Source organism: Triticum urartu, chromosome 1A (assembly GCF_056163025.1).
Source record: "Triticum urartu cultivar PI428250 chromosome 1A, HENAU_Tu73, whole genome shotgun sequence".
In the NCBI taxonomy this organism is placed as follows: Eukaryota; Viridiplantae; Streptophyta; class Magnoliopsida; order Poales; family Poaceae; genus Triticum; species Triticum urartu.
The window spans coordinates 30,848,943-30,970,838 of NC_141873.1; the positions used below are offsets into that span (position 1 = coordinate 30,848,943).

The following is a 121,896-nucleotide window of genomic DNA, read 5'->3' on the forward strand; positions in this document are numbered from 1 at the left end:
GAATTCAAACTTTTTTTAGTTCATCATAATTTTTAGTTCACTACAATCCAAATTTTTTTAGTTCACTTGGATTCGATTCAAATTTAGTTCAATAGTTTTCAAATTTTAGTTCACAACAATCAAAATGATTTTTTAGTTCACTTTCACACAAATATAGCTCACTATTATTTTCGTTTTATTTAGTGAAATACATTTTATTATTGTTCAAATCCCAACTAAATGTATTTCAAAATATAGCTCACTAGTTCCGTTTAAAAAAATCATCTGATTTCAAATACAGTTCACTTATTTCAAATTTAGTTCACTTGTTTCAAATTTTTAGTTAACTAAAAATCGAAAAAATAGTTCACTTCAGATTAATTTTTTTAGTTCACTGAATTTAAACTTCTTTTAGTTCATCATAATTTTTAGTTCACTACAATCCAAATTTTTCTAAGTTCACTTGGATTCGATTCAAATTTAGTTCAATAGTTTTCAAATTTTAGTTCAATACAATCAAATAGGTTTTTAGTTCACTTTTGATTCAAATCTAGTTGACTAGTTCCTTTTAAAAAAATCATTTGATTTCGAATATAAATGACTTAATGCAAATTTAATTCACCAGTTTCAAAATTTTAGTTAACTAAAAATACAAAAAAAACTAGTTCACTTCGGATTCATTTTGTTTAGTTCACTGAATTCAAACTTTTTTTAGTTCATCATAATTTTTAGTTCACTACAATCCAAATTTTTTAGTTCACTTGGATTCGATTCAAATTTAGTTCAATAGTTTTCAAATTTTAGTTCACAACAATCAAAATGATTTTTTAGTTCACTTTCATACAAATATAGCTCACTATTATTTTCGTTTTATTTAGTGAAATACATTTTATTATTGTTCAAATCCCAACTAAATGTAATTCAAAATATAGTTCACTAGTTCCGTTTAAAAAAATCATCTGATTTCAAATACAGTTCACTTATTTCAAATTTAGTTCACTTGTTTCAAATTTTTAGTTAACTAAAAATCGAAAAAATAGTTTACTTCGGATTAATTTTTTTAGTTCACTCGATTTAAACTTCTTTTAGTTCATCATAATTTTTAGTTCACTACAATCCAAATTTTTCTAAGTTCACTTGGATTCGATTCAAATTTAGTTCAATAGTTTTTAAATTTTAGATCACTACAATCAAAAAGATTTTTTTAGTTCACTTTGATTCAAATCTAGTTGACTAGTTCCTTTTTAAAAAAATCACATGATTTCAAATATAAATGACTTATTTCAAACTTAGTTCACTAGTTTCAAAATTTTAGTTAACTAAAAATCAAAAAAATTAGTTCACTTCGGATTCATTTTTTTAGTTCACTGAATTCAAACTTTTTTTAGTTCATCATAATTTTTAGTTCACTACAATCCAAATTTTTTAAGTTCACTTGGATTCGACTCAAATTTAGTTCAATAGTTTTCAAATTTAGTTCACTACAATCAAAAAGTTTTTAGTTCACTTTTGATTCAAATCTAGTTGACTTGTTCCTATTAAAAAAATCATTTGATTTCGAATATAAATGACTTAATGCAAATTTAGTTCACCAGTTTCAAAATTTTAGTTAACAAAAAATACGAAAAAAATTAGTTCACTTCGGATTCATTTTGTTTAGTTCACTGAATTCAAACTTTTTTTAGTTCATCATAATTTTTAGTTCACTACAATCCAAATTTTTAAGTTGACTTGGTTTCGATTCAAATTTAGTTCAATAGTTTTCAAATTTTAGTTCACAACAATCAAAATGATTTTTTAGTTCACTTTCATTCAAATATAGCTCACTATTTTTTCGTTTTATTTAGTGAAATACATTTTATTATTGTTCAAATCCCAACTAAATGTAATTCAAAATCTAGTTCACTAGTTCCGTTTAAAAAAATCATCTGATTTCAAATACAGTTCACTTATTTCAAATTTAATTCATTTGTTTCAAATTTTTAGTTAACTAAAAATCGAAAAAAATAGTTCACTTCAGATTAATTTTTTTAGTTCACTGAATTTAAACTTCTTTTAGTTCATCATAATTTTTAGTTCACTACAATCCAAATTTTTCTAAGTTCACTTGGATTCGATTCAAATTTAGTTCAATAGTTTTCAAATTTTAGATCACTACAATCAAAAAGATTTTTTAGTTCACTTTGATTCAAATCTAGTTGACTAGTTCCTTTTAAAAAAATCACAAGATTTCAAATATAAATGATTTATTTCAAATTTAGTTCACTAGTTTCAAAATTTTAGTTAACTAAAAATCGAAAAAAATATTTGTTCACTACGTATTCATTTTTTTTCATTCACTCAATTGAAATTTTTTTTGTTCATCATAATTTTTAGTTCACTACAATCCAATTTTTTTAAGTTCACTTGGATTCGACTCAAATTTAGTTCAATAGTTTTCAAATTTTAGTTCAATACAATCAAAAAGGTTTTTAGTTCACTTTTGATTCAAATCTAGTTGACGAGTTCCTTTTAAAAAAAATCATTTGATCTCGAATATAACTGACTTAATGCAAATTTCATTCACCAGTTTCAAAATTTTAGTTAACTAAAAATACAAAAAAAGTAGTTCACTTTGGATTCATTTTGTTTAGTTCACTGAATTCAAACTTTTTTTAGTTCATCATAATTTTTAGTTCACTACAATCCAAATTTTTTTAGTTCACTTGGATTCGATTCAAATTTAGTTCAATAGTTTTCAAATTTTAGTTCACAACAATCAAAATGATTTTTTAGTTCACTTTCACACAAATATAGCTCACTATTATTTTCGTTTTATTTAGTGAAATACATTTTATTATTGTTCAAATCCCAACTAAATGTAATTCAAAATATAGCTCACTAGTTCCGTTTAAAAAAATCATCTGATTTCAAATACAGTTCACTTATTTCAAATTTAGTTCACTTGTTTCAAATTTTTAGTTAACTAAAAATCGAAAAAAATAGTTCACTTCAGATTAATTTTTTTAGTTCACTGAATTTAAACTTCTTTTAGTTCATCATAATTTTTAGTTCACTACAATCCAAATTTTTCTAAGTTCACTTGGATTCGATTCAAATTTAGTTCAATAGTTTTCAAATTTTAGTTCAATACAATCAAAAAGGTTTTTAGTTCACTTTTGATTCAAATCTAGTTGACTAGTTCCTTTTAAAAAATCATTTGATTTCGAATATAAATGACTTAATGCAAATTTAATTCACCAGTTTCAAAATTTTAGTTAACTAAAAATACAAAAAAACTAGTTCACTTCGGATTCATTTTGTTTAGTTCACTGAATTCAAACTTTTTTTAGTTCATCATAATTTTTAGTTCACTACAATCCAAATTTTTAAGTTCACTTGGATTCGATTCAAATTTAGTTCAATAGTTTTCAAATTTTAGTTCACAACAATCAAAATGATTTTTTAGTTCACTTTCATTCAAATATAGCTCACTATTTTTTCGTTTTATTTAGTGAAATACATTTTATTATTGTTCAAATCCCAACTAAATGTAATTCAAAATCTAGTTCACTAGTTCCATTTAAAAAAATCATCTGATTTCAAATACAGTTCACTTATTTCAAATTTAATTCACTTGTTTCAAATTTTTAGTTAACTAAAAATCGAAAAAAATAGTTCACTTCATATTAATTTTTTTAGTTCACTGAATTTAAACTTCTTTTAGTTCATCATAATTTTTAGTTCACTACAATCCAAATTTTTCTAAATTCACTTGGATCCGATTCAAATTTAGTTCAATAGTTTTCAAATTTTAGATCACTACAATCAACAAGATTTTTTAGTTCACTTTGATTCAAATCTAGTTGACTAGTTCCTTTTTTAAAAATCACAAGATTTCAAATATAAATGATTTATTTCAAATTTAGTTCACTAGTTTCAAAATTTTAGTTAACTAAAAATCGAAAAAAATATTAGTTCACTACGTATTCATTTTTTTTCGTTCACTGAATTGAAACTTTTTTTGTTCATCATAATTTTTAGTTCACTACAATCCAAATTTTTTAAGTTCACTTGGATTCGACTCAAATTTAGTTCAATAGTTTTCAAATTTTAGTTCAATACAATCAAAAAGGTTTTTAGTTCACTTTTGATTCAAATCTAGTTGACTAGTTCCTTTTAAAAAAATCATCTGATTTCAAATACAGTTCACTTATTTCAAATTTAATTCACTTGTTTCAAATTTTTAGTTAACTAAAAATCGAAAAAAATAGTTCACTTCATATTAATTTTTTTAGTTCACTGAATTTAAACTTCTTTTAGTTCATCATAATTTTTAGTTCACTACAATCCAAATTTTTCTAAATTCACTTGGATCCGATTCAAATTTAGTTCAATAGTTTTCAAATTTTAGATCACTACAATCAAAAAGATTTTTTAGTTCACTTTGATTCAAATCTAGTTGACTAGTTCCTTTTTTAAAAATCACAAGATTTCAAATATAAATGATTTATTTCAAATTTAGTTCACTAGTTTCAAAATTTTAGTTAACTAAAAATCGAAAAAAATATTTGTTCACTACGTATTCATTTTTTTTCGTTCACTGAATTGAAACTTTTTTTGTTCATCATAATTTTTAGTTCACTACAATCCAAATTTTTTAAGTTCACTTGGATTCGACTCAAATTTAGTTCAATAGTTTTCAAATTTTAGTTCAATACAATCAAAAAGGTTTTTAGTTCACTTTTGATTCAAATCTAGTTGACTAGTTCCTTTTAAAAAAATCATTTGATCTCGAATATAACTGACTTAATGCAAATTTCATTCACCAGTTTCAAAATTTTAGTTAACTAAAAATACAAAAAAATTAGTTCACTTCGGATTCATTTTGTTTAGTTCACTGAATTCAAACTTTTTTTAGTTCATCATAATTTTTAGTTCACTACAATCCAATTTTTTAAGTTCACTTGGATTCGATTCAAATTTAGTTCAATAGTTTTCAAATTTTAGTTCACAACAATCAAAATGATTTTTTAGTTCACTTTCATACAAATATAGCTCACTATTATTTTCGTTTTATTTAGTGAAATACATTTTATTATTGTTCAAATCCCAACTAAATGTAATTCAAAATATAGTTCACTAGTTCCGTTTAAAAAAATCATCTGATTTCAAATACAGTTCACTTATTTCAAATTTAGTTCACTTGTGTCAAATTTTTAGTTAACTAAAAATCGAAAAAAAATAGTTCGCTTCAGATTAATTTTTTTAGTTCACTGAATTTAAACTTCTTTTAGTTCATCATAATTTTTAGTTCACTACAATCCAAATTTTTCTAAGTTCACTTGGATTCGATTCAAATTTAGTTCAATAGTTTTCAAATTTTAGTTCAATACAATCAAAAAGGTTTTTAGTTCACTTTTGATTCAAATCTAGTTGACTAGTTCCTTTTAAAAAAATCATTTGATTTCGAATATAAATGACTTAATGCAAATTTAATTCACCAGTTTCAAAATTTTAGTTAACTAAAAATACAAAAAAAATTAGTTCACTTCGGATTAATTTTTTTAGTTCACTGAATTCAAACTTTTTTTAGTTCATCATAATTTTGAGTTCACTACGATCCAAATTTTTTAGTTCACTTGGATTCGATTCAAATTTAGTTCAATAGTTTTTAAATTTTAGTTCACAACAATCAAAATGATTTTTTAGTTCACTTTCATACAAATATAGCTCACTATTATTTTCGTTTTATTTAGTGAAATACATTTTATTATTGTTCAAATCCCAACTAAATGTAATTCAAAATATAGTTCACTAGTTCCGTTTAAAAAAATCATCTGATTTCAAATACAGTTCACTTATTTCAAATTTAGTTCACTTGTGTCAAATTTTTAGTTAACTAAATATCGAAAAAAAATAGTTCGCTTCAGATTAATTTTTTTAGTTCACTGAATTTAAACTTCTTTTAGTTCATCATAATTTTTAGTTCACTACAATCCAAATTTTTCTAAGTTCACTTGGATTCGATTCAAATTTAGTTCAATAGTTTTCAAATTTTAGTTCAATACAATCAAAAAGGTTTTTAGTTCACTTTTGATTCAAATCTAGTTGACTAGTTCCTTTTAAAAAAATCATTTGATTTCGAATATAAATGACTTAATGCAAATTTAATTCACCAGTTTCAAAATTTTAGTTAACTAAAAATACAAAAAAAATTAGTTCACTTCGGATTAATTTTTTTAGTTCACTGAATTCAAACTTTTTTTAGTTCATCATAATTTTTATTTCACTACAATCCAAATTTTTTAGTTCACTTGGATTCGATTCAAATTTAGTTCAATAGTTTTCAAATTTTAGTTCACAACAATCAAAATGATTTTTTAGTTCACTTTCATACAAATATAGCTCACTATTATTTTCGTTTTATTTAGTGAAATACATTTTATTATTGTTCAAATCCCAACTAAATGTAATTCAAAATATAGTTCACTAGTTCCGTTTAAAAAAATCATCTGATTTCAAATACAGTTCACTTATTTCAAATTTAGTTCACTTGTTTCAAATTTTTAGTTAACTAAAAATCGAAAAAATAGTTTACTTCGGATTAATTTTTTTAGTTCACTCGATTTAAACTTCTTTTAGTTCATCATAATTTTTAGTTCACTACAATCCAATTTTTTAAGTTCACTTGGATTCGATTCAAATTTAGTTCAATAGTTTTCAAATTTTAGTTCACAACAATCAAAATGATTTTTTAGTTCACTTTCATACAAATATAGCTCACTATTATTTTCGTTTTATTTAGTGAAATACATTTTATTATTGTTCAAATCCCAACTAAATGTAATTTAAAATATAGTTCACTAGTTCCGTTTAAAAAAATCATCTGATTTCAAATACAGTTCACTTATTTCAAATTGAGTTCACTTGTGTCAAATTTTTAGTTAACTAAAAATCGAAAAAAATAGTTCACTTCAGATTAACTTTTTTAGTTCACTGAATTTAAACTTCTTTTAGTTCATCATAATTTTTAGTTCACTACAATCCAAATTTTTCTAAGTTCACTTGGATTCGATTCAAATTTAGTTCAATAGTTTTCAAATTTTAGTTCAATACAATCAAAAAGGTTTTTAGTTCACTTTTGATTCAAATCTAGTTGACTAGTTCCTTTTAAAAAAATCATTTGATTTCGAATATAAATGACTTAATGCAAATTTAATTCACCAGTTTCAAAATTTTAGTTAACTAAAAATACAAAAAAAATTAGTTCACTTCGGATTAATTTTTTTAGTTCACTGAATTCAAACTTTTTTTAGTTCATCATAATTTTGAGTTCACTACGATCCAAATTTTTTAGTTCACTTGGATTCGATTCAAATTTAGTTCAATAGTTTTTAAATTTTAGTTCACAACAATCAAAATGATTTTTTAGTTCACTTTCATACAAATATAGCTCACTATTATTTTCGTTTTATTTAGTGAAATACATTTTATTATTGTTCAAATCCCAACTAAATGTAATTCAAAATATAGTTCACTAGTTCCGTTTAAAAAAATCATCTGATTTCAAATACAGTTCACTTATTTCAAATTTAGTTCACTTGTGTCAAATTTTTAGTTAACTAAATATCGAAAAAAAATAGTTCGCTTCAGATTAATTTTTTTAGTTCACTGAATTTAAACTTCTTTTAGTTCATCATAATTTTTAGTTCACTACAATCCAAATTTTTCTAAGTTCACTTGGATTCGATTCAAATTTAGTTCAATAGTTTTCAAATTTTAGTTCAATACAATCAAAAAGGTTTTTAGTTCACTTTTGATTCAAATCTAGTTGACTAGTTCCTTTTAAAAAAATCATTTGATTTCGAATATAAATGACTTAATGCAAATTTAATTCACCAGTTTCAAAATTTTAGTTAACTAAAAATACAAAAAAAATTAGTTCACTTCGGATTAATTTTTTTAGTTCACTGAATTCAAACTTTTTTTAGTTCATCATAATTTTTATTTCACTACAATCCAAATTTTTTAGTTCACTTGGATTCGATTCAAATTTAGTTCAATAGTTTTCAAATTTTAGTTCACAACAATCAAAATGATTTTTTAGTTCACTTTCATACAAATATAGCTCACTATTATTTTCGTTTTATTTAGTGAAATACATTTTATTATTGTTCAAATCCCAACTAAATGTAATTCAAAATATAGTTCACTAGTTCCGTTTAAAAAAATCATCTGATTTCAAATACAGTTCACTTATTTCAAATTTAGTTCACTTGTTTCAAATTTTTAGTTAACTAAAAATCGAAAAAATAGTTTACTTCGGATTAATTTTTTTAGTTCACTCGATTTAAACTTCTTTTAGTTCATCATAATTTTTAGTTCACTACAATCCAATTTTTTAAGTTCACTTGGATTCGATTCAAATTTAGTTCAATAGTTTTCAAATTTTAGTTCACAACAATCAAAATGATTTTTTAGTTCACTTTCATACAAATATAGCTCACTATTATTTTCGTTTTATTTAGTGAAATACATTTTATTATTGTTCAAATCCCAACTAAATGTAATTTAAAATATAGTTCACTAGTTCCGTTTAAAAAAATCATCTGATTTCAAATACAGTTCACTTATTTCAAATTGAGTTCACTTGTTTCAAATTTTTAGTTAACTAAAAATCGAAAAAAATAGTTCACTTCAGATTAATTTTTTTAGTTCACTGAATTTAAACTTCTTTTAGTTCATCATAATTTTTAGTTCACTACAATCCAAATTTTTCTAAGTGCACTTGGATTCGATTCAAATTTAGTTCAATAGTTTTCAAATTTTAGTTCAATACAATCAAAAAGGTTTTTAGTTCACTTTTGATTCAAATCTAGTTGACTAGTTCCTTTTAAAAAAATCATTTGATTTCGAATATAAATGACTTAATGCAAATTTAATTCACCAGTTTCAAAATTTTAGTTAACTAAAAATACAAAAAAAATTAGTTCACTTCGGATTAATTTTTTTAGTTCACTGAATTCAAACTTTTTTTAGTTCATCATAATTTTTATTTCACTACGATCCAAATTTTTTAGTTCACTTGGATTCGATTCAAATTTAGTTCAATAGTTTTCAAATTTTAGTTCACAACAATCAAAATGATTTTTTAGTTCACTTTCATACAAATATAGCTCACTATTATTTTCGTTTTATTTAGTGAAATACATTTTATTATTGTTCAAATCCCAACTAAATGTAATTCAAAATATAGTTCACTAGTTCCGTTTAAAAAAATCATCTGATTTCAAATACAGTTCACTTATTTCAAATTTAGTTCACTTGTTTCAAATTTTTAGTTAACTAAAAATCGAAAAAATAGTTTACTTCGGATTAATTTTTTTAGTTCACTCGATTTAAACTTCTTTTAGTTCATCATAATTTTTAGTTCACTACAATCCAATTTTTTAAGTTCACTTGGATTCGATTCAAATTTAGTTCAATAGTTTTCAAATTTTAGTTCACAACAATCAAAATGATTTTTTAGTTCACTTTCATACAAATATAGCTCACTATTATTTTCGTTTTATTTAGTGAAATACATTTTATTATTGTTCAAATCCCAACTAAATGTAATTTAAAATATAGTTCACTAGTTCCGTTTAAAAAAATCATCTGATTTCAAATACAGTTCACTTATTTCAAATTGAGTTCACTTGTTTCAAATTTTTAGTTAACTAAAAATCGAAAAAAATAGTTCACTTCAGATTAATTTTTTTAGTTCACTGAATTTAAACTTCTTTTAGTTCATCATAATTTTTAGTTCACTACAATCCAAATTTTTCTAAGTGCACTTGGATTCGATTCAAATTTAGTTCAATAGTTTTCAAATTTTAGTTCAATACAATCAAAAAGGTTTTTAGTTCACTTTTGATTCAAATCTAGTTGACTAGTTCCTTTTAAAAAAATCATTTGATTTCGAATATAAATGACTTAATGCAAATTTAATTCACCAGTTTCAGAATTTTAGTTAACTAAAAATACAAAAAAAATTAGTTCACTTCGGATTAATTTTTTTAGTTCACTGAATTCAAACTTTTTTTAGTTCATCATAATTTTGAGTTCACTACGATCCAAATTTTTTAGTTCACTTGGATTCGATTCAAATTTAGTTCAATAGTTTTCAAATTTTAGTTCACAACAATCAAAATGATTTTTTAGTTCACTTTCATACAAATATAGCTCACTATTATTTTCGTTTTATTTAGTGAAATACATTTTATTATTGTTCAAATCCCAACTAAATGTAATTCAAAATATAGTTCACTAGTTCCGTTTAAAAAAATCATCTGATTTCAAATACAGTTCACTTATTTCAAATTTAGTTCACTTGTTTCAAATTTTTAGTTAACTAAAAATCGAAAAAATAGTTCACTTCGGATTAATTTTTTTAGTTCACTCGATTTAAACTTCTTTTAGTTCATCATAATTTTTAGTTCACTACAATCCAAATTTTTCTAAGTTCACTTGGATCCGATTCAAATTTAGTTCAATAGTTTTTAAATTTTAGATCACTACAATCAAAAAGATTTTTTTAGTTCACTTTGATTCAAATCTAGTTGACTAGTTCCTTTTTAAAAAAATCACATGATTTCAAATATAAATGACTTATTTCAAACTTAGTTCACTAGTTTCAAAATTTTAGTTAACTAAAAATCAAAAAAAATTAGTTCACTTCGGATTCATTTTTTTAGTTCACTGAATTCAAACTTATTTTAGTTCATCATAATTTTTAGTTCACTGCAATCCAAATTTTTTAAGTTCACTTGGATTCGACTCAAATTTAGTTCAATAGTTTTCAAATTTAGTTCACTACAATCAAAAAGCTTTTAGTTCACTTTTGATTCAAATCTAGTTGACTAGTTCCTTTTAAAAAACTCATTTGATTTCGAATATAAATGACGTAATGCAAATTTAGTTCACCAGTTTCAAAATTTTAGTTAACTAAAAATACGAAAAAAATTAGTTCACTTCGGATTCATTTTGTTTAGTTCACTGAATTCAAACATTTTTTAGTTCATCATAATTTTTAGTTCACTACAATCCAAATTTTTAAGTTCACTTGGATTCGATTCAAATTTAGTTCAATAGTTTTCAAATTTTAGTTCACAACAATCAAAATGATTTTTTAGTTCACTTTCATTCAAATATAGCTCACTATTTTTTCGTTTTATTTAGTGAAATACATTTTATTATTGTTCAAATCCCAACTAAATGTAATTCAAAATCTAGTTCACTAGTTCCATTTAAAAAAATCATCTGATTTCAAATACAGTTCACTTATTTCAAATTTAATTCACTTGTTTCAAATTTTTAGTTAACTAAAAATCGAAAAAAATAGTGCACTTCAGATTAATTTTTTTAGTTCACTGAATTTAAACTTCTTTTAGTTCATCATAATTTTTAGTTCACTACAATCCAAATTTTTCTAAGTTCACTTGGATTTGATTCAAATTTAGTTCAATAGTTTTCAAATTTTAGATCACTACAATCAAAAAGATTTTTTAGTTCACTTTGATTCAAATCTAGTTGACTAGTTCCTTTTTTAAAAATCACAAGATTTCAAATATAAATGACTTATTTCAAACTTAGTTCACTAGTTTCAAAATTTTAGTTAACTAAAAATCAAAAAAATTAGTTCACTTCGGATTCATTTTTTTAGTTCACTGAATTCAAACTTTTTTTAGTTCATCATAATTTTTAGTTCACTACAATCCAAATTTTTTAAATTCACTTGGATTCGACTCAAATTTAGTTCAATAGTTTTCAAATTTAGTTCACTACAATCAAAAAGTTTTTAGTTCACTTTTGATTCAAATCTAGTTGACTTGTTCCTTTTAAAAAAATCATTTGATTTCGAATATAAATGACTTAATGCAAATTTAGTTCACCAGTTTCAAAATTTTAGTTAACTAAAAATACGAAAAAAATTAGTTCACTTCGGTTCATTTTGTTTAGTTCACTGAATTCAAACTTTTTTTAGTTCATCATAATTTTTAGTTCACTACAATCCAAATTTTTAAGTTCACTTGGATTCGATTCAAATTTAGTTCAATAGTTTTCAAATTTTAGTTCACAACAATCAAAATGATTTTTTAGTTCACTTTCATACAAATATAGCTCACTATTATTTTCGTTTTATTTAGTGAAATACATTTTATTATTGTTCAAATCCCAACTAAATGTAATTCAAAATATAGTTCACTAGTTCCGTTTAAAAAAATCATCTGATTTCAAATACAGTTCACTTATTTCAAATTTAGTTCACTTGTTTCAAATTTTTAGTTAACTAAAAATCGAAAAAATAGTTCACTTGGGATTAATTTTTTTAGTTCACTGGATTTAAACTTCTTTTAGTTCATCATAATTTTTAGTTCACTACAATCCAAATTTTTCTAAGTTCACTTGGATTCGATTCAAATTTAGTTCAATAGTTTTTAAATTTTAGATCACTACAATCAAAAAGATTTTTTTAGTTCACTTTGATTCAAATTTAGTTGACTAGTTCCTTTTTAAAAAAATCACATGATTTCAAATATAAATGACTTATTTCAAACTTAGTTCACTAGTTTCAAAATTTTAGTTAACTAAAAATAAAAAAAAATTAGTTCACTTCGGATTCATTTTTTTAGTTCACTGAATTCAAACTTTTTTTGTTCATCATAATTTTTAGTTCACTACAATCCAAATTTTTTAAGTTCACTTGGATTCGACTCAAATTTAGTTCAATAGTTTTCAAATTTAGTTCACTACAATCAAAAAGTTTTTAGTTCACTTTTGATTCAAATCTAGTTGACTAGTTCCTTTTAAAAAAATCATTTGATTTCGAATATAAATGACTTAATGCAAATTTAGTTCACCACTTTCAAAATTTTAGTTAACTAAAAATACGAAAAAAATTAGTTCACTTCGGATTCATTTTGTTTAGTTCACTGAATTCAAACTTTTTTTAGTTCATCATAATTTTTAGTTCACTACAATCCAAATTTTTAAGTTCACTTGGATTCGATTCAAATTTAGTTCAATAGTTTTCAAATTTTAGTTCACAACAATCAAAATGATTTTTTAGTTCACTTTCATTCAAATATAGCTCACTATTTTTTCGTTTTATTTAGTGAAATACATTTTATTATTGTTCAAATCCCAACTAAATGTAATTCAAAATCTAGTTCACTAGTTCCGTTTAAAAAAATCATCTGATTTCAAATACAGTTCACTTATTTCAAATTTAATTCACTTGTTTCAAAATTTTAGTTAACTAAAAATCGAAAAAAATTGTTCACTTCGGATTAATTTTTTTAGTTCATTGGATTTAAACTTCTTTTAGTTCATCATAATTTTTAGTTCACTACAATCCAAATTTTTCTAAGTTTACTTGGATTCGATTCAAATTTAGTTCAATAGTTTTCAAATTTTAGATCACTACAATCAAAAAGTTTTTTTTAGTTCACTTTGATTCAAATCTAGTTGACTAGTTCCTTTTTAAAAAAATCACATGATTTCAAATATAAATGACTTATTTCAAACTTAGTTCACTAGTTTCAAATTTTAGTTAACTAAAAATCAAAAAAAAAATTAGTTCACTTCGGAATCATTTTTTTAGTTCACTGAATTCAAACTTTTTTAGTTCATCATAATTTTTAGTTCACTACAATCCAAATTTTTTAAGTTCACTTGGATTCGACTCAAATTTAGTGCAATAGTTTTCAGTTCACTTTTGGTTCAAATCTAGTTGACTAGTTCCTTTTAAAAAAATCATTTGATTTCGAATATAAATTACTTAATGCAAATTTAATTCACCAGTTTCAAAATTTTAGTTAACTAAAAATACAACAAAATTAGTTCACTTCGGATTCATTTTGTTTAGTTCACTGAATTCAAACTTTTTTTAGTTCATCATAATTTTTAGTTCATCATAATCCAAATTTTTTAGTTCACTTGGATTCGATTCAAATTTGGTTCAATAGTTTTCAAATTTTAGTTCACAACAATCAAAATGATTTTTTAGTTCACTTTCATACAAATATAGCTCACTTTCAAAAATCATTTTCATTTAGATTAAAATCTAGCTTTTAGTTCACCAGTTTTTCAAATTTTAGTTCACTACAATCTGAATTTTTTAGTTCACTTGGATTCAATTTAAATTTAGTTCACCAATTTTCATTTTTTTGTTCACTGCAATCAAAATGATTTTTTAGTGCACTTTGATTCAAATATAGCTCGCTATTTTTTATTTAGTGAAATACATTTTATTATTGTTCAAATCCCAACGAAATGTAATCAGTTCACTAGTTCCGTTAAAAAATCATCTGATTTCAAATATAGTTCACTTATTTCAAATTTAGTTCAGTTGTTTCAAATTTTTAGTTAACTAAAAATTGAAAAAATAGTTCACTTCGCATTAATTTTTTTAGTTCACTGAATTCAAACTTTTTTTAGTTCATCATAATTTTTAGTTCACTACAATCCAAATTTTTCTAAGTTCACTTGGCTTCGATTCAAATTTAGTTCAATAGTTTTCAAATTTTAGATCACTACAATCAAAAAGATTTTTTAGTTCACTTTGATTCAAATCTAGTTCACTGGTTCCTTTTTAAAAAAATCACATGATTTCAAATATAAATGACTTATTTCAAATTTAGTTCACTACTTTCAAAATTTTAGTTAACTAAAAATCAATATAAAATTAGTTCAATTCGGATTCATTTTTTTAGTTCACTGAATTCAAACTTTTTTTAGTTCATCATAATTTTTAGTTCACTACAATCCAAATTTTTTAAGTTCACTTGGATTCGACTCAAATTTAGTTCAATAGTTCATCATAAATTTTAGTTCACTACAATCAAAAAGATTTTTAGTTCACTTTTGATTCAAATATAGTTGACTAGTTCCTTTTTAAAAAAATCATCTAATTTCAAATATAAATGACTTAATGCAAATTTAGTTCACCAGTTTCAAAATTTTAGTTAACTAAAAATCCAAAAAAATTAGTTCACTTTGGATTCATTTTGTTTAGTTCACTGAATTCAAACTTTTTTAGTTCATCATAATTTTTAGTTCACTACAATCCAAATTTTTTAGTTCACTTGGATTCGATTCAAATTTAGTTCAATAGTTTTCACATATAGCTCACTATTTTTTCGTTTTGTTTATTGAAATACATTTTATTATTGTTTAAATCCCAACTAAATGTAATTCAAAATATAGTTCACTAGTTCCGTTTAAAAAAATCATCTGATTTCAAATACAGTTCACTTATTTCAAATTTAGTTCACTTGTTTCAAATTTTTAGTTAACTAAAAATCGAAAAAATTAGTTCACTTTAGATTAATTTTTTTAGTTCACTGAATTTAAACTTCTTTTAGTTCATCATAATTTTTAGTTCACTACAATCCAAATTTTTCTAAGTTCACTTGGATTCGATTCAAATTTAGTTCAATAGTTTTCAAATTTTAGATCACTACAATCAAAAAGATTTTTTAGTTCACTTTGATTCAAATCTAGTTGACTATTATTTTTTAGTTCACTTTCATACAAATATAGCTCACTATTATTTTCGTTTTATTTAGTGAAATACATTTTATTATTGTTCAAATCCCAACTAAATGTAATTCAAAATATAGTTCACTAGTTCCCTTTAAAAAAATCATCTGATTTCAAATACAGTTCACTTATTTCAAATTTAGTTCACTTGTTTCAAATTTTTAGTTAACTAAAAATCGAAAAAAATAGTTCACTTCGGATTAATTTTTTTAGTTCACTGGATTTAAACTTCTTTTAGTTCATCATAATTTTTAGTTCACTACAATCCAAATTTTTCTAAGTTCACTTGGATTCGATTCAAATTTAGTTCAATAGTTTTCAAATTTTAGATCACTACAATCAAAAAGATTTTTTAGTTCACTTTGATTCAAATCTAGTTGACTAGTTCCTTTTTAAAAAAATCACATGATTTCAAATATAAATGACTTATTTCAAACTTAGTTCACTAGTTTCAAATTTTAGTTAACTAAAAATCAAAAAAAATTAGTTCACTTCGGATTCATTTTGTTTAGTTCACTGAATTCAAACTTTTTTTAGTTCATCATAATTTTTAGTTCACTACAATCCAAGTTTTTTAGTTCACTTGGATTCGATTCAAATTTAGTTCAATAGTTTTCACATATAGCTCACTATTTTTCGTTTTGTTTATTGAAATACATTTTATTATTGTTCAAATCCCAACTAAATGTAATTCAAAATATAGTTCACTAGTTCCGTTTAAAAAAATCATCTGATTTCAAATACAGTTCACTTATTTCAAATTTAGTTCACTTGTTTCAAATTTTTAGTTAACTAAAAATCAAAAAAAATAGTTCACTTCGGATTAATTTTTTTAGTTCACTGAATTTAAACTTCTTTTAGTTCATCATAATTTTTAGTTCACTACAATCCAAATTTTTCTAAGTTCACTTGGATTCGATTCAAATTTAGTTCAATAGTTTTCAAATTTTAGATCACTACAATCAAAATGATTTTTTAGTTCACTTTGATTCAAATCTAGTTGACTAGTTCCTTTTTTAAAAATCACAAGATTTCAAATATAAATGATTTATTTCAAATTTAGTTCACTAGTTTCAAAATTTTAGTTAACTAAAAATCGAAAAAATATTAGTTCACTACGTATTCATTTTTTTCGTTCACTAAATTGAAACTTTTTTTGTTCATCATAATTTTTAGTTCACTACAATCCAATTTTTTTAAGTTCACTTGGATTCGACTCAAATTTAGTTCAATAGTTTTCAAATTTTAGTTCAATACAATCAAAAAGGTTTTTAGTTCACTTTTGATTCAAATCTAGTTGACTAGTTCCTTTTAAAAAAATCATTTGATTTCGAATATAAATGACTTAATGCAAATTTAATTCACCAGTTTCAAAATTTTAGTTAACTAAAAATACAAAAAAACTAGTTCACTTCGGATTAATTTTTTTAGTTCACTGAATTTAAACTTCTTTTTGTTCATCATAATTTTTAGTTCACTACAATCCAAATTTTTCTAAGTTCACTTGGATTCGATTCAAATTTAGTTCAATAGTTTTCAAATTTTAGATCACTACAATCAAAAAGATTTTTTAGTTCACTTTGATTCGAATCTAGTTGACTAGTTCCTTTTTTAAAAGTCACAAGATTTCAAATATAAATGATTTATTTCAAATTTAGTTTCAAAATTTTAGTTAACTAAAAATCGAAAAAATATTAGTTCACTACGTATTCATTTTTTTCGTTCACTGAATTGAAACTTTTTTTGTTCATCGTAATTTTTAGTTCACTACAATCCAATTTTTTTAAGTTCACTTGGATTCGACTCAAATTTAGTTCAATAGTTTTCAAATTTTAGTTAAATACAATCAAAAAGGTTTTTAGTTTACTTTTGATTCAAATCTAGTTAACTAGTTCCTTTTAAAAAAATCATTCGATTTCGAATATAAATGACTTAATGCAAATTTAGTTCACCAGTTTCAAAATTTTAGTTAACTAAAAATACAAAAAAAATTAGTTCACTTCGGATTCATTTTGTTTAGTTCATTGAATTCAAATTTTTTTAGTTCATCATAATTTTTAGTTCACTACAATCCAAATTTTTTAGTTCACTTGGATTCGATTCAAATTTAGTTCACTTTCATACAAATATAGCTCACTATTATTTTCGTTTTATTTAGTGAAATACATTTTATTATTGTTCAAATCCCAACTAAATGTAATTCAAAATATAGTTCACTAGTTCCGTTTAAAAAAATCATCTGATTTCAAATACAGTTCACTTATTTCAAATTTAGTTCACTTGTTTCAAATTTTTAGTTAACTAAAAATCGAAAAAAATAGTTCACTTCAGATTAATTTTTTTAGTTCACTGAATTTAAACTTCTTTTAGTTCATCATAATTTTTAGTTCACTACAATCCAAATTTTTCTAAGTTCACTTGGATTCGATTCAAATTTAGTTCAATAGTTTTCAAATTTTAGATCACTACAATCAAAAAGATTTTTTAGTTCACTTTGATTCAAATCTAGTTGACTAGTTCCTTTTTAAAAAAATCACATGATTTCAAATATAAATGACTTATTTCAAACTTAGTTCACTAGTTTCAAAATTTTAGTTAACTAAAAATCAAAAAAAATTAGTTCACTTCGGATTCATTTTGTTTAGTTCACTGAATTCAAACTTTTTTTAGTTCATCATAATTTTTAGTTCACTACAATCCAAGTTTTTTAGTTCACTTGGATTCGATTCAAATTTAGTTCAATAGTTTTCACATATAGCTCACTATTTTTCGTTTTGTTTATTGAAATACATTTTATTATTGTTCAAATCCCAACTAAATGTAATTCAAAATATAGTTCACTAGTTCCGTTTAAAAAAATCATCTGATTTCAAATACAGTTCACTTATTTCAAATTTAGTTCACTTGTTTCAAATTTTTAGTTAACTAAAAATCAAAAAAAATAGTTCACTTCGGATTAATTTTTTTAGTTCACTGAATTTAAACTTCTTTTAGTTCATCATAATTTTTAGTTCACTACAATCCAAATTTTTCTAAGTTCACTTGGATTCGATTCAAATTTAGTTCAATAGTTTTCAAATTTTAGATCACTACAATCAAAATGATTTTTTAGTTCACTTTGATTCAAATCTAGTTGACTAGTTCCTTTTTTAAAAATCACAAGATTTCAAATATAAATGATTTATTTCAAATTTAGTTCACTAGTTTCAAAATTTTAGTTAACTAAAAATCGAAAAAATATTAGTTCACTACGTATTCATTTTTTTCGTTCACTAAATTGAAACTTTTTTTGTTCATCATAATTTTTAGTTCACTACAATCCAATTTTTTGAAGTTCACTTGGATTCGACTCAAATTTAGTTCAATAGTTTTCAAATTTTAGTTCAATACAATCAAAAAGGTTTTTAGTTCACTTTTGATTCAAATCTAGTTGACTAGTTCCTTTTAAAAAAATCATTTGATTTCGAATATAAATGACTTAATGCAAATTTAATTCACCAGTTTCAAAATTTTAGTTAACTAAAAATACAAAAAAACTAGTTCACTTCGGATTAATTTTTTTAGTTCACTGAATTTAAACTTCTTTTTGTTCATCATAATTTTTAGTTCACTACAATCCAAATTTTTCTAAGTTCACTTGGATTCGATTCAAATTTAGTTCAATAGTTTTCAAATTTTAGATCACTACAATCAAAAAGATTTTTTAGTTCACTTTGATTCGAATCTAGTTGACTAGTTCCTTTTTTAAAAGTCACAAGATTTCAAATATAAATGATTTATTTCAAATTTAGTTTCAAAATTTTAGTTAACTAAAAATCGAAAAAATATTAGTTCACTACGTATTCATTTTTTTCGTTCACTGAATTGAAACTTTTTTTGTTCATCGTAATTTTTAGTTCACTACAATCCAATTTTTTTAAGTTCACTTGGATTCGACTCAAATTTAGTTCAATAGTTTTCAAATTTTAGTTAAATACAATCAAAAAGGTTTTTAGTTTACTTTTGATTCAAATCTAGTTAACTAGTTCCTTTTAAAAAAATCATTCGATTTCGAATATAAATGACTTAATGCAAATTTAGTTCACCAGTTTCAAAATTTTAGTTAACTAAAAATACAAAAAAAATTAGTTCACTTCGGATTCATTTTGTTTAGTTCATTGAATTCAAATTTTTTTAGTTCATCATAATTTTTAGTTCACTACAATCCAAATTTTTTAGTTCACTTGGATTCGATTCAAATTTAGTTCACTTTCATACAAATATAGCTCACTATTATTTTCGTTTTATTTAGTGAAATACATTTTATTATTGTTCAAATCCCAACTAAATGTAATTCAAAATATAGTTCACTAGTTCCGTTTAAAAAAATCATCTGATTTCAAATACAGTTCACTTATTTCAAATTTAGTTCACTTGTTTCAAATTTTTAGTTAACTAAAAATCGAAAAAAATAGTTCACTTCAGATTAATTTTTTTAGTTCACTGAATTTAAACTTCTTTTAGTTCATCATAATTTTTAGTTCACTACAATCCAAATTTTTCTAAGTTCACTTGGATTCGATTCAAATTTAGTTCAATAGTTTTCAAATTTTAGATCACTACAATCAAAAAGATTTTTTAGTTCACTTTGATTCAAATCTAGTTGACTAGTTCCTTTTTAAAAAAATCACATGATTTCAAATATAAATGACTTATTTCAAACTTAGTTCACTAGTTTCAAAATTTTAGTTAACTAAAAATCAAAAAAAATTAGTTCACTTCGGATTCATTTTGTTTAGTTCACTGAATTCAAACTTTTTTTAGTTCATCATAATTTTTAGTTCACTACAATCCAAGTTTTTTAGTTCACTTGGATTCGATTCAAATTTAGTTCAATAGTTTTCACATATAGCTCACTATTTTTCGTTTTGTTTATTGAAATACATTTTATTATTGTTCAAATCCCAACTAAATGTAATTCAAAATATAGTTCACTAGTTCCGTTTAAAAAAATCATCTGATTTCAAATACAGTTCACTTATTTCAAATTTAGTTCACTTGTTTCAAATTTTTAGTTAACTAAAAATCAAAAAAAATAGTTCACTTCGGATTAATTTTTTTAGTTCACTGAATTTAAACTTCTTTTAGTTCATCATAATTTTTAGTTCACTACAATCCAAATTTTTCTAAGTTCACTTGGATTCGATTCAAATTTAGTTCAATAGTTTTCAAATTTTAGATCACTACAATCAAAATGATTTTTTAGTTCACTTTGATTCAAATCTAGTTGACTAGTTCCTTTTTTAAAAATCACAAGATTTCAAATATAAATGATTTATTTCAAATTTAGTTCACTAGTTTCAAAATTTTAGTTAACTAAAAATCGAAAAAATATTAGTTCACTACGTATTCATTTTTTTCGTTCACTAAATTGAAACTTTTTTTGTTCATCATAATTTTTAGTTCACTACAATCCAATTTTTTGAAGTTCACTTGGATTCGACTCAAATTTAGTTCAATAGTTTTCAAATTTTAGTTCAATACAATCAAAAAGGTTTTTAGTTCACTTTTGATTCAAATCTAGTTGACTAGTTCCTTTTAAAAAAATCATTTGATTTCGAATATAAATGACTTAATGCAAATTTAATTCACCAGTTTCAAAATTTTAGTTAACTAAAAATACAAAAAAACTAGTTCACTTCGGATTAATTTTTTTAGTTCACTGAATTTAAACTTCTTTTTGTTCATCATAATTTTTAGTTCACTACAATCCAAATTTTTCTAAGTTCACTTGGATTCGATTCAAATTTAGTTCAATAGTTTTCAAATTTTAGATCACTACAATCAAAAAGATTTTTTAGTTCACTTTGATTCGAATCTAGTTGACTAGTTCCTTTTTTAAAAGTCACAAGATTTCAAATATAAATGATTTATTTCAAATTTAGTTTCAAAATTTTAGTTAACTAAAAATCGAAAAAATATTAGTTCACTACGTATTCATTTTTTTCGTTCACTGAATTGAAACTTTTTTTGTTCATCGTAATTTTTAGTTCACTACAATCCAATTTTTTTAAGTTCACTTGGATTCGACTCAAATTTAGTTCAATAGTTTTCAAATTTTAGTTAAATACAATCAAAAAGGTTTTTAGTTTACTTTTGATTCAAATCTAGTTAACTAGTTCCTTTTAAAAAAATCATTCGATTTCGAATATAAATGACTTAATGCAAATTTAGTTCACCAGTTTCAAAATTTTAGTTAACTAAAAATACAAAAAAAATTAGTTCACTTCGGATTCATTTTGTTTAGTTCATTGAATTCAAATTTTTTTAGTTCATCATAATTTTTAGTTCACTACAATCCAAATTTTTTAGTTCACTTGGATTCGATTCAAATTTAGTTCACTTTCATACAAATATAGCTCACTATTATTTTCGTTTTATTTAGTGAAATACATTTTATTATTGTTCAAATCCCAACTAAATGTAATTCAAAATATAGTTCACTAGTTCCGTTTAAAAAAATCATCTGATTTCAAATACAGTTCACTTATTTCAAATTTAGTTCACTTGTTTCAAATTTTTAGTTAACTAAAAATCGAAAAAAATAGTTCACTTCAGATTAATTTTTTTAGTTCACTGAATTTAAACTTCTTTTAGTTCATCATAATTTTTAGTTCACTACAATCCAAATTTTTCTAAGTTCACTTGGATTCGATTCAAATTTAGTTCAATAGTTTTCAAATTTTAGATCACTACAATCAAAAAGATTTTTTAGTTCACTTTGATTCAAATCTAGTTGACTAGTTCCTTTTTAAAAAAATCACATGATTTCAAATATAAATGACTTATTTCAAACTTAGTTCACTAGTTTCAAATTTTAGTTAACTAAAAATCAAAAAAAATTAGTTCACTTCGGATTCATTTTGTTTAGTTCACTGAATTCAAACTTTTTTTAGTTCATCATAATTTTTAGTTCACTACAATCCAAGTTTTTTAGTTCACTTGGATTCGATTCAAATTTAGTTCAATAGTTTTCACATATAGCTCACTATTTTTCGTTTTGTTTATTGAAATACATTTTATTATTGTTCAAATCCCAACTAAATGTAATTCAAAATATAGTTCACTAGTTCCGTTTAAAAAAATCATCTGATTTCAAATACAGTTCACTTATTTCAAATTTAGTTCACTTGTTTCAAATTTTTAGTTAACTAAAAATCAAAAAAAATAGTTCACTTCGGATTAATTTTTTTAGTTCACTGAATTTAAACTTCTTTTAGTTCATCATAATTTTTAGTTCACTACAATCCAAATTTTTCTAAGTTCACTTGGATTCGATTCAAATTTAGTTCAATAGTTTTCAAATTTTAGATCACTTCAATCAAAAAGATTTTTTTAGTTCACTTTGATTCAAATCTAGTTGACTAGTTCCTTTTTAAAAAAATCACATGATTTCAAATATAAATGACTTATTTCAAACTTAGTTCACTAGTTTCAAAATTTTAGTTAACTAAAAATCAAAAAAATTAGTTCACTTCAGATTCATTTTTTTAGTTCACTGAATTCAAACTTTTTTTAGTTCATCATAATTTTTAGTTCACTACAATCCAAATTTTTTAAGTTCACTTGGACTCGACTCAAATTTAGTTCAATAGTTTTCAAATTTAGTTCACTACAATCAAAAAGTTTTTAGTTCACTTTTGATTCAAATCTAGTCGACTAGTTCCTTTTAAAAAAAATCATTTGATTTCGAATATAAATGACTTAATGCAAATTTAGTTCACCAGTTTCAAAATTTTAGTTAACTAAAAATACGAAAAAAATTAGTTCACTTCGGATTCATTTTGTTTAGTTCACTGAATTCAAACTTTTTTTAGTTCATCATAATTTTTAGTTCACTACAATCCAAATTTTTTAGTTCACTTGGATTCGATTCAAATTTAGTTCAATAGTTTTCAGATTTTAGTTCACAACAATCAAAATGATTTTTTAGTTCACTTTCATACAAATATAGCTCACTATTATTTTCATTTTATTTAGTGAAATACATTATATTATTGTTCAAATCCCAACTAAATGTAATTCAAAATATAGTTCAATAGTTCCGTTTAAAAAAATCATCTGATTTCAAATACAGTTCACTTATTTCAAATTTAGTTCACTTGTTTCAAATTTTTAGTTAACTAAATATCGAAAAAAATAGTTCACTTCAGATTAATTTTTTTAGTTCACTGAATTTAAACTTCTTTTAGTTCATCATAATTTTTAGTTCACTACAATCCAAATTTTTCTAAGTTCACTTGGATTCGATTCAAATTTAGTTCAATAGTTTTCAAATTTTAGATCACTACAATCAAAAAGATTTTTTAGTTCACTTTGATTCAAATCTAGTTGACTTGTTCCTTTTTTAAAAATCACAAGATTTCAAATATAAATGATTTATTTCAAATTTAGTTCACTAGTTTCAAAATTTTAGTTAACTAAAAATCGAAAAAATATTAGTTCACTACGTATTCATTTTTTTCGTTCACTAAATTGAAACTTTTTTTGTTCATCATAATTTTTAGTTCACTACAATCCAATTTTTTTAAGTTCACTTGGATTCGACTCAAATTTAGTTCAATAGTTTTCAAATTTTAGTTCAATACAATCAAAAAGGTTTTTAGTTCACTTTTGATTCAAATCTAGTTGACTAGTTCCTTTTAAAAAAATCATTTGATTTCGAATATAAATGACTTAATGCAAATTTAATTCACCAGTTTCAAAATTTTAGTTAACTAAAAATACAAAAAAATTAGTTCACTTCGGATTCATTTTGTTTAGTTCACTGAATTCAAACTTTTTTTAGTTCATCATAATTTTTAGTTCAGTACAATCCAAATTTTTTAGTTCACTTGGATTCGATTCAAATTTAGTTCAATAGTTTTCAGATTTTAGTTCACAACAATCAAAATGATTTTTTAGTTCACTTTCATACAAATATAGCTCACTATTATTTTCGTTTTATTTAGTGAAATACATTATATTATTGTTCAAATCCCAACTAAATGTATTTCAAAATATAGTTCACTAGTTCCGTTTAAAAAAATCATCTGATTTCAAATACAGTTCACTTATTTCAAATTTAGTTCACTAGTTTCAAAATTTTAGTTAACTAAAAATCGAAAAAAATAGTTCACTTCGGATTAATTTTTTTAGTTCATTGGATTTTTAGTTCACTTCGATTCAAATCTAGTCGACTTTTTTTCGTTTTACTTGTGAAATACATTTATTATTGATCAAATCCCTACTAAATGTAATTCAAAATCTAGTTCACTAGTTCCGTTAAAAAAATCATCTGATTTCAAATACAGTTCACTTTTTTTCAAATTTAGTTCACTTGTTCCAATTTTTTAGTTAACTAAAAATCGAAAAAATAATTCACTTTGGATTATTTTTTTAGTTCAGTGAATTCAAACTTTTTTTAGTTCATCATAATTTTTAGTTCACTACAAACCAATTTTTTTAGTTCACTTTGATTCGATTCAAATTTAGTTCAATAGTTTTTAAATTTTAGTTCACCACAATGAAAAAGATTTTTTAGTTCACTTTGATTCAAATCTAGTTGACTATTTTTCATTTTTTAGTGAATACATTTATTATTTGTTCAAATCCCAACTGAATGTAATTCAAAATCTAGTTCACCACAATCAAAAAGATTTTTTAGTTCACTTTGATTCAAATCTAGTTAACTTCTTTTTGTTTTATTTTAGTGAATACATTTATTATTGTTCAAACCCCAACTAAATGTAATTCGAAATCTAGTTCACTACAATCAAAAAGATTTTTTTAGTTCACTTTGATTCAAATCTAGTTGACTAGTTCCTTTTTTTAAAATCACAAGATTTCAAATATAAATGATTTATTTCAAATTTAGTTCACTAGTTTCAAAATTTTAGTTAACTAAAAATCGAAAAAATATTAGTTCACTACGTATTCATTTTTTTTAGTTCACTGAATTGAAACTTTTTTTGTTCATCATAATTTTTAGTTCACTACAATCCAATTTTTTTAAGTTCACTTGGATTTGACTCAAATTTAGTTCAATAGTTTTCAAATTTTAGTTCAATACAATCAAAAAGATTTTTAGTTCACTTTGATTCAAATCTAGTTGACTAGTTCCCTTTTTTAAAAAAAATCATCTGATTTCAAATATAGATGACTTAATTCAAATTTAGTTCACTAGTTTCAAAATTTTAGTTAACTAAAAATCAAAAAAAGTTATTTATATTTGAAATCATGTGATTTTTCTAAAAAGGAACTAGTCAACTAGATTTGAATCAAAGTGAACTAAAAAAATCTTTTTGATTGTAGTGATCTAAAATTTGAAAACTATTGAACTAAATTTGAATCGAATCCAAGTGAACTTAGAAAATTTTGGATTGTAGTGAACTAAAAATTATGATGAACTAAAAAAAGTTTGAATTTTTTTAGTTGATCATAATTTTTAGTTCACTACAAACCAAATTTTTTAGTTCACTTGGATTCTATTCATATTTAGTTCAATAGTTTTCAAATTTTAGTTCACTACAATCAAAAAGATTTTTAGTTCACTTCGATTCAAATCTAGTTGACTTTTTTTGTTTTATTTGTGAAATACTTTTATTATTGATCAAATCCCAACTAAATGTAATTCAAAATCTAGTTCACTAGTTCCGTTAAAAAATCATGTGATTTCAAATACAATTCACTTTTTTCAAATTTAGTTCACTTGTTTCAAATTTTTAGTTAACTAAAAATCGAAAAAAATTAGTTCACTTCGGATTAATTTTTTTAGTTCAATGAATTCAAACTCTTTTTAGTTCACTACAAAAGAATTTTTAGAGTTCACTTGGATTCGACTCAAATTTAGTTCAATAGTTTTCAAATTTTAGTTCACTACAATCAAAAAGATTTTTAGTTCACTTTGACTCAAATCTAGTTGACTAGTTCCCTTTTAAAAAAAATCATGTGATTTCAAATATAGATGATTTAATTCAAATTTAGTTCACTAGTTTCAAAATTTTAGTTTACTAAAAATCCAAAAAAATAGTTCACTTTGGATTCATTTTATTTAGTTCACTGAATTCAAACTTTTTTAGTTCAACATAATTTTAGTTCACTACAATCAAAAAATTTTAGTTCACTTGGATTCAATTCAAATTTAGTTCAATAGTTTTCAAATTTTAGTTCCCTACAATCAAAAAGATTTTTTAGTTCACTTTTGATTCAAATCTAGTTGACTAGTTTCCTTGTTTTAAAAAAAATCATCTGATTTCAAATATAGATTACTTAATTCAAATTTAGTTCACTAGTTTCAAAATTTTAGTTTACTAAAAATCCAAAAAGATTAGTTCACTTCGGATTTATTTATTTTAGTTCACTGAATTCAAACTTTTTTTGTTCAACATAATTTTAGTTCACTACAATCCAAAATTTTTAGTTCACTTGGATTTGATTCAAATTTAGTTCAATAGTTTTCAAATTTTAGTTCACTACAATCAAAAAGATTTTTAGTTCACTTTGATTCAAATCTACTCCCTCCGTTCCGAATTACTTGTCTTGGATTTGTCTAGATATGGATGTATCTAGGCTCATTTTAGTGCTAGATACCTCCGTATCTAGACAAATCTAAGACAAATAATTCAGAACAGAGGGAGTAGTTGACTAGTTTCCTTGTTTTAAAAAAAATCATCTGATTTCAAATATAAATGACTTAATTCAAATTTATTTCACTAGTTTCAAAATTTTAGTTAACTAAAAATTAAAAAAAATTAGTTCACTTCGGATTCATTTTTTAGTTCACTGAATTCAAACTTTTTTTAGTTCAACATAATTTTAGTTCACTACAATCCAATTTTTCTTCACTTGGATTCGATTCAAATTTTAATTCAATAGTTTTTAATTTTTACTTTTGCTAAAATCAAAATGATTTTTAGTTCACTTTGATTCAAAATCTAGTTGACTAGTTCCCTTGTTTTAAAAAAATCATGTGATTTCAAATATAGATGACTTAATTCAAATTTAGTTCACTAGTTTCAAAATTATAGTTAACAAAAAATTCAAAAAAAATTAGTTTTGTACATGGTTATGTATTCTTTTTCTGTTTACTAATTTTCACCACCATGCTTCATTACTACCAACACTGAAATTACTTACTCTATTCTATACAGCCAAAGGATATTCCAAATAGATAACGTGTGGGTCGATCAAAAAACTTTGACTGTTTCAATGAGGCCAGGCGGCTGGATGAACCCACACACTTTGGATTGCTATTCTAAAATGCTCAACACAGATCTACTCAATCGGGGAAGGCAGGGTCTAATACCAAGCAACGAACCTATTGTCCATATCGTCGGCATAGAAAACATGGTAATTTTTCTTCTTCTATCATATCTTGGTTTTTCATCACACAAAGAAGACATGAGTAATTAATGTACTTTTTTTGTGTAACTACTAATTTGGTGATTATTCCTATTTTGTCTACACATTCATACAAACTTACTCTCATTTTTTCATTTTTCATCAGGAACTTCTAATGAGACCCTTACTAAACCATTCAGATCCAATATGCGCAGACATGTTAAGCGAAGCAACTGTTGGGTTCAGTTTACAGAACACAAACTTCGTATGAAACTATCTTTTCGAGCAAATCATTCTAAAAAGAAAACTAAACACCAAATTTTTATGTTCCACTCTTCAATTTCTACTAATATGTCTGTACCTTCTTCTTTTTTTTCTAACAGGTTCATCTACCTTGCTTCAATGACAAACAGTGGATTGTAATCACTGCTAACTTTGACAGTGGCAAGTTCTTTGATATAATGAATCCTGATGGATCTGGAAACAACAAATTCACTACAATTATCAGCACTGTTACATTCAACTTCAAGAGTCTGTTTGCGAAAACATACCCAAATTGCATCGCATTCAACATAAAAGAATCTGACTACCGTTTTGTTCCAGTACCCCAGACTCATTTCAGGTAGAAAAGAAAGAAAGAATCATTTTTTTTCTGTGCACTGTACTTCAAATTAATTTTTTTTCACTTTGTAATATTTTTGCGCACTCCTAACTCCTAGTAAATTCTCTTTCTTATCACTCAGGTACGACACCGGCATATTCCTCCTGCAAATTCTAAAAACATACCGGGGGATGGGAGTGCCAGGATTCACAACTGTAAGTTCTTTTTCAAGCTGCCCATGTAAATAATTTGTTGATTTAAAAAAGTACATGCTTGATATTCCAAATAAATAAAACTCAACATACATTTTTTTCAAAAAAAGAATGAGAGTGTCTAATACAATTACTTTCTTTTTATTTTTTTGCAGCATGACCTACAGGCCTTAAGAGAAATTTTTCTGTACGAAATAGCGACTTGTTCCAACAGTGAAGTTCAACTACCATTGGTCAAAGCTTTCCAACAAAATCACGTTAGTTCCGCCATTCGAAAACCTCCCCCTACATTTTTAATTTTAATACATTAAATAATAATATTCAACTACAACAAGAAACTAATTTTTTTCTTTTTCTACTTAAATAAACTGACCAAACTTCTTCTATTTTTTTACAAACAGGGTTTCCGGCTATTCAGGTGAATCAATATTCAGCTTAAACCATGTTCAAGATACAAGATGACCACATTTTGATCACATAAACATTTTTCTCCATTTTACTTTTTTCTCTACCAAATGAGAACTAATTTCCTTCTCGTGCTACTCGAATGAAGAAAATGTTGAGAGGGTCATTTGTTCAAAATAAGTCTGAAATATTTACTTTTTGTTCTGTTGTACTAAACATTCAGTGCTTCCTTCTCTGTTTAATTACCTTAACTATACTAAAAATAGTCAATTTTCGCTTAATAATTACTTCTCCAAAACAAGGCACGAGCGAAATCTGGTTACTTTTCTTTCAAAATATTTAATAAGAAAATTCAATTTCTTTATCTAAAAGACGAGACAAAAAAAACTTTTTTTTACAAAGAAAAATAGGAGTGCTCGCTGACGTTAGAAAAAAAGCTACAACCAAATGAAAGGAATTTCTAATAAACAAACAACAACGAAAAAGAAACAGCGAAACAGAAGGGCAACGAAGCACAGAAACAGTAGAGGAGAAAACAGGACAGCGAAGCACAAAAACAGGGTAGCGAACCAGATACCGACATAACGAGTAAAATGGGCTTCCAATCAAAAGCCCAGTACGGGCACCTCAGTGGGCGCCAGGAGACCGAACCGGCGCCTTAGGAGATGTTTTTGTTGTTGCCCATCTACTTTTTTGTCATAAACGTTTTTCTAAAAAATGATATTTGCACGAAACTAAATAAAGGTTCATCAATATATTTTGAATGCATGGATATTTTTGGAAAAAATACTCTAAAAATATATGAACATTTTTTTGAATGTACAAACGTTATCAAAAAGTATATTAAAATTTCTTAATTTCTTAATTTTCCCGATGAACAATAAATCAAAATAAATAGTAAAAAATACAAAAAAGTCTGAAATTTTCCGCATGCAAGATGCTTGAGTGCGCCTGGTGTGTGCAAAAATATGTGGGCAAACAACATCCGAGGAGCTCATGCCAAAAGAGACCATTTCGGCTATGAACATTGCATTTTTTTTCAAACTTACTCATATGCCCAAAAATGTTTTTTTGTCACGGGCTCTTCGAATGTTCAAACTCCACCAAATTTAGCAGGGGCATCACACATTCGGCCATCTTGCACCACAAAAAAATCAGAATTTTTTGAACTTTTCTTCTATTTTAAACGAATTACTATTCACACCCGAGAGTATCTGGACCTGGTGTAGAAATGCAGCGTCCAACTATAGGCAGCTTATTTTCTTTAAGAAAAATGTTAGTTAGCTACACCAACAATCAGAACCCAGAACCCATATTGGGCTATAGCCTACCTTGTGTGAGCATGGGTGAATAGTTTGCATCATAATCTTTTAGTGAACTAAAATTTTAGTTTCAAACTTTTTTTAGTTCATCATAATCTTTAATTCACTAAAATCCAAATTTTTTAAGTTCACTTGGATTCGATTCAAATTTAGTTAAATACTTTTCAAATTTTAGTTCACTACAATCAAAAAGATTTTTAGTTCACTTTGATTCAAATCTAGTTCACAATTTTTTTCTTCCTTTTAATTCACTAGAATCCGAATTATTTTAGTTCACTTGGATTCGATTCAAATTTAGTTCACCAATTTTTGAATTTTTTGTTCACTACAATCAAAAAGATTTTTAGTTCACTTTGATTCGAATATAACTCATTATATTTCTTTTTTTAGTGAAATACATTTTTTTCGTTCAAAACCACCTAGATGTATTTCAAAATCTATTTCACTAGTTCCGTTTTTAAATTTTTTTCATCTAAATTCAAATACAGTTCACTTAATTCAATTTTAATTCACTAGTTTCAAAATTTTAGTGAACTAAAATCAATTTTTCAGTTGACTAAATTCAACATTTTTTCAGTTCAACATAATTTTAGTTCACTACAATATAAATATAGCTCACTAGATCCGATTTTTTTCAAAAAAAAAACATCTACATTCAAATATAGTTTACTAAATTAAAATTTAGTTCATTAGTTTGAAAAATTTTAGTTCACTAAAATTGAAAATAATTTACTTCAGTTGGGATTCTTTTTTTTAGTTCATCGAATCCAAACGTTTTTAGTTCATCATAATTTTAGTGAACTAGAGTAGAAAAAATTAGTTCACATTGATTTATTTTGAGAAAAGTTCACTAGTTCACCGAATCCAACAATTTTAAAAATCCGCCAAGCGTGAGATTTTTGAAAAAAGTTTATCAATTTTGAAAAAGAGTTCATCGATTAGGAAAAAAGTTCGTCGATTTTGAAAAATAGTTCATCAATTTTGAAAAAGAGTTCATCGATTTGGAAAAAAGTTCATCGGTATTTAAAAAAGAGTTCATCAATTATGAAAAGTGTTCGTTGATTTAGAATAAAAAAGTTCGTCGAATTTGAAAAAAGAGTTCATCGATTTTAATAATAAGTTCATTTAGTTCACTACAATCAAAAAGATTTTTAGTTCACTTTGATTCAAATCTAGTTCACTATTTTTTTCCTTTTTTTAGTTCACTACAATCCGAATTATTTTAGTTCACTTGGATTTTTTTTATTTCACTAGTTCAAGGAAGTAATGTTCACTAACTTGGCCGAAGTTCCTACCATTCCCAAACTTGAGGGGTTTACTATGACGGAAATTTTCAGGTCAAAGAAAGGAGTAATACTCGTTGATATTTTGCACGAGCATAATGTCAGTGAAAGCAGAATGAAATACTTTGCACATACATCTTTCTAGAAGCACAACACTTGCACATACAAAGATTGTTATGAACAACCTGGCATATCAACAGGTTTACAAAGTTTGTCAAAATATTTTTGTAACCCAGTGCTTTCTTTGAGCCAAATAATCCCTAACACAAAGGAAAACCAAAACAATGCTGCATGACAAGCTAGTTTCCCTAGTTTACATCAAAACATAGATGTTGTACATGCACTAGCAAAGAAGAATTAAAACCAGATTTTGCACTTTGGCAAACTAAAACAATGCTTGACCCGAAAAATGTCTAGTACATGACAATGTTAATAGTTCCCAGGTTTTTCCCAGTTCACGAACCGAAATATAGCTTCGCTTTTCACTGGGATTAACCACATGTTCGGTGCAAATGTTTTGCCAGAAACAGCAAAAATAAACAGCACATGTAATGGTACTAATCACGATAGGTTCGCTTCACTTATACAGTACAAACAGAAAAGAATCTATACATGAAGATCTCCTTCACTAGTCAAGACAAATGGAAAACTTCTTCCTATATAGATTCTACAAATTTTTTTAAAGTACATTTGATGACACGTCGCACTAATAGTTTCAAACTTGAACACCAGCAGACTACAATTTTTCAGACAAAAACATTACGATTAAACTGGATTGTAGAAATCTATTTCATAACACAACAGTTCCAACGTAATAACACCAGGCAAAAACCAAAAATAAACTATGTTAACACCAGACAAAAATAACACCAGACAAAAAATAAACTATGTACACCTAAAGTTTTCAACGTGATAACACCAGGCAAAAACCTTTCAATGTCTTTGTCCATTCTCATTAATTATACTACTATGTCAACCATCAAACCAAAACTCCTACTGTAAACAGAGAAAATTCTACGTAAAAATAAAAATCCTCAAAAACGGAAACACATTGTCAAATGAACCATTGTAAACAAGTTCTATTTCACTTTTTTTAATTCTATTCAATCATTATCTTCAAATAGATTTCTTCTGTTTATCAGCAGCCTTTTTCCACCCTTCTCTCTCGGATCGGCTCTTCAATCTGTTCCCTTTCCTCACTGACTTGTTGTTTATTACAGCCGGATCTTTCAAAGGCTCACTAACACATGCTTCGTTCACTGTTTGTTCATAAGTTTTATCCCCTTCTGCGGTTTGTTGCTTGCCTAGAAGATACTTACTATGAACAGCATTAACTACATCCATTAGCTCTTGACAAAAATGTGAATCATGACTTATGTCAGAGCATACCTCCCCCACTGTATTCATCATGATGGCATATCTGACAGCATTGTGTGACTGGTCTTCTCCATTAATACCAAGGGCACTAGACTTGTGTTTCTGTAATTCCTTCTCCCTAAATTCTCTAGTCCATCTTGGAACAATATATTGGTCAGGTATCTTGAGCACGTCAAACTGCGTAAACAATCTAAGGATGTGGCAACAAAGAATACCATCCCTCTCAAACTTCCCACAATTGCACACAAATTCTTCCTTTTCTCGATTTACTTGCACAGCAAAGATTTCCCTGTCAAACTATGGATTTTCGTATGGAAAGTTCCTTTTTAATTCATATGATTCGTTCTTCACAATCTCATTAACCCCGAAAGCAGTTGAATTTAACATTTCAGTCAAGAACTTGGTATATATAGCTCTGGTGTAAATTTCAGCTGCATGACGCTCAATCCGCTGATATCCCCACATGATAGGTACTTTTTCATTAGACAAGAACCTATCTTGATCCTCTATGTGCATCACATTTTCCTGGAATAATTCATACTGAAGAAGGAAAGTTTCTATTGTATCCTTTCGCAAAACATAGTCCTTGAAATTCGAGTTGAAGCTCTCACTTCTGCTGGTAGACCTAATGAACGGGCAGAACACTCCTTGGAAATAAGCAGGAACAAAGTATTCTCTATTCTCCTACATGCGCTTAATGTGAGCATGCTTTCCACAACTATGCTTTAGCTCCATTTCTTTCCAATTCATTTCAAACTCTTCAACAGTCATGGACTGCATGATACAATAGTCAAGGTCTTGTTCCATTCCTTTCTTAATTGACATGTATGCACCCAAATTTTCTCTTGCTTTCCTTCTAACATGCAAAATACAGAACCTATGGAGTGCATCTGGGAACACTTTTGGAACAGCTTTCTTCATTGCAGCATCTTGATCAGTAAGTACTACTCTAGGTTTTTTTCCACCCATCACTTCAACAAAAGTTTCAAACAACCATTTAAATGTGTCTGCCTGCTCATTCTGCAAAAGGGCCCAACCAAAAACGATTGTTCTCGAGTGGCCATTAACTCCAATAATGGGTGCAAAGGGCATATTGTACTTATTAGCGCTGAACGTTGTATCAAATGATATTATATCTCCAAACAGCAAATAGTCCAGCCTTGATCTTGAGTCTGTCCAGAACAAGCTAAGCACTGAGTTGGATGCGTTTCTTTGAGCCTTGTATACAAAACCAGGTTTGTCAATTTGCAGTTTTTCAATATACTCCAGAGTGTGTTCAATGTCCTGTTCCTTCTCTTTTCATGATCTTCCTGTTTCAGGTTGTCAAGTTTCTTGACATCGAATGTAATGTTACCCAATATTCCACCAGACAGCTTCCTAAAAATACTCATTATCTTCCTTGGCTTAATTCTATGTTCTTGTAACAGCCTCGAGAGAAGTTTTTCAGCTTCATTCATGCTCCTATGACTTAGGAAGAATTTGGTCAATGTAGGCGAACATACCAAATCATGATTATGTTCAAGATCTTGGGAAGTAATAATCCATTATCCATCTTGTAAGCTTACTGTAACATGCATCTGACAGTTTGTCCTAACGACCACATTCCTCCTGCGCTTCCTCACCCCTACTGCATTGGGCTCTGTTTTTCTACTTTTGCAGCAACAAATGGTAATCTTCCTGTTTCTATAATTCCTCCCTTTTTTGATACCAAACCCACTGATATGAGCATAAATGTTGACAAATCTGACAGCCTCTTCTAGACTAGAGAATACTTTCCCTACTTCAGGTGTACTTGTATTCTCCATCTCATCTGGCGTAGGGAACAAGTACTCTTCCGATTTTGCTTCATTTTCAGTTAACTCATCATCAGAATCTTTTTTTGCTCATGCAATCATCCGAAGGGACACAAGCGTCCTCACTATAATGTTGTTCCTGGAAGAACATTACAAACAGTAAATACAACCAATCCATATCACACCATAGACTAAGATATAAATACTGTTTAGGAAAAAATCTTTTAAATTTTTATAGCACTAATTTATTTACACGCGCAAGCAACAATTATCTAATCTAAATCAATGCTCAACTTTTTTTCTATCATTCTTAACACAAATAATTTTTTATTCATGTAACAACAAGATTTTTTTAAACCCACAAGTGCTGGCACTCTTTTTTTGAATTAAATAAGGCTATTTACCTGTTCACTAGGATGTCCTGCATCATCTTTCCCCCTTTCTGTGCTTGTACAACAAAGATTTTTCCCATTCAAAGTCTCTGTGTTCACAATTATGACAGCCGATGTAGAACCTGATTCATCAACGTAACTGTTTCGGACCTATTCAAAAACATTCATTCATCAAAATTCAATTCATAAACTGGCAATATCAATATTAGTAGAAAAGAAAACCAAGCAAAGTTTTTGAAGAAACTATTCTCACATCTTCATTGCCAGTATCATTTGCTATCAGAATAAGATCATCATACTTCTCACACTGTACCACTTTATGAATCTGAACCTCATCATTTTTTCGATCTGAGTTCGCTGATCTTCTTCCTGGCTGCTATTGAGTGTTCCTTGGCTCACAATTTTGTCTTGACTACTAAAAAATTCCTGTGCAATATAATATTTATGAGAATTAGCAAACCAAAAAGAAAGAAAAACAGTTCAACAAATGTTTTGGTGTGCTTTTCAACTAATTCTCACGGTACAAACCTCTGTTTTCTTCTTCATCTCATGGTACTGCACAAATTGGTCAAATTCAAGCATCACATCGCAAACCTGGTCATGAAAAAACAAGCGACATACTTTTTAGTTAATATAAAGAACATTTTCTCATATACAGTACCACTTCATTCCTGATATATAGTGCACAAAAAAATTCAGTTTAGGTCACCTTCTAACAGGATTTTTCAGAGATATGTTTTTTCATACTCACCCCAGATGATTCCTTCGGTTCAATACTTTCTTTCCCAGGCTCACGCAAACTCTGTGGTGTTTCTTTTTGGTTCATCCCTTTCCGTTTTCGAACTGCTGGTAATTTCTTTTTGGAAAGAACCTGCAAAGAAACAAGTTAAAAATAATCAGACTACCATAGCAAAAAGGCAAGAACCACGCAAGTAAACAGAGGAAAATATTCAGACTCCCAAAGTAAGAACCTACAGAGGAAAATATCCACACTTTGAAATTTACTGGACAAAAAAGAACCTACTAAGAACAATTCGGCTTGCCTATATATAAGTGTTTTTAACCATACAGATTTGTTGTTTGGGTTTCCACAAAGTTCCAGCCTAGGTGAGCGAGATCTAGAAAAGTTTATCACGAGCCTTTCTTTTTTCTCTGTCAATCTTGAAATTCCACAACTCAAGTTTTTTGCCGTCTGTTAATTAGGGTGTGTGTTTTTATCAGTGTTCTGAAAAAAACACATTTCATTATGATGTTCGGTTTTGATATATTGTACTGCATTCATCTCTTTCAATAATACAACAACACCAAGACAACCACCGGTGAAGCATGTGTGAGTTGGACGAAATTCTTGTCTGATTTCCTATAGGGGGAAACAAGATCTGTAGTGCCAAACGGTCTCCAGGCAACATAAATGAATTTCATGAGGTAAACTTCTGTACAAGACATGGGGGAAGACTTCAGACTACTTTGAACCACTGCAGTAAAAAGCACCAGGTGCCATATAAATGTTTTTTTGTCACACCTAAATGTGAGAACAACACAAGTAAACCAGAGAATTTTTATCAAAAGAAAATATGAGAACCTGCTAGTTTATTTTTCGTAAACAATACTAATTTGTTTTTCCAAAAATCTTCAAACATATACATAAAATATATCCAAATCCCTAAGACAAACTTTACTTCTAAATTTCAATAGACATTTTTTTTCTAGTTCTGAACCTGAAATAATTTCCATTGACCAGTCACTATATACCAAAATTAGAGCAATTATATAACCTATCGACTATACTGTTTTTTTATTTTTAATTATTTTTTCATATTTTTTTGTTCCTGTCTAGCAAACGGGATGATTGCTTTCTAATAAAGCATAGCAGCAATTTTTGTGTACTCAAAAAAGAAAATAGACTACACAATCAACTATAGAAGAAATAATCTAGTAAGAAGAATCACCAGAGTAGCTCCACGGTCGGCTGGATCTGCCTTCTGGCTAGCTACTCCCCCATCATAGCCTGTGGTAGATCGATTAAGACTCGCCGGCGGCGCCCCACCTGATTCTGTCATCCCGTCAACACAGAAGATATAATCCACTAGTTGATTTCTACAGGGTGGCAAATCTGGCGCGCGACCTAGAAGCAGCCGCCGCAGCCGTCGCCCCTGAGTCCTCCGCGTATCTTCCTATTTCTACCACTAAAGAAACATATATAAGACTCTTTCTATTTTCCTCCCCGTTCTTTCTATAAATTTTTTAAAAGTAATGTGGAGTCACTGTTTCAGCGACTAAACCGCCTCGGAACGAAGTCTTACATGTGGGACCAACCTGTGGCCTACTGTCAAAGGGGTCTAATTGCAAACTAGAATCCACTTTCCCCTTTCTTCATCCAAAACTCCGCTCTCTAGCGATTTTTTTCCCAGGTTCTGCATCATGAACTAGATCCTCGGCTTCAAATAAGTTCCCAATATCAGATCCAAAAGGTAATTCACCCATATAATCCCTTTTCTTACCACTACGGTCATGATTCCGCTCCCTTTTTTGCGTTTTGATTTTCTATAGCTTTTGATTCACGTTCATGCGGGGCGTTGGATTTGTGCCCACCGTGCGTGCCCGATGTGTGCCGTGGCTGCTATCCGGCAGCTCCCTCTGTCGAGCGGTAGTTCGTTGATCCGTCGACCGTGTGCGTGGAAGCTCCGTTTCTTCCGCTGCCTGTATCTATGGGGATTACCATGCCAGCTAGCTTCATTTAGGTCTCTGAGTTAAAACATTAAGTAGCTATTTTGATGTTTTCTATTTTCACATCATCTTAGAGAGGTCTCTCACAAGATGCTAGATTATTCGTCTCCCCCGGCCATCCATGGCCTCTGTGACCCATCAACCGTCCGATCGATTTGCAACGCCAGGATCTTCTTCTCTGTCGGCCTCCACGCTATCCAATCACGTTTTGGACTGTTTACTCATCGTGATGACAGAGAAGTTGGTCCATGGCATGTGAGTTGCATTCGCGTCGCGGCTCTACTACTGCGACTATGATTTTTATCCGAGTTTTTAAACCTTATTGCGAAACAGACGAACCAACTATGAGGTCTAGTTCGTTATAGTACGAGCCACAAACATTTTTCTTTCTGAATGTAGTATACACCCTAATTTCTTTCTGAATTTACGAACAAACCTATGAGATATCACTTCGGAATACATCACTTAATTTTTATCTTTTTTATAAAAAGTTTTTTCTTCTGTAGATATGAGTTGGGAACAACATAAATCCCATTTTTTGAGAATGTACTGCAGTCCAACGGAATTACTTCTTGTTTTAAGTTATTTTCTATATGTAAAACAGGACAAATGAACAACAGAAATACCTGTTTTTGACAATCCGCACAAAATTAGTGAAACACATTTTTGTTACTTTTCATACCTGCAAACAAGTACTATAAATACAACTATAGTAATGTTGTCCTTTTTTCTTTAGAAGAACACAACTCCTAATTTGTTCAGTTATTCAATTTTCCAGGAATTCAACTAAATGGAAGAAATGTCAGCAAAGAAGAGGAACAACCAACATCTGCTTCCAAATGAAGAGAATGGGAATAATCCTCCCAAAAGAAAGACGGTGCATGTAGAGGCCAGAAAAACAACTACCAGGGGGCTACTACTGACTCAATTATTTCACTGACATCCGTTTCAATTTTTTAATAAATAGTAACCGTACATAATTCTTACAATTTAATTATTTAGGACATACACATAAAAAAACAAAAAACTAACACACAACCTATCTATTCCCTATGTAGGATGTCAGCAATGAAGACAACCTCTAGTTGTTTGTTAAATTTCTGTCTGAACTTAATGATACTCAGAAGAACATAGTTCGAAAACTTGGTTTTGCTTCACTGCTACAAATCAGTTGCGCCTGCAACATTGATGCTATTTTCATGTGGCTTGCATTACAATTCAATACTGCAACATGCACTCTGGAACTGAGGAATGGATTCAATTTTGAATTCAACACATCTATTGTTCATAAAATCCTTGGAATTCCTGCTGGTGGCTTACCAATAAATTCTACACCAACCAAAGAATGTGTAGATATTATCAATAACTTTGTACAATCATCAGCACCTACTACAGAGCATCTTATTGCGATGATTACGGACAACATTTCCAAAGAAAATTTCTCTACTATATTCTTGCTCCTCACTATCTCAAGCTTGATTCCTCCTAATGCGAAAGGTTCCCCATCAAAGAAATTCTACAGTGCTCTGCAAAACATTAGTTCTGCTGGCAAATACAACTGGTGCCTTTCAACTCTATCCTACCTAGTACATCAAATAAAAAAAATTAAGTCAGGTCATCACCAGAAGAAGGCATTTTATCCTGGAGGCTGCAAACTAATCTTGGTGGTAAGTTTACACTAAAATTATGAACCTAAGATCACTTTTTCTTCATTTAATTTTTGACTGCATCCAACTCTTTTCTTTTAAACAATTTAACTTACAAATATTTGTTCCTAATATCAGGTTGCGCACTTCGAATTCTTAATTACTTCTGAATTCAAGTTCCCTATCGACATACTGCCAAGACTCCCATTGTGGTCATCTAGCTTGCTAAAAACTTTCACAGCCCTAGACACAATGCACGGTGTACACCTTCAGTGCGGAAGACTTCCGATAAGTGTTTTTACAACAAAAACTCTTTTACCTTCTCTAATAATTTTACAATCAGACTTTCCTTTCTTTTACATTTTTTGTCCTCCACATATATGTATTCTATGTAGGTCTGTTCTCTAACATTTTTTTTCGGTTCATTTATGATGCAAAACAGTTGAAACATATTTCATCAACTCCATTCAACAATATATCAAATGAAGGAATAAACAAACTCCCTACATGTATTCTACAGTACATCAGTTCCAAATTTCCATCAATCTACAACTTACAGGTTGGAAACTTTTCATTATTCCATTCTTCCATTTTCTTCTTATCATGTATGATACATTCATCATTTTAAATATAGTTATATTTTTTTTTGCTGATATATTGACATGTCACGCACATATATATGCAAAGTAATTTTTATTAATGTGAATACCCTTCAGGAGAAGGCAATGCTTGAAGATATGACCAAGAAATTTTGGCAAACGATAATATCAAACTCCATTCCAACAACGGAAAGATACATTGATGATCTCCATTCGACAATCTCCAACAGTTTGACCCACATCAACAATGAAATGACAGAGTCTGCAAATGAACAAATTACATCCCCGAACAACCACATTTCAGTACACCAGCAAGCTGAACAAATCTACTCAAACAAATACTTCAAGGATCCAACAACTTTTTTATCGTCACATGATTTCCTGGATTTCGCAATGCCTTACAGTAATCCTCCAAACTGGGAAAAGGAAGATGGAGATTCATCCATTCAATGGTTGGACAAGAAATTCTCAGAGTGCCTCCTTTTAGAAAACTCATCAAGCATTGATGACCTGTTTCAGAAAAGCTCACCAACCTTTGAAGATTTGTTCGTCATCGATAAAATAAATAAAGAATATGACTACCCAGATATCGATTTCCTACAAGGTAATTCTAATTTTTTCAATTAAAATATTTTCTTTTCCAGCATGTTTCTCCTTTTTTTATACATAGGTTGAAACACGATCTAATACATTTTCTCTTCGTTTTTTCTAAAACTGTATGCAGTACTCAAAGATTACATCTATACGCACACAGAAGCGAATGAGATGCAAGAAACAGACAAAATTGATTGCACAAAAGAGAAATTCTGTTTGACCCAACTGAAATTCGTTAGACCTAATCATAACTGCAGAGGTTTATTTCTTCACTACCCCCTTTTTTCCTTAGAATTTCTGCATATTAGGTTTCTTTTTTTGCACCATTTTTATCCTTAATACAGTGTTCCTTTTCTTTTTCTAATGACTTTTTCTATCATGCAATCAGATAGCAAACTGTACTGTTTGCAACAAGGTACGGTTTCAACAACTACGCTTGCCCTAGATGTTTCCAGGAATACGAAAAGCTCGCAATCAGCGCCTCCTGCCAGAAGTTTTCCAACCACTCAAAACTACAACCTGGGTAGTACATCCAATGCGTGTCAACCACATAATTCAGATATTGACATCCCTTCTTTTACCGCTATAACAGACAGCCTGAATTTAGTCCCTATGCAAGAAGTCCCAAACAATTACCAAGCAAATTATTCACCTCCTGGTTGTTCATCAATCCTTCCCAAAACCAACTATGAATCTCTTGGAAGGAATTCAGGTAGCAACACTCATTTCCACTATAGCAACAACCCACTTAGGGCCTATCACAATTCTTCAGAAAAAGCAGCCAACAGATTCGGCACCCCTATACCAGACCCTATCATGTACCAAGTTCTAGAAGATTACGAAGCTGAATGTCTGCTCAGAGATAAAGCAGCAGCAGAGGAGCCACCGATGCAGAACTTCTCTTCAGCATCAGAATTGCACAAAACAACTCAGCTCAATTCGAAACAAGTTATTTTCTCAACAGCAGCTCAAGCAGATTTCTTCAAAATGATGTCGTCACTTCTACCTCATATAGACATCAGGTGAAAATGTTTTGTACATGGTTATGTATTCTTTTTCTGTTTACTAATTTTCACCACCATGCTTCATTACTACCAACCCTGAAATTACTTACTCTATTCTATACAGCCAAAGGATATTCCAAATAGATAACGTGTGGGTCGATCAAAAAACTTTGACTGTTTCAATGAGGCCAGGCGGCTGGATGAACCCACACACTTTGGATTGCTATTCTAAAATGCTCAACACAGATCTACTCAATCGGGGAAGGCAGGGTCTAATACCAAGCAACGAACCTATTGTCCATATCGTCGGCATAGAAAACATGGTAATTTTTCTTCTTCTATCATATCTTGGTTTTTCATCACACAAAGAAGACATGAGTAATTAATGTACTTTTTTGTGTAACTACTAATTTGGTGATTATTCCTATTTTGTCTACACATTCATACAAACTTACTCTCATTTTTTCATTTTTCATCAGGAACTTCTAATGAGACCCTTACTAAACCATTCAGATCCAATATGCGCAGACATGTTAAGCGAAGCAACTGTTGGGTTCAGTTTACAGAACGCAAACTTCGTATGAAACTATCTTTTCGAGCAAATCATTCTAAAAAGAAAACTGAACACCAAATTTTTATGTTCCACTCTTCAATTTCTACTAATATGTCTGTACCTTCTTCTTTTTTTTCTAACAGGTTCATCTGCCTTGCTTCAATGACAAACAGTGGATTGTAATCACTGCTAACTTTGACAGTGGCAAGTTCTTTGATATAATGAATCCTGATGGATCTGGAAACAACAAATTCACTACAATTATCAGCACTGTTACATTCAACTTCAAGAGTCTGTTTGCGAAAACATACCCAAATTGCATCGCATTCAACATAAAAGAATTTGACTACCATTTTGTTCCAGTACCCCAGACTCATTTCAGGTAGAAAAGAAAGAAAGAATCATTTTTTTTCTGTGCACTGTACTTCAAATTAATTTTTTTTCACTTTGTAATATTTTTGCGCACTCCTAACTCCTAGTAAATTCTCTTTCTTATCACTCAGGTACGACACCGGCATATTCCTCCTGCAAATTCTAAAAACATACCGGGGGATGGGAGTGCCAGGATTCACAACTGTAAGTTCTTTTTCAAGCTGCCCATGTAAATAATTTGTTGATTTAAAAAAGTACATGCTTGATATTCCAAATAAATAAAACTCAACGTACATTTTTTTCAAAAAAAGAATGAGAGTGTCTAATACAATTACTTTCTTTTTATTTTTTTGCAGCATGACCTACAGGCCTTAAGAGAAATTTTTCTGTACGAAATAGCGACTTGTTCCAACAGTGAAGTTCAACTACCATTGGTCAAAGCTTTCCAACAAAATCACGTTAGTTCCGCCATTCGAAAACCTCCCCCTACATTTTTAATTTTAATACATTAAATAATAATATTCAACTACAACAAGAAACTATTTTTTTTCTTTTTCTACTTAAATAAACTGACCAAACTTCTTCTATTTTTTTTACAAACAGGGTTTCCGGCTATTCAGGTGAATCAATATTCAGCTTAAACCATGTTCAAGATACAAGATGACCACATTTTGATCACATAAACATTTTTCTCCATTTTACTTTTTTCTCTACCAAATGAGAACTAATTTCCTTCTCGTGCTACTCGAATGAAGAAAATGTTGAGGGGGTCATTTGTTCAAAACAAGTCTGAAATATTTATTTTTTGTTCTGTTGTACTAAACATTCAATGCTTCCTTCTCTGTTTGATTACCTTAACTATACTAAAAATAGTCAATTTTCGCTTAATAATTACTTCTCCAAAACAAGGCACGAGCAAAATCTGGTTACTTTTCTTTCAAAATATTTAATAAGAAAATTCAATTTCTTTATTTTTATTCACCCTCTATTTTTTTCTTTATCTAAAAGACGAGACAAAAAACTTTTTTTTACAAAGAAAAATAGGAGTGCTCGCTGACGTTAGAAAAAAAGCTACAACCAAATGAAAGGAATTTCTAATAAACAAACGGCAACGAAAAAGAAACAGCGAAACAGAAGGGCAACGAAGCACAGAAACAGTAGAGGAGAAAACAGGACAGCGAAGCACAAAAACAGGGTAGCGAACCAGATACCGACATAACGAGTAAAATGGGCTTCCAATCAAAAGCTCAGTACGGGCACCTCAGTGGGCGCCAGGAGACCGAACCGGCGCCTTAGGAGATGTTTTTGTTGTTGCCCATCTACTTTTTTTTTGTCATAAACGTTTTTCTAAAAAATGATATTTGCACGAAACTAAATAAAGGTTCATCAATATATTTTGAATGCATGGATATTTTTGGAAAAAATACTCTAAAAATATATGAACATTTTTTTGAATGTACAAACGTTATCAAAAAGTATATTAAAATTTCTTAATTTCTTAATTTTCCCGATGAACAATAAATCAAAATAAATAGTAAAAAATACAAAAAAGTCTGAAATTTTTCGCATGCAAGATGCTTGGGTGCGCCAGGTGTGTGCAAAAATATGTGGGCAAACAACATCCGAGGAGCTCATGCCAAAAGAGACCATTTCGGCTATGAACATTGCATTTTTTTTCAAACTTACTCATATGCCCAAAAATGTTTTTTTGTCACGGGCTCTTCGAATGTTCAAACTCCACCAAATTTAGCAGGGGCATCACACATTCGGCCATCTTGCACCACAAAAAAATCAGAATTTTTTGAACTTTTCTTCTATTTTAAACGAATTACTATTCACACCCGAGAGTATCTGGACCTGGTGTAGAAATGCAGCGTCCAACTGTAGGCAGCTTATTTTCTTTAAGAAAAATGTTAGTTAGCTACACCAACAATCAGAACCCAGAACCCATATTGGGCTATAGCCTACCTTGTGTGAGCATGGGTGAATAGTTTGCATCATAATATTTTAGTGAACTAAAATTTTAGTTTCAAACTTTTTTTAGTTCATCATAATCTTTAATTCACTAAAATCCAAATTTTTTAAGTTCACTTGGATTCGATTCAAATTTAGTTAAATACTTTTCAAATTTTAGTTCACTACAATCAAAAAGATTTTTAGTTCACTTTGATTCAAATCTAGTTCACAATTTTTTTCTTCCTTTTAATTCACTAGAATCCGAATTATTTTAGTTCACTTGGATTCGATTCAAATTTAGTTCACCAATTTTTGAATTTTTTGTTCACTACAATCAAAAAGATTTTTAGTTCACTTTGATTCGAATATAACTCATTATATTTCTTTTTTTAGTGAAATACATTTTTTTTGTTCAAAACCACCTAGATGTATTTCAAAATCTATTTCACTAGTTCCGTTTTTAAATTTTTTTAATCTAAATTCAAATACAGTTCACTTAATTCAATTTTAATTCACTAGTTTCAAAATTTTAGTGAACTAAAATCAATTTTTCAGTTGACTAAATTCAACATTTTTTCAGTTCAACATAATTTTAGTTCACTACAATATAAATATAGCTCACTAGATCCGATTTTTTTCAAAAAAAAAACATCTACATTCAAATATAGTTTACTAAATTAAAATTTAGTTCATTAGTTTGAAAAATTTTAGTTCACTAAAATTGAAAATAATTTACTTCAGTTGGGATTCTTTTTTTTAGTTCATCGAATCCAAACGTTTTTAGTTCATCATAATTTTAGTGAACTAGAGTAGAAAAAATTAGTTCACATTGATTTATTTTGAGAAAAGTTCACTAGTTCACCGAATCCAACAATTTTAAAAATCCGCCAAGCGTGAGATTTTTGAAAAAAGTTTATCAATTTTGAAAAAGAGTTCATCGATTAGGAAAAAAGTTCGTCAATTTTGAAAAATAGTTCATCAATTTTGAAAAAGAGTTCATCGATTTGGAAAAAAGTTCATCGGTATTGAAAAAAGAGTTCATCAATTATGAAAAGTGTTCGTTGATTTAGAATAAAAAAGTTCGTCGAATTTGAAAAAAGAGTTCATCGATTTTGATAATAAGTTCATTTAGTTCACTACAATCAAAAAGATTTTTAGTTCACTTTGATTCAAATCTAGTTCACTATTTTTTTCCTTTTTTTAGTTCACTACAATCCGAATTATTTTAGTTCACTTGGATTTTTTTATTTCAGTAGTTCAAGGAAGTAATGTTCACTAACTTGGCCGAAGTTCCTACCATTCCCAAACTTGAGGGGTTTACTATGACGGAAATTTTTAGGTCAAAGAAAGGAGTAATACTCGTTGATATTTTGCACGAGCATAATGTTAGTGAAAGCAGAATGAAATACTTTGCACATACATCTTTCTAGAAGCACAACACTTGCACATACAAAGATTGTTATGAACAACCTGGCATATCAACAGGTTTACAAAGTTTGTCAAAATATTTTTGTAACCCAGTGCTTTCTTTGAGCCAAATAATCCCTAACACAAAGGAAAACCAAAACAATGCTGCATGACAAGCTAGTTTCCCTAGTTTACATCAAAACATAGATGTTGTACATGCACTAGCAAAGAAGAATTAAAACCAGATTTTGCACTTTGGCAAACTAAAACAATGCTTGACCCGAAAAATGTCTAGTACATGACAATGTTAATAGTTCCCAGGTTTTTCCCAGTTCACGAACCGAAATATAGCTTCGCTTTTCACTGGGATTAACCACATGTTCGGTGCAAATGTTTTGCCAGAAACAGCAAAAATAAACAGCACATGTAATGGTACTAATCACGACAGGTTCGCTTCACTTATACAGTACAAACAGAAAAGAATCTATACATGAAGATCTCCTTCACTAGTCAAGACAAATGGAAAACTTCTTCCTATATAGATTCTACAAATTTTTTTAAAGTACATTTGATGACACGTCGCACTAATAGTTTCAAACTTGAACACCAGCAGACTACAATTTTTCAGACAAAAACATTACGATTAAACTGGATTGTAGAAATCTATTTCATAACACAACAGTTCCAACGTAATAACACCAGGCAAAAACCAAAAATAAACTATGTTAACACCAGACAAAAATAACACCAGACAAAAAATAAACTATGTACACCTAAAGTTTTCAACGTGATAACACCAGGCAAAAACCTTTCAATGTCTTTGTCCATTCTCATTAATTATACTACTATGTCAACCATCAAACCAAAACTCCTACTGTAAACAGAGAAAATTCTACGTAAAAATAAAAATCCTCAAAAACGGAAACACATTGTCAAATGAACCATTGTAAACAAGTTCTATTTCACTTTTTTTAATTCTATTCAATCATTATCTTCAAATAGATTTCTTCTGTTTATCAGCAGCCTTTTTCCACCCTTCTCTCTCGGATCGGCTCTTCAATCTGTTCCCTTTCCTCACTGACTTGTTGTTTATTACAGCCGGATCTTTCAAAGGCTCACTAACACATGCTTCGTTCACTGTTTGTTCATAAGTTTTATCCCCTTCTGCGGTTTGTTGCTTGCCTAGAAGATACTTACTATGAACAGCATTAACTACATCCATTAGCTCTTGACAAAAATGTGAATCATGACTTATGTCAGAGCATACCTCCCCCACTGTATTCATCATGATGGCATATCTGACAGCATTGTGTGACTGGTCTTCTCCATTAATACCAAGGGCACTAGACTTGTGTTTCTGTAATTCCTTCTCCCTAAATTCTCTAGTCCATCTTGGAACAATATATTGGTCAGGTATCTTGAGCATGTCAAACTGCGTAAACAATCTAAGGATGTGGCAACAAAGAATACCATCCCTCTCAAACTTCCCACAATTGCACACAAATTCTTCCTTTTCTCGATTTACTTGCACAGCAAAGATTTCCCTGTCAAACTATGGATTTTCGTATGGAAAGTTCCTTTTTAATTCATATGATTCGTTCTTCACAATCTCATTAACCCCGAAAGCAGTTGAATTTAACATTTCAGTCAAGAACTTGGTATATATAGCTCTGGTGTAAATTTCAGCTGCATGACGCTCAACCCGCTGATATCCCCACATGATAGGTACTTTTTCATTAGACAAGAACCTATCTTGATCCTCTATGTGCATCACATTTTCCTGGAATAATTCATACTGAAGAAGGAAAGTTTCTATTGTATCCTTTCGCAAAACATAGTCCTTGAAATTCGAGTTGAAGCTCTCACTTCTGCTGGTAGACCTAATGAACGGGCAGAACACTTCTTGGAAATAAGCAGGAACAAAGTATTCTCTATTCTCCCACATGCGCTTAATGTGAGCATGCTTTCCACAACTATGCTTTAGCTCCATTTCTTTCCAATTCATTTCAAACTCTTCAACAGTCATGGACTGCATGATACAATAGTCAAGGTCTTGTTCCATTCCTTTCTTAATTGACATGTATGCACCCAAATTTTCTCTTGCTTTCCTTCTAACATGCCAAATACAGAACCTATGGAGTGCATCTGGGAACACTTTTGGAACAGCTTTCTTCATTGCAGCATCTTGATCAGTAAGTACTACTCTAGGTTTTTTTCCACCCATCACTTCAACAAAAGTTTCAAACAACCATTTAAATGTGTCTGCCTGCTCATTCTGCAAAAGGGCCCAACCAAAAACGATTGTTCTCGAGTGGCCATTAACTCCAATAATGGGTGCAAAGGGCATATTGTACTTATTAGCGCTGAACGTTGTATCAAATGATATTATATCTCCAAACAGCAAATAGTCCAGCCTTGATCTTGAGTCTGTCCAGAACAAGCTAAGCACTGAGTTGGATGCGTTTCTTTGAGCCTTGTATACAAAACCAGGCTTGTCAATTTGCAGTTTTTCAATATACTCCAGAGTGTGTTCAATGTCCTGTTCCTTCTCTTTTCATGATCTTCCTGTTTCAGGTTGTCAAGTTTCTTGACATCGAATGTAATGTTACCCAATATTCCACCAGACAGCTTCCTAAAAATACTCATTATCTTCCTTGGCTTAATTCTATGTTCTTGTAACAGCCTCGAGAGAAGTTTTTCAGCTTCATTCATGCTCCTATGACTTAGGAAGAATTTGGTCAATGTAGGCGAACATACCAAATCATGATTATGTTCAAGATCTTGGGAAGTAATAATCCATTATCCATCTTGTAAGCTTACTGTAACATGCATCTGACAGTTTGTCCTAACGACCACATTCCTCCTGCGCTTCCTCACCCCTACTGCATTGGGCTCTGTTTTTCTACTTTTGCAGCAACAAATGGTAATCTTCCTGTTTCTATAATTCCTCCCTTTTTTGATACCAAACCCACTGATATGAGCATAAATGTTGACAAATCTGACAGCCTCTTCTAGACTAGAGAATACTTTCCCTACTTCAGGTGTACTTGTATTCTCCATCTCATCTGGCGTAGGGAACAAGTACTCTTCCGATTTTGCTTCATTTTCAGTTAACTCATCATCAGAATCTTTTTTTGCTCATGCAATCATCCGAAGGGACACAAGCGTCCTCACTATAATGTTGTTCCTGGAAGAACATTACAAACAGTAAATACAACCAATCCATATCACACCATAGACTAAGATATAAATACTGTTTAGGAAAAAATCTTTTAAATTTTTATAGCACTAATTTATTTACACGCGCAAGCAACAATTATCTAATCTAAATCAATGCTCAACTTTTTTTCTATCATTCTTAACACAAATAATTTTTTATTCATGTAACAACAAGATTTTTTTAAACCCACAAGTGCTGGCACTCTTTTTTTGAATTAAATAAGGCTATTTACCTGTTCACTAGGATGTCCTGCATCATCTTTCCCCCTTTCTGTGCTTGTACAACAAAGATTTTTCCCATTCAAAGTCTCTGTGTTCACAATTATGACAGCCGATGTAGAACCTGATTCATCAACGTAACTGTTTCGGACCTATTCAAAAACATTCATTCATCAAAATTCAATTCATAAACTGGCAATATCAATATTAGTAGAAAAGAAAACCAAGCAAAGTTTTTGAAGAAACTATTCTCACATCTTCATTGCCAGTATCATTTGCTATCAGAATAAGATCATCATACTTCTCACACTGTACCACTTTATGAATCTGAACCTCATCATTTTTTCGATCTGAGTTCGCTGATCTTCTTCCTGGCTGCTACTGAGTGTTCCTTGGCTCACAATTTTGTCTTGACTACTAACAAATTCCTGTGCAATATAATATTTATGAGAATTAGCAAACCAAAAAGAAAGAAAAACAGTTCAACAAATGTTTTGGTGTGCTTTTCAACTAATTCTCACGGTACAAACCTCTGTTTTCTTCTTCATCTCATGGTACTGCACAAATTGGTCAAATTCAAGCATCACATCGCAAACCTGGTCATGAAAAAACAAGCGACATACTTTTTAGTTAATATAAAGAACATTTTCTCATATACAGTACCACTTCATTCCTGATATATAGTGCACAAAAAAATTCAGTTTAGGTCACCTTCTAACAGGATTTTTCAGAGATATGTTTTTTCATACTCACCCCAGATGATTCCTTCGGTTCAATACTTTCTTTCCCAGGCTCACGCAAACTCTGTGGTGTTTCTTTTTGGTTCATCCCTTTCCGTTTTCGAACTGCTGGTAATTTCTTTTTGGAAAGAACCTGCAAAGAAACAAGTTAAAAATAATCAGACTACCATAGCAAAAAGGCAAGAACCACGCAAGTAAACAGAGGAAAATATTCAGACTCCCAAAGTAAGAACCTACAGAGGAAAATATCCACACTTTGAAATTTACTGGACAAAAAAGAACCTACTAAGAACAATTCGGCTTGCCTATATATAAGTGTTTTTAACCATACAGATTTGTTGTTTGGGTTTCCACAAAGTTCCAGCCTAGGTGAGCGAGATCTAGAAAAGTTTATCACGAGCCTTTCTTTTTTCTCTGTCAATCTTGAAATTCCACAACTCAAGTTTTTTGCCGTCTGTTAATTAGGGTGTGTGTTTTTATCAGTGTTCTGAAAAAAACACATTTCATTATGATGTTCGGTTTTGATATATTGTACTGCATTCATCTCTTTCAATAATACAACAACACCAAGACAACCACCGGTGAAGCATGTGTGAGTTGGACGAAATTCTTGTCTGATTTCCTATAGGGGGAAACAAGATCTGTAGTGCCAAACGGTCTCCAGGCAACATAAATGAATTTCATGAGGTAAACTTCTGTACAAGACATGGGGGAAGACTTCAGACTACTTTGAACCACTGCAGTAAAAAGCACCAGGTGCCATATAAATGTTTTTTTGTCACACCTAAATGTGAGAACAACACAAGTAAACCAGAGAATTTTTATCAAAAGAAAATATGAGAACCTGCTAGTTTATTTTTCGTAAACAATACTAATTTGTTTTTCCAAAAATCTTCAAACATATACATAAAATATATCCAAATCCCTAAGACAAACTTTACTTCTAAATTTCAATAGACATTTTTTTTCTAGTTCTGAACCTGAAATAATTTCCATTGACCAGTCACTATATACCAAAATTAGAGCAATTATATAACCTATCGACTATACTGTTTTTTTATTTTTAATTATTTTTTCATATTTTTTTGTTCCTGTCTAGCAAACGGGATGATTGCTTTCTAATAAAGCATAGCAGCAATTTTTGTGTACTCAAAAAAGAAAATAGACTACACAATCAACTATAGAAGAAATAATCTAGTAAGAAGAATCACCAGAGTAGCTCCACGGTCGGTCAACACAGAAGATATAATCCACTAGTTGATTTCTACAGGGTGGCAAATCTGGCGCGCGACCTAGAAGCAGCCGCCGCAGCCGTCGCCCCTGAGTCCTCCGCGTATCTTCCTATTTCTACCACTAAAGAAACATATATAAGACTCTTTCTATTTTCCTCCCCGTTCTTTCTATAAATTTTTTAAAAGTAATGTGGAGTCACTGTTTCAGCGACTAAACCGCCTCGGAACGAAGTCTTACATGTGGGACCAACCTGTGGCCTACTGTCAAAGGGGTCTAATTGCAAACTAGAATCCACTTTCCCCTTTCTTCATCCAAAACTCCGCTCTCTAGCGATTTTTTTCCCAGGTTCTGCATCATGAACTAGATCCTCGGCTTCAACTAAGTTCCCAATATCAGATCCAAAAGGTAATTCACCCATATAATCCCTTTTCTTACCACTACGGTCATGATTCCGCTCCCTTTTTTGCGTTTTGATTTTCTATAGCTTTTGATTCACGTTCATGCGGGGCGTTGGATTTGTGCCCACCGTGCGTGCCCGATGTGTGCCGTGGCTGCTATCCGGCAGCTCCCTCTGTCGAGCGGTAGTTCGTTGATCCGTCGACCGTGTGCGTGGAAGCTCCGTTTCTTCCGCTGCCTGTATCTATGGGGATTACCATGCCAGCTAGCTTCATTTAGGTCTCTGAGTTAAAACATTAAGTAGCTATTTTGATGTTTTCTATTTTCACATCATCTTAGAGAGGTCTCTCACAAGATGCTAGATTATTCGTCTCCCCCGGCCATCCATGGCCTCTGTGACCCATCAACCGTCCGATCGATTTGCAACGCCAGGATCTTCTTCTCTGTCGGCCTCCACGCTATCCAATCACGTTTTGGACTGTTTACTCATCGTGATGACAGAGAAGTTGGTCCATGGCATGTGAGTTGCATTCGCGTCGCGGCTCTACTACTGCGACTATGATTTTTATCCGAGTTTTTAAACCTTATTGCGAAACAGACGAACCAACTATGAGGTCTAGTTCGTTATAGTACGAGCCACAAACATTTTTCTTTCTGAATGTAGTATACACCCTAATTTCTTTCTGAATTTACGAACAAACCTATGAGATATCACTTCGGAATACATCACTTAATTTTTATCTTTTTTATAAAAAGTTTTTTCTTCTGTAGATATGAGTTGGGAACAACATAAATCCCATTTTTTGAGAATGTACTGCAGTCCAACGGAATTACTTCTTGTTTTAAGTTATTTTCTATATGTAAAACAGGACAAATGAACAACAGAAATACCTCTTTTTGACAATCCGCACAAAATTAGTGAAACACATTTTTGTTACTTTTCATACCTGCAAACAAGTACTATAAATACAACTATAGTAATGTTGTCCTTTTTTCTTTAGAAGAACACAACTCCTAATTTGTTCAGTTATTCAATTTTCCAGGAATTCAACTAAATGGAAGAAATGTCAGCAAAGAAGAGGAACAACCAACATCTGCTTCCAAATGAAGAGAATGGGAATAATCCTCCCAAAAGAAAGAAGGTGCATGTAGAGGCCAGAAAAACAACTACCAGGGGGCTACTACTGACTCAATTATTTCACTGACATCCGTTTCAATTTTTTAATAAATAGTAACCGTACATAATTCTTACAATTTAATTATTTAGGACATACACATAAAAAAACAAAAAACTAACACACAACCTATCTATTCCCTATGTAGGATGTCAGCAATGAAGACAACCTCTAGTTGTTTGTTAAATTTCTGTCTGAACTTAATGATACTCAGAAGAACATAGTTCGAAAACTTGGTTTTGCTTCACTGCTACAAATCAGTTGCGCCTGCAACATTGATGCTATTTTCATGTGGCTTGCATTACAATTCAATACTGCAACATGCACTCTGGAACTGAGGAATGGATTCAATTTTGAATTCAACACATCTATTGTTCATAAAATCCTTGGAATTCCTGCTGGTGGCTTACCAATAAATTCTACACCAACCAAAGAATGTGTAGATATTATCAATAACTTTGTACAATCATCAGCACCTACTACAGAGCATCTTATTGCGATGATTACGGACAACATTTCCAAAGAAAATTTCTCTACTATATTCTTGCTCCTCACTATCTCAAGCTTGATTCCTCCTAATGCGAAAGGTTCCCCATCAAAGAAATTCTACAGTGCTCTGCAAAACATTAGTTCTGCTGGCAAATACAACTGGTGCCTTTCAACTCTATCCTACCTAGTACATCAAATAAAAAAAATTAAGTCAGGTCATCACCAGAAGAAGGCATTTTATCCTGGAGGCTGCAAACTAATCTTGGTGGTAAGTTTACACTAAAATTATGAACCTAAGATCACTTTTTCTTCATTTAATTTTTGACTGCATCCAACTCTTTTCTTTTAAACAATTTAACTTACAAATATTTGTTCCTAATATCAGGTTGCGCACTTCGAATTCTTAATTACTTCTGAATTCAAGTTCCCTATCGACATACTGCCAAGACTCCCATTGTGGTCATCTAGCTTGCTAAAAACTTTCACAGCCCTAGACACAATGCACGGTGTACACCTTCAGTGCGGAAGACTTCCGATAAGTGTTTTTACAACAAAAACTCTTTTACCTTCTCTAATAATTTTACAATCAGACTTTCCTTTCTTTTACATTTTTTGTCCTCCACATATATGTATTCTATGTAGGTCTGTTCTCTAACATTTTTTTTCGGTTCATTTATGATGCAAAACAGTTGAAACATATTTCATCAACTCCATTCAACAATATATCAAATGAAGGAATAAACAAACTCCCTACATGTATTCTACAGTACATCAGTTCCAAATTTCCATCAATCTACAACTTACAGGTTGGAAACTTTTCATTATTCCATTCTTCCATTTTCTTCTTATCATGTATGATACATTCATCATTTTAAATATAGTTATATTTTTTTTTGCTGATATATTGACATGTCACGCACATATATATGCAAAGTAATTTTTATTAATGTGAATACCCTTCAGGAGAAGGCAATGCTTGAAGATATGACCAAGAAATTTTGGCAAACGATAATATCAAACTCCATTCCAACAACGGAAAGATACATTGATGATCTCCATTCGACAATCTCCAACAGTTTGACCCACATCAACAATGAAATGACAGAGTCTGCAAATGAACAAATTACATCCCCGAACAACCACATTTCAGTACACCAGCAAGCTGAACAAATCTACTCAAACAAATACTTCAAGGATCCAACAACTTTTTTATCGTCACATGATTTCCTGGATTTCGCAATGCCTTACAGTAATCCTCCAAACTGGGAAAAGGAAGATGGAGATTCATCCATTCAATGGTTGGACAAGAAATTCTCAGAGTGCCTCCTTTTAGAAAACTCATCAAGCATTGATGACCTGTTTCAGAAAAGCTCACCAACCTTTGAAGATTTGTTCGTCATCGATAAAATAAATAAAGAATATGACTACCCAGATATCGATTTCCTACAAGGTAATTCTAATTTTTTCAATTAAAATATTTTCTTTTCCAGCATGTTTCTCCTTTTTTTATACATAGGTTGAAACACGATCTAATACATTTTCTCTTTGTTTTTTCTAAAACTGTATGCAGTACTCAAAGATTACATCTATACGCACACAGAAGCGAATGAGATGCAAGAAACAGACAAAATTGATTGCACAAAAGAGAAATTCTGTTTGACCCAACTGAAATTCGTTAGACCTAATCATAACTGCAGAGGTTTATTTCTTCACTACCCCCTTTTTTCCTTAGAATTTCTGCATATTAGGTTTCTTTTTTTGCACCATTTTTATCCTTAATACAGTGTTCCTTTTCTTTTTCTAATGACTTTTTCTATCATGCAATCAGATAGCAAACTGTACTGTTTGCAACAAGGTACGGTTTCAACAACTACGCTTGCCCTAGATGTTTCCAGGAATACGAAAAGCTCGCAATCAGCGCCTCCTGCCAGAAGTTTTCCAACCACTCAAAACTACAACCTGGGTAGTACATCCAATGCGTGTCAACCACATAATTCAGATATTGACATCCCTTCTTTTACCGCTATAACAGACAGCCTGAATTTAGTCCCTATGCAAGAAGTCCCAAACAATTACCAAGCAAATTATTCACCTCCTGGTTGTTCATCAATCCTTCCCAAAACCAACTATGAATCTCTTGTAAGGAATTCAGGTAGCAACACTCATTTCCACTATAGCAACAACCCACTTAGGGCCTATCACAATTCTTCAGAAAAAGCAGCCAACAGATTCGGCACCCCTATACCAGACCCTATCATGTACCAAGTTCTAGAAGATTACGAAGCTGAATGTCTGCTCAGAGATAAAGCAGCAGCAGAGGAGCCACCGATGCAGAACTTCTCTTCAGCATCAGAATTGCACAAAACAACTCAGCTCAATTCGAGACAAGTTATTTTCTCAACAGCAGCTCAAGCAGATTTCTTCAAAATGATGTCGTCACTTCTACCTCATATAGACATCAGGTGAAAATGTTTTGTACATGGTTATGTATTCTTTTTCTGTTTACTAATTTTCACCACCATGCTTCATTACTACCAACCCTGAAATTACTTACTCTATTCTATACAGCCAAAGGATATTCCAAATAGATAACGTGTGGGTCGATCAAAAAACTTTGACTGTTTCAATGAGGCCAGGCGGCTGGATGAACCCACACACTTTGGATTGCTATTCTAAAATGCTCAACACAGATCTACTCAATCGGGGAAGGCAGGGTCTAATACCAAGCAACGAACCTATTGTCCATATCGTCGGCATAGAAAACATGGTAATTTTTCTTCTTCTATCATATCTTGGTTTTTCATCACACAAAGAAGACATGAGTAATTAATGTACTTTTTTGTGTAACTACTAATTTGGTGATTATTCCTATTTTGTCTACACATTCATACAAACTTACTCTCATTTTTTCATTTTTCATCAGGAACTTCTAATGAGACCCTTACTAAACCATTCAGATCCAATATGCGCAGACATGTTAAGCGAAGCAACTGTTGGGTTCAGTTTACAGAACGCAAACTTCGTATGAAACTATCTTTTCGAGCAAATCATTCTAAAAAGAAAACTGAACACCAAATTTTTATGTTCCACTCTTCAATTTCTACTAATATGTCTGTACCTTCTTCTTTTTTTTCTAACAGGTTCATCTGCCTTGCTTCAATGACAAACAGTGGATTGTAATCACTGCTAACTTTGACAGTGGCAAGTTCTTTGATATAATGAATCCTGATGGATCTGGAAACAACAAATTCACTACAATTATCAGCACTGTTACATTCAACTTCAAGAGTCTGTTTGCGAAAACATACCCAAATTGCATCGCATTCAACATAAAAGAATTTGACTACCATTTTGTTCCAGTACCCCAGACTCATTTCAGGTAGAAAAGAAAGAAAGAATCATTTTTTTTCTGTGCACTGTACTTCAAATTAATTTTTTTTCACTTTGTAATATTTTTGCGCACTCCTAACTCCTAGTAAATTCTCTTTCTTATCACTCAGGTACGACACCGGCATATTCCTCCTGCAAATTCTAAAAACATACCGGGGGATGGGAGTGCCAGGATTCACAACTGTAAGTTCTTTTTCAAGCTGCCCATGTAAATAATTTGTTGATTTAAAAAAGTACATGCTTGATATTCCAAATAAATAAAACTCAACGTACATTTTTTTCAAAAAAAGAATGAGAGTGTCTAATACAATTACTTTCTTTTTATTTTTTTGCAGCATGACCTACAGGCCTTAAGAGAAATTTTTCTGTACGAAATAGCGACTTGTTCCAACAGTGAAGTTCAACTACCATTGGTCAAAGCTTTCCAACAAAATCACGTTAGTTCCGCCATTCGAAAACCTCCCCCTACATTTTTAATTTTAATACATTAAATAATAATATTCAACTACAACAAGAAACTATTTTTTTTCTTTTTCTACTTAAATAAACTGACCAAACTTCTTCTATTTTTTTTACAAACAGGGTTTCCGGCTATTCAGGTGAATCAATATTCAGCTTAAACCATGTTCAAGATACAAGATGACCACATTTTGATCACATAAACATTTTTCTCCATTTTACTTTTTTCTCTACCAAATGAGAACTAATTTCCTTCTCGTGCTACTCGAATGAAGAAAATGTTGAGGGGGTCATTTGTTCAAAACAAGTCTGAAATATTTATTTTTTGTTCTGTTGTACTAAACATTCAATGCTTCCTTCTCTGTTTGATTACCTTAACTATACTAAAAATAGTCAATTTTCGCTTAATAATTACTTCTCCAAAACAAGGCACGAGCAAAATCTGGTTACTTTTCTTTCAAAATATTTAATAAGAAAATTCAATTTCTTTATTTTTATTCACCCTCTATTTTTTTCTTTATCTAAAAGACGAGACAAAAAACTTTTTTTTACAAAGAAAAATAGGAGTGCTCGCTGACGTTAGAAAAAAAGCTACAACCAAATGAAAGGAATTTCTAATAAACAAACGGCAACGAAAAAGAAACAGCGAAACAGAAGGGCAACGAAGCACAGAAACAGTAGAGGAGAAAACAGGACAGCGAAGCACAAAAACAGGGTAGCGAACCAGATACCGACATAACGAGTAAAATGGGCTTCCAATCAAAAGCTCAGTACGGGCACCTCAGTGGGCGCCAGGAGACCGAACCGGCGCCTTAGGAGATGTTTTTGTTGTTGCCCATCTACTTTTTTTTTGTCATAAACGTTTTTCTAAAAAATGATATTTGCACGAAACTAAATAAAGGTTCATCAATATATTTTGAATGCATGGATATTTTTGGAAAAAATACTCTAAAAATATATGAACATTTTTTTGAATGTACAAACGTTATCAAAAAGTATATTAAAATTTCTTAATTTCTTAATTTTCCCGATGAACAATAAATCAAAATAAATAGTAAAAAATACAAAAAAGTCTGAAATTTTTCGCATGCAAGATGCTTGAGTGCGCCAGGTGTGTGCAAAAATATGTGGGCAAACAACATCCGAGGAGCTCATGCCAAAAGAGACCATTTCGGCTATGAACATTGCATTTTTTTTCAAACTTACTCATATGCCCAAAAATGTTTTTTTGTCACGGGCTCTTCGAATGTTCAAACTCCACCAAATTTAGCAGGGGCATCACACATTCGGCCATCTTGCACCACAAAAAAATCAGAATTTTTTGAACTTTTCTTCTATTTTAAACGAATTACTATTCACACCCGAGAGTATCTGGACTTGGTGTAGAAATGCAGCGTCCAACTGTAGGCAGCTTATTTTCTTTAAGAAAAATGTTAGTTAGCTACACCAACAATCAGAACCCAGAACCCATATTGGGCTATAGCCTACCTTGTGTGAGCATGGGTGAATAGTTTGCATCATAATCTTTTAGTGAACTAAAATTTTAGTTTCAAACTTTTTTTAGTTCATCATAATCTTTAATTCACTAAAATCCAAATTTTTTAAGTTCACTTGGATTCGATTCAAATTTAGTTAAATACTTTTCAAATTTTAGTTCACTACAATCAAAAAGATTTTTAGTTCACTTTGATTCAAATCTAGTTCACAATTTTTTTCTTCCTTTTAATTCACTAGAATCCGAATTATTTTAGTTCACTTGGATTCGATTCAAATTTAGTTCACCAATTTTTGAATTTTTTGTTCACTACAATCAAAAAGATTTTTAGTTCACTTTGATTCGAATATAACTCATTATATTTCTTTTTTTAGTGAAATACATTTTTTTCGTTCAAAACCACCTAGATGTATTTCAAAATCTATTTCACTAGTTCCGTTTTTAAATTTTTTTAATCTAAATTCAAATACAGTTCACTTAATTCAATTTTAATTCACTAGTTTCAAAATTTTAGTGAACTAAAATCAATTTTTCAGTTGACTAAATTCAACATTTTTTCAGTTCAACATAATTTTAGTTCACTACAATATAAATATAGCTCACTAGATCCGATTTTTTTCAAAAAAAAAACATCTACATTCAAATATAGTTTACTAAATTAAAATTTAGTTCATTAGTTTGAAAAATTTTAGTTCACTAAAATTGAAAATAATTTACTTCAGTTGGGATTCTTTTTTTTAGTTCATCGAATCCAAACGTTTTTAGTTCATCATAATTTTAGTGAACTAGAGTAGAAAAAATTAGTTCACATTGATTTATTTTGAGAAAAGTTCACTAGTTCACCGAATCCAACAATTTTAAAAATCCGCCAAGCGTGAGATTTTTGAAAAAAGTTTATCAATTTTGAAAAAGAGTTCATCGATTAGGAAAAAAGTTCGTCGATTTTGAAAAATAGTTCATCAATTTTGAAAAAGAGTTCATCGATTTGGAAAAAAGTTCATCGGTATTGAAAAAAGAGTTCATCAATTATGAAAAGTGTTCGTTGATTTAGAATAAAAAAGTTCGTCGAATTTGAAAAAAGAGTTCATCGATTTTGATAATAAGTTCATTTAGTTCACTACAATCAAAAAGATTTTTAGTTCACTTTGATTCAAATCTAGTTCACTATTTTTTTCCTTTTTTTAGTTCACTACAATCCGAATTATTTTAGTTCACTTGGATTTTTTTATTTCAGTAGTTCAAGGAAGTAATGTTCACTAACTTGGCCGAAGTTCCTACCATTCCCAAACTTGAGGGGTTTACTATGACGGAAATTTTTAGGTCAAAGAAAGGAGTAATACTCGTTGATATTTTGCACGAGCATAATGTTAGTGAAAGCAGAATGAAATACTTTGCACATACATCTTTCTAGAAGCACAACACTTGCACATACAAAGATTGTTATGAACAACCTGGCATATCAACAGGTTTACAAAGTTTGTCAAAATATTTTTGTAACCCAGTGCTTTCTTTGAGCCAAATAATCCCTAACACAAAGGAAAACCAAAACAATGCTGCATGACAAGCTAGTTTCCCTAGTTTACATCAAAACATAGATGTTGTACATGCACTAGCAAAGAAGAATTAAAACCAGATTTTGCACTTTGGCAAACTAAAACAATGCTTGACCCGAAAAATGTCTAGTACATGACAATGTTAATAGTTCCCAGGTTTTTCCCAGTTCACGAACCGAAATATAGCTTCGCTTTTCACTGGGATTAACCACATGTTCGGTGCAAATGTTTTGCCAGAAACAGCAAAAATAGACAGCACATGTAATGGTACTAATCACGACAGGTTCGCTTCACTTATACAGTACAAACAGAAAAGAATCTATACATGAAGATCTCCTTCACTAGTCAAGACAAATGGAAAACTTCTTCCTATATAGATTCTACAAATTTTTTTAAAGTACATTTGATGACACGTCGCACTAATAGTTTCAAACTTGAACACCAGCAGACTACAATTTTTCAGACAAAAACATTACGATTAAACTGGATTGTAGAAATCTATTTCATAACACAACAGTTCCAACGTAATAACACCAGGCAAAAACCAAAAATAAACTATGTTAACACCAGACAAAAATAACACCAGACAAAAAATAAACTATGTACACCTAAAGTTTTCAACGTGATAACACCAGGCAAAAACCTTTCAATGTCTTTGTCCATTCTCATTAATTATACTACTATGTCAACCATCAAACCAAAACTCCTACTGTAAACAGAGAAAATTCTACGTAAAAATAAAAATCCTCAAAAACGGAAACACATTGTCAAATGAACCATTGTAAACAAGTTCTATTTCACTTTTTTTAATTCTATTCAATCATTATCTTCAAATAGATTTCTTCTGTTTATCAGCAGCCTTTTTCCACCCTTCTCTCTCGGATCGGCTCTTCAATCTGTTCCCTTTCCTCACTGACTTGTTGTTTATTACAGCCGGATCTTTCAAAGGCTCACTAACACATGCTTCGTTCACTGTTTGTTCATAAGTTTTATCCCCTTCTGCGGTTTGTTGCTTGCCTAGAAGATACTTACTATGAACAGCATTAACTACATCCATTAGCTCTTGACAAAAATGTGAATCATGACTTATGTCAGAGCATACCTCCCCCACTGTATTCATCATGATGGCATATCTGACAGCATTGTGTGACTGGTCTTCTCCATTAATACCAAGGGCACTAGACTTGTGTTTCTGTAATTCCTTCTCCCTAAATTCTCTAGTCCATCTTGGAACAATATATTGGTCAGGTATCTTGAGCATGTCAAACTGCGTAAACAATCTAAGGATGTGGCAACAAAGAATACCATCCCTCTCAAACTTCCCACAATTGCACACAAATTCTTCCTTTTCTCGATTTACTTGCACAGCAAAGATTTCCCTGTCAAACTATGGATTTTCGTATGGAAAGTTCCTTTTTAATTCATATGATTCGTTCTTCACAATCTCATTAACCCCGAAAGCAGTTGAATTTAACATTTCAGTCAAGAACTTGGTATATATAGCTCTGGTGTAAATTTCAGCTGCATGACGCTCAACCCGCCGATATCCCCACATGATAGGTACTTTTTCATTAGACAAGAACCTATCTTGATCCTCTATGTGCATCACATTTTCCTGGAATAATTCATACTGAAGAAGGAAAGTTTCTATTGTATCCTTTCGCAAAACATAGTCCTTGAAATTCGAGTTGAAGCTCTCACTTCTGCTGGTAGACCTAATGAACGGGCAGAACACTCCTTGGAAATAAGCAGGAACAAAGTATTCTCTATTCTCCCACATGCGCTTAATGTGAGCATGCTTTCCACAACTATGCTTTAGCTCCATTTCTTTCCAATTCATTTCAAACTCTTCAACAGTCATGGACTGCATGATACAATAGTCAAGGTCTTGTTCCATTCCTTTCTTAATTGACATGTATGCACCCAAATTTTCTCTTGCTTTCCTTCTAACATGCCAAATACAGAACCTATGGAGTGCATCTGGGAACACTTTTGGAACAGCTTTCTTCATTGCAGCATCTTGATCAGTAAGTACTACTCTAGGTTTTTTTCCACCCATCACTTCAACAAAAGTTTCAAACAACCATTTAAATGTGTCTGCCTGCTCATTCTGCAAAAGGGCCCAACCAAAAACGATTGTTCTCGAGTGGCCATTAACTCCAATAATGGGTGCAAAGGGCATATTGTACTTATTAGCGCTGAACGTTGTATCAAATGATATTATATCTCCAAACAGCAAATAGTCCAGCCTTGATCTTGAGTCTGTCCAGAACAAGCTAAGCACTGAGTTGGATGCGTTTCTTTGAGCCTTGTATACAAAACCAGGCTTGTCAATTTGCAGTTTTTCAATATACTCCAGAGTGTGTTCAATGTCCTGTTCCTTCTCTTTTCATGATCTTCCTGTTTCAGGTTGTCAAGTTTCTTGACATCGAATGTAATGTTACCCAATATTCCACCAGACAGCTTCCTAAAAATACTCATTATCTTCATTGGCTTAATTCTATGTTCTTGTAACAGCCTCGAGAGAAGTTTTTCAGCTTCATTCATGCTCCTATGACTTAGGAAGAATTTGGTCAATGTAGGCGAACATACCAAATCATGATTATGTTCAAGATCTTGGGAAGTAATAATCCATTATCCATCTTGTAAGCTTACTGTAACATGCATCTGACAGTTTGTCCTAACGACCACATTCCTCCTGCGCTTCCTCACCCCTACTGCATTGGGCTCTGTTTTTCTACTTTTGCAGCAACAAATGGTAATCTTCCTGTTTCTATAATTCCTCCCTTTTTTGATACCAAACCCACTGATATGAGCATAAATGTTGACAAATCTGACAGCCTCTTCTAGACTAGAGAATACTTTCCCTACTTCAGGTGTACTTGTATTCTCCATCTCATCTGGCGTAGGGAACAAGTACTCTTCCGATTTTGCTTCATTTTCAGTTAACTCATCATCAGAATCTTTTTTTGCTCATGCAATCATCCGAAGGGACACAAGCGTCCTCACTATAATGTTGTTCCTGGAAGAACATTACAAACAGTAAATACAACCAATCCATATCACACCATAGACTAAGATATAAATACTGTTTAGGAAAAAATCTTTTAAATTTTTATAGCACTAATTTATTTACACGCGCAAGCAACAATTATCTAATCTAAATCAATGCTCAACTTTTTTTCTATCATTCTTAACACAAATAATTTTTTATTCATGTAACAACAAGATTTTTTTAAACCCACAAGTGCTGGCACTCTTTTTTTGAATTAAATAAGGCTATTTACCTGTTCACTAGGATGTCCTGCATCATCTTTCCCCCTTTCTGTGCTTGTACAACAAAGATTTTTCCCATTCAAAGTCTCTGTGTTCACAATTATGACAGCCGATGTAGAACCTGATTCATCAACGTAACTGTTTCGGACCTATTCAAAAACATTCATTCATCAAAATTCAATTCATAAACTGGCAATATCAATATTAGTAGAAAAGAAAACCAAGCAAAGTTTTTGAAGAAACTATTCTCACATCTTCATTGCCAGTATCATTTGCTATCAGAATAAGATCATCATACTTCTCACACTGTACCACTTTATGAATCTGAACCTCATCATTTTTTCGATCTGAGTTCGCTGATCTTCTTCCTGGCTGCTACTGAGTGTTCCTTGGCTCACAATTTTGTCTTGACTACTAACAAATTCCTGTGCAATATAATATTTATGAGAATTAGCAAACCAAAAAGAAAGAAAAACAGTTCAACAAATGTTTTGGTGTGCTTTTCAACTAATTCTCACGGTACAAACCTCTGTTTTCTTCTTCATCTCATGGTACTGCACAAATTGGTCAAATTCAAGCATCACATCGCAAACCTGGTCATGAAAAAACAAGCGACATACTTTTTAGTTAATATAAAGAACATTTTCTCATATACAGTACCACTTCATTCCTGATATATAGTGCACAAAAAAATTCAGTTTAGGTCACCTTCTAACAGGATTTTTCAGAGATATGTTTTTTCATACTCACCCCAGATGATTCCTTCGGTTCAATACTTTCTTTCCCAGGCTCACGCAAACTCTGTGGTGTTTCTTTTTGGTTCATCCCTTTCCGTTTTCGAACTGCTGGTAATTTCTTTTTGGAAAGAACCTGCAAAGAAACAAGTTAAAAATAATCAGACTACCATAGCAAAAAGGCAAGAACCACGCAAGTAAACAGAGGAAAATATTCAGACTCCCAAAGTAAGAACCTACAGAGGAAAATATCCACACTTTGAAATTTACTGGACAAAAAAGAACCTACTAAGAACAATTCGGCTTGCCTATATATAAGTGTTTTTAACCATACAGATTTGTTGTTTGGGTTTCCACAAAGTTCCAGCCTAGGTGAGCGAGATCTAGAAAAGTTTATCACGAGCCTTTCTTTTTTCTCTGTCAATCTTGAAATTCCACAACTCAAGTTTTTTGCCGTCTGTTAATTAGGGTGTGTGTTTTTATCAGTGTTCTGAAAAAAACACATTTCATTATGATGTTCGGTTTTGATATATTGTACTGCATTCATCTCTTTCAATAATACAACAACACCAAGACAACCACCGGTGAAGCATGTGTGAGTTGGACGAAATTCTTGTCTGATTTCCTATAGGGGGAAACAAGATCTGTAGTGCCAAACGGTCTCCAGGCAACATAAATGAATTTCATGAGGTAAACTTCTGTACAAGACATGGGGGAAGACTTCAGACTACTTTGAACCACTGCAGTAAAAAGCACCAGGTGCCATATAAATGTTTTTTTGTCACACCTAAATGTGAGAACAACACAAGTAAACCAGAGAATTTTTATCAAAAGAAAATATGAGAACCTGCTAGTTTATTTTTCGTAAACAATACTAATTTGTTTTTCCAAAAATCTTCAAACATATACATAAAATATATCCAAATCCCTAAGACAAACTTTACTTCTAAATTTCAATAGACATTTTTTTTCTAGTTCTGAACCTGAAATAATTTCCATTGACCAGTCACTATATACCAAAATTAGAGCAATTATATAACCTATCGACTATACTGTTTTTTTATTTTTAATTATTTTTTCATATTTTTTTGTTCCTGTCTAGCAAACGGGATGATTGCTTTCTAATAAAGCATAGCAGCAATTTTTGTGTACTCAAAAAAGAAAATAGACTACACAATCAACTATAGAAGAAATAATCTAGTAAGAAGAATCACCAGAGTAGCTCCACGGTCGGTCAACACAGAAGATATAATCCACTAGTTGATTTCTACAGGGTGGCAAATCTGGCGCGCGACCTAGAAGCAGCCGCCGCAGCCGTCGCCCCTGAGTCCTCCGCGTATCTTCCTATTTCTACCACTAAAGAAACATATATAAGACTCTTTCTATTTTCCTCCCCGTTCTTTCTATAAATTTTTTAAAAGTAATGTGGAGTCACTGTTTCAGCGACTAAACCGCCTCGGAACGAAGTCTTACATGTGGGACCAACCTGTGGCCTACTGTCAAAGGGGTCTAATTGCAAACTAGAATCCACTTTCCCCTTTCTTCATCCAAAACTCCGCTCTCTAGCGATTTTTTTCCCAGGTTCTGCATCATGAACTAGATCCTCGGCTTCAACTAAGTTCCCAATATCAGATCCAAAAGGTAATTCACCCATATAATCCCTTTTCTTACCACTACGGTCATGATTCCGCTCCCTTTTTTGCGTTTTGATTTTCTATAGCTTTTGATTCACGTTCATGCGGGGCGTTGGATTTGTGCCCACCGTGCGTGCCCGATGTGTGCCGTGGCTGCTATCCGGCAGCTCCCTCTGTCGAGCGGTAGTTCGTTGATCCGTCGACCGTGTGCGTGGAAGCTCCGTTTCTTCCGCTGCCTGTATCTATGGGGATTACCATGCCAGCTAGCTTCATTTAGGTCTCTGAGTTAAAACATTAAGTAGCTATTTTGATGTTTTCTATTTTCACATCATCTTAGAGAGGTCTCTCACAAGATGCTAGATTATTCGTCTCCCCCGGCCATCCATGGCCTCTGTGACCCATCAACCGTCCGATCGATTTGCAACGCCAGGATCTTCTTCTCTGTCGGCCTCCACGCTATCCAATCACGTTTTGGACTGTTTACTCATCGTGATGACAGAGAAGTTGGTCCATGGCATGTGAGTTGCATTCGCGTCGCGGCTCTACTACTGCGACTATGATTTTTATCCGAGTTTTTAAACCTTATTGCGAAACAGACGAACCAACTATGAGGTCTAGTTCGTTATAGTACGAGCCACAAACATTTTTCTTTCTGAATGTAGTATACACCCTAATTTCTTTCTGAATTTACGAACAAACCTATGAGATATCACTTCGGAATACATCACTTAATTTTTATCTTTTTTATAAAAAGTTTTTTCTTCTGTAGATATGAGTTGGGAACAACATAAATCCCATTTTTTGAGAATGTACTGCAGTCCAACGGAATTACTTCTTGTTTTAAGTTATTTTCTATATGTAAAACAGGACAAATGAACAACAGAAATACCTCTTTTTGACAATCCGCACAAAATTAGTGAAACACATTTTTGTTACTTTTCATACCTGCAAACAAGTACTATAAATACAACTATAGTAATGTTGTCCTTTTTTCTTTAGAAGAACACAACTCCTAATTTGTTCAGTTATTCAATTTTCCAGGAATTCAACTAAATGGAAGAAATGTCAGCAAAGAAGAGGAACAACCAACATCTGCTTCCAAATGAAGAGAATGGGAATAATCCTCCCAAAAGAAAGAAGGTGCATGTAGAGGCCAGAAAAACAACTACCAGGGGGCTACTACTGACTCAATTATTTCACTGACATCCGTTTCAATTTTTTAATAAATAGTAACCGTACATAATTCTTACAATTTAATTATTTAGGACATACACATAAAAAAACAAAAAACTAACACACAACCTATCTATTCCCTATGTAGGATGTCAGCAATGAAGACAACCTCTAGTTGTTTGTTAAATTTCTGTCTGAACTTAATGATACTCAGAAGAACATAGTTCGAAAACTTGGTTTTGCTTCACTGCTACAAATCAGTTGCGCCTGCAACATTGATGCTATTTTCATGTGGCTTGCATTACAATTCAATACTGCAACATGCACTCTGGAACTGAGGAATGGATTCAATTTTGAATTCAACACATCTATTGTTCATAAAATCCTTGGAATTCCTGCTGGTGGCTTACCAATAAATTCTACACCAACCAAAGAATGTGTAGATATTATCAATAACTTTGTACAATCATCAGCACCTACTACAGAGCATCTTATTGCGATGATTACGAACAACATTTCCAAAGAAAATTTCTCTACTATATTCTTGCTCCTCACTATCTCAAGCTTGATTCCTCCTAATGCGAAAGGTTCCCCATCAAAGAAATTCTACAGTGCTCTGCAAAACATTAGTTCTGCTGGCAAATACAACTGGTGCCTTTCAACTCTATCCTACCTAGTACATCAAATAAAAAAAATTAAGTCAGGTCATCACCAGAAGAAGGCATTTTATCCTGGAGGCTGCAAACTAATCTTGGTGGTAAGTTTACACTAAAATTATGAACCTAAGATCACTTTTTCTTCATTTAATTTTTGACTGCATCCAACTCTTTTCTTTTAAACAATTTAACTTACAAATATTTGTTCCTAATATCAGGTTGCGCACTTCGAATTCTTAATTACTTCTGAATTCAAGTTCCCTATCGACATACTGCCAAGACTCCCATTGTGGTCATCTAGCTTGCTAAAAACTTTCACAGCCCTAGACACAATGCACGGTGTACACCTTCAGTGCGGAAGACTTCCGATAAGTGTTTTTACAACAAAAACTCTTTTACCTTCTCTAATAATTTTACAATCAGACTTTCCTTTCTTTTACATTTTTTGTCCTCCACATATATGTATTCTATGTAGGTCTGTTCTCTAACATTTTTTTTCGGTTCATTTATGATGCAAAACAGTTGAAACATATTTCATCAACTCCATTCAACAATATATCAAATGAAGGAATAAACAAACTCCCTACATGTATTCTACAGTACATCAGTTCCAAATTTCCATCAATCTACAACTTACAGGTTGGAAACTTTTCATTATTCCATTCTTCCATTTTCTTCTTATCATGTATGATACATTCATCATTTTAAATATAGTTATATTTTTTTTTGCTGATATATTGACATGTCACGCACATATATATGCAAAGTAATTTTTATTAATGTGAATACCCTTCAGGAGAAGGCAATGCTTGAAGATATGACCAAGAAATTTTGGCAAACGATAATATCAAACTCCATTCCAACAACGGAAAGATACATTGATGATCTCCATTCGACAATCTCCAACAGTTTGACCCACATCAACAATGAAATGACAGAGTCTGCAAATGAACAAATTACATCCCCGAACAACCACATTTCAGTACACCAGCAAGCTGAACAAATCTACTCAAACAAATACTTCAAGGATCCAACAACTTTTTTATCGTCACATGATTTCCTGGATTTCGCAATGCCTTACAGTAATCCTCCAAACTGGGAAAAGGAAGATGGAGATTCATCCATTCAATGGTTGGACAAGAAATTCTCAGAGTGCCTCCTTTTAGAAAACTCATCAAGCATTGATGACCTGTTTCAGAAAAGCTCACCAACCTTTGAAGATTTGTTCGTCATCGATAAAATAAATAAAGAATATGACTACCCAGATATCGATTTCCTACAAGGTAATTCTAATTTTTTCAATTAAAATATTTTCTTTTCCAGCATGTTTCTCCTTTTTTTATACATAGGTTGAAACACGATCTAATACATTTTCTCTTTGTTTTTTCTAAAACTGTATGCAGTACTCAAAGATTACATCTATACGCACACAGAAGCGAATGAGATGCAAGAAACAGACAAAATTGATTGCACAAAAGAGAAATTCTGTTTGACCCAACTGAAATTCGTTAGACCTAATCATAACTGCAGAGGTTTATTTCTTCACTACCCCCTTTTTTCCTTAGAATTTCTGCATATTAGGTTTCTTTTTTTGCACCATTTTTATCCTTAATACAGTGTTCCTTTTCTTTTTCTAATGACTTTTTCTATCATGCAATCAGATAGCAAACTGTACTGTTTGCAACAAGGTACGGTTTCAACAACTACGCTTGCCCTAGATGTTTCCAGGAATACGAAAAGCTCGCAATCAGCGCCTCCTGCCAGAAGTTTTCCAACCACTCAAAACTACAACCTGGGTAGTACATCCAATGCGTGTCAACCACATAATTCAGATATTGACATCCCTTCTTTTACCGCTATAACAGACAGCCTGAATTTAGTCCCTATGCAAGAAGTCCCAAACAATTACCAAGCAAATTATTCACCTCCTGGTTGTTCATCAATCCTTCCCAAAACCAACTATGAATCTCTTGTAAGGAATTCAGGTAGCAACACTCATTTCCACTATAGCAACAACCCACTTAGGGCCTATCACAATTCTTCAGAAAAAGCAGCCAACAGATTCGGCACCCCTATACCAGACCCTATCATGTACCAAGTTCTAGAAGATTACGAAGCTGAATGTCTGCTCAGAGATAAAGCAGCAGCAGAGGAGCCACCGATGCAGAACTTCTCTTCAGCATCAGAATTGCACAAAACAACTCAGCTCAATTCGAGACAAGTTATTTTCTCAACAGCAGCTCAAGCAGATTTCTTCAAAATGATGTCGTCACTTCTACCTCATATAGACATCAGGTGAAAATGTTTTGTACATGGTTATGTATTCTTTTTCTGTTTACTAATTTTCACCACCATGCTTCATTACTACCAACCCTGAAATTACTTACTCTATTCTATACAGCCAAAGGATATTCCAAATAGATAACGTGTGGGTCGATCAAAAAACTTTGACTGTTTCAATGAGGCCAGGCGGCTGGATGAACCCACACACTTTGGATTGCTATTCTAAAATGCTCAACACAGATCTACTCAATCGGGGAAGGCAGGGTCTAATACCAAGCAACGAACCTATTGTCCATATCGTCGGCATAGAAAACATGGTAATTTTTCTTCTTCTATCATATCTTGGTTTTTCATCACACAAAGAAGACATGAGTAATTAATGTACTTTTTTGTGTAACTACTAATTTGGTGATTATTCCTATTTTGTCTACACATTCATACAAACTTACTCTCATTTTTTCATTTTTCATCAGGAACTTCTAATGAGACCCTTACTAAACCATTCAGATCCAATATGCGCAGACATGTTAAGCGAAGCAACTGTTGGGTTCAGTTTACAGAACGCAAACTTCGTATGAAACTATCTTTTCGAGCAAATCATTCTAAAAAGAAAACTGAACACCAAATTTTTATGTTCCACTCTTCAATTTCTACTAATATGTCTGTACCTTCTTCTTTTTTTTCTAACAGGTTCATCTGCCTTGCTTCAATGACAAACAGTGGATTGTAATCACTGCTAACTTTGACAGTGGCAAGTTCTTTGATATAATGAATCCTGATGGATCTGGAAACAACAAATTCACTACAATTATCAGCACTGTTACATTCAACTTCAAGAGTCTGTTTGCGAAAACATACCCAAATTGCATCGCATTCAACATAAAAGAATTTGACTACCATTTTGTTCCAGTACCCCAGACTCATTTCAGGTAGAAAAGAAAGAAAGAATCATTTTTTTTCTGTGCACTGTACTTCAAATTAATTTTTTTTCACTTTGTAATATTTTTGCGCACTCCTAACTCCTAGTAAATTCTCTTTCTTATCACTCAGGTACGACACCGGCATATTCCTCCTGCAAATTCTAAAAACATACCGGGGGATGGGAGTGCCAGGATTCACAACTGTAAGTTCTTTTTCAAGCTGCCCATGTAAATAATTTGTTGATTTAAAAAAGTACATGCTTGATATTCCAAATAAATAAAACTCAACGTACATTTTTTTCAAAAAAAGAATGAGAGTGTCTAATACAATTACTTTCTTTTTATTTTTTTGCAGCATGACCTACAGGCCTTAAGAGAAATTTTTCTGTACGAAATAGCGACTTGTTCCAACAGTGAAGTTCAACTACCATTGGTCAAAGCTTTCCAACAAAATCACGTTAGTTCCGCCATTCGAAAACCTCCCCCTACATTTTTAATTTTAATACATTAAATAATAATATTCAACTACAACAAGAAACTATTTTTTTTCTTTTTCTACTTAAATAAACTGACCAAACTTCTTCTATTTTTTTTACAAACAGGGTTTCCGGCTATTCAGGTGAATCAATATTCAGCTTAAACCATGTTCAAGATACAAGATGACCACATTTTGATCACATAAACATTTTTCTCCATTTTACTTTTTTCTCTACCAAATGAGAACTAATTTCCTTCTCGTGCTACTCGAATGAAGAAAATGTTGAGGGGGTCATTTGTTCAAAACAAGTCTGAAATATTTATTTTTTGTTCTGTTGTACTAAACATTCAATGCTTCCTTCTCTGTTTGATTACCTTAACTATACTAAAAATAGTCAATTTTCGCTTAATAATTACTTCTCCAAAACAAGGCACGAGCAAAATCTGGTTACTTTTCTTTCAAAATATTTAATAAGAAAATTCAATTTCTTTATTTTTATTCACCCTCTATTTTTTTCTTTATCTAAAAGACGAGACAAAAAACTTTTTTTTACAAAGAAAAATAGGAGTGCTCGCTGACGTTAGAAAAAAAAGCTACAACCAAATGAAAGGAATTTCTAATAAACAAACGGCAACGAAAAAGAAACAGCGAAACAGAAGGGCAACGAAGCACAGAAACAGTAGAGGAGAAAACAGGACAGCGAAGCACAAAAACAGGGTAGCGAACCAGATACCGACATAACGAGTAAAATGGGCTTCCAATCAAAAGCTCAGTACGGGCACCTCAGTGGGCGCCAGGAGACCGAACCGGCGCCTTAGGAGATGTTTTTGTTGTTGCCCATCTACTTTTTTTTTGTCATAAACGTTTTTCTAAAAAATGATATTTGCACGAAACTAAATAAAGGTTCATCAATATATTTTGAATGCATGGATATTTTTGGAAAAAATACTCTAAAAATATATGAACATTTTTTTGAATGTACAAACGTTATCAAAAAGTATATTAAAATTTCTTAATTTCTTAATTTTCCCGATGAACAATAAATCAAAATAAATAGTAAAAAATACAAAAAAGTCTGAAATTTTTCGCATGCAAGATGCTTGAGTGCGCCAGGTGTGTGCAAAAATATGTGGGCAAACAACATCCGAGGAGCTCATGCCAAAAGAGACCATTTCGGCTATGAACATTGCATTTTTTTTCAAACTTACTCATATGCCCAAAAATGTTTTTTTGTCACGGGCTCTTCGAATGTTCAAACTCCACCAAATTTAGCAGGGGCATCACACATTCGGCCATCTTGCACCACAAAAAAATCAGAATTTTTTGAACTTTTCTTCTATTTTAAACGAATTACTATTCACACCCGAGAGTATCTGGACCTGGTGTAGAAATGCAGCGTCCAACTGTAGGCAGCTTATTTTCTTTAAGAAAAATGTTAGTTAGCTACACCAACAATCAGAACCCAGAACCCATATTGGGCTATAGCCTACCTTGTGTGAGCATGGGTGAATAGTTTGCATCATAATCTTTTAGTGAACTAAAATTTTAGTTTCAAACTTTTTTTAGTTCATCATAATCTTTAATTCACTAAAATCCAAATTTTTTAAGTTCACTTGGATTCGATTCAAATTTAGTTAAATACTTTTCAAATTTTAGTTCACTACAATCAAAAAGATTTTTAGTTCACTTTGATTCAAATCTAGTTCACAATTTTTTTCTTCCTTTTAATTCACTAGAATCCGAATTATTTTAGTTCACTTGGATTCGATTCAAATTTAGTTCACCAATTTTTGAATTTTTTGTTCACTACAATCAAAAAGATTTTTAGTTCACTTTGATTCGAATATAACTCATTATATTTCTTTTTTTAGTGAAATACATTTTTTTCGTTCAAAACCACCTAGATGTATTTCAAAATCTATTTCACTAGTTCCGTTTTTAAATTTTTTTAATCTAAATTCAAATACAGTTCACTTAATTCAATTTTAATTCACTAGTTTCAAAATTTTAGTGAACTAAAATCAATTTTTCAGTTGACTAAATTCAACATTTTTTCAGTTCAACATAATTTTAGTTCACTACAATATAAATATAGCTCACTAGATCCGATTTTTTTCAAAAAAAAAACATCTACATTCAAATATAGTTTACTAAATTAAAATTTAGTTCATTAGTTTGAAAAATTTTAGTTCACTAAAATTGAAAATAATTTACTTCAGTTGGGATTCTTTTTTTTAGTTCATCGAATCCAAACGTTTTTAGTTCATCATAATTTTAGTGAACTAGAGTAGAAAAAATTAGTTCACATTGATTTATTTTGAGAAAAGTTCACTAGTTCACCGAATCCAACAATTTTAAAAATCCGCCAAGCGTGAGATTTTTGAAAAAAGTTTATCAATTTTGAAAAAGAGTTCATCGATTAGGAAAAAAGTTCGTCGATTTTGAAAAATAGTTCATCAATTTTGAAAAAGAGTTCATCGATTTGGAAAAAAGTTCATCGGTATTGAAAAAAGAGTTCATCAATTATGAAAAGTGTTCGTTGATTTAGAATAAAAAAGTTCGTCGAATTTGAAAAAAGAGTTCATCGATTTTGATAATAAGTTCATTTAGTTCACTACAATCAAAAAGATTTTTAGTTCACTTTGATTCAAATCTAGTTCACTATTTTTTTCCTTTTTTTAGTTCACTACAATCCGAATTATTTTAGTTCACTTGGATTTTTTTATTTCAGTAGTTCAAGGAAGTAATGTTCACTAACTTGGCCGAAGTTCCTACCATTCCCAAACTTGAGGGGTTTACTATGACGGAAATTTTCAGGTCAAAGAAAGGAGTAATACTCGTTGATATTTTGCACGAGCATAATGTCAGTGAAAGCAGAATGAAATACTTTGCACATACATCTTTCTAGAAGCACAACACTTGCACATACAAAGATTGTTATGAACAACCTGGCATATCAACAGGTTTACAAAGTTTGTCAAAATATTTTTGTAACCCAGTGCTTTCTTTGAGCCAAATAATCCCTAACACAAAGGAAAACCAAAACAATGCTGCATGACAAGCTAGTTTCCCTAGTTTACATCAAAACATAGATGTTGTACATGCACTAGCAAAGAAGAATTAAAACCAGATTTTGCACTTTGGCAAACTAAAACAATGCTTGACCCGAAAAATGTCTAGTACATGACAATGTTAATAGTTCCCAGGTTTTTCCCAGTTCACGAACCGAAATATAGCTTCGCTTTTCACTGGGATTAACCACATGTTCGGTGCAAATGTTTTGCCAGAAACAGCAAAAATAAACAGCACATGTAATGGTACTAATCACGACAGGTTCGCTTCACTTATACAGTACAAACAGAAAAGAATCTATACATGAAGATCTCCTTCACTAGTCAAGACAAATGGAAAACTTCTTCCTATATAGATTCTACAAATTTTTTTAAAGTACATTTGATGACACGTCGCACTAATAGTTTCAAACTTGAACACCAGCAGACTACAATTTTTCAGACAAAAACATTACGATTAAACTGGATTGTAGAAATCTATTTCATAACACAACAGTTCCAACGTAATAACACCAGGCAAAAACCAAAAATAAACTATGTTAACACCAGACAAAAATAACACCAGAAAAAAAATAAACTATGTACACCTAAAGTTTTCAACGTGATAACACCAGGCAAAAACCTTTCAATGTCTTTGTCCATTCTCATTAATTATACTACTATGTCAACCATCAAACCAAAACTCCTACTGTAAACAGAGAAAATTCTACGTAAAAATAAAAATCCTCAAAAACGGAAACACATTGTCAAATGAACCATTGTAAACAAGTTCTATTTCACTTTTTTTAATTCTATTCAATCATTATCTTCAAATAGATTTCTTCTGTTTATCAGCAGCCTTTTTCCACCCTTCTCTCTCGGATCGGCTCTTCAATCTGTTCCCTTTCCTCACTGACTTGTTGTTTATTACAGCCGGATCTTTCAAAGGCTCACTAACACATGCTTCGTTCACTGTTTGTTCATAAGTTTTATCCCCTTCTGCGGTTTGTTGCTTGCCTAGAAGATACTTACTATGAACAGCATTAACTACATCCATTAGCTCTTGACAAAAATGTGAATCATGACTTATGTCAGAGCATACCTCCCCCACTGTATTCATCATGATGGCATATCTGACAGCATTGTGTGACTGGTCTTCTCCATTAATACCAAGGGCACTAGACTTGTGTTTCTGTAATTCCTTCTCCCTAAATTCTCTAGTCCATCTTGGAACAATATATTGGTCAGGTATCTTGAGCATGTCAAACTGCGTAAACAATCTAAGGATGTGGCAACAAAGAATACCATCCCTCTCAAACTTCCCACAATTGCACACAAATTCTTCCTTTTCTCGATTTACTTGCACAGCAAAGATTTCCCTGTCAAACTATGGATTTTCGTATGGAAAGTTCCTTTTTAATTCATATGATTCGTTCTTCACAATCTCATTAACCCCGAAAGCAGTTGAATTTAACATTTCAGTCAAGAACTTGGTATATATAGCTCTGGTGTAAATTTCAGCTGCATGACGCTCAACCCGCCGATATCCCCACATGATAGGTACTTTTTCATTAGACAAGAACCTATCTTGATCCTCTATGTGCATCACATTTTCCTGGAATAATTCATACTGAAGAAGGAAAGTTTCTATTGTATCCTTTCGCAAAACATAGTCCTTGAAATTCGAGTTGAAGCTCTCACTTCTGCTGGTAGACCTAATGAACGGGCAGAACACTCCTTGGAAATAAGCAGGAACAAAGTATTCTCTATTCTCCCACATGCGCTTAATGTGAGCATGCTTTCCACAACTATGCTTTAGCTCCATTTCTTTCCAATTCATTTCAAACTCTTCAACAGTCATGGACTGCATGATACAATAGTCAAGGTCTTGTTCCATTCCTTTCTTAATTGACATGTATGCACCCAAATTTTCTCTTGCTTTCCTTCTAACATGCCAAATACAGAACCTATGGAGTGCATCTGGGAACACTTTTGGAACAGCTTTCTTCATTGCAGCATCTTGATCAGTAAGTACTACTCTAGGTTTTTTTCCACCCATCACTTCAACAAAAGTTTCAAACAACCATTTAAATGTGTCTGCCTGCTCATTCTGCAAAAGGGCCCAACCAAAAACGATTGTTCTCGAGTGGCCATTAACTCCAATAATGGGTGCAAAGGGCATATTGTACTTATTAGCGCTGAACGTTGTATCAAATGATATTATATCTCCAAACAGCAAATAGTCCAGCCTTGATCTTGAGTCTGTCCAGAACAAGCTAAGCACTGAGTTGGATGCGTTTCTTTGAGCCTTGTATACAAAACCAGGCTTGTCAATTTGCAGTTTTTCAATATACTCCAGAGTGTGTTCAATGTCCTGTTCCTTCTCTTTTCATGATCTTCCTGTTTCAGGTTGTCAAGTTTCTTGACATCGAATGTAATGTTACCCAATATTCCACCAGACAGCTTCCTAAAAATACTCATTATCTTCCTTGGCTTAATTCTATGTTCTTGTAACAGCCTCGAGAGAAGTTTTTCAGCTTCATTCATGCTCCTATGACTTAGGAAGAATTTGGTCAATGTAGGCGAACATACCAAATCATGATTATGTTCAAGATCTTGGGAAGTAATAATCCATTATCCATCTTGTAAGCTTACTGTAACATGCATCTGACAGTTTGTCCTAACGACCACATTCCTCCTGCGCTTCCTCACCCCTACTGCATTGGGCTCTGTTTTTCTACTTTTGCAGCAACAAATGGTAATCTTCCTGTTTCTATAATTCCTCCCTTTTTTGATACCAAACCCACTGATATGAGCATAAATGTTGACAAATCTGACAGCCTCTTCTAGACTAGAGAATACTTTCCCTACTTCAGGTGTACTTGTATTCTCCATCTCATCTGGCGTAGGGAACAAGTACTCTTCCGATTTTGCTTCATTTTCAGTTAACTCATCATCAGAATCTTTTTTTGCTCATGCAATCATCCGAAGGGACACAAGCGTCCTCACTATAATGTTGTTCCTGGAAGAACATTACAAACAGTAAATACAACCAATCCATATCACACCATAGACTAAGATATAAATACTGTTTAGGAAAAAATCTTTTAAATTTTTATAGCACTAATTTATTTACACGCGCAAGCAACAATTATCTAATCTAAATCAATGCTCAACTTTTTTTCTATCATTCTTAACACAAATAATTTTTTATTCATGTAACAACAAGATTTTTTTAAACCCACAAGTGCTGGCACTCTTTTTTTGAATTAAATAAGGCTATTTACCTGTTCACTAGGATGTCCTGCATCATCTTTCCCCCTTTCTGTGCTTGTACAACAAAGATTTTTCCCATTCAAAGTCTCTGTGTTCACAATTATGACAGCCGATGTAGAACCTGATTCATCAACGTAACTGTTTCGGACCTATTCAAAAACATTCATTCATCAAAATTCAATTCATAAACTGGCAATATCAATATTAGTAGAAAAGAAAACCAAGCAAAGTTTTTGAAGAAACTATTCTCACATCTTCATTGCCAGTATCATTTGCTATCAGAATAAGATCATCATACTTCTCACACTGTACCACTTTATGAATCTGAACCTCATCATTTTTTCGATCTGAGTTCGCTGATCTTCTTCCTGGCTGCTATTGAGTGTTCCTTGGCTCACAATTTTGTCTTGACTACTAACAAATTCCTGTGCAATATAATATTTATGAGAATTAGCAAACCAAAAAGAAAGAAAAACAGTTCAACAAATGTTTTGGTGTGCTTTTCAACTAATTCTCACGGTACAAACCTCTGTTTTCTTCTTCATCTCATGGTACTGCACAAATTGGTCAAATTCAAGCATCACATCGCAAACCTGGTCATGAAAAAACAAGCGACATACTTTTTAGTTAATATAAAGAACATTTTCTCATATACAGTACCACTTCATTCCTGATATATAGTGCACAAAAAAATTCAGTTTAGGTCACCTTCTAACAGGATTTTTCAGAGATATGTTTTTTCATACTCACCCCAGATGATTCCTTCGGTTCAATACTTTCTTTCCCAGGCTCACGCAAACTCTGTGGTGTTTCTTTTTGGTTCATCCCTTTCCGTTTTCGAACTGCTGGTAATTTCTTTTTGGAAAGAACCTGCAAAGAAACAAGTTAAAAATAATCAGACTACCATAGCAAAAAGGCAAGAACCACGCAAGTAAACAGAGGAAAATATTCAGACTCCCAAAGTAAGAACCTACAGAGGAAAATATCCACACTTTGAAATTTACTGGACAAAAAAGAACCTACTAAGAACAATTCGGCTTGCCTATATATAAGTGTTTTTAACCATACAGATTTGTTGTTTGGGTTTCCACAAAGTTCCAGCCTAGGTGAGCGAGATCTAGAAAAGTTTATCACGAGCCTTTCTTTTTTCTCTGTCAATCTTGAAATTCCACAACTCAAGTTTTTTGCCGTCTGTTAATTAGGGTGTGTGTTTTTATCAGTGTTCTGAAAAAAACACATTTCATTATGATGTTCGGTTTTGATATATTGTACTGCATTCATCTCTTTCAATAATACAACAACACCAAGACAACCACCGGTGAAGCATGTGTGAGTTGGACGAAATTCTTGTCTGATTTCCTATAGGGGGAAACAAGATCTGTAGTGCCAAACGGTCTCCAGGCAACATAAATGAATTTCATGAGGTAAACTTCTGTACAAGACATGGGGGAAGACTTCAGACTACTTTGAACCACTGCAGTAAAAAGCACCAGGTGCCATATAAATGTTTTTTTGTCACACCTAAATGTGAGAACAACACAAGTAAACCAGAGAATTTTTATCAAAAGAAAATATGAGAACCTGCTAGTTTATTTTTCGTAAACAATACTAATTTGTTTTTCCAAAAATCTTCAAACATATACATAAAATATATCCAAATCCCTAAGACAAACTTTACTTCTAAATTTCAATAGACATTTTTTTTCTAGTTCTGAACCTGAAATAATTTCCATTGACCAGTCACTATATACCAAAATTAGAGCAATTATATAACCTATCGACTATACTGTTTTTTTATTTTTAATTATTTTTTCATATTTTTTTGTTCCTGTCTAGCAAACGGGATGATTGCTTTCTAATAAAGCATAGCAGCAATTTTTGTGTACTCAAAAAAGAAAATAGACTACACAATCAACTATAGAAGAAATAATCTAGTAAGAAGAATCACCAGAGTAGCTCCACGGTCGGCTGGATCTGCCTTCTGGCTAGCTACTCCCCCATCATAGCCTGTGGTAGATCGATTAAGACTCGCCGGCGGCGCCCCACCTGATTCTGTCATCCCGTCAACACAGAAGATATAATCCACTAGTTGATTTCTACAGGGTGGCAAATCTGGCGCGCGACCTAGAAGCAGCCGCCGCAGCCGTCGCCCCTGAGTCCTCCGCGTATCTTCCTATTTCTACCACTAAAGAAACATATATAAGACTCTTTCTATTTTCCTCCCCGTTCTTTCTATAAATTTTTTAAAAGTAATGTGGAGTCACTGTTTCAGCGACTAAACCGCCTCGGAACGAAGTCTTACATGTGGGACCAACCTGTGGCCTACTGTCAAAGGGGTCTAATTGCAAACTAGAATCCACTTTCCCCTTTCTTCATCCAAAACTCCGCTCTCTAGCGATTTTTTTCCCAGGTTCTGCATCATGAACTAGATCCTCGGCTTCAACTAAGTTCCCAATATCAGATCCAAAAGGTAATTCACCCATATAATCCCTTTTCTTACCACTACGGTCATGATTCCGCTCCCTTTTTTGCGTTTTGATTTTCTATAGCTTTTGATTCACGTTCATGCGGGGCGTTGGATTTGTGCCCACCGTGCGTGCCCGATGTGTGCCGTGGCTGCTATCCGGCAGCTCCCTCTGTCGAGCGGTAGTTCGTTGATCCGTCGACCGTGTGCGTGGAAGCTCCGTTTCTTCCGCTGCCTGTATCTATGGGGATTACCATGCCAGCTAGCTTCATTTAGGTCTCTGAGTTAAAACATTAAGTAGCTATTTTGATGTTTTCTATTTTCACATCATCTTAGAGAGGTCTCTCACAAGATGCTAGATTATTCGTCTCCCCCGGCCATCCATGGCCTCTGTGACCCATCAACCGTCCGATTGATTTGCAACGCCAGGATCTTCTTCTCTGTCGGCCTCCACGCTATCCAATCACGTTTTGGACTGTTTACTCATTGTGATGACAGAGAAGTTGGTCCATGGCATGTGAGTTGCATTCGCGTCGCGGCTCTACTACTGCGACTATGATTTTTATCCGAGTTTTTAAACCTTATTGCGAAACAGACGAACCAACTATGAGGTCTAGTTCATTATAGTACGAGCCACAAACATTTTTCTTTCTGAATGTAGTATACACCCTAATTTCTTTCTGAATTTACGAACAAACCTATGAGATATCACTTCGGAATACATCACTTAATTTTTATCTTTTTTATAAAAAGTTTTTTCTTCTGTAGATATGAGTTGGGAACAACATAAATCCCATTTTTTGAGAATGTACTGCAGTCCAACGGAATTACTTCTTGTTTTAAGTTATTTTCTATATGTAAAACAGGACAAATGAACAACAGAAATACCTCTTTTTGACAATCCGCACAAAATTAGTGAAACACATTTTTGTTACTTTTCATACCTGCAAACAAGTACTATAAATACAACTATAGTAATGTTGTCCTTTTTTCTTTAGAAGAACACAACTCCTAATTTGTTCAGTTATTCAATTTTCCAGGAATTCAACTAAATGGAAGAAATGTCAGCAAAGAAGAGGAACAACCAACATCTGCTTCCAAATGAAGAGAATGGGAATAATCCTCCCAAAAGAAAGAAGGTGCATGTAGAGGCCAGAAAAACAACTACCAGGGGGCTACTACTGACTCAATTATTTCACTGACATCCGTTTCAATTTTTTAATAAATAGTAACCGTACATAATTCTTACAATTTAATTATTTAGGACATACACATAAAAAAACAAAAAACTAACACACAACCTATCTATTCCCTATGTAGGATGTCAGCAATGAAGACAACCTCTAGTTGTTTGTTAAATTTCTGTCTGAACTTAATGATACTCAGAAGAACATAGTTCGAAAACTTGGTTTTGCTTCACTGCTACAAATCAGTTGCGCCTGCAACATTGATGCTATTTTCATGTGGCTTGCATTACAATTCAATACTGCAACATGCACTCTGGAACTGAGGAATGGATTCAATTTTGAATTCAACACATCTATTGTTCATAAAATCCTTGGAATTCCTGCTGGTGGCTTACCAATAAATTCTACACCAACCAAAGAATGTGTAGATATTATCAATAACTTTGTACAATCATCAGCACCTACTACAGAGCATCTTATTGCGATGATTACGGACAACATTTCCAAAGAAAATTTCTCTACTATATTCTTGCTCCTCACTATCTCAAGCTTCATTCCTCCTAATGCGAAAGGTTCCCCATCAAAGAAATTCTACAGTGCTCTGCAAAACATTAGTTCTGCTGGCAAATACAACTGGTGCCTTTCAACTCTATCCTACCTAGTACATCAAATAAAAAAAATTAAGTCAGGTCATCACCAGAAGAAGGCATTTTATCCTGGAGGCTGCAAACTAATCTTGGTGGTAAGTTTACACTAAAATTATGAACCTAAGATCACTTTTTCTTCATTTAATTTTTGACTGCATCCAACTCTTTTCTTTTAAACAATTTAACTTACAAATATTTGTTCCTAATATCAGGTTGCGCACTTCGAATTCTTAATTACTTCTGAATTCAAGTTCCCTATCGACATACTGCCAAGACTCCCATTGTGGTCATCTAGCTTGCTAAAAACTTTCACAGCCCTAGACACAATGCACGGTGTACACCTTCAGTGCGGAAGACTTCCGATAAGTGTTTTTACAACAAAAACTCTTTTACCTTCTCTAATAATTTTACAATCAGACTTTCCTTTCTTTTACATTTTTTGTCCTCCACATATATGTATTCTATGTAGGTCTGTTCTCTAACATTTTTTTTCGGTTCATTTATGATGCAAAACAGTTGAAACATATTTCATCAACTCCATTCAACAATATATCAAATGAAGGAATAAACAAACTCCCTACATGTATTCTACAGTACATCAGTTCCAAATTTCCATCAATCTACAACTTACAGGTTGGAAACTTTTCATTATTCCATTCTTCCATTTTCTTCTTATCATGTATGATACATTCATCATTTTAAATATAGTTATATTTTTTTTTGCTGATATATTGACATGTCACGCACATATATATGCAAAGTAATTTTTATTAATGTGAATACCCTTCAGGAGAAGGCAATGCTTGAAGATATGACCAAGAAATTTTGGCAAACGATAATATCAAACTCCATTCCAACAACGGAAAGATACATTGATGATCTCCATTCGACAATCTCCAACAGTTTGACCCACATCAACAATGAAATGACAGAGTCTGCAAATGAACAAATTACATCCCCGAACAACCACATTTCAGTACACCAGCAAGCTGAACAAATCTACTCAAACAAATACTTCAAGGATCCAACAACTTTTTTATCGTCACATGATTTCCTGGATTTCGCAATGCCTTACAGTAATCCTCCAAACTGGGAAAAGGAAGATGGAGATTCATCCATTCAATGGTTGGACAAGAAATTCTCAGAGTGCCTCCTTTTAGAAAACTCATCAAGCATTGATGACCTGTTTCAGAAAAGCTCACCAACCTTTGAAGATTTGTTCGTCATCGATAAAATAAATAAAGAATATGACTACCCAGATATCGATTTCCTACAAGGTAATTCTAATTTTTTCAATTAAAATATTTTCTTTTCCAGCATGTTTCTCCTTTTTTTATACATAGGTTGAAACACGATCTAATACATTTTCTCTTCGTTTTTTCTAAAACTGTATGCAGTACTCAAAGATTACATCTATACGCACACAGAAGCGAATGAGATGCAAGAAACAGACAAAATTGATTGCACAAAAGAGAAATTCTGTTTGACCCAACTGAAATTCGTTAGACCTAATCATAACTGCAGAGGTTTATTTCTTCACTACCCCCTTTTTTCCTTAGAATTTCTGCATATTAGGTTTCTTTTTTTGCACCATTTTTATCCTTAATACAGTGTTCCTTTTCTTTTTCTAATGACTTTTTCTATCATGCAATCAGATAGCAAACTGTACTGTTTGCAACAAGGTACGGTTTCAACAACTACGCTTGCCCTAGATGTTTCCAGGAATACGAAAAGCTCGCAATCAGCGCCTCCTGCCAGAAGTTTTCCAACCACTCAAAACTACAACCTGGGTAGTACATCCAATGCGTGTCAACCACATAATTCAGATATTGACATCCCTTCTTTTACCGCTATAACAGACAGCCTGAATTTAGTCCCTATGCAAGAAGTCCCAAACAATTACCAAGCAAATTATTCACCTCCTGGTTGTTCATCAATCCTTCCCAAAACCAACTATGAATCTCTTGTAAGGAATTCAGGTAGCAACACTCATTTCCACTATAGCAACAACCCACTTAGGGCCTATCACAATTCTTCAGAAAAAGCAGCCAACAGATTCGGCACCCCTATACCAGACCCTATCATGTACCAAGTTCTAGAAGATTACGAAGCTGAATGTCTGCTCAGAGATAAAGCAGCAGCAGAGGAGCCACCGATGCAGAACTTCTCTTCAGCATCAGAATTGCACAAAACAACTCAGCTCAATTCGAAACAAGTTATTTTCTCAACAGCAGCTCAAGCAGATTTCTTCAAAATGATGTCGTCACTTCTACCTCATATAGACATCAGGTGAAAATGTTTTGTACATGGTTATGTATTCTTTTTCTGTTTACTAATTTTCACCACCATGCTTCATTACTACCAACCCTGAAATTACTTACTCTATTCTATACAGCCAAAGGATATTCCAAATAGATAACGTGTGGGTCGATCAAAAAACTTTGACTGTTTCAATGAGGCCAGGCGGCTGGATGAACCCACACACTTTGGATTGCTATTCTAAAATGCTCAACACAGATCTACTCAATCGGGGAAGGCAGGGTCTAATACCAAGCAACGAACCTATTGTCCATATGGTCGGCATAGAAAACATGGTAATTTTTCTTCTTCTATCATATCTTGGTTTTTCATCACACAAAGAAGACATGAGTAATTAATGTACTTTTTTGTGTAACTACTAATTTGGTGATTATTCCTATTTTGTCTACACATTCATACAAACTTACTCTCATTTTTTCATTTTTCATCAGGAACTTCTAATGAGACCCTTACTAAACCATTCAGATCCAATATGCGCAGACATGTTAAGCGAAGCAACTGTTGGGTTCAGTTTACAGAACGCAAACTTCGTATGAAACTATCTTTTCGAGCAAATCATTCTAAAAAGAAAACTGAACACCAAATTTTTATGTTCCACTCTTCAATTTCTACTAATATGTCTGTACCTTCTTCTTTTTTTTCTAACAGGTTCATCTGCCTTGCTTCAATGACAAACAGTGGATTGTAATCACTGCTAACTTTGACAGTGGCAAGTTCTTTGATATAATGAATCCTGATGGATCTGGAAACAACAAATTCACTACAATTATCAGCACTGTTACATTCAACTTCAAGAGTCTGTTTGCGAAAACATACCCAAATTGCATCGCATTCAACATAAAAGAATTTGACTACCATTTTGTTCCAGTACCCCAGACTCATTTCAGGTAGAAAAGAAAGAAAGAATCATTTTTTTTCTGTGCACTGTACTTCAAATTAATTTTTTTTCACTTTGTAATATTTTTGCGCACTCCTAACTCCTAGTAAATTCTCTTTCTTATCACTCAGGTACGACACCGGCATATTCCTCCTGCAAATTCTAAAAACATACCGGGGGATGGGAGTGCCAGGATTCACAACTGTAAGTTCTTTTTCAAGCTGCCCATGTAAATAATTTGTTGATTTAAAAAAGTACATGCTTGATATTCCAAATAAATAAAACTCAACGTACATTTTTTTCAAAAAAAGAATGAGAGTGTCTAATACAATTACTTTTTTTTTATTTTTTTGCAGCATGACCTACAGGCCTTAAGAGAAATTTTTCTGTACGAAATAGCGACTTGTTCCAACAGTGAAGTTCAACTACCATTGGTCAAAGCTTTCCAACAAAATCACGTTAGTTCCGCCATTCGAAAACCTCCCCCTACATTTTTAATTTTAATACATTAAATAATAATATTCAACTACAACAAGAAACTATTTTTTTTCTTTTTCTACTTAAATAAACTGACCAAACTTCTTCTATTTTTTTTACAAACAGGGTTTCCGGCTATTCAGGTGAATCAATATTCAGCTTAAACCATGTTCAAGATACAAGATGACCACATTTTGATCACATAAACATTTTTCTCCATTTTACTTTTTTCTCTACCAAATGAGAACTAATTTCCTTCTCGTGCTACTCGAATGAAGAAAATGTTGAGGGGGTCATTTGTTCAAAACAAGTCTGAAATATTTATTTTTTGTTCTGTTGTACTAAACATTCAATGCTTCCTTCTCTGTTTGATTACCTTAACTATACTAAAAATAGTCAATTTTCGCTTAATAATTACTTCTCCAAAACAAGGCACGAGCAAAATCTGGTTACTTTTCTTTCAAAATATTTAATAAGAAAATTCAATTTCTTTATTTTTATTCACCCTCTATTTTTTTCTTTATCTAAAAGATGAGACAAAAAACTTTTTTTTACAAAGAAAAATAGGAGTGCTCGCTGACGTTAGAAAAAAAAGCTACAACCAAATGAAAGGAATTTCTAATAAACAAACGGCAACGAAAAAGAAACAGCGAAACAGAAGGGCAACGAAGCACAGAAACAGTAGAGGAGAAAACAGGACAGCGAAGCACAAAAACAGGGTAGCGAACCAGATACCGACATAACGAGTAAAATGGGCTTCCAATCAAAAGCTCAGTACGGGCACCTCAGTGGGCGCCAGGAGACCGAACCGGCGCCTTAGGAGATGTTTTTGTTGTTGCCCATCTACTTTTTTTTTGTCATAAACGTTTTTCTAAAAAATGATATTTGCACGAAACTAAATAAAGGTTCATCAATATATTTTGAATGCATGGATATTTTTGGAAAAAATACTCTAAAAATATATGAACATTTTTTTGAATGTACAAACGTTATCAAAAAGTATATTAAAATTTCTTAATTTCTTAATTTTCCCGATGAACAATAAATCAAAATAAATAGTAAAAAATACAAAAAAGTCTGAAATTTTTCGCATGCAAGATGCTTGAGTGCGCCAGGTGTGTGCAAAAATATGTGGGCAAACAACATCCGAGGAGCTCATGCCAAAAGAGACCATTTCGGCTATGAACATTGCATTTTTTTTTTCAAACTTACTCATATGCCCAAAAATGTTTTTTTGTCACGGGCTCTTCGAATGTTCAAACTCCACCAAATTTAGCAGGGGCATCACACATTCGGCCATCTTGCACCACAAAAAAATCAGAATTTTTTGAACTTTTCTTCTATTTTAAACGAATTACTATTCACACCCGAGAGTATCTGGACCTGGTGTAGAAATGCAGCGTCCAACTGTAGGCAGCTTATTTTCTTTAAGAAAAATGTTAGTTAGCTACACCAACAATCAGAACCCAGAACCCATATTGGGCTATAGCCTACCTTGTGTGAGCATGGGCGAGCGCCCACTCATGTGTGGGGCGATTTTACCTAAAAAAAGGTGCAGGCCGACTTCCTATATGTTGCTCATTGCGGCCCTTCGAGTTTTTATATGTTGCGCATTGCGACAAAGTGTCCGGAAATGACCGCACGGGAATGAACCATTTAGTACATACCTTCTTGTCTGATTTTTTTTACTGTTTTGGGAACCTTCTACACGGGAAGGTTCCTTTTCAGGTTTTATCCGGTTTGCCTTTTCAACCGTTTGTATCATTTTTTTCCTTTATTTCCATTTTTCCAAAAAAATCGCAATTTTTCAAAACGTGTTCTCAATTTCGCAAAAACATCTGTCGCAATTCTATCATTTTTTTCATATACTTCAAAAGTTCAGATTTTTCAAAAACAATATTGTGTTATGAAAATTTCTTCATAATCATTTTATACATTGTTCTGAAATTTGCAAAATAAATTACATTTTTTTGATAAAAATACTTGATGTTATTTTCTTGGAAAGCCTGTAAAAAACAGGAGGAAACTAAGAAAAGAGAATTTTTTTGCAAGAGCGCTCGTTATGACAGTGTTCACTACGTGGGCCGGCCTAATGGAGGGCATCTTGTGCGATTGCTCAGGACAGTCCGTATTTACCACGTAGGCCGATAAATACGGGGCACAGTTTTTTTTAGAAATATCTGTAATTTTATTCGTACTCACAATAATTACAGGTACACTAATTTGGACGTAAGATTCAAGAAAATATGAAGTACTCCTTTGTTTTCTTAGTCTGCATATAACATTTGGTCAAAATCAAACTTTATAAAGTTTGACTAAGTTTATATTAAAAATATCAATACTCACAATATAAAACTAATATCATTAGATGCATTATGAAATTAAGTTTCATGTTGTATAATTTTAGTATTATAGATGTTGATATTTTTTATATGAATTTGGTCAAACTTTGCTTAGTTTGACTTCAAACAAATCTTATATGCGGAGTAAAAAAACGGAGGGAGTAACTCCGATGACTAAAATTACAATAAAATCTCTTCGAAACACTTTCTTTGCGGTATCAATCTCTGCTCGAAAAAAATACTCCAAAGACCCAAAAAGCATGTGCGTGGAGGCAGGGGTGTGTGTTTCCTGCCGTGCAGGTCGACAAATAGGGGCTCCCATTGCTGAGCGCTTTGTCTCAATAAGCGTCATATAGGGGGCTTGTTGGGGAACTAGGGTATGCCATCAGAGATAATTCATGGAGTGCGGCATGTGGGCTTTCGGGAGATTAGATGATTTGCCCCACTTTACAAGGGGTTAGATGATTTGCCCCAAGGTTGTCTCAATGACCAGTGGCCCCGGCCCCACCCGGCAGCCTCTCGGGGGGGGGGGGGGGCGGGATTATCTAAGTGGGAAGTAAAGTGGGGCAAAAGATCTAATTTTTCATGGGCTTTCAGGACTTTGGCCTTTATCAAATCAATGGGCTTTAACATTATGGCAGTGATAGTACTTTGATTTTTTGGTTAACCTTGGCTTAGAATTGAATTAACAAATGCTAATTCGGCATTCTCTCAAAAAATGGTAATTTGGTAGCTGACCAGAAACACAATTTTGTGTTACCAACAGGAAAAACACAAAATTTGGTTAATTTTATTTTGGGTTTTGCTCAGTGTTTGGTTTCTCCCATTTCAAACTTTCTCTCTTTACCCCATTACATCTGAAAATAGAGAGGTGGGGGAGGAGGAGGAGAAGGGTGAGAGGTGAACTATTTCTAACTCTTCGACTCTCCGCGCATGCAAAACCCTAGTGAGAACCACATAGTGTTGGCACTGATGCAAACCTCCCCACCTACCCCCTCCCACTCCCCCCAATCACAAGATATCAGGGGTGAGCACGTTGGAAGACTGAAATGAGGTTGACCACAAAATTGAAAATGAGAGTTGTAGAAGGGGACATCTAATTTCTTGGTTCTCTCTTCCAGCTCAACAAAAAAATTATGCGACATTTCTAAAAATAAAGTTAATGTCACACAATTCTAAATTTGCATAATGTTAAAAGACAGACCAGATCCATTTGTTGAGAACTTGACCACAATCGACGTCCACGAGTCAGTTCGCTCCATCCATCGTACATAAATAAAAGTGAGGAGAAGGAGGAGGATCTATGGTAGCCGGCCGTGTCGCTCTTGTGCAGGCGAGGAGGGAGGTGCGCCGTCGTCGTTGCAGCAGTAGCAGACGTCGCCGCGGACGAGATTGCAGCGGCCATGGACGTAGCCCAGGGCCTGGCAGCATCGCATGCACTTGCCCGTCCCTTGCCAGCACTTGACCATGCACTCTGCCCTCAGCACGTCGCACACCAGCTCGCCCCGCACCGCTGTTGTCGCCGCCCCCACTGCACATATGAAGAACGAGATTTGAACAAAATTCATCGAAGATTCACTAGTTGGCTCTTATCGAACACTTACGGATGAGAAGGATGGCCATGAACAACAGTTTCTTGCCCATCTTGTAATTGGTTAGATTGTACCTCGTCTTCGATGATCAGTAGCTGAGTGATGATATGTGGCAATCTACGTGATCGATGGGCGAGTGATTTTGGATGCTTATGCTAGGTGGTAGTTTTATAGGACAGGGTGGGAAATAAGATGACAACACATCTAACACTTCCCAACTTCAGAGGGCTCTCATACCAAGGATATAGTATTAATTTTTACCTAAAAAATGTATTAATTTTACAACCTACTAAGTATTTTAGTTATATATGGAAAATATTTACTTGTAAAATATTAGAGGATAGAGGAAATGTCTCCAGCGACTATGTTTCTATGTTTTCTATAGATAATAATAATTGCCATTTACCTGCAAAGAAGAAAGAAATTGCCATTATCATTTTCTACAGTATAGTATTAATTTAGTAATATTTAATATTTTAAATATTTTCCTTGTTTGTACATTGCCTGGGTGATAAGTTTAACTCGGGTGGTGAGATTGCACATCCACTCACCCAATCTTTTGTTATCTCTCTCAACTCGCCTTGTAATTACTAGTGTCGCGGTTCCCTTATTTTATTGATGGAATACTATGAATCCAAATGTTTGCATATATGCTTATTTTATTATAACAAACACAGTGGCCCGCGCACATGCGTGAGCAATAACTTAGTCTTGTACTCCCTTCGTTCGAAATTACTTGCTGTAAAAATGGATGTATCTAGACGTATTTTAGTTTTAGATACATCCATTTTTGTCCATTTCTAACGACAAGTAATTTGGGACAGAGGGAGTACTAATTACATGATGATTCAAATTGCCTTTACACAAAAATTATAGAGCTAGTAATTTTTTCTTCAATAATTATTATTTTTATAACAATAATATTAGTAACAACATATTATTATGATTTATAATAAATATAATAACCATAATCAGCAAGGTAATGTAGTGGTATACTCGTACATTGTTTGAAGTATTTGATGTCTAATTGATCTTCATGTCACTGTATCGCATGGGTTGTATAATTTTGACGAATATAGGACCCTGATAAGTGCCACACGTGGGGCACAAACACATGGCAATTCCGAACATTTTTTCTGGCAAGATTAGTGAAGTGAGAATGGGAACTTTAGTTGTCAATCATGAAAACTATCTTTTCGGATGGCAAGTTTTATATTTTTGATTTATTTTTTTCTTATCGAATGGCAACTTAAGTTGTAAAAAAAGTCAGAGCCGAAGTGCTTCATGCCACACATGTGACACTTATCATTTGGGACTGTATATGCCTAAAGCAGCTAACTATATTGATATGCCTTTTCGGGAATGTAAAGGTTATTATATAACTTAAATCACAAAGAGACATTTAAGTATGTGTAATATGCACAATCTCTGAGAGAAAGGACGCCACTAATAGTTGGCATACTAACAGGAGGTGCCATACTCAAATACACATCAAACAAAACACAACTTCAAAAAATAACCTACAATGACATATATTTTAATTATGATCTTGATAAGTGTCACACATGTGGCACAAATACAAGGCAACTCCAAACATTTTTCATGAAAAGTTTAGTGATGCGAGGATGTTAACTTTATTTGTCAAGCATGACAACTTCCATTTCGGATAACAAGTTTTAGATTCTTTTGGGTTTGTTTTTTCTTTTTGGATGATAACTTTAGTTGTAAAAAATGCCAGGTCTGGAGTGCTTCGTGCGACACATGTGGCACTTATCATTTGGATTAAGGGATCCTGTGGCACTTATCATTTGGGTTTAACTATAGGCCAAGAGCTGAATGCATGGTAGAATCACATACCTATAGTACCTTTGTTCTGATTACTAAAATTAGATCCACAATGCCTTTTATAGCAGGGTTTGTCAATGATGGAAACGGATTATCATGAGTTGTCCTAAAACTATAGCTTCCAAAACCATGTTGTTTTGGAATTTCGTCAGTACCAAGTTGCGCTGAGAATTGGATTTAAAGTAGTAGGAAGGAAAAAAGTATGACGCCATAAATGTCTAATGCCGTGAGTTGTCAACCTGGATATAGAATTTGGTTTTGAAACCACCTTCAGAACATATATTTTTCTTGTTTAATACATGAGTGTTTTCACAATTTCGATATATAACTCCAAAGCCTGAACAAAGATGGAAAATATTACAGTTACAGAATATATATATTTCACAGTTAGATGCCAGTGAGTTAGAAATTGGTAACAGAAGGAGTGGTAAAGAAATTGTGACCCCGTTAATAATCTTATTTCTATTTTAATAGTTGCTTCGTGGGCGCTGAGATTAATGACAAAGTAGTGGGCAACAGATACTTGGAAGTGGAATCCTATCGTCACAATGGCCACCCGTAAGGTGTCGTCAAGAAGTGTGTCCTTTTTAAATTACTGACATTTACCTAAATTTGTGAAATAAGATAGTGGTTGTCCTGTGAAGCTTACTAATGATCAACCTATATTCTATAAGCAACCGTAAGAAGTAAATGGGATATATTGGATTCTTCAAAGACTTCTTAATTTAAAAAATCCTAAATGAAGTTATGCACTAATAAAGGAGGCTTGGGTTATATATTGTCTGGAGAAAAAAAAATGAAACATCAGCAGAAGAAAAATAATATTAAGAATTAGCATGGCAGGTGGCTGCTCAGTGGTCTCACCATTTGGTTCATCTTCTGTAGAGTCTTGGTTCCAGAAGGACCTTGTTGCCATGCTGCGTATAATATTAGCTTACTTGTATTGAACCCATAATCATCTGGAGGCATGAACATATATAGTAGAAAATAAATGAATTGAATCATCAAGAAATACCATGATATGTGATGATTAAGGAAATATTGTCAGCGAGCCAAAGTTTACAGTTACATGTTGTTGTAGCTGTGGCTGGGCACATGTGAACCTACTATTACATGTTCGTGCCGTGAAGGTGTAAGCTTCCTGTATCAGGAACAACACGATATAAACATAATTTACCAGGTTGGCTCGGATGGTGTATTGTATTGAATCTGGATTCACATACAGGAACTTATGGCTCCTAGGCATGCATAAAACATTAATTACAAACACGGAAATAAATAATACTCCCTTCGTCCCCACGTGCGCATACACACGAGAGATATGTTGCAATCATTTTTGGCGTCTGTTGTGAAGGATTGAGTTCATTTGTAATTTTACCTCCGTTGTTGCACACATTATTATTTTATATTGTTTGTGTTGATTTTTCTTATTGCATGTGTTTAGACCATTTAAAGATATTATTGCATAAAGGGAGATTTGTGGTACACATAGAATTTGTTTTGTTGCTCGGGAGTGTCATCCCAGGAGGAAAAGTTACAAGAACATTGCGTGCACTAATCCTGCCCATTGTGTCTGGCCGTGTTAGCGTGACATGCACTGTACCTTATCTGTATATTTGTATCACTGTTGTAACTCTCCTGGTCTTCAGGATCGCACCTTCCCCTCCTCTTCGGCCTGCGTGCCACGGGGACAAGGGGAGGGGGTGCCTGTATATGTATCTGTACTCTCACGGCATAATTGATTGACAATTCAATGCCTTTCTCTCGTCTAGCTTGGTATCAGTCGCCATGGTGTTTGAGGATCTCTTCGGCGATCTCCCGGCTTCGGCCGCTCACTCCTCCTCTCAGTCCTCACCGCCGGGGACATCCTCACTAGTAGAAAACAGGGCTTTGGTTCGGGCCTGGCCAGCCCATTAGTCCCGGTTCTTCACGAACCGGGACCCATGGGGGGCATTAGTCCCGGTTCATGAGCCCAGGGGGCCGGCCGGGGCCTCGTGGGCATTGGTCCCGATTCGTCTGGATCCATTTATACCGGTTCTAGGCATGAACCGGGACCAATGGGCCACGCTCCTGGCCCACAGCCATTGGTACCGGTTCGTGCCTAGAACCAGGACAGAAGGGGGGCGTTTGTATCGGTTCGTGCGACGAACCGGGACAAATAAGTTGCCTATATACCCGTCGCCGCGGCATAGCACTCCACAATGCTCTGTTTTTTCTGGCCAGCGAGGGGAGGGCATTTGGGTGCTCTAGCTCACCTCCTATGCACATGAGGTGTTCGATGAAATGCCCGAGCGACACTAGTTAAGCTTTCTCCTCTCGAAGCTCCATTTTTCCCGAGATTTGTCTAGATTTAGCGGTCCATCACGCCCCGTCCCCGTTTTCACCGCCGTCGATCGCCCGCGCCGATCTCGTCGCCGGCACCATCATGGTGAGCCTCTTGTTCTTATTTTCTTTCTGATTTTCTTACTTTAGATAGATACTTGTCTGATTTTATTACTTTTGACACACATAATTATATATAATGCACGCAGATGAACCGGCAATGGTTGTACGGTGACAGACACACCTCCGAGTACATTAAGGGCGTGCATGAATTTCTCGAAGTGGCTGAGGCAAACAAGCAGAATGGTTTTATGTGTTGTCCATGCCCTAAATGTGTGAATACGATGTCTTACTCTAACCGGAAAATCCTGCACACCCACCTGCTTTACAAGGGTTTCATGCCACACTATAATGTTTGGACGAGGCACGGAGAAATAAAGGTTGTGATGGAAGACGGTGAAGAAGAAGAGGACGATGACAACTATGTGCCCCCTGAATACGGTGATGCTGCAACGGGGGGAGCTGCTGAAGATCAAGAGGAACCAGACGATGTGCCCGATGATGCTGCAACGGGGGAAGCTGCTGAAAATCAAGAGGAACCAGACGATGTGCCCGATGATGATGATCTCCGCCGGGTCATTGTCGATGCAAGGACGCAATGCGAAAGTCAAAAGGAGAAGCTGAAGTTCGATCGCATGTCAGAGGATCACAAAAAAGGGTTGTACCCCAATTGCGAAGGTGACAATACAAAGCTCGGTACCATACTAGAATTGCTGCAGTGGAAGGTAGAGAATGATGTGCCTGACAAAGGATTTGAGAAGCTACTGAAAATATTGAAGAAGAAGCTTCCAAAGGATAACGAATTGCCCGACAGTACGTACGCAGCAAAGAAGGTCGTATGCCCTCTAGGATTGGAGGTGCAGAAGATACATCCATGCCCTAATGACTGCATCCTCTACCGCGGTGCGCACAAGGATGTGAACGCATGCCCGGTATGCGGTGCATTGCGGTATAAGATCATACGAGATGACCCTGGTGATGTTGACGGCGAGCCCCGCAGGAAGAGGGTTCCTGCGAAGGTGATGTGGTATGCTTCTATAATACCACGGTTGAAACGACTGTTCAGAAACAAAGAGCATGCCAAGTTGATGCGATGGCAAAGTGAGGACCGTAAGAATGACGGGAAGTTGAGAGCACCTGCTGACGGGTTGTAGTGGAGAAAAATCGAGAGAAAGTACTGGGCTGAGTTTGCAGGTGACCCAAGGAACGTATGGTTTGCTTTAAGCGCGGATGACGTTAATCCTTTCGGGGAGCAGAGCAGTAATCACAACACCTGGCCCGTGACTCTATGTATGTATAACCTTCCTCCTTGGATGTGCATGAAGCAGAAGTAGATTATGATACCAATTCTCATCCAAGGCCTTAAGCAACCCGGCAACGACATTGATGTGTACCTAAGGCCATTAGTTGAAGAACTTTTACAGCTATGCAATGGAAACGGTGTACGTGCGTGGGATGAGCACAGACAGGAGGAATTTAACCTGCATGTGTTGCTGTTTGTAACCATCAACGATTGGCCCGCTCTCAGTAACCTTTCAGGACAGACAAACAAGGGATACCATGCATGCACACACTGTTTAGCTGACACCGAAAGTATATACCTGGACAAATCCAGGAAGAATGTGTACCTGGGCCATCGTCGATTTCTTCCGGCCAACCATCAATGTCGAAAGAAAGGCAAGCATTTCAAAGGCGAGGCAGATCACCGGAAGAAGCCCGCCATGCGTACCGGTGATCACGTACTTGCTATGGTCAATAATTTACACGTAATCTTTGGAAAGGGACCCGGCGGACTAGCTGTTCCGAATGACGCTGAGGGACACGCACCCATGTGGAAGAACAAATCTATATTTTGGGACCTACCCTACTGGAAAGACTTAGAGGTCCGCTCTTCGATCGACGTGATGCACGTGACGAAGAACCTTTGCGTGAACCTGCTAGGCTTCTTGGGCGTGTATGGGAAGACAAAAGATACAACTGAGGCACGGGAGGACCTGCAACGTTTGCACGAAAAAGACGGCATGCCTCCAAAGCAGTATGAAGGTCCTGCCAGCTATGCTCTTACCAAAGAAGAGAAGGAAATCTTCTTTAAATGCCTGCTTAGTATGAAGGTCCCGACTGGCTTCTTGTCGAATATAGAGAAAATAATAAATATGCCAGAGAAAAAGTTCTAGAACCTAAAGTCTCATGACTGCCACGTGATTATGATGCAACTGCTTCCGATTGCATTGAGGGGGCTTCTACCGGAAAACGTCCGATTAGCCATTATGAAGCTATGTGCATTCCTCAATGCAATCTCTCAGAAGGTGATCGATCCAGAAATCATACCAAGGCTAAGGAGTGATGTGGCGCAATGTCTTATCAGTTTCGAGCTGGTGTTCCCACCATCCTTCTTCAATATCATGACGCATGTCCTAGTTCATCTAGTTGACGAGATTGTCATTCTGTGCCCTGTATTTCTACACAATATGTACCCCTTTGAGAGGTTCATGGGAGTCCTAAAGAAATATGTCCGTAACCGCGCTAGGCCAGAAGGAAGCATCTCCAAGGAAAATCAAACAGAGGATGTCATTGGTTTTGTGTTGACTTCATTCCTGGCCTTAAGAAGATAGGTCTCCCTAAATCACGGTATGAGGGGAGACTGACTGGAAAAGGCACGCTTGGAGGGGACTGAATAATATGCAGGGACGGATATTCTTGGTCTCAAGCACACTACACAGTTATACAGAACTCTACCTTGGTGACCCCGTATGTCGATGAACACAGGAACAGTCTGCGCTCCAAACACCCGGAGTAGTGCGACGACTGGATTACATGTGAACACATCAGGACTTTCAGCAGTTGGTTGGAAACACGTCTCAGAGGTGACAACACTGTTTGTGATGAGCTGTACTCGTTGTCTAAGGGACCATCTTCGACTGTATTGACTTACAAAGGATACGAGATAAATGGGAATACATTTTACACGATCACCCAAGATCAAAAGAGCACCAACCAAAACAGCGGTGTCCGCTTTGATGCAGCAACCGAGAGGGGAAAGGACACATATTATGATTACATAATGGACATATGGGAACTTGACTACGGACATGATTTTAAGGTCCCTTTGTTTAAGTGCAAATGGGTCAATCTATCAGGAGGCGGGGTACAGGTAGACCCACAGTACGGAATGACAACAGTGGATCTGAACAATCTTGGGTACACTGACAGATCGTTCGTCCTAGCCAATGATGTGACACAGGTTATCTATGTGAAGGACATGTCTACCAAACCGAGAAAAAGAAAAGATAAGGAAGCGAATACATCATACGATGAGCCAAAGCGCCACATAGTTCTTTCAGAAAAAAGGGACATCGTGGGAGTGGAGGGCAAGACAGACATGTCTGAAGATTATGAAAAGTTTCCTGGAATTCCTCCATTCAAAGTCAAGGCTGACCTAAGCATCCTAATAAATGATGAAGATTATCCATGGTTACGGCGCAATAAGCAAACGACACAAGCGAAGAAAAAGTGAAGACTTTCTCTCTACAACTATTATAATGATGCCTTTGATCTAGAATATCACTGCAGTTACATGTGAAGAAATGAAATGCATGTTGTAACAAGCGAGTTTCCGTGTGAAATGATGATACCATGCCAATTTGCAACCTTATTGGAGTTCATTTGAAATCCTTTTCAATTTCCGGGTCTTATAGCTCAAAAAGCAGTAAATGCATGAAAAATAATAAAATGCATAAAACTATAATATTTGTTATGATCAACTAAAAAACTAAATCAATTAAAATATTCTGTTATGATGAACTAAAATAAAACTATAATATTCTTCAATAGCAAAAAGAATCAACTAAAAAGCTTTTATAAAACTATAATAGCAAAAGGAATCAACTAAAAAGCTTTTATAAACCTCTAGTATTTTTGAAACTAAAATTATATAAAATTTATGCAACTTATATTAACCAAGTATTTTTTGTTCAACACATTAATAGCAAAAAGAATTTATAAAAGATAGTAATATTAAATATCAGGAAAAAGAATGACTCAAAAATCTATTTTTATAGTAAATTTATTCATAAAACTAGTGATTCACATACATTTAAAAAAATTCAAATTTTAAAACTAATGGCACTAACAGAAAGTTTATAATTTTTGTGACCTAAAAGCAAAAAGAAATCACTAAAAAACTATAAATATTTAGTTTTAAGTAGAAATAAAAAAATAAAAAGAAAAAAATGCCACCTACTGGACCTCCACGGCCTGAATACGACTAGAAATCCTACAATGGGCCAGGATTCAGGCCCGCAGAAGGCCCAATAGGCCCAACATGCATGGCAAAGTAGAGATTAGGCCCGTAATTAAGCCTGCAATAGAGAGGAGCTCGAGAGGGTGGCGGCAGCAAAGCTTATAAACCACCCCGAGCCCCTCTCAACTAGCGAGGTGGGACTAAACTTCCCACTGCACCATGCCAGCACAAGGCCTATGGTCCCAGTTCCTGCCACCAACCGGGACCATAGGCGGGCATTCATACCGGTTCGTGGCACCAACCGGTACCAATGCCTACTGAAAGAACATGCGGTGCCCCCATGTTTGGTTTTGGTAATTGACGACAATCTCTATGGACTAATGGTTGCCTTGAGTTATATTTGAAGGTTTTGTCCATAGGCTTTTCTTGGAGTACATGTGTTGGTTTCAAGGAGAGTCTGTGTCGACCAAGGTGCTATTCAAGGAATTATCCAAAGATTGGCCATGTGAGTGTTGAGCTTATTGCAAGCATGCCTTGAAGAAGAAGAAGAATGTGTGATCATTCATGTCTACCTTCAAGACATCATCCAAATGAAGAGAATTGGAAAGATTCAAGGTTGATCAAGATTAAGTCAAGAGTGAATCAAGTTGATCAACACACAAAGCGTACAAGATGTACTGAGCGATCAAGTGATCCCACACTACTAGGGAAAACCTTATACACAGAACTTTAGCAGTAGCGCGGGTCAAAGAAGCACGCTGGTGCTAAGTAGCAGTAGTGCACCTGTGCAAACCGCGCTGTAGATAAAGTTTTAGCAGTAGCACGTCTTGTTCTAAACACGTTACTACTAAAATTCCCACGGCTTAGCCGATAGGTTACACATAGTAGTAGCGACCTATATCGAACCGCGCTACCACTACTTTCTTTGTAGCAGCGCGTTTTAATCTAAACTCGCTACTGCTAAAGGATATAAAATTAAATGGAAAGCACATAGAAAGGTAATTGAAAATGAAATAAATAGAATAAGGTGAAAGGAAAAAAAATAAAATGTGAAGAAAACTAAATGAAAAAGGGGAACAAAGAGAAAAGAGTAGTAGTAGCGTGTATCCCAGAACGCGCTGTAGCTAATGTAGCAGTAGCGTGCTTTCTGGAACACGCTACTGCTACTTCTGACTTAACCACGGGGTTCGTCCTTCCCCACGACCACTTCCCCCAAATCCAGCTCTCCACTCTCACCGCGGCTGTCGCCCGTCGGCCGCCGCGTGCTCTCCGCACACCCTCTACGCCGCCCCGACCCCAGATTCAACGCCGCCCCCGCCCCCGACCTCAATGCCGCCCCCGACCCCGACCTCGACGCCGCCATCCGCCGCGTGCCCGAGCCCCGACCCTGACCTCGACGCTGCCTGCCCCTCCCTCGTCGCAGGCACCCGAGGTGAGCACACCTGCTCCTCCCTCTCCCCTACCTATGCCTAGGGTTTCTTTATATTTTAGTTGCATCAAATTAGTTAGGGTTCATGTAAGGGTGGAAACGAATCAGATGCGGATGCGGCTCAAATGAGTTAGGGTTCATGTAAGGGTGGAAACGAATCGGATGTGGATGCGGCTCAAATGAGTTAGGGTTCATGTAAGGGTGGAAACGAATCAAATTTCTAATATGAATCATAAAACGAGTAAAATTTGACCACTTATTTCACTTTATAGTTGGATAATTGGAATATCCGCTACCACTTTCCACCCCTAGCTTCATCAAATTAGATGGTAATTAGGGTAGTAGTTTCTAGGTACTAATTAGTTAGTAAGAACTAGGTACTAATTAGGTACTAGTTTATTTTTATTTATAGTAAGTTTATTTTTAATAAAAACTAGTTGAATTAATAGAACTAGTTAGTAAGAACTTGTTGCTATTTTTTTAGTTAAAGCAATTTTTCCCGCATCGACGTGGACGATGCCTATCCCGCATCCTCGTTGTCGAGTCGGCGGAGGACGACACCTGCTTGACCAGATGGGCCATGTCCGTCCGGGACTGGGCTCCGTCGGGGTGGTACTGGGAGGCGCTACCTACCGGGGGGCGCAGGTTGGTGAGGAGCCAGCCTGTCGTTGACCCGAACCTTCTTTGGTGGCGGTCGCGTGGGCCAGTGATGGTCCAGAGGCTCGAGGACCCCGTGGAGGTGGTGCGTCACCGTGTCAGTGAGGAGGACGCGCACGTCCGTCGCTACTTGTTTGCGTTGGAGCACATGTTCTCCAATACCCGGCAGGTTCTCCAGGGATCTCACTGGAGCTATGATCCCGTGATGGTTCCTTCTCTGTGGGTGTCCACCGCCCGCGCCGATACCCGTCGTGTGCTAGGGTTTTAGTTATATTAGTGATGTTATATGTATGACACTATTCGGGATGTATTAGTGATAATATTCGACGATGTATGGATGCATGAGATGATTTACTTTTTCTTATTGAATGCTTGCTAATTTGAGTCCTATAAGATATTTTGAAATGTATATCTTGTGTTGCTCAAATAGGATATGTGCTTGCCCAAGTGGTCGGTCATGTTTGCAGGTTACACCTCCGAGTGGCCTATGTTTTGCCGGAGTGTTGATTCATTTCTGTTCCGGCAAATTTCAGGCGCTCGATATTTCCTATTTTAGCAAAGGTCATGCCGGATTTTTCCGTGAATTTTGGCATGACTTGTGCCAGAAGATGTAGGAAATATCGAGTGCCCCGGATTTGTGTGTTGAGTATCCTGGTAGTTGTCTTCGATCGATTTTCAATTAATGTTTTAACTATGAACAAAGGAAATGTCTGACGACGAAAAGGATTTCGGTATTTGCAAATACTGCGAAGATGAGCACGGCCTGTGGGACGGAATCTTCCTAGATGATGATAGGCGCTTCAGCATCAAGCTTGACGAGAACTTCGAAGTGGATACAGTAAGTCACAACGACAAGTCTTTTTTTGTAATTAAGCATGACATTTGCTTCATTTGCTTCAACTTATAATTTAAGCATGACATTAAGCATGACAAGTCTTTTTTTACTATTCTACTAGCGTATCCCGTGCCATGCAAGAGTTTTTGTATTGGATAAGATAGGTTTTAGTCGTACTATGGAGGAAAAGAAAGTTTACTTGAAGACCGAGCATGGTTATATTTTCCACGCAAAATTATACAATTCAGACGACTACACCTATTTTGGATGCAAAACATGGCGAGCACTATCCAAGACTTATGCATTTGAGCCTGATATGGTTATCACCTTTGATATTCGTCCGGAAGATGATATTGAAGGTAATACCAACATCTGGGTCGATGTGCAGACGCCTCCAATTATACCATTATGTAAGTTTCTCAACCATATTTATGTCTTTGATATTGTTTATTCAAAAATAGTTGACAACTAATTTGTATTGTCAGCTTATTTCGGTGCAAGCAAACATGTCCAGCGCTTGGTAGACAGGACCTACTACTGTCCCGAGGCTGAACTAAACTGCGAGGAGATAAGTCATTATGTTTCATGGCTTGAGGATCTTGATACTGTCAAGACAAATTTTCTTCCTGCATTTAGAAATGTTAGTACTGAAAACGTGCGACCAATAGTGTTCGTAATGAACTACGGTCACATCTATTTAGGAAGGATGGTAAGATTTTTACTATTTGTCCTCAGTGCATCTTTTCCATACATTATTTTTAAAGCTAAACTTCATTGCTAAGTATGTTACCATACGATGTTGACTCCCGATGAATGTTGTGCCTTATGGGATCGAGACTAAAGGTACCATGAGTATTATTAGCTTACGGCCAAGATATCCTACAGATTACTTTAGTGCATTCAAGATTAGCGACGGATGCTTAATAGTGCAAGACTGGACCAAATGTGTGATGGAGAAGCGCAGAGAAGTACTAGGGGGCAGCAAACAGATGCGCTACCCACGATTAGGAGACGGGTTCATCTGCATGCTCCAACTTGATCAAGGAGGAGAGCTACACATGTTTTATGTTATTTTACCTAAGAGAGAGCAGCAGGAGTGATTAGCTAGCTAGAAATGAGTTTGAGGATGATGATGTGCTACACTATTACTATGATGATAAAATAGCTAGTTTTGGTGGTAATGACTATGATGATTATTATTAGCTAGTGTTAGTGGTGATTAAATAAATACGGTTGGTGGTAATGACTATGATGATGATTAAATAGCTTGTGCTGGCGGATTAGATTCAAGTGGAGGCAACATGTGGTGCACATCGAAAGTACTACTAGCCCAAACTGATCAAGTTTGGATTAGTAGTATACTTTTGACATGCACCACATATTGCCTCCACTTGAACCTAATCCACCTTCATTTGACACACTGTTATGGACATAATGATGTAAGCCTCATAACTGGTATTGTACCAATATTTGTACGATGGCGCATAAATACACTAAAAATAAAAAAAATAAAAAAAGAATACTAGTAGCGATGGAGAGAAAACACGCTGCCAGTAGTTACATTAGCAGTAGCGTGGGAGTGAACAAACGCTGCAGCTATTTGTCCTAGCAGTAGCGCGTGCGGGCACGTGTTACTGCTAAGCAATAGCTGTAGCGCCATATTAGTAGCGCGCCTACCCGCGCTACTAGTGAGCACAAAACCAGTGCTACTGCTAGGGTTTTTCCTAGTAGTGCCATGGTATGGTAAGCATTGTCCATTACACTTTGTTTGCTAACCCATGATTTTCGTGAGAGTTCTTTGTGGGGTTAGGTTGCGATGTGCAAGTTCAAGTGATGGATCATAAAGAGATCAAATGCTTGAAGCTTGCCGTCCATTGTGGTGACAATGGACTTGTGAAGATGTGCCGAAGAGTGGCTCATCCATAGTGGAGTATGGGGGAGCAATCTACTAGTCTTCACCAAGCCAACGCAATCAAGAAAGGTGTTCCAACATGAGGAAGTTAAGATCGTCTACATCTAGCTCAAGTGGACTTTGTGCAAGGCAAAGGTTTGCCCTTGATAGGTTTTCTATTTTACCGGTCTTATGGTGGTAGTTGGGAGACCGGGTTATAGGATCAATTACCATACTATCAAGGGGGGCTCTTGATGAGTTGCTTTATAGTATCGTTCGCAGAGAGCTCAAACCATTGCATCCTTGCATCATCTTTCTTGGTTCTTGTTTGGTTCTCTTTGTGAGTCTTAGAGCTTATGGTCATCTTGATGACAAGCTCAAGTTCATCGAAAACGGAGTTCTCATGCTTCTTCTATTGCGTTTTCGGTGTTGGAGGTTTTACCGGTCTTTTTCGAGGAAGGGTTCTCACCATTTTATTATGGGCCTTTTCTAATTTCCTTATTATTGTTATTTCTATCAAAATTGTGTTAGCCCTTGTCTCTAGATTTCCAACAAACTTGGTTTCGTTGAATTCGGAGTCCGTTTGCAGAAGTTGTGTTAGTTTTGGTGTCCTTAAAAAGGCTGCAGCGGTACTACCGCCCATGGGAGCGGTACTACCGCGGCTACTTCCGTGACTACTTCCGCTCCGGACCAAAAACTCGTCATAAGTCTAGCGGTGGTAGGCACGGATGTAATTTTTTAGTACTGCTCGCAAGCAGTAGTACCGCTACCCCTAGTGGTAGTATTGTGAGGACGAGCGGTAGTACCGCTCTATGCAGGCTGTGAGCATAACGGTTGGATTTTTCCTCACCTTTAAAAGGGGGTCTTCTTCCCCAATGAACCTTATCCTTTGAGTTCGTGTTCTTCCCCCATTATTGACCTTCTTCGAGCTTGCTAACTCTCAATCCCTCCATGGATTCTTACTAGTTTTTGAGGGAAAAGAGAGAGGAGATCTAGATCCACATTTCCACCAATCACTTTCTCCTCTATGTGAGGGGAACCCCTTGGATCTAGATCTTGGAGTTCTTGGTGTTCTCCTTCTTGTTCTTCCTCTCATTTTCCTCCCTAGCATTAGTTGCTTCGGTGGGATTTGAGAGAGAAGGACTTGGGCACTCTGTGTGCCCTTGCCATTGCATTTGGTGCATCGGTTTGAGTTCTCCACGGTGATACGTGGAAGTTACAAGTTGAGAAGCTTATTACTCTTGGGTGCTTGGTACCCTTGAGCTTGTTCCTCTTGGGTGCTTGGGTGCCCTAGACGGTTGGTGGTGTTCGGAGCTCAATCATTGTGGTGTAAAGCTTCGGGCAAGCGTCGGGGTCTCCAATTAGGTTGTGGAGATCGCCCCGAGAAATTTGACGGGTACCGGTGACCGCCCCAAGGGTTGCCAAAGTGTACGGGTTCGGTGACCGCCCCCAAGGGTTGCCATTTGTATGGGTTCGGTGACCGCCCTCAAGGGTCCCTTAGTGGAATCACAACATCTTGCATTGTGCGAGGCCGTGAGGAGATAACGGTGGCCCTAGTGGCTTCTTGGGGTGCATTATGCCTCCACACCTCTCCAAACAGAGATTAGCATCTGCAAGGGTGTGAACTTCGGGATACATCGTCGTCTTCGCGTGCCTCAGTTATCTCTTACTCGAGCCCTTTACTTATGCACTTTACTTTGTGATAGCCATATTGTTCCTTGTCATATATCTTGCTATCACATAGTTGTTTATCTTGCTTAGTATAAGTTGTTGGTGCACATAGGTGAGCCTAGTTATTGTAGGTTTGGTGCTTGTCAAATTAACCGCTAGGTTTATTCCGCATTTGTTTAAGCATAAACCGTAATTATTTTAAATCACCTATTCATCCCCCCTCTAGGCGACATCCACGATCTTTCACCCACCTATGGTCCCGGTTCGTGCCACCAACCGGGACCACAAGCCTCTGTTTCCCGCTCTTTGGGCTGCCAAAAAGAGACCTTTGAACCCGGTTGGTGGCACGAACCGAGACCATAGGTGGGCAATGGTACCGGTTGGTGCCACGAATCAGTACCATTGGTTTTGCTATATAAGGTAGCACTTGTGAAAATTTCGCCAACTGCGCCCATTCCCCCCGACGCCGCCAGGCCGTTCCTCGTCGTCGTCGCCGTCGCCACCCCGAGCCCCTGCCCCGACGCCGTTGCCGCGCCCCTGACCCGTCGTCCTCGCCGTCGCCGTCACCGTCACCGCCCCCGAGCCGCTCCTGTCCGAGCCCTCGTCGCGCACGTAACCCCTCCCCCACGAGCCCGCCGTCCTCGTCGCCGTCCTGCCTCGATTCCCCAGTGAGCCCCTTCCCATCCCGATCTGTGCGCTGGCGCGGCTGCCGCCGCCCCCCTGCGCCGCGCCGCCGCCCCTGTTTTTTGTATGTATGTATGTATATGGATGTATGTATGTATGTATGGATGGATGGATATGCATGTATATGGATGGATGGATGTGTATGTGTTCATAGTTTTTTTGTTCATAGTTTTTTGTTCATAGTTTTTTGTTCGTAACATTTTTAGGCTATATAGTTTTATTTTTGTTCAATGTTTATGGTTAGAAGAGGAGAGGAAAAATTTTGTTGCAAAAGTTACATTTAAGGTTAGTTGCTTTAGTGCATTTTAGGTTATTAGTTCTACTGTTAGCGCATTTAAGGTTAGTTTATTTTTAGTTGAACTAGTTGATTCAATAAAACTACTTTATTTTACTATATATAGAAATAGTTTATTTTTAGTAAGTACTATTTTATTTTACTTATAGTAAGTGCTTAGTAGTTGAACTAGTTGATTTAATAAAACTACTTTATTTTACTATATATAGAAGTAGTTTATTTTTAGTAAGTACTACTTTATTTTATTTTTAGTAAGTGCTTAATTAGTAGTTGAACTAGTTGATTTAATAAAATTAGTTTATTTTACTATAGAAGTAGTTTATTTTTAGCGAGAAAATTAATAGAACTAGTTTATTTTTTTAGTTAAAACAATTATTCCCGCATCGACGTCGATGATGCCTATCCCGCATCCTCGTCGTCGACTCGGCAGAGGCGGCCGGCTTGATCAGAGGGGCCATGTTCGGGACTGGGCTCCGCCGGGCTGGTATTGGGATGTGCTACCTTCCGGGGGGCGTAGGTTGGTGAGGAGCCATCCCGTTGTTGACCCGATCCTTGTTTGGTGGCGGTTGTGTGGGCCAGTGACGGTGCCGAGGCTTCCGGACACCGTGGAGGTGGTACGTCACCGTGTCAGCGAGGAGGACGAGCACGTCCGTCGCTACATGGTTGCGTTGGAGGGCAGGTTCGACAATACCTGGCAGGTTCTTCACGGATCTCACTGGAGCTATGATCCTGTGATGGTTCCTTCTCTTTGGGTGTCCACTGCCCGTGCCGATACCCGTCGGGCACTATGGTTCTAGCTGTACTAGCGATGTTATATGTATGATAGTATTCGAGGTGTATTAGTGATAATATTCAACGATGTACGGACGCAAGAGATGATGTAGTTTTGCTTATAATTGAATGCATCCTAATTTGAATACTACTTTATTTTGCGATTTGATTTTGCTTATTGAATGCTCAAATTGAAAAACTACTCCTACTTTGAATGCTAAAATTGGAGAGCACTATGCAAGGCGTATGCATATGATTAGTTGATAGCTTATAGGGTCTTTGTTTTCGCAGAAATCTAGGAGCCCCCCACCATCATCCCCGCCGCTGTCCCCATCACCGACCCCCTCCGACCTCGAGGTGAGACCAGCCAAATCATTTTTTAGAAAGATAATTAAACGATATTTCGGGTTGACTTTAAGTCTATCGAGTCTCCACCATATATGAGAGGATGAAGAATCCCGACTGTTGTCGTGGGGGTAGCTTCTCCTTCGTTTCCATGTGCTAGAAAATTTGGTGTAATGCACTCGAGAACAAAAGGAGGAGCTACCATCACCGACGGTCGCAAATGTCAGAGAGGAATCAGTGAGGGAGAGTTCCACCATATATATATGAGAGGACGAAGAATCCCGACTGTTGTCGTGGGGGTCGCTTCTCCTTCGTTCCTGTGTGCTAGAAATTTTGGTGTAATGCACTCGGGGACGAAGGGAGGAGCGACCATCACAGATAGTCGAATATATACACCACATGAGCTGAGAGTTTTCAAGAAAAGACTCGACAGACCGATAGTCAGCCCATGATGAATAATAGTGATCTAATTTAGTTTTTGTACTAGATATATTTAATTGTACAAGTTTAATCTTTGAATTATGAACGTAGGAAATGTCGTCATCAGACGACGAAAGTGTCCAGGGGAGTGCAGCTGGTGCCACGACGATCGAGGTCTGTGAGACAGGCCTCACCTGGACGATGATCGACGCTTCAGCATTAAGCTCGAGGAGACCTTCAATGTTGAAACGGTACATAATGACGACAAGTGTTTTTTTTCGTAATTAAGCTTGACTTCAACTATTTCAACGTGTAATTTTTATCTTTTACAATTCGAGTAGCTTATCCCATGCCATGCAAGACGCTATGTCTTGGAGAGGATGGATTTTGAAGACCACGGAAATTATGAAACAAAGAAAATTCACCTAAGGACTTATCATGATGTGGATTAAGTAAATCTGTATAATTCTGAGAGTGTAACCCATTTTGGTTGCAAAAATTGGGAAACACTTTGCAAGATGTATGGTTTTCATGAGGGTATGCTTATCTCCATGGATCTTGGTGATCCTGACATCGACCAAGACAATATGGACATTTGGGTCCTTGTTGATACGCTTCCAGTTCTACCGCTATGTGAGTTTCTCAAACATAGTTATTAACTAATTTATATTGTTTATTTCAAAATAGTTGACAGCTTATTTCCATTGACAGCTTATTTTCATTCTTCAAAGAATGTGCGGAAGATGGTAGACAAAACCCACTATACCGATGGCTCCGAATTAACTTATCAGGAGAAAAATCATCTGGTCGGATTTTATACTGATATTGAGAATTACAATATCTACAATCAAACTCCTCAACATTATGGTCAATACATGCCACTAGTGCACGTGTTAAACTACGGTAACTACCATGGAGATACCCTGGTAAGATTTTTTTCTATTACGACATCCGTGCATCTTTTGCATACTTCTAATGTTGGGGAACGTAGTAATTTCAAAAAAATTCCTACGCACACACAGGATCATGGTGATGCATACCAACGAGAGGGGAGAGTGTTTCTACGTACCCTCGTAGACCATTCACGGAAGCGTTATATCAACGCGGTTGATGTAGTCGTACGTCTTCACGATCCGACCGATCCAAGTACCGAAAGCACGGCACCTCCGAGTTCTACACACGTTCGGCTCGGTGATGTCCTTGCCTTCTCGATCCAGCAAGAGGGGCGAAGTAGTAGATAAGTTCCGGCAGCACGACGACGTGGTGACAGTGTTGGTGAAGAACAATCTCCGCAGGGCTTCGCCTAAGCACTACGAAAACTATGACGGAGGATAAACTAGAGGGGACGGGGTTGCCGGCACATCGCTTGGTGTTTCTTGATGTCTTGGGTGCTAGCCCTACCCCTCTATTTATATGTTGAGCCTTGGGGTCGAAACTTGGAGTAAAAGCCTCCAGAAAGTCGGTTTCACCCGAAAGGCAAGAGTCCTTCTCGAACTCCAGGGCCAGACGCTAGGGTTCCCGGCGTCTGGACCCAGATGCCAGGGACCCTGGCGTATGGCCTCTGGACTCCGCAAAACTTCCTTTTGCACTTTCCAAAAACCTTGTGGGCTTTCCCCTTTGGCCAAAATAAAGTGTTCTCGTATCCAAACATTTCGGGAAACATCCGGAACCCTTTCTGGTGAATTCCGGAACCCTTCCGGTGACCAAACACTATTATCCCATATATCAAACTTTATCTCCGGACCATTCCAGAGTTCCTCATCATGTCCGTGATCTCATCCCGGACTCCGAACAACATTCGGTCACCAACATACATAACTCATATAGTACTATATCGTCAACGAACGTTAAGCGTGCGGACCCTATGGGTTCGAGAACTATGTAGACATGACCGAGACACCTCTCTGGTCAACAACCAATAGTGGAACCTGGATGCCCATATTGGCTCCTACATATTCTATGAAGATCTTTATCGGTCGGAGCGCATAACAACATACGTTGTTCCCTTTGTCATCGGTATGTTACTTGCCCGAGATTCGATCGTCGGTATCTCAATACCTAGTTCAATCTCGTTACCGGCAAGTCTCTTTCTCATTCCTTAACACATCATCCCGCAACCAACTCATTAGTTGCAATTCTTGCAAGGCTTAAGTGATGTGTATTACCGAGTGGGCCCAGAGATACCTCTCCGACAATCGGAGTGACAAATCCTAATCTCGAAATACGCTAACCCAGCAAGTACCTTCGGAGACACCTGTAGAGCACCTTTATAATCACCCAGTTACGTTGTGACGTTTGGTAGCACACAAAGTGTTCCTCCGGTAAACGGGAGTTGCATAATCTCATAGTCATAGGAACATGTATAAGTCAAGAAGAAAGCAATAGCAACAAACTAAATGATCAAGTGCTAAGCTAACGAAATGGGTCCAGTCAATCACATCATTCTCCTAATGATGTGAACCTGTTAATCAAATGACAACTCTTTGTCTATGGTCAGGAATCATAACCATCTTTGATCAACGAGCTAGTCAAGTAGAGGCATACTAGTGACATTCTGTTTGTCTATGTATTCACACATGTATCATGTTTCCGGTTAATACAATTCTAGCATGAATAATAAACATTTATCATGATATAAGGAAATAAATAATAACTTTATTATTGCCTCTAGGGAATATTTCTTTCATCTAAAACTAGTATATCATTGCTAACTATGAAGTTATTACTATGTTTTTCAACAGAGAATCCCGACGGATTGTGTGCCTCATTTGATGTATCAGAATGGCAACCTTCGTGTTTTGAACATATATCCAGGTCATCCTACGAATCTCAACTGTCCATACCGGATTTCTCAAAGAAGTGGAGACATGCTAATCAAAGGATGGACAAAATGTATGGACAGTCGTAAGGAGGTTCTTGGAAGCAAAAGGAAGCGAAGCGCAAGAATTGCAGATAGGATGATCTTCATTCTCCATAATGGAGAGTCAGGGTCTATATTGTTTTATGCTATTTTACCTTAAAGAGAGTATTTAGGTCCTACCTAATATTGATGATCATGTGCTAAGAATAATTAAGTAGGGTTGGTTCGATGACTATGAGGATGATGATCGTATGACTTGTTATTAATAATGAGTAGAAGTTGTATGATGATGATTAGTAGGACTTGTTATTATATATGATGATGCATGATGCGAGCATGAGGAGTTATTATATATCAGCGGGTGAAATGAACATGGATTGGATTGAAGTGAAGGCAACATGCATGTGGTGCATGTCGAAAGTAGTACAATCCAAACTTGTTCAAGTTAGGATCAGTATTACTTTCGACATGCACCGCATGTTGCCTTCACTTCAATCTAAGCCATGTTAGGCATAGCAGTAGCATTGGTAAACCAAGCACGGAGATATAAGATAGAGGACTCTTCTCTCTATTAGCTAGCTAATAACAACCTAAATTAACCCCCAAAACCCCTAATCCAGCCCCTTTCAAAAAAAAACCTCAGCTCCAGCCAGCTGCTGACGCATGGATGCCTTTTGGTCCCGGTTGGTGTCACCAACCGGGACTAAAGGGCCCCCTGCCTGGGCTAGCCGCAGCGGCCACGTGGAGACCCATCTGTCCCGGTTCATGTAAGAACCGGGACTAAAGGCCAAGGGCATTAGTAACGACCTTTTAGTACCGGTTCCAAAACCGGGATAGAAGGCCCTTAAGAACCGGGACAAATGGCCCTTTCTCTACTAGTGCCTCCTCCCTCCTAACCTCCACCTCTCCCGCTGCCTCCTCTGCCATTAGCACCGAGCTGCTGCCTCCTCCACCCCTGCCTCCCACCACCGCACCCCTCAATATCCACCAAGATCACATCTCAAACCACATCAAGTTCAAGCTTGATCGTGCCGAGAACAATTACACCAAGTGGCGCATGTTTTTCAACCTCGTTCTCCTCCAGTATCGTGTTCAGGACCATGTCGCTTGGCCACCTCCTCCCAACGCCGACGCTGACTGGCTGGCCGTCGACCAGCGCCTCCTCCTATGGATCTTCTTCACCCTCTCCCACTCCCTCACCGATCTCATTATGGACGGCGCCGTCGACGCCTACACGGCCTGGACGCGCATCCGTGATTACTTCCTTGCCAACCAGGGCGCCCGGTACCTCCACCTCACCCGTCAGTTCCGCAACCTGAAGGAGGGCGACCTCCCTGTCGCCGACTACGCATGCCGCCTGAAGGGCCTCGCGGACGGCCTCGCTGACACCGGCAATCCGATGAAGGACCAAGACCTCACCATGCAGCTCCTTGATGGCTACTACATAACCTTCTTCTTGTAGACGTTGTTGGGCCTCCAAGTGTAGAGGTTTGTAGGACAGTAGCAAATTTCCCTCAAGTGGATGACCTAAGGTTTATCAATCCGTAGGAGGCGTAGGATGAAGATGGTCTCTCCCAAGCAACCCTGCAACCAAATAAAAAAGAGTCTCTTGTGTTCCCAACACACCCAATACAATGGTAAATTGTATAGGTGCACTAGTTCGGCGAATAGATGGTGATACAAGTGCAATCTGGATAGAAGATAATAGTTTTTTTGTAATCTGAAAATATAAAAACAGCAAGGTAACTAAAGGTAAAAGTGAGCATAAACGGTATTGCAATGATAGGAAACAAGGCCTAGGGTTCATACTTTCACTAGTGCAAGTCCTCTCAACAATAATAACATAGTTGGAACATATAACTATCCCTCAACATGCAACAAAGAGTCACTCCAAAGTCACTAATAGCGGAGAACGAACGAAGAGATTATGGTAGGGTACGAAACCACCTGAAAGTTATTCTTTCCAATGAATCCGTTAGGCTATTCCTATAGGTGTCACAAACAGCCCTAGAGTTCGTACTAGAATAACACCTTAAGACACAAATCAATCAAAACCCTAATGTCACCTAGATACTCCAATGTCACCTCAAGTATTCGTGGGCATGATTACACAATATGCATAACACAATCTCAGATTCATCTATTCAACTAACACATAGAACCTCAAAGAGTGCCCCAAATTTTCTACCGGAGAATCACAACGAAAACGTGTGCCAACCCCTATGCATAGGTTCATGGGCGGAACCCGCAAGTTGATCACCAAAACATACATAAAGTGAATCACGTGATATCCCATTATCACCACAGATACGCACGGCAAGACATACATCAAGTGTTCTCAAATCTTTAAAGACTCAATCCGATAAGATAACTTCAAAGGGGAAACTCAATCCATTACAAGAGAGTAGAGGGGGGAAGAAACATCATAAGATCCAACTATAATAGCAAAGCTCGTGATACATCAAGATCGTACCACCTCAAGAACACGAGAGAGAGAGAGAGATCAAACACATAGCTACTGGTACATACCCTCAGCCCCGAGGAAGAACTACTCCCTCATCGTTACGAAGAGCACCGGGATGATGAAGATGGCCACCGGAGAGGGATTGCCCCCTCCGGTAGGGTGCCGGAACGGGTCTAGATTGGTTTTCGGTGGCTACGGAGGCTTCTGGCGGCGGAACTCCCGATCTATTGTGCTCCCCGATAGTTTTAGGGTACGTGGGTATATATGGGTGAAAGAGATACGTCAGGGGAGCCACGAGGGGCCCACAAGGGTGGAGGGTGCGCCCCCTACCTCGTGGCCTCCTTGAAGCTTCCCTTATGTGCACTTCAAGTCTTTTGGGCTTATTTCCTTCCAAAAATGAGTTCCGTGAAGTTTCAGTCAATTGGACTCCGTTTGATTTTCCTTTTCTTCGAAACCCTAAAACAAGGTAAAACATAAACTGACACTGGGCTCTGGGTTAATAGGTTAGTCCCAAAAATGATATAAAAGTGTATAATAAAGCCCATAAACATACAAAACAGTAGATAATATAGCATGGAGCAATCAAAAATTATAGATACGTTGGAGACGTATCACTCCTCCACGGTCTGGACAACCGGTTCGACACGGTCCGCACCCTCCTGGGCGATCAGGTGCCGCTGCCGCCCTTTGACGTCACTCGTTCCCGTCTGGAGCTCGCCGAGTACACCATCAACCTCCGTGCAGCCGAGGCTGGCTCTGCCGCCCTCACCATCTCTGGCGGCTCCAGCTCCGTGCCTGACCGCGGTGACCGCGGCAACGGCAATGGCGGGGACCGCGGCAACGGCGACAGCAGCGGACGCGGCATAGGCGGCTCTCGCGGCAACAGTGGCGGTGATCACGGTCGTGGTCGTGGTCGCACTGGTGGCCGCGGGCGCGGACGCCCAGACTCTGGCGGCCGCGGGTCTTCTTCAACACCACCCACGCCCTGGAGAGGCTACTTTGCCCCCTACGGCATGGCCCTCCCTCCGCCTTATCTCGGCTGGATCCCTCCCAACGCCGCCGGCGTGCTCGGCCCTCGGCCCGACGTCCACTCCCAGGCGTATCCACTGATGCTCTCGGGCCCCTCGTCGTCCACTACATCGTCTGCTGCTTCGTCGTTCTACCCGTACCCTGTGCCCTCGTGGGATCATGCCGCCCTTTTCAGCCACGCCTACAGCCAGCACGGCTTCCCCTCCAACGGTGCCGACTGGATCCTCGACTCCGGCGCGGCTACGCACGTCACCGGTAATCCTGGTAATCTCTCCTCATTTCGTCCTTTCCAAAAGCATTTTTCATCTAGCATTACTAGTTGGATGCCCGTGCGTTGCTACGGAGTCAACAAAATGATGTATAAAACCAAAACAACAAGCACCATTTAGCCAGTTTTTCAGCTTGCTCTCTTTCCCAACATCATAGATCACACACGTCAAATCGTAAAGAATTCAAGGTGTCATCCCTCACCCGGATTGGGATCAGGTGACATGCGGCCCAAATTCAAATTTAAACATTGCGAAAAAATCTAAAAAAATCATGCATGTTCACAGCACATATTAAGATAACCCCTAAAAATTTCAGATCAAAATTCAAAACATACATCAAGAAATAAAAAAGAAACTCAGATGTGAATAGTTAATCTGTCATGAATAGTTCTCGAATGGTTCTTTGTAGACTATTCACATCTGAGTTTTTCTTTTTTTATTTCTTGATGTATGTTTCGAATTTTGATCTGAAATTTTTAGGGGTTATCTTAATATGTGCTGTGAACATGCTTGATATTTTTCAGATTTTTTCGCAATTTTTAAATTTGAATTTGGACCGCATGTCACCGTGCATGTCACCTGATCCCAGTCCCCTCACCCATACAAACTCAATAATCTATGATCCTCACCTCTATCATCAATGTTCTTGTAGGTCCTTTGGGACCCTCCATCTGTTAGAAGAAAAAAAGATATCCCCTCAGCCAAGGTAGTAGATTAATCACAGAATCTTAAAATGGGTGATGAAGGGGAGATGATGCAATGTCAATAGTTTTCTCACATTCTTCGAAATTCTTAGTGCGCACAAAGCCAAATCATTCCTACCTAATACGTTTTTTCACCTATTAGCAGCTATCATCATTAAACATGTGGTTGGACAATTGAAAGTATGAGAGCCTCAAGATATCACGTTTGTTTTACGCTATTCAAAATGGGCCATAATCCATGGTAATTGATAAAATTGCCCTAATCATTGAAGGGAGGAAAAGACAAAACCACGCTCACTTAAATCCCCCAAAGGTTTGCCTCGCGATGTGCCTGTCTAGATGCACCAAAATGTGTCCTGTGCTAGCCTTCTCCTTCAATCTTTGCAGCCATCAGATCAGCTTCCCCGATATACCTGTCCTCCTCCATGCACCCTCTTTCGCCACTTCCTCCTCATCCTTTGGCATAGGATCCTATGTGTTCACTTTTTTCTTGAGGCGTCAAATGAAGTATATCATTGGACAAGCATTACAAGATGTTTAGCAAATAGTGTTTGTTCATAATTGGTTCAGCAGCATTTCGAAATCAACACATCTTCAGTAAATGCTAAAATGTTTAAGAAGCAAGACATGTATAAGTAACTTTACCATCTCTCTCAGCTATCTTTCTTCAGGAGCTCAGGGGCAGGGTGGTAAGAGAACCATGCAAAGATGATTCTAGGTGCAAAAACAAAGTAACACCATTTAGTGATCCAGTCATATTCCTAGTAGCTACATATTAGTTTGTGTTCAAAAAACAATGCACAAACCTTCTCGCCCCCACTGTATCCTCCATCATGGTTGCAAGCTCCTCGTGTTCAATGTTTTTTTCAACATTCTCCTTTGACCAAAGTATCCTTAAAATCATCTCTCTGCTAGGAGTGATCTTGCAAATACAAAATGGTTAAGATATGGGCATCAAATAAAAAATGATTACCAGCCAGAGAGTAAATTCAGCACCGCAAACAACATTAGTAGCTTTAGTAACAAAGGAGAGGGACTGGCAACACCTTAGCTCCTGCACCAAATATAGAACAACACATAGTCAGGGACAGCACAAAAATAACAGCAGTGTTAGAACCCAGCAGAGGAAAATGATCTTCCTATGTGGTCCAATTCCAATAAATAGAACTACACCCCATCGTCCTGTACAATATAAGTTCCATATGCTCATGGCATAATTTTTTTTTGTTTCGTTACCACCCAAACATGTAGATTCTAAGAATGGGTGGCAATATAATTTGTATTTGCTGCACTTCTAGTAGTGTCATCTATCAACCATAAATATAAAGGAAAAGGTAAGGGAGTCGACTGCTACTTAGTGAACCCGTCCCCAATTGGCCGTGGCTGCTGTCACCAAATGCGAAGGACTTCCCTTCGTCATTTACGGCCACCGTATGATCTTTCCAACACCTACTACTATTCTGTTGTATCTGCAGAATTGACAACTGCTAATTACCTTTTAAAGACATGTCGGGAAAATATGTAACATCGTTGGACTATATTCAACTCAAGTATATTGGATGCTATATATTCATGGATTCAGCAATACCATACACACCTGTTAAAAAAATGAAAATGAAGGGCAATGCAGATGATTCTCTTACTTTTATAGTTTAGAAATAACAGTTGGCAGGTTACGCAAGAGTAACCCCATGTCCCAGCTGCTCCTTCCGCTACACACATTTCCGCTCACAAACTGGGCCCATGCCTCAGCTCCTTATATTACCTTTCAAAAAAAGCTCCTTATATTAGATGAAGAAATACAGTGGAGTAAAGTAAGAGACTCATCTCAAACGTGGAGGAGGAAATTAAGGAACTCACGGCAGTCGGAGGCGACGAAACGGATGTCCACACCCACGATAGAGCGCAGCCGCGTCGGGATACCAGGTTGCAGGCGCTTACATGTCTGGGCGTCCCTGCCTCCAAAGTTGCAGGTATTTGCATGCTGGAAAATAAACATTGCTCACTGTAGAATATAGTTCAGGCACCCGACTATTGATTAGGCACCGATGCATACAAAAATCCTAGGCACAGCCAGGAAAAGTGACAAATCAACCCGGAAGCTAAAGCTGGCGCGTGCGCTTGACATGGCCTAAGTGTATTCAGCTCCCATGTTTGTCAGAGCCACCATGTCTCATCAATCCATGTGTGAACATAGTCTGAAAATATATATGTGATCAACAATGAAAGAGGAAAAGCGAAACTATATATCCTCAGAGGAGAGAAAAAACTAAACTTCCAGTAAATAAACAAACATATACAATATTACATCAAGACAGTAGTGCCCCGATTCCTTCGTTCCATTTCCATCTTGATATCTAGCTAGTCAATCTGGTTAACAAATTTGATATTGGTGTTTCCTTAATTTGTTGGTGCCCTCGACGATTCCTGACATCTCAGTGATCGTGACATAGGATCGGAAATAGGAGGTGGATCCTCGTGTGCTCACGACACACGCAGGAACTCAAGCTGCCTTTGTCTCGGCCTCTCCAGCAAGCAAACCAAAACACCTAGAAGCAGAAGACAGAGAGATTTCGTCCTAGCACCTGGTCGAAGGAGGGCGTGCTGTCGCTGAGTCGTCGCCGCTCAGTAGATAAGGCCGCGTCGGTCGGTCGGTGTAGGTGTAAGATGCGGTTCCCGGATCCGTTGCCTTTCGTCCAGGTCGGCGCACGCGTAGCGCAGGGGACAACGCCGGTGCACCCAGCACCAGTATAAGCCACCCGTGCCGTTGCACTGTTGCTGCGCTACAACCAGCGGAGGAGCGGCGGCGCCAGTGAGGTGGTGCCGTGGTGGTGGTTTCCGGTTTCCCCGGCATTGGTGCGTTGGTGCAGACCGTGGAGAGCTCGGCACCGTACCAAGTACAACAAGAGGGACGGTCCCAAAAAGAGTGGGGCAGTAGATCGTTGCGGCGGCACGGGGAGGACGACGAGATTGGGAGATGAGATCAGCCATTGCAACGTGGAAAGGAGAACCGGAGTGGTGGGGAGATTGGTGGCTGCGACCTAGGAAGGGGCACGAGAGTGCAAGAGATGGACGTGCGTGTGTCGACTTCCGATGGCATGGGATCGATCGTGGGGAGAAGCCCCTGCTTGGATGGGAAAACTGAACGTGGGAGCGAGAGGCGAGGTCGAACTACCCCCACGACTTTTTTGGTCGATTTTTTTAGGGTTTTTGTCGATTGTTGGCGTATGTGGGAAGGAGACCGTACGAGGCGTGGAAGAAAAGATTGATTGCACCGGGTTGATTGAACCGCTTGGTGAGGGCGTGCGTTACTTGCCTCTGGTTTTTTGAGGGTGATTGAAAAAAATCGGTGGGAGAACGTGGGTGGGAAGGTATCGATGGCCAGCGATAGCAGGGGGAGGTCGAACCATCACGACGTTCGATTCTCCTTTAATAGTAGAGATTGTTGGCAACTGTGATTGGCTTCCTATTATTGGCACGGGCTCCACAACTCTCCCTCCCACCAATCTCTCTCTCAAAGATGTTGTAGTCTGTCCAAACATTGTGAAAGATCTTATCTCTGTTCGCAAATTATCCACTAACAATGATGTTTCCGTTAAGTTTAATCCCCGTGGTTTTTCTGTGAAGGCTCTTCCAATCAGAACTCCGCTCATGACGTCCGGTAGTCCCAGCCTGATGTACCCTTTCTATGGCGGCGCCACCTTCGACAAGCATGCCTTCCTCACCACTACCGGCGATCTGTGGCATCAATGCCTTGGCCACCCGGGCAAGGCTTCCCTAGATTTTCTTTCTAGCAATTTCCTACCAGATTGTAATAATGTTTCTCGCTCTCCTTGTACTTCTTGTCAACTAGGGCGACAACCTCGCTTAGCATTTTCATCTTCCAATAATTGTACAACGGAGCCATTTCAAGTTATTCATTGTGATCTATGGACTTGTCCGGTAATAAGTTTTTCTGGTTTTCAATACTATCTCATTGTGTTGGATGACTTTTCTCACTATTCGTGGTCGTTTCCTCTTCGTCACAAAGATGACACCTCACCACCCTCCAACGCTTTTTCACTTATATATACACCCAATTTCACACTCTCATCAAATGCATGCAATGCGACAACGGCGGCGAATTTATCAACACCTCTCTTCGCACCTTGTTTTCCAACAATGGCATTATCTATCGACTCTCCTGCCCCCATACCTCACCACAAAATGGTAAGGCCGAACGTATGATCCGTACCACCAACGATGTCGTCCGCACACTTCTTCTTCGTGCCAACCTTCCTCCACCCTTTTGGGTTGAGGCTCTTCACACGGCCACTCACTTACTCAACCGGCGCCCCTCCACCACCACCACCACACCACACACACCATTCTTTCTTCTCACCGGCGTTCAACCTCTCTACGATCATCTCCGTGTCTTTGGTTGCCTCTATTTCCCAAACCTCTATGCCACCGCACCTCACAAATTGGCCCCTCGCTCCACTCGATGCGTGTTCCTCGGTTATCCCTTGGAACATAAGGGTTATCGCTGCCTTCGATCTCCAAACTCGCAAAGTCATCGTCTCGCGGCACGTCATTTTCGACGAATCTACGTTTCCATACACGCCTCCCACACCACCGGTCACACCCTCCCCTCCCGCACCCGATCCCGCTTCTGGCACCCACCTGCACGCAATCTCCTCCGGGATTCCCACCGCGCCAGCTTCCCCCCGCCCGCACGATCGGCCTCGCTTCGCGCATCACCCAACCCCCCAATCCCCACACCCCACGCGTCGCCTTGTCCCCCCACTCCCCCGACCGCGTCGTCCGCTCCTCCTGATGCGACCCATGCGTCATCCCCCCACCCGCCTAGCCCGGTCCCTCCTACTTCCCTCAGATCGCCCGCCCCTGATTTGCTAGGATCGCGCGCCTCACCTGCCACCACTGACCCAACTACCTCGGACTCCAGCCCCACTGAATCTCCATCGCCTTCCGCGTCCAACACTCCCTCGCTGCCACGTCGCCCTATCGTACCAGTTCCACCTCTCCTGTTAACTCCCATAAAATGACCACTCGTTCCAAGCATGGATTTTCCCAACCACGTAAACTTTTCCCCTCACCACGTCCTTACCACCACATCTCTCCCCTCCCTTCCTCTTACAAATCTGCCCTTAAGGACCAACACTAGCACGCTGCTATGGTTGATGAATTTAATGCTTTGCTAAAGAACAAAACTTGGAGTTTGGTTCCTCGACCTGCAGGTGTCAACGTGGTCACCTGGAAGTGGATCTTTCGACACAAATTCAACCTCGACGGCTCTTTGGCGCGCTACAAGGCACGTTGGGTCCTCCGTGGTTTCACTCAACGGGAGAGCATTGACTACACTGAGACTTTCAGCCCGGTTTTCAAGCTGGCCACTATTTGCATCGTCCTCAGTCTCACCACCACTCAAGCATGGCCCATTCACTAACTCGACATGAAGAACGCCTTTTTACACGGTGATCTCGGTGAGACAGTGTACTGTGCGCAACCTTTCGGCTTTGTCGATCCCTCTCACCCCACGCATGTTTGCCTTCTCTAGATATCCTTGTATGGTCTCAAACAGACTCCTCGCACCTGGTTCCTGCGGTTCAAGTCGTTTCTTCTCTCTTTGGGCTTTCTCGCTTCCAAGTGTGACACCTCTCTCTTCACCTACCACCATGGTCCTTCGGTAGCCTATCTTCTTTTATACGTCGATGACATCATACTTACTGCCAACACCACCTCTACGTTGCACTCTCTCATCTCCTCTCTCAAAACCGAGTTCGCTATGTCCGACCTCGGTGACATTCATCACATCCTTGGCGTCAACGTCACTCGCTCCTCCTCAGGCCTGTTTCTCTTGCAGCAGCAATACGTTCTTGAGATCTTGGAGCGCGCTAGCATGTTGAACTGTAACCCCATCTCCACTACCATGGACACAAAGTCCAAGGTCTCAGCATCGGATGGTACACCCCTCTCTAATCCGACCTTGTACTGGAGTCTTGCCGGAGCCCTACAGTACCTCACCCTCACCCGACCGAACATCTCTTATGCGGTGCAGCAGGCCTGCCTCTTCATGCACGCACGACAGTATTCTCACTTCCAGCTTGTCGAACGGATTCTCCGGTACCTCAAGGGCACCTCTCACTTTGGCCTCCAGTTCTATCGGTCTTCCTCGCATGACCGCATCACTTATTCCGATGCCGACTGGGCCGGCTGCCCCGACACCAGGAAATCCACGTCCGGTTTTTGCGTCTTCCTTGGCCCGAACTTGATCTCCTGGTCGTCCAAAAGCCAGCCTATGGTGTCCCGGTCCAGCGCGGAGGCTGAGTACCACGCGGTTGCCAACTGTGTTGCTAAGACTACGTGGTTGCGTCAGCTGCTGCATGAGCTCCGTCGGCCTCCTTCTCGTGCCACGATTGTCTACTGTGACAACATTAGCGTGACATACCTCTCCACCAACCCGGTCCAGCATCAACGCACCAAACACGTCGAGATCGATCTTCACTTTGTCCGGGACCGCGTCGCCTTGGGAGAGACCCGTGTGCTGCATGTTCCATCCGGTTCACAGTTTGCTGATGTATTCACTAAAGGATTGTCTACTGGCGTGTTTGAAGAGTTTCGGTCCAGTCTGAACATCCACCCAGGAGGAGTCCCGACTTGGGGGGGGGGGGGGGGGGGGGTGTTAGCGTGACATGCACTGTACCTTATCTGTATATTTGTATTACTGTTGTAACTCTCCTGGTCTTTAGGATCGCACCTTCCCCTCCTCTTCGGCCTGCGTACCTTCCGTTACGAGAGACAAGGGGAGGGGGTGCCTGTATATGTATGTGTACTCTCACGGCATAATTGATTGACAGTTCAGTGCTTCTCTCTCTCGTCTAGCTGCCTCGCGCGCTCGCCACACGTGTTGTGGTCTCATGTGTCACGCTCTCCACCGTGGTCCCTTAACCTTATCCTCAGAGACAATTCTCTCCATTTGATCTTCTTTCTGAGTTGACCCCTCCTCTCCTCTCTCTTGCTCTTTCTACCTCATTGCCAACAACTAATCTGGTTGTGCCGCTCTCTCAGCCCTTTTCATCCACAAATGCCGCCGACTACTGCAAGCAAACCACTGTTACTACAAGTTGAAAACAACATGTGAAACACCATCCACTTTTGTTACAAGGCCGAGTGTCGGTGCTGCAGGCAAGGGTTTGATGCTAC

At 35.2% G+C, this 121,896-nt stretch overlaps 6 protein-coding genes and 4 pseudogenes across 6 annotated transcripts; 6 read left to right on the forward strand and 4 right to left on the reverse strand.

Moving 5' to 3' along the window:
- Nucleotides 1-27,627: 27,627 nt before the first annotated feature.
- Nucleotides 27,628-29,141, forward strand: LOC125544818 (uncharacterized). The gene is made up of 7 exons (XM_087535752.1): nucleotides 27,628-27,635; nucleotides 27,717-27,915; nucleotides 28,073-28,171; nucleotides 28,290-28,528; nucleotides 28,650-28,722; nucleotides 28,875-28,976; nucleotides 29,121-29,141. The coding sequence occupies exons 1-7, from the start codon at nucleotides 27,628-27,630 to the stop codon at nucleotides 29,139-29,141; spliced, it is 741 nt and encodes a 246-aa protein (XP_087391878.1).
- A 3,704-nt stretch (nucleotides 29,142-32,845) lies between these two features.
- LOC147988738 (protein FAR1-RELATED SEQUENCE 5-like) lies at nucleotides 32,846-37,351 on the reverse strand (annotated as a pseudogene).
- Nucleotides 37,352-41,673: 4,322 nt separating this feature from the next.
- On the forward strand, nucleotides 41,674-43,410 carry LOC147988739 (uncharacterized). The gene is made up of 7 exons (XM_087546224.1): nucleotides 41,674-41,879; nucleotides 41,986-42,184; nucleotides 42,341-42,439; nucleotides 42,558-42,796; nucleotides 42,918-42,990; nucleotides 43,143-43,244; nucleotides 43,390-43,410. Exons 1-7 carry the CDS (start codon nucleotides 41,674-41,676, stop codon nucleotides 43,408-43,410), a joined length of 939 nt encoding a protein of 312 aa, XP_087402350.1.
- Nucleotides 43,411-47,143: 3,733 nt separating this feature from the next.
- On the reverse strand, nucleotides 47,144-49,850 carry LOC147988740 (protein FAR1-RELATED SEQUENCE 5-like; annotated as a pseudogene).
- A 5,626-nt stretch (nucleotides 49,851-55,476) lies between these two features.
- LOC147988741 (uncharacterized) lies at nucleotides 55,477-57,613 on the forward strand. Its single transcript, XM_087546261.1, has 7 exons — nucleotides 55,477-56,082; nucleotides 56,189-56,387; nucleotides 56,544-56,642; nucleotides 56,761-56,999; nucleotides 57,121-57,193; nucleotides 57,346-57,447; nucleotides 57,593-57,613. Exons 1-7 carry the CDS (start codon nucleotides 55,673-55,675, stop codon nucleotides 57,611-57,613), a joined length of 1,143 nt encoding a protein of 380 aa, XP_087402387.1. The 5' UTR covers nucleotides 55,477-55,672.
- A 3,733-nt stretch (nucleotides 57,614-61,346) lies between these two features.
- LOC147988742 (protein FAR1-RELATED SEQUENCE 5-like) lies at nucleotides 61,347-64,053 on the reverse strand (annotated as a pseudogene).
- Nucleotides 64,054-69,679: 5,626 nt separating this feature from the next.
- Nucleotides 69,680-71,816, forward strand: LOC147988743 (uncharacterized). Its single transcript, XM_087546304.1, has 7 exons — nucleotides 69,680-70,285; nucleotides 70,392-70,590; nucleotides 70,747-70,845; nucleotides 70,964-71,202; nucleotides 71,324-71,396; nucleotides 71,549-71,650; nucleotides 71,796-71,816. Exons 1-7 carry the CDS (start codon nucleotides 69,876-69,878, stop codon nucleotides 71,814-71,816), a joined length of 1,143 nt encoding a protein of 380 aa, XP_087402430.1. The 5' UTR covers nucleotides 69,680-69,875.
- A 3,734-nt stretch (nucleotides 71,817-75,550) lies between these two features.
- LOC147988744 (protein FAR1-RELATED SEQUENCE 5-like) lies at nucleotides 75,551-80,056 on the reverse strand (annotated as a pseudogene).
- A 3,922-nt stretch (nucleotides 80,057-83,978) lies between these two features.
- Nucleotides 83,979-86,115, forward strand: LOC147988745 (uncharacterized). Its single transcript, XM_087546339.1, has 7 exons — nucleotides 83,979-84,584; nucleotides 84,691-84,889; nucleotides 85,046-85,144; nucleotides 85,263-85,501; nucleotides 85,623-85,695; nucleotides 85,848-85,949; nucleotides 86,095-86,115. Exons 1-7 carry the CDS (start codon nucleotides 84,175-84,177, stop codon nucleotides 86,113-86,115), a joined length of 1,143 nt encoding a protein of 380 aa, XP_087402465.1. The 5' UTR covers nucleotides 83,979-84,174.
- A 24,133-nt stretch (nucleotides 86,116-110,248) lies between these two features.
- Nucleotides 110,249-118,358, forward strand: LOC147988746 (uncharacterized). The gene is made up of 4 exons (XM_087535773.1): nucleotides 110,249-110,259; nucleotides 111,107-111,647; nucleotides 113,300-113,984; nucleotides 118,321-118,358. Exons 1-4 carry the CDS (start codon nucleotides 110,249-110,251, stop codon nucleotides 118,356-118,358), a joined length of 1,275 nt encoding a protein of 424 aa, XP_087391899.1.
- The last annotated feature ends 3,538 nt before the right edge of the window (nucleotides 118,359-121,896 follow it).

Bases quoted from the DNA above. Each gene is read 5' to 3' on its own strand.
- LOC125544818 (XM_087535752.1), top strand. The intron at 28,529-28,649 runs GTAGAAAAGAAA...CTTATCACTCAG, and splicing joins GTACCCCAGACTCATTTCAG to GTACGACACCGGCATATTCC. The intron at 28,977-29,120 runs GTTAGTTCCGCC...TTTTACAAACAG, and splicing joins AAGCTTTCCAACAAAATCAC to GGTTTCCGGCTATTCAGGTG.
- LOC147988739 (XM_087546224.1), top strand. From the start codon at position 41,674: ATGTACCAAGTTCTAGAAGATTACGAAGCTGAATGTCTGCTCAGAGAT. The intron at 41,880-41,985 runs GTGAAAATGTTT...TATTCTATACAG, and splicing joins CTACCTCATATAGACATCAG to CCAAAGGATATTCCAAATAG. The intron at 42,185-42,340 runs GTAATTTTTCTT...ATTTTTCATCAG, and splicing joins TCGTCGGCATAGAAAACATG to GAACTTCTAATGAGACCCTT.
- LOC147988741 (XM_087546261.1), top strand. From the start codon at position 55,673: ATGCAAGAAGTCCCAAACAATTACCAAGCAAATTATTCACCTCCTGGT. The intron at 57,194-57,345 runs GTAAGTTCTTTT...ATTTTTTTGCAG, and splicing joins GAGTGCCAGGATTCACAACT to CATGACCTACAGGCCTTAAG. The intron at 57,448-57,592 runs GTTAGTTCCGCC...TTTTACAAACAG, and splicing joins AAGCTTTCCAACAAAATCAC to GGTTTCCGGCTATTCAGGTG.
- LOC147988743 (XM_087546304.1), top strand. From the start codon at position 69,876: ATGCAAGAAGTCCCAAACAATTACCAAGCAAATTATTCACCTCCTGGT. The intron at 70,591-70,746 runs GTAATTTTTCTT...ATTTTTCATCAG, and splicing joins TCGTCGGCATAGAAAACATG to GAACTTCTAATGAGACCCTT. The intron at 71,397-71,548 runs GTAAGTTCTTTT...ATTTTTTTGCAG, and splicing joins GAGTGCCAGGATTCACAACT to CATGACCTACAGGCCTTAAG.
- LOC147988745 (XM_087546339.1), top strand. From the start codon at position 84,175: ATGCAAGAAGTCCCAAACAATTACCAAGCAAATTATTCACCTCCTGGT. The intron at 84,890-85,045 runs GTAATTTTTCTT...ATTTTTCATCAG, and splicing joins TGGTCGGCATAGAAAACATG to GAACTTCTAATGAGACCCTT. The intron at 85,502-85,622 runs GTAGAAAAGAAA...CTTATCACTCAG, and splicing joins GTACCCCAGACTCATTTCAG to GTACGACACCGGCATATTCC.
- LOC147988746 (XM_087535773.1), top strand. The intron at 111,648-113,299 runs ATGCAGCTCCTT...TACGTTGGAGAC, and splicing joins TGAAGGACCAAGACCTCACC to GTATCACTCCTCCACGGTCT. The intron at 113,985-118,320 runs GTAATCTCTCCT...TTTTCTGTGAAG, and splicing joins GCACGTCACCGGTAATCCTG to GCTCTTCCAATCAGAACTCC.